Raw genomic sequence first — 144,179 nt, forward strand, 5'->3', positions numbered from 1 at the left:
GATACTTAATCCTAAACAAGAATCATGATGTCCTAAGGAAAAACACCAAAAAACTGTCACATAAATATTGGAGGTATATAATCTGATTCAAGAAACTAGCACAGAAATGAATAAAAAGCATCTCCGTGTGAGGTTAATTGTAAACGTAACTCATTTTATCTTCATTTCAATTCAAAATGTATTTGTTGTTGCAAATCAGTTGTAAATAAGTTCACTTCGAGGAGGGTGTGCATGGCTAGAAGGGAAAAAGGCTTGATGTAAACTGCCTCAGATGGACTCTGCACTCTGACGTCCCTCTGATTAGTGCACTCAACCCCAGAGCACATCCTAACCTTTTACCGGACAGTCTTCTAAGAGTGTGTGATTACCCTTTGGCAAGTGGAAGACTCCTTGTAAGAGCATTCAAGCAGGTCTGTACAGTAAAAAATGTAAATGTCAGACAAGCTGCGGAAGGTGTGCTCTTTTCCCTTTTTGATTTTTGCCATAACATTCGATATTCTCCATTATGTCAGTTTCATTTACATGTCACAGATAAAAATATCTGTGGCATTAATGATTAATCGATCACTTGGCACAAAGTTAAAGCGATCACTGATTAATTTAAACCACCCCAAAAGCACAATAAATATCCTTTGTTTCGTGCTATAAACTGGAGAACATTTGCAATAAAGCCCATGGAAACATACTGCCAGCTGTCACTGTGGCACTTGAAAGAGCATCTTCTCAGAGCCCACCGTGACAGCATTAATGATCTTGACTGATGACAGAAGTGGCTTTTACAGTGCTGCAGTTAGACAGATATTCAATCATGCTGCTCTATAATTTGTTGCGAGTCTTTGGTGGTGGAAACACGTTGTTTGCGTGCTACCAAAGCGAGACAAAAAGAAGGAAACGGGAGGGCGTGTTTGGTCCAAACATTTTAAATGACCTTCCAGGATATGCCCGGTCAGAGTCACTTGATCCACAGGATGCCACACAATGTCACAAGCTGGTCAATTTGTGCACTTCTGTGAAAGTGTTAATTAGAAAACAACTCAGTGTTCATGTTGATAGTGTTGCCTCTACACTGTTACAATGTATTGATTATTTGGAAAGGCCTGCTCAATTTTCCAATAGGTCATTTATGGTAAAACGTTTCAGAGTCAAGTGTTATGCTCTTTCATTGCACGTACCCACACAGAGTATCTCTTTGTTTTTTTGCAATTGAATTTTGTATGGTTTAAGATGATAGCCTTCACTGTAAAAATGCTGTCAGCACTTTGTCCTCAGTATGTTGCGATAGATTTGTATTGATTTTGGCAGTGGACATGCGGCGCTTTTATTACGTGTAATCACAGCGTTTCTCTGTTTCAAACTACACTTACTAATACATACACATAGTACAGGTGTTTTTGAAGTCATGAAGAGTTTTTTTTAATGGTTGAAAAATAACTTTCTAAATTCCAAAACCTTGTAATCCCGAAATTAGCAGGTGGAAGTCATTTTTTTACCCTTTTGGAAAATTTTAAATATACTACAAAGACTGCGAGGCTTTGTCACTTTCACAATTTAAATTTGTACTTTGATGGATGTGAGCAGGGGCTGATTAGAACAGGTGTACTGTATCTGCTGCTGGGTTGCTCGTTCATGCAATAAGATGCATGCGCATCCTCTTGTACATGCTCACACACACATATATACCCCTCCCCCTCTAAATGTCAGAAAGCATTGATTGTAAGTTTGTGAACAGGAGCCTAGGAGCAATTTAAGATTTTGTTTGTCTCTCAACAAAGATATATATATAAAAAAACCTGACAGCGTATTTAAAGGTCAAAAGAAGAATGGAGGGACAGTGGGTGTATTTTGTGTGTGTGTGTCAAAGCAAAATGGATAAATAGGGGAAACAAGAGAAAATAAATGTTTGTTGACCTGTTTTTTTTTTCCACACAGAGCAGACAAATAATTTAAAATGAGAGAAAAACATGATTTTTTGGAAATATGTTGCTTTTTGGAAATATGTGGCTATTTAAATGGAATGAATGGAGCAAAAAGGAGAAAATATCCAGTGAGCAGCATTTTTCTGCTGGATGTCAGAGGAAAATGTGCAGATGGGTTCAAGCTGGTAGGAAGGCAACGGCAACTCAAATAACTATGTGTTATAGCCAAGGCTGAACTGGGAAGAATGGGCATTTCTGTACATATACACTTACACACACATATACATGAAACCGTGGATCCATCCTAACCTGTATCAACTATTTAGGTTTCTCAATGAAACACCACAGCCTACCTCAGTATGGTTGTTGTTGGCCATGTCCATCACTTAATGGCCACAGTGCACCCCTATCCCGCTGGCTGCTTCCAGCAGGATAACACACCATGTCACAAAACTCAAATCATGTTAAAAGGTTTTTCTGGAAAGGATTTCACTGCACTCAGATGGTCTACTAAATCATCAGATCTCAAGAGCACCATTTGGATGTTTGGAATTGGGGGATTTCTGAAAACAAAAGGGGCTCCGGCCTGGTACTATCAAGCTGTAACTGATGCGGAAGTGAGTGTCATTAAAAAAAAAAAGTATTAACTACTATTAACTATTAACTGTAATCACTGAATACCTAAAACGACCAAAACCTTTTTCACACATTTAATACTATCCATAAGAACCCTTTTACCCCGATCATGTAGTGTCTGTCCTGGGTTTTGAACGTGCCATCAATAAAAGCACATGACCTCATAAACACCCAAACTAATCTGTCTTTCTGCAGTACGACTCCCTGATTGGTGAATTTAATCTGTCTCAATCCACAGGCAATAATCCTTGCAGATTATATACCCTCTACTGTGCTGAACACCAACCACAGAACATAACAGCATTTTTAAATATATCGGACACAAGGGTTAGCGCCTCGTCAGTGTTTGCCTGGATAACCCCAACAGAGATGGTGGACTCATATAAACACACACATGTATGACAATGCTGCATATCCATACATTACCGTATGGTTATACACATGCAGATGCATAATCACACTTTCAATATATTGTTGCTTTTAGATGGATGGAAGCTATATTGCAGCCACACACCGATTTGCAAATTAATAAGTTGATTAAGTGCTCGCTTTAATCTGTCTTGGTGTCAGTCATTAGAGAAACAGCTAAAATATGCTGACTTTCACCACATGTCAGATAAATGATGTCAGGATTATACAGATATGTCTGTGTGCTGTGTAATCACTTGTAATCTGTTATTATACAGATACTGGACATGAGCGACACATATAATCCCTCCGACCTGGAGAGGACACAGATAGGCCCAAAAATGTAGCTGAAGGCCATATTAATGGGGAAAAATCAGATGAGGAGGATTAACATCATCTTAATATCTTAGATAAAATCTACATGATGCTGGGATGAAGGGAGGCGGGGAAACACTTTTTTAGGAGAAATTTAGGTTTCTATGTTTAATACTTTATAGTGAAACTAATTTGTCTTTGTGAAGTTACAGAGTTACTGTACAGACTATAAACATGAACTTTTAATGCTCTGTAGTTGGACATTTTGGCACAGGAGTTCATTGGGGTTTAGCCTGCAGTTTCTGGCACTCCCATGTTGGCTTTGTTCGAAGATCACCAACTACACTTTCTCCTCACTTATGCGCTTACAAATGAGGCAATACAATGCCAAAAGCAAAAGTGTCATTTAACTGATAATTTGAAAGAAGTTTCAGCTGTACACGTGCACTTAAAGGACAAAGGACACTGTTTGAAGGATACAAATGTTCACATTTTCCACTGAAAGTCAGATGATTTTTAAAATAGAGGCCAAGTACACCAATCCGACATAACATTATAACCACCTACCTGACTATGTTGGTTCCCTGTTTGCTGCCAAAGCAGCCATGAGCCATTGAGGCATGGACTCCCTGAAGGTGTCCTGTGGTATCTGGCGCAAAGATGTTAACAACAAATCCTTTAAGGTGGGATGTGTGGCCTCCATGACTTGCTTGTCCAGCACTGGAGAGACCTGAAGAGTTTGGGGTCCAAATCAACAATGCCAACTCACTGTTGTGCTCTTCAAACCATTCTTGAAGCATTTTTGCTTTGTGGCAGGGCGCACTATCCTGCTGAAAGAGGCCACAGCCACCAGGGAATACTGTTTCCATAAAAGGGTGTACGTGGTCGGCAGCAATGCTTAGGTAGGTGGTATATGTCTATCATCCACGTGGATGGCAGGACCCAAGGTTTCCTGCAGAACATTGCTCAAAACATTACGTTGCCTGTAAGCGATACTAATGCACCCAGCCATCCTGTGATGTACTGTAAAAGAAAATGTGACTCATTTGACCAGGCCACTTTCTTTCCTTGCTCCATATGGACCCTGACTGGTCTGTTGGTGGCTCTATGCAGCCCCATACCCAAAAAACTGTGATGTACTGTGTATTCTGACACCTTCTTCTATCAAAACCAGCATCAACTTTTTCAATAATTTGAGCTGCAATAGCTCATCTGTTGGATTGGACCACATGAGCCAGCCTTTACTCCCCAGGTCCCTGAGTGAGCCTTAGCAGCCCTTGACCCTCTCGCTGGTTCACCACTTTTGATAGATCCTGACCACTGCAGATTGGGAACACCGCACAGGAGCAGGAGTTTTAAAGATGCTCTGGCCCAGTTGTCTAGTTATCACATTTTGGTCCTTGTCAGACTCTCAAATCATTATGCTTATCCATTTTTCTGCTTCTAACACATCAACTTTGATGACAAAATGTTGAATCCCTCCCTGATATGTCCCACCCATGCACAGGTGCCATGACAAAAAGAATATCAGTGTTATTCACTTTACCTGTCAGTGGTAATTATGTTATGCCTGATCAGTATATGTCCACTGGTGAATGGTAACTACAGGCCATCTATGTCCTCTTGTCTCGTGTGACCTCAATAAGTAATAATAGGGTCGGGCAAGGTCTCAGTGATTTCACCCTTGACCCCCAGTCATAGTAATGACCAATGCCTTTTTTCACACTTTGGCTCATGTGATGACTCAGATAATCAATAGTGGGTCAACAAACCCTAGAACCACCTCTAAATTTGAAGTCCAGTTAATTTCTTCCAAGCTCTGAAACGAAGTTAGAAATGTAAGTATTAAATATGAGTATTAACTTGAAACATAATGCTGAAAGCCAGCTTGGAATATGGAGTCCATGTTTTTTTCTACTGAAGAGAAATCTTAATGTTCTCGAAGCTAACAAGTTTGCTAATGGCCAGTTATCAGAGTTGTTAGCGTGTTGACTTAGCTCGCTAATCAAAAGTTTGCAATGTTTTAAAAAGATAAACGATTCATTGCATAACTGTCTGCAAACCATTGATATTTTGTAGATCAGGAGAGGAAGAAAAAATATATAGGAAAACAGGAGTGTTGCAACCCAGCTAATAAGCATTGATACTTTGTTCTACTCTTTGGCTGTCTGTCCCCTCAAAGGTCAGTGCTGTCTAGACAGCTTGCTACTGACTTCTAGGCCAAACTTCACAGAAGTTAAACTTCATATAACAGATTTTTGCAATTTCTTCGCCCTTATGAGCGTCTTCACTAATGAACAAGCTTGTCCTTGTTACAGAACAGAGTAATGATGCATAAAAATTGTGTGCCGTACAGACACATATCCATTCATTATACACTGATTTTAACATAGAAGTTAATATTTAAATAAAGAGAGAACCCACTTGGTGCCAACCTTGTAACTGCTAGCAATAAAATAGAAGCGCCTTTGCAACCCAAAAGATTCTACTCATTTAAAGTGCTTATTGTACTTTTTTATTCAAAGTTTAACCCCTTCGTTTTAGTGCCTTTCAGTTCTCTCCACTTCATTTTTAGTCTGCTTTTCTTTCATCTGTCTTTCCTTTAGGCTACATGCTGCTTGTGAGACTTGGAAGTGTTCCTTCTTTTCTTACATTCTTAGCTGTCCCTTCCTTTGAAACTTTCCCAGTGATGTTCTCAAGGTACAAACAGTGCTAGGGTTGTTATTCAAAGACTCATTATTTCTCTTAAAAGTAATGTAGTACATTACCTAATTACTCACCAGAAAAAGTAAACATGTAACACTATGTGTTAAATTACCTTTGTTACTCTATAAAATGACTTGAAACATACTGTCGCGTAATTACCAGTTAACTATACAAACCCGCGGCTACAGTCCCACACACCAACACAAATCCCTGTCTTAATGAGGGCACACACAGATCTTTCTATTAGTGTTTACATCTAAACATGGCTGACAACACAAGGGCGGTGAAAACCCTCCAAAGAGACTTCAAAGTGATTGCCACATTGACTCTACTGTAGAAACATTAGTTACAGGTAGAAAATGAGGTTCCATCAGTGCTTTGTTACCTGCTGAAGTTCAGACTCCGGCTGCTGGGCTGAGAACATCACTGCGTCTTTGCTAGGTTTGTGTTAGCATGCTATCTGTGCAGATGCTAGCAAAGAGCCGATGTTGAATTAGCACTGTGATGCAGCTGTTTCTGTTATGGATGCTGTTTACAGTTTACCATCACACTCTTGCCCTTTCATACAATAAAAATAAAAGTAGTATCTCCGCTCCTCCCCATTTTATGCACACATATTAAAATCAGCTAATCGTAACGCAAATGTGAAGGAAGAAAAAACATGTTTGTTTGACATTTTTAATCCTTTCTAGCCCCACCCCATGTGCAGAAAACTAAGAAACCTTTCTAATGCAAGTAATGGTGCAATTGTAAATGCAATTGAATTCCTCATTTTAGCAGAGTGATGCATAACATCATCGCATTACTGAAAAATGTAACGTGTTTACAGTAATGTGTTACTTTTGGAGCATGTTACACCCATCATGGGTTACAAAGGTGTTGGTTCAAAGAGAAGAATGAGATGAATAAATTAAACACGAATGAGAGTCTCTAAATAACAGGATAAACTTCTATACAGATTCTTAGATTTGGGTGTTGTAGCATTCTGGCAGCCAGCATGTGAGTCTATATGTGTGCATGAGAAAGAGTAGAGATTATAATGAAGAGCTGCCAGAAGAGTGTGTGTTGGGTGAGATGGAGTGATGCCAATGTGTCTGCATTAGTGGGAGATGAGAGTATCATATCATGATCCTTCTACAGCTCTGGGTTAGTGTGTTTGGATGGTTAATCACTATGAAGCTGATAGCTCGTCTGCCTCCCTCCGTCTCTCCTTTCTGCTCCATTTGTCGTTTCTTTATCAGCTTCCAACTCAGTCAGTCTTCATATAAGCAGGTCACCAGCCACGCATGCAGGCGGCCACCAACTCTTCAAAGCAGTTCACGTGGCAGCACCAACGAGATGTCACTTAGTGTTAATGTTCAGGCTGCGTCTCTGGTGGCAAGCTAGAGAAAAAGTTGGCTGTAGCTGAAGTTATCTCCTTTTCTCCTGTCACTTTTCCTCTTGCTTTTTCCTTTTTTTAAAAAAGAAATGGTGAAGCCCTTTTTGTAAATTATGCTTTCAAATACCATATCCAAAAAAAAGTATGCTTTTGTACTTTTCAAATTTAGATCCTTCAAGTGATTAAAGAATTTCCTTCACAGTTCTGCTGATAATCCAGTCTCCACAGTACTCTCTGCAGTTCCTGTAGCCTAATTTGAACTGTAATTACAAGCTGGAAGTTGTTAGAACTAGATGTAATTTTGATTTATGAATTTGTGAATTTTATTAAGCTAAAATCTTTATTCATGATAAAATGACTGGGAGACATATCATTTCTGGCTGATTCATTTCTGGCATGACTAGAAAGATGCCAAATCTCTCCATCACAATCACTTCTTTCAGTGCAGATGCTGTGTTAAATTGCTTCCTGAAAGTCCCAGTATAAAATGTATTTATGAAATTTCACCATAAGTCTCAAATTTGTCCATTATCTTATATTTCAAAGAGCCCACAGTGTCGTGGCTTTGTGTAAGAAACACTAGCAGGAGCATATCGTTGTTGTTGGGGGGGTTTGACATTGATGAGGTTGTGCATCGTGAAATTGTCCCACAGGGTGAGACTGTCTGTGTTCCTCTTTAACATCCCGAGGAGTCTTTTGGCTGCACCAAAACAACCTTCACTCACCTCCAGCTCTCCTAGGCGAGTTCTTCTACTTCCATCAAATTAAAATCAGGTTGATTTATCTATAATTTGACACGCTGGAGGGGAACCAGCGTGCATCAGAGAGGCACAGAGAGGCACAAGCGCATGGGGACAGAACGGGGCTGTCACTGAGAGATCCAAATATAGCAGCAGGACGATCTTAAAGACTTCTTTCCTTTTTGATTGCGTTTTATGTATTTTACTCCAAAATGTCTTCATTTGATCTAATTAAAAATAATTCTGTATCAAGTGTTTGCTTCTGTTTGCCTTGAATTGAATTTTACAGTATGTCAAATAATATTTGAGAAGGACATTTCACACACGCGCACACAACTAACCATTATTATGTCTCGACTTTTTTCATCTCTGCGCTGTTATTATGTTGCCAGACGTTTACAGCAAATCCGTTTTTATAAATCTTTTCTTGAAAAGCAGCAACTAAATGAGTTTATTTCCACACTCCATAATCCAGTATAGAAATGAATCGACCATCTCTCTACATGTATGACTTCATGTGTTTTAAAACATATCTAAGACGTGTCTCGTTGGACTGTGAATTTTTGGATGCAGTTCTTCTGCGTGCGTGTGACTGGATGCCATCTTGGCTCTGCAGAGCATCGCTGGACTGGAGCCAGCATGGCAGATGGCTGCTTGTCTGCAGGGTTTGGATTCCTACAGGGCTTCTAATACAACAAACACAGACAACTGGGTGGAGAAAAATGCTGCCCGGACACAGATATTTATTGTTTCTCTCTGTGTCTCTCTGAACTGGTTTCATGTTTTTTTTCTTACCTTTGGTTCACGTCTGCCTGATTTAGCTTCATTTAGCTTCTCCTTCTTATGCTCTTAAAGAAAAAAGAAAAATTCTCTTTTATGTTATACTTAAGGAACAGATAACATAAAAAAGGAGCAAAAATATTTATAAAGAATTTGAATTAATGATATTTCTGCCTCATTTTTTCTTTATTAGATGACATATTTTTGGTAAAACTATGAATTTAATTTCAAATGTGTAATAATGGGATTATGGGTAAGAAACCGTGACAACTTTAAAATCTTTTTTTTCCTTATTAATCTCTATGGTTTAGAAAGAAAGGATTTATAGCTGGTTTGTTTCTATGCATTTTTTTTGTTAGTTCTGCAGAACATTTTCCATTTTAATTATATTCTGCTAATATTAGCTGCTGATAGGAAAGACACAGGGCAGAAGATTAGATTATAACTTTGCTGTGCTTTAAAAAAAAAATCATCTGCCAAGCAAATGGATCCAACTGCTGTGTGCTGAGAGCTGAATTACAAATTATAAATTTGTTCGAGGGGTTTTGGAGACTTATTTCATTCAGAAGAGAAAAATCTCAGCTGGGGAAAAAAGTACTGCTGTTGCAGGAGGTAAATAAATATCAGTTTCTTTCTCATTCCAGCATTTTCTGTATCCTTTTGTCATCCCTTACATTTTTTTCTCATATTCCTCTAAGTCCTGTTCTCATTTTTTTCCATATCTCTACCATTTTTTTTAACCCTTTCTCTTTCCGTCTCCCCTGACACCATCTCAGCCTCCCTCTCCCTCTCACGCATCTCTCTGCATCCCATTCTCTTTTCCATCTCAATTTTTTTCCTCTCCTGGAGCAACTGTATGTATACACCCGGTTGCCGTGGCAACCAGAGGAGGCCACATGAGCGGGTGGATGAACAAAAGACCCAGAGACCCTCATACACAGAGAGAGAGAGAGAGAGAGAGAGAGAAAGAGTGAGAGGGAAAGAAGGAAAATCAAATTTCATTTTTAGGCAAGGGGCTTGGTGAGTGTAGAAAATGAGGAGGAGGAGGAGGAGGAGAGGGGAGCGATGGATAGCGTAGGTGAGGTGAGTTCGTAAATGAAAAAGAGAGACAGAAAGGGGGAAGGGAGATGTGGTTAACAAAGCAAGAAAAGAAAAATGTATTCAGTGACTGTAAAAGAAAAGCCTAAAAAATGCAACATTGCATTATGACCGGCAGCTGGCCACAGTTACAGAGCATTTCCATTCACTTTCAGTTTCTTCTCATTCCTAACGTATTTAATCGTCTTGAACGTCACCTGTGTGAATAAGTCAGCTTTCTTTTTTTATTTCTTTTCATTTTTTCCATAACATCTCTGAGATTTCTGACAGTAAAGCCTGGTTGTTATTGTAAAGCTATACCTTTTCTATACTTTAACATGTCATTCAGTACAGTAGCAATGTATAGTACAGTAGGATGTAATGTAGATGATGCATGTCAGTAAGAGGAAATCACACTCACAGTGATTTCTGAGGAATTATATTTTTCTTCAATGAGCATGTTTAATGCTGCCAGTATCTCCAGCTGGGTGTCTGCTTGAGCAGTGAAACCCATTACCATTGCATTCAGGCAAAATGTAAGAGCTTGTCAGGTGAGAATATCGATTAATATAGTTTTATTGTTTACTTAGATACTTGTGAAATCCCAGAAACACCTTTGTTTTTAGGCCTCCATGATATCCAATCACTCAGAGTTTAGATGAAGCGCCCCTGTTCCTCTGCTGGTGCTCAATCCAGACCAAAACACACCGGTGTTGCTTCTAAAAAGCTCAGAGGGAGCAGTAAATGTTGGCTGGTTATCAGTGTGCTCCACTCCAGCACTGGCGCCATGTTACTGGAGAAAAGGTAGCTGACGTATGGAGGCTGAGCACAAAACGACTGTAAGCAGGGATTAGTTGTCTCCAAGGGTGCATTCAACTGCCTGATAGAAATTGGAAAGTCTCAGTCCAAGAGATTTTCAGATCAATACATCGCCAGAGTCCAACAATTTATCATGAAGGCATTAATGGGACTAATCTTTTGCTGCAATATTGGTGAGGATATCAGCAGAAATGAGGTGTACTTGCTAGAAAATAATCCAGCAGGGATGTGCACAGCGTTAATCTGGCCAGTGGTGGTAATGCTTTGGGAGATACTGTTGCACTCTGGGCTCTGGCCAGAAGTGAACCTGGCTAAAGTTCCTTGGTTATGTTGGTGTGACTGTGGCCTTAAAGGTCACGGTCACAGTCTTTGAGTGGGCAAAACTGGAAATTTTTACTGTAGCGGCAACATTCAAGTAATTAATGTTTTGGGATTTGGTACGATGCCTAATGTTGTCTAGTTGAAATTAAAATGTACTGTATAATACGAGATATAATTACCCGTACAGTAAATCCATCCAGGCCAACTCAAGGTTTCTTCCAATTACTCCAGCGATAATGAAAACAACTAATTGTCTCTTGTAACTCCTTTAATCAGCGTCTCCGACTGCATGGCTTGGGTGGTAATTATGTTGCGGCCGTTGTAAACAAGTAGCGTGCATTCTTCGGTCTCACTTATTAAACGTAACCCAGTAATGATTAGAAGGGGGGTAAAAAAGCATTACACTCGGGAAAATGTCAAGTTGATTTCCACTTCAAGCCCTTGACAAATATGCAGATTTGTTTTCAATGCTGTGTGTGTTTGTGTTTTTTTTAAGGTTATCTTCTCTGTTTTCAATTTTTTGGACACAGGACGTTACCGCTCTTGATCAGCTATATGATGATTAACCTTTGAAGTTTATGATTAGAATTTGCACCGCAGGCAAATGTGTATCTATTTATCTAAGCAAATGTAAAGCGCGACCCTCTGCAGTACACGTGGAAAGAGCCTTCGGGGCAGTAGCGGGAGAACCATATTCAATTATCCTGCCTATTAAAACTTGCAGTGTGTGTGGTGCATGTCGTTAGCTGAAACAGGACACCCTTATGCAAATATAATTACACCAATTAATGCATATAGGGGCCTCCGGGGGGGGTGTTAGTGTGGAACGACTGGCAGCAGTTGTATCTACATTTTTGTGTGTGCGCCAGTGGGCACAGTGGCAGCTACAGAGCTAGATCTCCAGTGTGTGTGTGTGTGCACATATGTGTGTGTAGATATATGTAGGTTAAATGTGCACATGTGTGGGTGTTGACATTCTGGGAACACCATTCTTCACACCCTTCTCCTCATCCCCCATCAGCACCACCACCACCTTATCGCCCCTTCCCCCAAAGCCGGCTTTCCCTTCTGTCTTCAGGGAGCTGACGGAGCTCAAAGGAGACGCACCAGAGTGGAGGAGAGCTGGAGGAAGGGTCGAGGACATAGAGGAAAACAGAGGAGAGTGAACCGATGAAAGAGGAACTGAACGATAGAGCAAATCAGCTGCCACACTAAATAAATGAGGACTGAACAAAAAAAGAGGAAGAATAAAAAGCGCAGCACTGTCTTGTAGCCATGACAAGCATCATTAATAGATGAGCTTATGTAAGAACACATCAAGAATAGTTTCTTTTTTTGCTCCTTGATGAGTTTACTCAAGGTAACAAAGTCAGAACCTGTGACCCTTTTGAGTTCAGTCATTACGACCGTGCAGCAGGTGCAGACTGTGCGCAGGGAGGCTTTTGTGAAAGAAAACACTTTTGGGCAGCATGTTGGTGCTGATGCCATGTTTATCTGAATGAAAAGAGAGTTTAGATTCTGTATAATCATTTTTTGTAAGATGCCACCTGGGTCTTCCTGTTGGGCAAAAGGTTTTCTTTACTGTTGGTACCTTGATGAACAAGCTACAGGATTTATATGGTGCCAAGACTTGTTTTGCGCTTGAGCAGGGGTAGAACAGAGTGGTTACTGTTAATGGGGGTGGTATCAAAAATATGTGGTACATATATGGTAGACTGTGAGCCAGTATTGCCTGTCCTGTTGTTGGTCCATCAGCCAGCTGCTGAGAAGAGCAAAGTTATAACATGCAAAGAGCTGAATTAGAACCGAGTGTTGAAAACAATGAAGTGAAGTGTCCACTTCAGCCAGTCTGTGCTTTCATGCTGGAATTTATGATTCTTTAATGTTTGTTTTCTGTGAACTCCGCCGCTGTTCACTTCCCTATTCCAACCCACATGTCAGTCACTCAGTGGGCAGACGATTACATCATTCACATCCAATGATGTACATAGGATTTTAGAAGACTGCAGTGGATTAGAAACCGTCTCTGTTTACTCTCCAAATGGAAACGCGTACACAGACAGACACATTTTTTGTGTTTTGGTTTGTCTGTCACATCATCATTTGTGATGTACATTTGTGTTCAGTTGGGATCTTTGCGCTTGACAACGTCTTTTGGTTTTTTTTGTTCTTCATTCGCTCACTTCTTAATTTTGCTTTCCCTCGTTGGTGAAGTTCTGTCTCGCTAACGCGATAACCCGTTGAGTCAGGACACAGATGCAAAAGGACACCTTGTGCGTACATGAGCCACTCCAGTGGCTATGACATAACACCACTAATTAACGAAGTAATTTAGAGTGAAAGAGGAGCGCACGAGGCAGAAACCAGGCTGGAAATAAACAGGTGAACGTGAGCTTTAGCGTGGATCAGGAGCATCCAACACATGTTAGTTTGTGCTGCAGCTTGTTTTGATTCCAGCTAGGTCGAAGTTTCGGAAGTGGAGATATATTCTAATTTCCATTAAGGAATCATCCATTCACTAAGCAGATGAAGAACAGGCTGTAGCGTTTTTACACACTACTTAAAAAACCTACTTTTAAATAAGGTCAGTATCAGAGCAGTAATGTTAAAATCTATGAAACAGTAGAGTGAGACAATTTGGTTTATTAAGCCGCAGCAACGACACCACTATAATAGGTTTATTGTAGTCTTCTAGCTTCTCTAACACTCGTCACTCTGCTGTCAAATAACAGCAAAAGGTGTGGGAAAACATCTGTTTATTTATGGATGATTTCTTCTTAATTAATTTCCAAAGAAACCAACTTTGGGATGAGATGTCTTTGTGATGGACGTGTTCAAAGGAGCGAGCCTAAGCTGATGTAATCCTTTCTGACATTTTTGCGTGATTATTCTGCATGTTTCTCCACAATTCGCCCCCCGAGCAGAAAGGTATTCAACTCCCTGTCGACTTAAATTTACCCCTGAGAGCTACCTGTTTACAGAATCAGTTGGGGTGGGGGCGGGTTTTTCTGACATTGTCTAAAAAATGTTTTCATTCTTGATCTCCTGGTACATAAACTGTGATCACAATGCAGTTGTAGCAATTATATTGAACATCAGCAGTTAGTGGAAGCTGTATTCAGCGTTACAACTGAAGTACACTTATAACATCATTCACTTGAGTAGGGATGGGTATCGTTTAGGTTTTATCCGATACCAGTACCAAACCGGTACTTTTGAAACGGTGCCGGTGCTTAAACGGTGCTCAAAACGGTGCTTAAAGAATGGAGAACACAAAATTGGTCCAAAAACCTCTCATGTTCAGCTGTTTTTTTGTAAAAAGATAACAATGTTAGCCTTTTCTGCAGCTATAGGGGATTTATGGCATCACTCTTGGCTGGAAGCAGTGCTTAAACAATGGAAAAAACACAAACTTTGTCCAAAAACCTCTCATGTTTAGCTGTTTTCCACTTTTTCTTTGGTCATTTTAGCCTTTTTGGCCAGGGTGAAGGGAGTATCTGCCATCAAACAAGAAGACAGCCGCATGTAGCTATGATGATGTTTGCTAGTTCACCTCACATGCATTAATGTCATAACGTGGTTAGCCTACTCAACGTAAATTACACACGAACAACATTAAGCTACTCATGCCGAGAAGAACGGCTGCTGCTGCCGTCATCATTCGTCATCATTTCTGCTACACTGGCAGGGCTAGGGGCCAGGACTCTCCTCTTCGGGTTTTTGGGGGATGTTGCTAACTCCGGGTCAGATAACAGGCAACCAGTGTTGGGGAACAATAAGTTCAGTTGGAGCAGTCTTTCAACGCCTCTCTCTGTCTCTCGCAAGCAAAGTTGACCCAGACAACAAAGTAAAGCTATTTTTCGGCTACGAGCCCGACACAGAACCCACCATATTAGCCAGAGGTCCCTTTACTACGGTTCGGAGCCGCGGACCTTCAGTAACAGTATTAAATCACAGCAATAGTACATTCACGTAGTTGTAAACAGCATGATAATATATTAAGTAATCCAAAGTATTCAGAATACGTTACTGTCATTGAGTAACGTAACGGAATACGTTACAGAATACATTTTGGGGCATGTATTCTGTATTCTGTAATGGAATACATTTTAAAAGTAACCTTCCCAACACTGCAGGGAACCGCAGTAGATGTGCACGGTGTGAGGTCTCGCAGCAACCTATCAAATACGGCGCATTTCTCGGCTTTTAACAAAATGCTATACGTCGCCAGGTGTTTCATCAGATTCGAGGAGTTACCTCCTTTGCACAGTATCACCTTAAAGCACTTGTTGCAGGCTGCTGAGTTTGCATCTTTTGCTGTGAAGTACAGCCGGACTTTGACTGCTTTGCTTTCGGCATTTTTAATCTGTAGCTTTGCTCTAAAAGAAAGCACGTACCTGGGCCCGCCTACTACGCTTGCAAAGGTAAAATGATTGGCTGGAATCCAAAGTGTATGACATCTCAGGAAAATAAAGCACTGAAATGTGCACTGCTTTTCGGTCTGGTTACTACCGTTTATGTCAGAACCGGTGCCATAATGGCACCAGATACCGGTACCCATCCCTACACTTCAGTGCACTTTATGGAGTCTTCACAATTCAATTAAGTGCAGCTCTTGGGGGGGGGGGGGAACTGTTATTTATCAGTGTGACAGCAGGTAAGTGGAGCTAAATTTGTGGATACAGCCAGTTTTTAAAGGAGAAATCTAATATTAGACCATTAAAGCAGCGTGTCAACGTGTCCCAAGATGCCGTTTGTTAGAAAGGTCAAAATCCAGCCCGCTGTAATGCACTAAGATTAATTTTATCACAGCACCGATATTTTATTTTGGTTCCACTGCAATGATAGCTTCTCTGTGCTGAAGAGTAGCCAAGAGGACTCATTTTTAAAAGATACTTCATAACAATTCAGAGACAATGAATAGATTTTGGTCCACACGTACGCACACATCAGGCTGCTTTCCCTTTAGTGTACACGTACAGTAGGAGGAAAGACATTAGCCATGGATGAGACGCTGCACTCTGTATTTTACTCACCATGAGAGACGAGCACTTTTTTCATAAAATGGACTCACATTTCAATAATATATTTTCTAATCTCATGCAGTATTTAAAGAACGTGTGATTTATTTCCTGTGCTCCACTCCACCATGGCTATTTTAAGCACTCAAACCAACTTTAAACCCTCTTCTCCTCTCCTGTCCTCCTCTGCTCCCCTCTCCTCTCCTGCTAATCAACGAGCAGATGTTTGGGAGGGACAGATGCCACTCTCTTTCTCCTCCCTCCTGTCCTCCTGTCACTCCTCCTCTCCCCCTTTTTAATCCCCTCTGAATTTCTTTCAGTCTTGGCTTGCAAAATCTTTAAAATGAAGGAGCTGTTGTCATGTGAGCAGACACCCAGCTGGATTCATCCCTCCCGCCTTCCCTGCACAAACCTGTTCATCCTTCCTGATGAAATTAATAAAACTTGCTCGTGCGCTGATTATTGAACCGTGTCCTTTGTTTAATAGACACGATGGCATCGTGTTCGCACGCTAAGACGGCATTCTTCATCGAAGCGTTTTCAATTTCCATCAGCCAAGGATCAATTTACTCCTTCTCTTTGTTCCTGCTCCTTGTTCCACCCTCACTCTCTTTGCGCTCTTATTCTCATTTTGCAAATTTGGCATGGACAATAGAGATCAGCAGATAGAGACAGATAACATAATCAGAGAATATGATGAGAGGACTTTGCATGTGACCCATGTTTCACACTCATTTATCACAAATTTCAGATGAAAGGACAGGTAAGTCAATTAAATGCTCATATATTTCAAACAAAAGAGGTTTTATTTAGTTGAGGAGAGCCGCTGCTACTGCTGCTTTGTCATTCACCCCTTCATCAGGAATTATTGCCTATTCTGGTAAACACTTTGTGCCATTTGTTGTTATATAGGCTGACATAGATAAGATAAGAAATGGAGATGCTGGGGATTGAACCCAGGACCTCATACATGCGAAGCACGTGCTCTACCACTGAGCTACATCCCCCTCTGCATGCTATGGTATTGATGTCAGAATGTGTGAGAGAGAGGCTGGTTTAAACTAAGCAAGCTTCACTAAAACACATTGTGTTTTAAGTCTTTCAGTATTTCAAACTGACATTTCTTGTATTTACAGTCTTCTTGATGGCTCATTACCATGCACACAGTGCACATTACAGCCACCAACAGTAAATCAGAAGAAAAGCCTTAAAACAAGCATGCAAATTCGTGTGGATCTGCAGAGTGCAGATAAGATGTTGACGCACTTGATCACAGCTCTGCCAGTGGTCAAAAATATCACTGGACACGTTTAAGTGTTTGACAGAAGATAGCATTCTGCTTTAAAGTGATATGTTTGGTTCTGTATTTGAGTGTGGAGTCACTGAAAAGGTAATATCTGCAACAATTTTGTAAGTCTTTCCATGTTTTAAAAGTTAAATGAGCACAAAACGCAGTTAGAGTCAATTTTACGGCATCGTGATCAAATATACTATTTGAGTGCAGCGCATGTGCTTCATTTTCCAGCTCACATTTGAAGGCTGTTACAGTTAAATGAATTTGAATGTTACAGTAAATGGAGACTCACTCATCACTCATTCATTCAGCATGAAAAAGCCTATTTAAAGCGAGTAATGACACTTCATTTAAAAATCAGTCATTTGGCCCCAAAAGAATCGCAGATATGAGCGATATGCGACATAAACCTTTAACATGATGTTCAACATATCACACTGAGGATTTATATAACTGCAGACACATAAAGCCAAAGAATTATTTCATCAGCGATCCACACTGCACTATAAACTGTGTAATCAGCCACTGAATCAGCTGAATGAAATAATCTGCTTCCACTACATAATCACCATCTCTCATCCTTTCAGTCCTGGCTGCGGTGTAATTATTTGAATGTGATCTTACACAGTCTGACAGAAATGTAATTTTTCCTGTAAATGAGGTTGAAAAGCTTATAATGCAGTCATCTTACTTTTCAGCATACTTGCAGACGATGGATTTAAGTGAATTGAGCCAAAGAAGAGGTTCTTTTTATTTCCCAGGCAGTTTTTAAGCAGATCTAATTTGGCACAAGAAAGTTGTATAAACTGAAAGTCAGACTCTTTTATCTTTTAAGTTGCCATATTTAGAATAAGTGCATTAACATCGTCATTGGATTCCCCCGCTCAGCCCCTCTTCCCTATTACCTGCAGTATGTAAATTTGCACCAACGGTCAACATTTTTCTACCTCTAACCAAACTTCCTTATATTTCATCAGCTTTCCAAGTGATTGTTCCACCTTGATGTGAAATTTCAGGAACTAATTTCTTACGATGACTCCAACACCATGTGAATGCACTTAAGATTAAGGTGGAAACAGAAATTTTCCACCTATTCCCGAATGTAAACAAGCAGCCATGTGGCAGCTCTGTGTAGCTGTGCATAAGGAGGACGGTAATTAAGTCAAATGCTGCAGCCAGCTACTGCTCATTTTAGCTGCTTTAATGATTTTGTTACCTTACTTAACATTTTACACTGTACCTAGAGCTGAATGCATTAGGAATGTTGTACAGAGTGTGTAATGCGCTGAGTTCTGGGTACAGTATAAAAATAGGCTCAGTACTAAAGCTGGACTCTGTACAGTTTTATAGATCTGACTCCAGCACAGCCAGAGCTTTCCTCAAACAATGAATGCTTTGACACAGAAAGGACTTGAGCAATGCAACTCTGAAATGGGAATATTCCACATCTGCTATGGCCCACATTGCAGCGCAGTTATAAAGCCGATAGAGGCAACCAGAGCCAGTCAAAAGCTGCGGCAATGTTTACTGTAAAGGATTTAAAATCTCTGCGCTATCAGCCACCCACAGCAGTTTATCTTCCGGCACTGGGGACTCCACTTACAAGGGTGCTTCTGCAATAAAAAAAAATCTACTGTGAAATCTACCATAGTGACATAACTTGAATGTCATTCCTCTTTAAAATGCACATTTATTCATACTGTAAAATGTGTAGACATTATAACTGCAGCTAACAATGCCCAGTGCACCCACACCCTCACTCTTTTGGGTTAAAACTACTTTATCGGGCTGGGTGAGAATCAAAACATGTTGTTGAGAACAGCTTAGCGCACAAAGGCTCTGTCTTACCGTTCTAGAGGTCACTTTTTTACCACTAACAAACAATGACCCCAGTACATTCTACAAGTAAACAAATGACAAAAACACAAACTTCACACTCATTTTGTGATGAAATTCTGAAGCAAGGGGTGGTGGTAAGGTTAGCGTTTGATTTTTAAAAAGCTTTGGATACAATTCAAAGCAGTCATGTGGAAGTTGACTACGAACATTAGCAAAAGTAGTTTGTAGAGTACTACAAGAAGTGCAACAGTGGTGCTTGTTATGAAAGTAGCAGAAAATGTAACAACATCAATGGAAAATGGCTGTTTTGTAGCTCATAGTGAATAAGAAGTTATTGTAGTTAATGCTGTTAATAGATTCTTACAACTTGCAAGTAATTCTAGAGACAGATACAGGCATTGCTAAATAATAAAATTATTTATAAAGACATCTGTTGGCTGCTTCACCTGTAGATTAGATGTTTCACAACATGAGCAGCTATAAACACCTACACAAACGTTTGGTTCCTCCTCTGCACCCCCGGATTCAAAATCTTGTATTTCACATTTATACGCTATGGATCACAGAGACTTCTTTTCCCCCCCCCTTTTTTTTACACTAGTCATGTATTAATGTCCCAGCGAGCCAAGGAGCTTCACTTTGTACCAAGCACTTGTTTCTTCAATTGGATCTCAGCGGGGTGGAGGGGTACAATGTCGTCTTCGCCCCGGGCTCTCTTCTAGTCTCTCCTCTCTCCACACAGTTGGAGTGGGTTAACAGGATTAAGGGGACGTGCATCGTGTTGGGTGGAGCGCTGAATATACTGGAAGTGCCTCCATCATGGTATGCAGTGGGACAATGCTCAGAGAAATCATCATGTAGCATATTTAGGTCAGATTCAAAAGAATGTATACATTAAACATACACAATACTCCCTGGGGACAATAAAGTCTTAAGACCGAGTGATAGCAGGCTAGGTAGGTAGCTAGGTAGGTAGCTAGCTAGCTAGCTAGATAGATAGATAGATAGATAGATAGATAGATAGACTGAGGCGGTTCTGTCAGGGGCTATTCATCTTTAGATCAGCATAATGCTGTGTACATAAGGGAGTTGATGTTGGGGTAATCTACTTAATCCGACTGGGGGTTGAGTCATCTTCACAGGCTCAATAATTGATAGCACCATCTGCTGTTGAATCAATCTACCACAATATCATATGTATGGAATTAGGTTAGTGCAGTGCAGGGTAATTATACTTTATCTTTCCCATCAGGGAAATGATACTGTATAATTATATTTCAAAATGTTCTTTCATCATACTCTCAGTAAAATGAATGCGCAAAAACAGTTCTTTGGGTTGATTGATGTACCTGTTCCCGAGCAGATCACATGAACTCATAAAGTAGTATAACATGTTACAAATTTTTAATTTCATTTAATTTAATCATTGTTATTTTTTCCCCACAGAACTAAATTTAATGGAGAACGTTATATTTTACAAATAATTAATCTGTTTTTACATAACATTAAGCTAACCATTTATTCATTTTTTTAGCTACTAGTCAGGTATTGCTTGATTGGAAAATAAAAGCTCCAGTTCAGAGCAGAAAGCAATCCCATCCTGCGAATGTTTCAGGTGCTAACGCTTCAAATGCTAAGAAATGGAGGGTTTGAGTTAACTGAAATGATGTGTTTGGATGTTCTATGTTTGTGCAATTTTCTTTTCTGGTCAATTGATCAGGTTTTATCTATATTTATCTTTATATTAGACTGGCTAAGCTGTGACACCATGAGTGCAGTGGGTAGCTGTTTTAGCACTGTGAACAATTTTCCTGCCAGAGCTCTGTTCTGGAATGACCAGTGATCAGTTTCACAGTGAAGTAATCACTGATCTAAATACTGGTGTTTGATGAATATACATATATCAAAGTTATATTTTTAACTCCATTGCACGAATAAAAACCACAGATTGCTGTAATGCTCTGTCAGTGGTGGAGACAGTGCTAATCAGCATTTAGAATTCTATGCTGTGTTTAATGCACATATCAGTGTACACAGAGGGTTTAATGCTACCTTGCTTAAGTAATGACATATAATGCCTAAACTGTGTCATTAATCAGACAGTAATAACAGCCTCAGTAACGGGACATCGGAACAAGATCATCTCTAAGATGATCTCATATACTGAGCCAGCTGAATTTATTATAGAAAAAAAGTCTGCTTCAAATACAGGCCTGTTACACTCACTTTGGGGAAATAAAGACTCAGGTCACTATTTGAGGAAACATGTCCGGGGGTCACAGTTGACTCAGTGGCTAATGCAGTAGGCATACTGGGCCATCGCTGCCTGATTAGCAACCATTGCGTTCACTGATTAGACATCTTGGCATTAAATCTAAGACATCAGATGAACAGCTGCATGTTTCATTTACAGAGAGCTTATGGTTATTTCAAGGACGAGGTAAATGATTTTATTTCAGCTCAATGGTTATGCTACCTACATACTGGACACTCACTGAATAGCTGACATTATCCCTTTAATCCTAAGATTTAGGATGGTGTGTGTGTGTGTGTATGCGTACTCATGTACTCATTCATGTGTTTGCTGTTGCTAGATTGCGCTTCTGTATTGTCTATAAATAATGAAGAAGTTAGCATTGTTTGAACATCTTCGACCCACAACACAGCGAAGGTTAGCGCACAGTTCTCCCAGCACACACACACACACACACACACACACACACACACACACACACACACACACACACACACACACAAAACCCCCAAACCTGCTAACATGTGCTAATGCTTCACTGATTAAGACGCTTTTATTAATGCTGAAAACAAGCACATCCACCATGTTTGTGATGGTGCAAGGCAGCTTTGATTTCTCTGCCAAGCATTGTGTTGCAACACCTCAGCTGCAGCCACAGGAGAACCATCTCGACATGTGTTTATGTTTCTCGGAAGCATCATGCATGTTGTGTTTATGACACCCTGGAAAGAAATAAAGGAACGGGGTGAAAGATTGACGCTATAATACGTGAACGCTGAGAGCATTTCACGCAGAAATTTAAGGACACCAGACAGCTGAGAGTTACACCTAATTACATTATATCCAATGTGACATGCATGTGGCATACCTGATTAATAACAGTTGAAAGCAAGATGAGGTGCGTAATCACTGCATTCTGAGATAAGCCTACTCTGTATGGAAGCAAATCTCTTCTCGCTCTTCCTGTTGACAAAAATGCACGCAAAACCGATTCCATTGGAAATCTGCTTTGGAAAATGTGTTTTCTGACTCGCAACTGCATATTTTTGATGAGCTCTTATCACTTAATCACTGCAACCAGTTAAGTCGTGTTTGATTTCCTTGTATTATCTCAACCTGACTATTTGCTCAAAGATTGTGAGACGCTGACATTGCTCAAAGTTCGTCAGGTTTGTGCAACCCCTCTGGCTGCTGTGTGCATGACAGAGAAGTTAAGTTTGAGGAGGAAAGTTGGATAAAGGATGGTGAAATCTTTCACCTTGGATTAAGTACAAGGTTTTTCAAGTAGCCACAACAGTTGATGTCGTATCATAGCAAGATTCTGTAAGGCTACGGGTGGACGCACTGGCAATAAAACCTCAGTGAAGATCTGACTACTGTGTTACATCCTCTCAACAGGAAGCATCCGATTGTTTTATGTCTGACCTTTATTTGGAGAGTGATAGTGGTTGATAGCTTGTCACTTTTCTGAGAAATTGTTGCTTAATGCAGAGTTTTAATGAGTTCCAGCTGAATACTACACAATTGTGAGATTCTTCAAGCAAGTGCACTCAGTACTTTACTTTCCTGTGCTTGTAACATAGCTGCAATCTCATCTTCAGATGATTTAGACTCAGAGTGAACAAATCTGCTCTCACATGTGCGCAGCAGCCCTGAACTGTTCTCGCTATTATCCGGTTGAGCACGAAAGAACCAAATGGAGTGTTTCCAGAAGTAGGACCAAAAGCGTGAGAGAGGATAACTTCAGACAATACCCAGGCTTAATTATTCCAACCTTGTCCACAGGTCAGGTGCTAAACTCGCTTCAAGGAAGCACTTCAAGCAAGAGGTAATTTTTGACTACCTTCCAACATTTGGATGGCAGGATCTTTTGCAGAGGACAATTCTGTGCAAAGAAACAAAGTCGGCTTCAGACATTGCTTCAAATGATTTCCAGTTGCAAAAGAGCAGCTGGAAACCTTCCCCTTATTATTTGTAGGTTAAGATTTCACACTTGGCTTCTACGTAACCTGGACAAAAATCCACCCGGTCATGGAGCAGTGTGGTGGAATGAAGCTAATCAAATGCTTTAACTGGACCATTGAACCAAATCTCCAGGCTTACCTGGGCTCAGAACTGCGGTTCAGCCCCACTGCCTAAAATCTTTTCCATCTCCGCCCTCGATAAAAACAGCAGATTCCATTGTTGGGGGATTAGTAGAAAAGGTTTTAAGCTGTTTGTTCCATTTCCTCCTCAGCAGAGGTGAGGCATGGGGGGATAAATCGGTTGGCAACCAGCCAGCTGCGACACAAACACCAAGTAGTGGATATCACAGAGGGTAAGGATTGACCCCTCGCTCTTCTTGTAATCTTGTTTAGCCAGACATTCTGGGTGAAATACACGCATTCAGCACATTTCTGCAATGATTTTCAATGGTTCAGTTAGACTGATAGCGTGAATGATATATTTATATGGAAGAGACGTGTGTCGGGGCGAATGTGTGCAGATGCAGCGCAAGAAGCGGAAAACGTAATGGGGAGCAGGGATGCTGGGGTGAGGGAGGTATGAGGGGAAAGAAAAAGAGATGGAAAACCAGGATTCACTAAATCTTAATTAGGAAAATGAAAGCTGTTAACTAAACGACTGTTTCTGTGCATGTGGGCCCACTGTTCCTCGGGGCAGAAGCCCCTCGCCTTACTGTGACCCCTCCCTCCCCCTCACACACACACACACACACACACACACACACACACACACACACACACACACACACACACACACACACACACACACACACACACACACATGCTGTTAGTGAATTTTAACTGGAACAGAATTAATATCCTTGAGTGCACGCATTACTTACACAGCAATTAGATTGGCCACAGTTTTGCTAGATTTAGTGCATGGATTTCAGACAAAGATATTTTTTTCTTTGTCGTTTTAACCAAGTCACTGCTTCTCTGTCTGCCATGATGTAAAGGGACGAGGACAAGGTCAACATCATGTGTGTGTACGCCCAGCCTAAAGCTGACCAAGAATCAGCTCCCTGATTCCCAGCCATATAATTACATTTGCTGGAGGAGATGGCTTGTGTGTCTCTCTCTATCTTTCCTCTGTCTGATTTTCTTTTCTGTCATCCTCTTCCCCATAACAGTCCCTCCAGCTTCCACTATTAGTCACACACACACACACACACACACTCCTGCAGACCAGTGACAACCTTTGGCCTGCATAAGCTAGTGTCTAGTTTTGGCTGGCACACATGCAGGAGAAGCGTGCACACTGGGAATGCACATTAACAGACAAGTGACAATGCATAAACAGTCATGCACAGCGACACACACATTAGCCAAAGGAGTGCAGGGTCACGGATTGCAGTGTCCTTACATCAGGACCTGACTATTAATGCGTGGCGACAGATAAGCAGCCATGGCAATCCCTTTAAGGGTCATACTCCTCTCTGGTTGGTGCCTGTGCTTAATTTATGCCAATCTGTACGCCCGGTTTATGCAAATGTTGTGGTTCTGTTTGAACCAGTGCGTGCTGAGTGATATGAAGGACTCAATCAAGCTCACAGTGTCTGTGCAATCTTGCTCTGTCTTTGTGTCTCACCCCATTCTGTTAGCTGATTCTCAGTAAAACGTTATTTTTTCTTAAATCTCTGCTCTATTTCGTTCAGTCCAATCCATATACAAGGCTCTGGGTAATCAGTACTGTATTTTGTTTTTGCATTTGCCTCACCTGTCCAGAAGGGGGCAGCAGCTAATCTCTGGGACATTTGAGTAAGGACAAAGGCAACAATCTCACCACCAGCTGGACTGAATTCAGTCTAAACAGTGACTGACACTAGACGTGGATCTGAACCCCCAAAATGACATTGATAAATATGCCGACCACCCCAAAAGTCAAGGGTGGGCCTTTGTAAAAAAAATAATGCCTTCACCTCCAATGGTCACTGCAACAGTCTCCGATGAAGACATCCATTGTGATGCTGTCCAATGTTTAGTCATTCGAAATTCATTGGCTGCTTAAAGATGGGACACGCACAGTGTGGGCTTAATCAAGCTCGATTAGAGACGGCGCCGCTCACTCCTTAGTTCCATTTGACTTTTTTGAACATCAGCTGCCTCACCTCTGACCCCAGTCCTCCCCCTCCTTCCCCCTCTTCGTCTATCAAATCCTTTAATCCGGGTTCCTGCATGACCCCCTCCCTTTATCCTAAAACCGGGGTACATGTCTGCACTCTGGCCCCGTGAAATCGGTCAGCCAGCATCCCTTGCTAGCCGTGCTGGGAGAAGAAACCCCGAAGAGGAAGCGGGAAAGCGAGCGCACATGGCTGCTGCACACAAAGGAAAAAATGAATGTATATTGAAATGTCAGCACTGAGTGAGCTGACGGGCTGCAGATTAACTATCAGTTAACTATCACGCCTGGCGTAAAAACAACCTATTATTAGGGTGTTTAAAAAGCTTGCAGACCATTAACCTCACATCTGCTATTTAATCATCTTTACTCCAAGCCCCGCCCCTCCCAACATGATGTCAGGATGACTGACAGGCGGATTAAGGAGTCCAGAGCTAAAAAAAAAAAAAAAAAAAAAAGCAGAAGACGGAGGAAACCGGTGGAATGCTAAGTGTTTAAAATGTTAAAATATTGTATTAAATAATATAAATATAAAACTTATGCATTCGTAACATTAGCCTGTACTGTTCAAAAACCACTAAAAATGGTTTCCAAGACCACAGCCCACGCTTTTATTACGCATAGTTGGGTAATTCCAGGTAATTCAGTGTAGTGAAATCTTAGGTGACACATTAGTTTACACAAACTACCGCAGTAGTATTGTTTGCTCAGCCTACGTGTTCCTCCAGCCTCGTAAAAGGCTTGAATAACCCGGCCACTAACCCAGGCTCTACAGCCTGTTTTCAGATGATACAGGTTGATCTCATTTCACTTTTGTGTTGCAGGAATCCTCCTGGGATTCTGTGACTATTGTAATGACACGTTTCAAGGTCTTAAAAAACACATCTCACCGAGTGACAAAGCAGCATTTCTATAATAGGATAATAATGTGGCGAAAACACCGTAATTACTCCCTGACCCAACGATGGGTCCATTCCCACGCGCGAAATGACTCCTTATAAAACACACAAAACATGTTCGGTCAGTAGATAAAGTTGACACGCTCGAGCTGTGACTCTTCTGCGAAAAGCAGGGCTACGTACGCGCACCTGTGTGCTGTGACATCACCACCTTTACCTGTAAGGCACTCGCTCTGAGCCTGCTCGGAGGGCGGGGCCGTGCGCGCTCAGCGCTTCAGAGCAGTGCATCCTCAGCCCGTCACAATTCTCCGTATCCCGGTGATCCTCTTTCCTGCGCTCGAGCTCCAGCAGTACGGCGCGCTTTTCATTTATTTTAAATATACAGATCGAATATGTTTTTCTCCTCCTCTGATGAATTTACTGAGATAATGTTAAACAGAAAACGGGCGGATTTTTGTTTGTAGCCGCGGGACAGGATCGGCGACACCAGGGCACACGGAGCGGAGAGGAGAGCGATTCTACGGCTTATTATAACCATTGGACGTTATTCGACGGTACTTTGGATTACTTTGGTGCGCACTTTGTGACTGGGGTACACCACAGATAGTACTACAACAGTTTATCCGCTGTTTCCCTTCATGTCGCTTTCATTTAGTGCGTAATAAAAAGCCCTCTTTATTTTCGGTGAGCGGGCGAACACTTTGCGCTTTGTGGACGACGGGAAACCAGAAACCTGTAGCAGAATAAAAGAACAGGACGCCTTTATTTCATTTCCAAACAATCACCTGAACTTATTTTTTATCTCTAGTTTTTTCCCCCCACTGAACTGGACTCAGACAAATCCAGGATCAAGATCAAGATGCACCGCAGCTGAACCCACGAGTCCGGGAGTCCTGGTGGTGAAATCGGACTGGACAGACCTCCAACCTCCTTGGTGCTGGACAGGAACTGAATCAAGATGACTCTCAGCGGTGCGATATTAAGCCTTCTCGCGTTGCTCGTCTTTCTCTCCGCCGGATCATCGGCTGCGACTCTGAGCGCTCGTAGAGGTGAGTTCAACTGCAAGGTTGAGGAAAGCAAAAAAGTCTGGGCACCAAGGTTGGAGCTCACTACTGACAGTCAAAGCTAAAGCGGGCATCAAGGCACGGCTTTTTTCACACTATAAATGTGTCAGTGTGCGAGTAAAAACGGTGCACAGCATCTTTACTGACGATCATGATAACAGATATCAAAACAAGCACACCTGAGGCTCTGGCAGCACATGCAACTTTAGAGGAGTTTGCGTGCCCGTATAGAGCTGAAACAGTGCTCCACAAACGATTAGCGATTTGGCATTTTAAAAGCAAATCAGCCTTTACCACAAGTTCAGGTGTCTTTTGTGTTAACTTCTTCTCTGCGCTGTTGTTGTTTTTTTCTTTTGTTTTACGCACACAGAGCGATGCCAAAGCTCTGCCTTCTGCCTTTATTGTTGCTTGATAAATGGTGATACTGGGGAAGCAGGCAGGTGCCAGACTTGTTCTGCTCGCAGCCAACAACAAGTGCACGTACTGGGCAGAAATGCCAGGCTGTGTGCTGGTTGATCCAGACACGTATCGGCTTTGAAATTTAAAGGGACAGTTCAGTCAAATGAGCTTTCTGCTGGAGGGATTGCTGCTTGTAGGGAATTTGTCTTTTTCGTTCGCCCTCCTCTGGAGAAGCCAGAGGTCAGAATCAGCGGCTCTGTGAGCTGGTAGTGATTCAGCATCTTCGCTGGGGGGGCCGCTTCAGCAGAGAGGATGAAGACGGGCAAACTCAGTTGGATGATCTGGGATATTACCCTGCTGCACAAGTGTAGTTTAAAAAAATGACTGTAAAGTAGTGGCATTTTTTTCCTTTCTTTTCAACTCTGTATAGTTGGAAATATTTGAATTGCGAGAGCAATAATGCGAGGATAAAAGAGCCAGACAGATTTTGTATAGCTATAAGTCAGAGTGAACACAAGACAAGCCCGGGCTCTCTAACAAGCTCCCTCTTTGTGCTGTGACCGTCAGGGTCAGGAGCACAGACTTGCCAGCCTTTCTGTTCTCTAAAAAGCAACTGACAGTTTAAATGAAAAAAAAAAAAAAAAAAAAAAATGAGAGGAGACATCCATCACAACAAAATAAGAAGTCACAACGAGCCATACTGTGTCCCTCCGGAGGCCGGATTGGTGCATGTGTGTGTGTGCTTATATCTTTTATATCTTTGTCCCTGTTGAATGTTTTCTCTTTGTTTACAGGTAATAAGTGCCTTTGCTATCTTCCTCCACTCCCCTTTTCAATATTTTATGCTTGCTTAAGCTCCTTTCGTACTCTATGTAGCACATGATGGTGTTTACGCGCAGATGCAGTGAGGAGGAAAAGATTTAGAGGTTGCGTCACTCTGCCCATTGACCATTAGCTGCCTGCACTTCAGTCACCTGACTGTGTTAATGGGCTTTAGCCCTGTGCTGCACTGTGCTGCAGCGCTTATTGTGCTTTAACCCTTTGTTTTTCCAGGTGTGATCAGCCCGCATCTAAATCCGTCCTCTTGACACGTCTTTGCTGTCGATCCGGGTTCCTTTGGCGGAATGAATGGAGTGCCTGTAACTTAGCTCCCTGGCTCTGTATTATTATGCAACTGTGGCCTGTGGCCTCACAACAAATCCAGTTGCATAGCTCTGATAGAGAGTGGGGAAGAGTGGGAAACAAGCCGATATGTTGCCCCACAGAGCAATGCGTCTGGTTTTCACAATAAAGCAGTTGTAGTTTAAGAAGTGCATCAATAACTCCAGTGTCTCTTCTGTTTTTTGGGCAGATCAGAAGCTTTGGAGACGAGATGCCAAGTGCAAACACGCAGGGCTTATGTCTTCATTAAAAACAACAACATTGTTTTCGTTCAGAGAGCTGAAGTAGTTCCTGCCCTCTGGGTGTGTGTCTCTGTGCATGCTTCACTGTTTGGATGTGTGTTATGATGACAATGGGGGACTCTTATGTAAGACAGTGCTGTTGTTAAGGAGCAACTTTTCAGGTGATGTGTGTTTGTCTTGAGCTAGATTTGCACGTACAGTAACATTTTAGCATGGCATCCTCATGTCAGATGCTATTCTGCTAATAGACTGCAGATACTGACTATCATTCAAAGCCAGCAGAGAATGAATCTCAGTGATTTTGGAGTCGTGGTGACTTTTCATATGGCGCCATCAGAAGGTCAGACGTTCCAGTATTTCAAGACTGCACTTTATGCGAACAGACAGGCAGACAGTCATGCCTCACATTATCCAACTGTCTTGTGAAAAATGTTCTTTTCTGCCTTCCTCGTTGCAGTTATGATGAATCTGTTTTTATGGCGCTTGTTGGATGTGTTTATCAGCTGGTGCTGTGGTTAATTAGACTGATGTGGGACTGTAGCAGTTCTCTGGGTAGCTGTTGAGGGAAAAGTCATAAAACTGCTCGGCTGAAATTACACGCTAAATAATGAAGTCACTGGGAGAATGTCGGATTTTAATTGAAAGAAATCACAAACAAGGCCGTGTAGGTGGTCATCATTTTCACTTTCACGAACAGATTTCGATTTTTTTTCTCTACACCCACCTTTCCATTGTGTTTATGTGCATATCCGTTGTGTGCGCTCCCCCTCTGCCAGCTCCAGTTGCACTGGTCTAGCGGCACTTTTAATGCTCCTCACATGAATCTCATTAGGGTGTCGGCACACATGGGAAGGTCTCTCTCCCAGTGGTTTGGTGACTGTGTGGATCAGGGTCCGTTTACAGAGTGGGCTAGAAGAGTTTGGTCTAATTTGATGAGCTCGGTTAGTCGGATACTATGCAGGTATATAAGCGTTATGTTGCTAACAAGGCCACCCGGCGTCCACCTACTGTACCACCTGCTTGCCTCCCAAAAACTATACTTTTTCTTTGTTTATTGTAAACAGCAGCTTAACACAATCTCTTTTCAAACACTTTTCACTTCACTTGCCTTTAGTGAGCAAAGATTTACTACTCGATTGTAGTTTTTTTGTTGTTGTTCCTTGGCTGGCGCTGACTTGTATGTGGTAAACATGGTTGGTACCATCATTTAATATTAAGTGTGTTTTTGGTTGGGAGATGGATGAGTGTGTGGTCATTGAAAACTGGTGTGGTCTGTGGACCTGTTGGCAGAAGGTCAGCTTTTCGATGGATCTTGTTGATTAAAGGCTCTCCTTTCATTGTCTTTGCTCCAGTTGAACTAAACCGTGAAAGAGTTTGGATTTGAGAAAGGGGAAAAATGCAGTGCTGTGAAGGAAAACAAAGGAAAGCAGTGCACTTTGTACCAAAATTCAAAAGGTATAATATTTATATCCTGAATAACTTGTTTTGATTATAGTTGTAAGCCAGAATTTTAAAAATGCAGTTAATTGCCAAGCTCCATGTTGTATTTTACCTTCTGTGTATGTTAATAATTTAAAACAGAACATGTGTTGAAACTCATTTCATCTGACTTGATGTGGCCATTGTGCATTCGTATGACTCACACTGTTACCAGGAAAATGATTCTAAAATTTCTCACTTGGAGGGCTTGGTAGGCTCAAAATTCTTGTTACTGCGGTATATCCATGTTAGAAACATGCCTGGGGATTAGGCCAGGAAGAGAGGAACTACTAAACTAACTGAAGCAGTCTTTGCCTGTGAGGGTACATGTGGACTACAGTAGATTATGTGTTTGTGTTGAGGATGCATTGTTAGTCTCCCACTGGGGAATGTGACGTGGTTTTGCAAAGACAAGAGAATGTCTTCTTTCTCATTCCCGTATCCCATTGTCTGTTTCTCCCTCATTCATTGTCTGCCCTTCATCCCTCTCCTTCGTGGTAGTGAAGCTGATGGGGCCTGATGCAGTTGAGTGGTACCATGGGAGTGGAGAATGGCATCAGAAATGCTTTTAGCGCTTCTCTCAGTTTGGTCTGATAAGCTCTCGCCTCGGCTATAGCTTGAGTGCAGAGGAGGGGAAAGCTGTTGCATTTTAAAGTCTGCCTTCCAGTCTCTCGTTGGCTTCATCAGAAACACCTCCTGACGCAAAGCTGATTTCTTTTTTCGTTTTATGTAGCAATTTGATATTCAAATCTTAAGATCTTCTCTTTTTTCAACACGTTCGCACTCCCAAAGCGTAGCATTTTATGCCAGGTGACAAATCGTCGATATATTACGCTTCCGGGCACCCAACACGTCCCTAGGTTACGAGTAACGTAACGTTTTACTTAGTGTTTTCCAAAGCGATTTAGCATCATTAAAGTGCTGCTTAAGGTTAGGGATAAGGTTAGGGTTAGGGCTGGAATACACGGCTAGAATGTGTATTACCGCAGGAGCGTCATTCTACTGGATTTCATCTATAACCCGGCGCGTAGCATAAGAGCACGGACGGTCACCTTTCGCGTTCCTCAGGAATGCCACGGGACTTGACAAATCTTCATTATATCAAGCTTCAGGAGTCAGAACGGACTGCTTTTTCTCCCCATTTCTCCATAATTTGTTTCTTCCAGTTACTTTTCTTTTTCCTGTTATCTTCTAAATTCTCAAAAGACCTTAAGCTAACGCTAAAGCTAAGACTTAAGCTAACGCTAAAGCTAAGACTTAAGCTAAAGCTAAGCCTTAAGCTAAGCTAAAGCTAGCTGACTCGCACACCTACATGGATTTTTCTATAAAGTTAGTGTAAAATATTCGTCCAAAAAATGGCAAATCAGTTGAAATGAAACCAAAATTTGCTACACATGAAGGGAAGAAAGGGAGTCAAAGAAGGGAGGAGAAGATGGATAAATTCTCATTGACTGTTAGCCACCTACAGCAAATACTCTCTCACTCCTTCTTGCTGTCGTCACTAAAGTTCATTAGCTTCTCATACGCTCTGACTTATAAAGCGTCCTCTATAAAGCCCAGACATTTCAATTCTGAGAATTACGTTAGCTGCGCTCACGCACTTGTTTGTCAATGGTCAGCCCACACAGTCGCGCCTTGACTGGACTCTGTCAGAGCAAAGGTCAAACCAAGTCAGATGTCAGAAGCCACGCACACACCCACTGTCTCTCTTTCACACACACATGCATAGTTGACACAAGCAGATTTGTAGGATTACCAAGAGGATTTAATGATTGGAATTCTTTTCACTGCCCTAATTCTGCACCCCCTTTTTTCAGTATAGCTGTCCCCGCTCAGTTTGATCGCCATTACCAGGTTAAACTACACGTCACCTGTAGGTTACTGCATAGGCGGATCGGTGGAGTTCTCCATCTTTCATTCCTTCATTCCTACCTTCTGCATTCTTCTCACTCCCTCGCTAATGGAAATCCTGCGAAAAGTGCTGTGTCATAATGTAAAAGCCTGCTTTCTTTTCTTTCTGTCTTTTTTTTTAAGCTGTTGAATATTCTGGAGTTAAAGTCGTGGCGGGTTTAGCAGAGAGAGCATTAGCGTGTATTACCTTCGCAGGGCTTTAGAAGAAGTGACGGCCGCATACAGCTCAAGCATATATCATCAACTCATTGGGATTCACACCCGCTTTCCTTCCTCATCTCCTGCCTTTCTAGCCCTCTGTTGCGTGAAAATCCCATCTGATAGAAAGCAATCCGAAACCAATTATAATGCACTGCGAACAGTTTTCAGCGTTTAAACTGAGAGGGTACAGTTAAGCCGTAGATTTAAAAATTTCTATCGCTTGTTCTTTTGTAAAATCTAGTTAAAAGAAGCCTTTAAAACATTTTCATCAAATCTAGGTTACCCTGTCATGCTTTGTGTTTCCTGTCTGTGAATATTGCTGACTATCATCAGTGGTACAAATCAGAAGGGATTGTTTTGGCCACCGACTCAAGGTGAAGTAAAAGGGAGCGAGAAAGGACAGTTGGATTTTCGTGTAATGAACCGAGGAAAAAATAAGGGCTGAAGAGCATGAAAAACAAAGAGGAGGTGAAGGTGGAAAGAGGTCAGAACATTTAAAGTGGGTCTGAGTAGCTCGTGGAAAAGAGACAGAAACTAATAGATATTGATGAAATGAAGCAAAGACAGAGTAATTGATCTGTCTGATTCGGGACAAACCAACCAGACAGCGAGGACATAACGGGTGTCACAGGATTTGAGGCAAGGTCAGAGGTCGTGCAGGGTGACCTTGCTCAGGTTCAGACACTGCATCCACTTAACCTGTTAGCATCTCTGCGACCACACGCGCTCTGCTGCAGTCGTAATGAGAGGATCCTCAGAGATTTGGCGGCTGTTTACTCAAACTGATTGGAAGTCCTGAACCAACAAAAGTCATTGGTCAACTGATCCGTCAGTCCGCCGGCTCGTCTTTCTCTGTTTCGGGGTGTTTCAGGTCAGTGCGTGCTTCCATTAGTGGATGGAATGTGAAGGCACGCTCCATTTATTTGCCTCTCACACACTTTTTGGTAATTGATTCATGATTGGATGAGTGATTGGATAAGCTTCTTATGTGCTGAAGTCAAATGGCCTTATTGTGTCTGTGTGTGTGTGTGTGTGTGTCTGTGTGTTTGCTGTGTTGTTCTGTGTCAGCACTAAGGCAAAAGGTGGGAGTTTATTAGGATGAGGAAGGAAAGGCACACAGACACATCTCTCTCTTTCTTTCCTCTCATGAGCACAATACTTCACTTCCTTGAGCCTTTTCCTGCTTCCCATACTCACACACGCACGCTCGCGTCATCTCGCCAGGTTTGTTTCGGGGCTTTCGATGCCCGCATGCCACCTGCGACTTTGTTTGCGAAGCCAAAATCAAATAAAACGCCACATGAACACCATGTTCTTCTCATAGTGTTTGTCAGAAGTTGGGCTAAAAGGTGGACATGTTAAACTCCCCACATCAGCGCTGCAGTGAACAGTCAGCTTTTTCCACTTTTGTGCCTGTTGGCATTTTTTACTCTCGGTGACAGCTGGAAGCTGGAAAAAGCCATCGTGTGCGGACTGCTGAGTTTGAGCACAGAAGAAATGTTTAGTAAATACTGCTTTCTCCTGGCACCGATGCTTCTGCTTGTATTCTGTCAGATTTAAAAAACAATTAAGTAGTTATGGCACAAAGTGACATCCCTCAGATTATTAAGTAGAATATTAATTTGTTAATGGGGCTTTATGTCTGTGTGGGCAGACAAGCTTTTATCATTAATAAGTTACTCCTCTGAAAAATTAATAAATTAGCGAGTGAGTCTCTCACCCTGTGGATGAACTCCAACTCCAACAATCTGGGACAGACTCTGGTGATGTTAGTGCTTGTTCTGCTCTGGTGAAAAACGACACCAATGAACCAGCTCTCCACCTGCTGCAGGTTCTGGTTAGATCAACCCTCCAGTTTGCAGTGGATCTCCAGAGCAGAAAGTCTAACATCGCCAGCTGCTGTCCAAGACGGAAAAGATGGGATCGGATCCCGGCTAAACATGAGCTGGGAAGGGCTGTCAAAATAAGAGTGAGAGGATTGTGCATGTGTAATTCGATCGCAGGATGACTTTGTTCTCTCAGACTAACACAAAAAATAAAATGCTGAACGTGAATTTCTCTCTGTTCTTAACACAGTTAGTACACACTGGTGGCCCACCCATGCAATGTCTATGTGTGGGAGACACTGCAGAGGGAAATATACAGGTTTATATGGGTAGACCCTTTCAGACTTTCCCTTACCTTTTTCACACCTATTGATTTACTATTGTTATAAATGAGATGATAAACATGAACAGGGAACAGAGTTCACAGTTACAGTCCAGTTGCGATTGGTCAGTCCAGGCTGCTTGTGTGGGCTTCTTTCTCATACCACTTTGCAAATGCAAACGCAGGTTGTTGATAGTGAATACAACATTAAGGAAGTGGAACACCTCAGCTCAGTAATCTTTTGCTTTTCAGTAACAGACATCTCCCAAATCCATCTCCCATGCAAACACGGTGATGCAGCAGCATGATATTAGTCTCGCAGCAGAAGTTATGTGATTGTGCGAGCCTCGTGCAGTAGTGTGAACCCAGTTTAAGTCGGATCTGCAGGTACCAGAAATTGGTCTGTAAATTCATGTCTTAAAGGGCAGTTTAGGTCTACTGGGAAGCCAAGCTACATACTCAGTGATAAAGGTCTGACAGTGCGTACTAGTTTAGTATCTAACCTGCTGCTCCTGTTTTCCAGAGGATTGCTTTACAAATATTTACAATGTTCATCATGTGCTTAATTGTTTTATATTCCTTTTATATTCCAAACAGCACAGCGCAGAGCTTAACAGCAGAGCAGGCTTCCATTCCCCTGCTAAGTAATGTCATAAATGTGACTCAAATATTCTCTAAAGTTCCAAATTATAATCACAATCTGTGTGAACAAGCTTTATAGTTGCCACGTGAGAAGAGTAAACAAATACACACAGTCTATTGGGCTCAGGAAGAAGAACCGGACCAACAGGTTGAACTCGAGACACTTCATTGCAACCAGTTCTCAGATCCTAAGCATGGATGGTATTTTACACGTAATTTACAGTTCAGTGAAGATTAGGAAAAACACTCTTTGGTCTCTCTCTCTCTCTCACACACACCACGGGGCGTTTGGCGGGTCATGCGGAGAAGGTTACTGCTCCTGCTATGATCAAGGTAACACACCAAGTCATAAAGTCAGAGCAGCGACTCCCGTCTGGCACACACACACTCGTAGCCTTCAAAGAGAAGCTGAGTAACAGGCGTTCTAAATAAAAAGCGATAAGGCTGTCTCAGGCTGCTGTGTGTATCTGTGTGTGTGTGTGTGTGTGTGTGTGTGTGTAATAAACCGAGATATCTATTTCCTTTCTGTGAGTTAGGCTTGGGCTCCCTTTGGCAGACTAGCAAATTAAAGCACCTCTCTGCACTTCTTCTCTCTCATTCCTTTTGTGCATGTGTTTATATGCATGCGAGTGTGTGTGTGTGTCTTTTGGCAGCCTTGGTTGGCACACAACCATGAGGTCCATTTCATCTGCACACACACTCACTTACTCGCACAAAGATTGCTTGACAGTAAGGGCTACCCTGCTGTGCTACTTTGTGTTCATTGATTGATAGTGCCTTCCGCTGTGGGGAGTTTCTTTGGTATTATTTTATGTATGTGCGTGTGTGTTTGTGTGTGTGTTGGTCAGTTTCGAACAGACGTATCGACGTAGTCTTGCTTCCTCTCTCTGATTTGTTGAGCTCCAGTTTGATTTTCATTCTTTTTATCAGCCCTTCTTCCTCTTTGGTATATTGACCTTCTGTCTCATTTGTTTTTTTTTATTTTGGTGTGTGTGTGTGAAAGGGAACTCCTGGCAGTTTTCCTTTCTGTTTGCTTCAGCCTGTTTCCTGCCATTTATGTTTCCCAGTGTTGCACTGCTTTCCTTAACAGCACACACACACACACACACACACACACACACACACACACACACACACACACACACACACACACACACACACACACACACACACACACACACACACACACATCTAAGTTTTTAGCACACACTGATATGAGTGTTATGTAAACATGTATGTCTGATGTCCCTTAAAAAGCCTTAAAAGTCACCAGGATTTGCTAGCAGTTTCAGTGTGTGTGTGTATATATATATATATGTCTGTGTGTGTGTGTGTGTGTGTGTACAAACTGCTCATTAAATCCCCCCTCCCTCCCCAAACCACAGCCTCTCCTCTTTTCCTCCTGCGTCCCATATACCTCCCCCTGCTCTCCCTCCTCTGTTCTCTTTTTTGTGGTTTGTTTTAATTGGAATCTGAGGTGGTAATTACAAGGAAGGCGGTAGAGGAGGAGGAAGAAGGAAGCAGGGTCGGGGAGGGGCGGTTAAGAAAGAGGGACAATGAGGAGTAGGAGGTAAGGAAAGGCTCTGTATGAAAGAGGTGAGACTGGAGACAACGTTCAAGAGAAGTAGTTGTTGAGAACGGAGTGCTCGGTGTACTCTCAGATGACCGGGGGATTGTAAGGAGCTGCTTGTGCTTTAGTTGTCTCGCAGACTCAGGTAGTGTGGGGCCCAGTGCTTACACAGTTACTGCCTTCATATTCACAAGTATCCACCAGAAGGGGCCCTGCTACTCCCCAACACTAAAGATCATAGCACTCAGCTCATTAGACATCCTTAAACACTGATCCACATGTGTACTCATAATGTTTGCACTAAGATTTAACATTAGCTAACTCAGCTAAAGACCTATGTGAACTGAACACAAGCTTGTGAGTTAGGAATGTTCTTAAAAGACCCTACAAAACTCATTGTCACTGGTTTGCCTTTTTGAGCAACTCTCAGTCGTAATATAACAACAAAACTAATTTCTGCTCAATTCAATTTCAATTCAGTGTTATTTATAAAGCGCCAAATCACAACAACAGTCACCTCAAGGAGGTATGTATTATAAGGTAAAGGCGCTATGATATTACAGAGAAAACTCCAACAATCAGACGACCCCCTACGAACAAGCATTTGGCAACAGTGGGAACGAAAAACTCCCTTTTAACATGAAGAAACCTCCAGCAGAGCCAGGGAGGGGCCACCATCTGCCGTGAGTGGTTGGGGTGTGGGGGTAGGGACAGAGGACAAACTAATGATTAATTGTAGAGTGACGTGTAAACACATAGAGCGTGAAAAGAGGTGAATGAAGATAAACACTCAGTGCATGATGGGAAGTCCCCAGCAGCCTAGGTCTATTGCAGTGTAACTAATGGAGAGTGTTGCTGCAGTATTTTGGATCAACTGAAGGTTTTTCTGGGAATTTTTTTGGACATCCTGATAATAATAAGTTATAATAGTTGAACCTAGAAGTAGCAAATGTATTAACTTATTTTTCAGCTTCACTCTGAGACAGGATGTTTTTAATTTTAGAGATACTGTGAAAATGCGGGTAACAACTCCAAGATTCCTCACAGTTTCACTGGAGGCCTAGATTAGGCCATCCAGAGTAAGCATCTGGTTCAACACCGTGTTTCTAAGAGTTTTAGGGCCGCGCACAATAACCTCAGTTTTATCAGTCTTCAGTGATGCACAAGGCTCGAGGCGCTTCTAAACAGTAAACTTTTGAGCATGTAATTCACTACCAACGTCTGACGCACATCCCCAATCAGGATGGCACCAAACACAGTAAACCTAAGCAACAAAGCTGCGCTTCAGTAGAAGGTTAGCAGTTTCCAGCTAAAGCACGCTGATTAAAAAGGGTGTGCTCAGCGTTTGTAGAAGCATTGGTTTTATTTCAAATTACTTAATAACCGTCAGCCAAGAGAACATGATGAGGTCTGGCAGGAAGTGGTGTGCGCCCTCTAAGCTGAGATCAGGCATCAGGTGTAGCCAATCAGCGATCAAGCCCAGGCCACACTGGAGAGAAAGGGTTGTCGAGGAGCATAACAGTGATGCAGATAAATGAGTGAGGATAGTTTGGTCTTTTTCCAAGACTGTTATGTTATGCATATTCTTGGTATCTCATTGAATCAGCTGATCGTTGAATCAGCTGGGTTACAATCTTCACATCTCATCCAGTCTTACTCAGTTTATATTTGGTCCACTTTAGGATGCGCTCCTATATTATATTACGGTCAAATATTTTTTTTCGAAAAAACATTTTTAGTGTAAATATTCAAAAGAGAATTCATGCGATTTTTATTTCATGTGTCGAACGGAGCGTCTGACCATGCGCCTCGTGGAGAAGAGCTGACAGCTAAAAGAGCTCCTTCGCATCCTTCGCATCTGGGTGCAGATCTATTTCGGGGAACAATCCAACCACTCGTGGCTAAAGCTCTGCATCCACATCTCTGTGGAGAAGCAGGAGCCATTGCTCCACAAAAAGCCCTAATGAAGATGTAAAGTCCTCTTTGTCATATGTTCACATGTCAGGGCAGCTACTGCAGCCAGTTCACAGTGAAACAAGATATTGGCAACATTTACAGACTAGTGTAAACAGGCAAGCCAAAAAAATCCCATTGGAGCACTAAGGTTTTTCTGTGTGACTGTAGCAGTATGTGTACACACACATGTAACCACTATAACACACATCTCTCTGAGGCCCTCGTGCTATTAAAATCAAGTTCTCACAACTGTTTTGTCCTGTTTCTTTGTCTTTCCATTTTCTCAAAGCACACTCTGGCTTCTTTATTTCTTGGAGCTTTAAGCGTGTCGCCCATGTTTCCCTTTGCTGGATTCATGAAAAACTTTTGTTTAACCACGTGTGTGAGCCCCTCCCTCCCTCTCTCTCTTTGTATGTGTTTTTCTTGGTGCAAGGTAGAAATGCTGAAGGCCTCAGCATTTTGCTTTCCTGCAGGGAGTAACCTGCGTTAAATGAGATACAGTAGCTGCCCCTCCTCTCCTGCTGTCTGGGACACACACACACACACACTCACATTGCACACAACATTGTTGAAAGCCAGCCGTGCTGTAAGGATACATTAATGCTGATCCACATTATCATAATTGAGGTGTCTGCTGAGCCTGTTTGTGTAGTTTGTGTGTGTGTGTGGTGGGGTCCGGGGGGAATATAGAAAGAGAGAGGGTCTTTAGTGCCAGACAGACACCATACTTTCATCTTTTAGCTTAACATTACAATAGACGACAGGCTCTTCCAAAAAATGTATGTGTGTGTGAGTAATATCACTCATGCTGGAAAAGCCTCATATAAGCCATATCACACTGATCTAGAAAGCATGCTGGCATTGTTGAGCACTGCATAGGGGCATATAAACATAGGTGATGGCATCACAGTAAGCGCACTTTATCCGGGCCTTTGTTTTGATGAAGTGAGCACAGATTAAAACTCAGATAGTCCCCACACAAAGACAGTAACGCCATTGTTTGCTCAAAATGTTCAATATTTAACCTGCTTTAAGTTTTAATGTAGTGAATCTGTTGAGACAGCACCACACAACCTCCATTATGAAACAGCGGGCTACCGACCTGATCATGATTTAAAGTTTTAATTAAAAGTTTTCGATGACATCACACCTCGGCGTGTGCAGTCAGATGGCGGCACGACATTGCAGCGGCCTCCGTCTCGGCAGATCTCATCAGCTTAAGTGCTTTTATGTAACGGCTTCCTTGCCCACGTGGAACAGAATAGAAATGAGAGCGAGAGAACTGATTAGATTAATGACATTGCTGCTCGATGTGGCGCAGAGACCTAACAAATGCATGCACGTGAAAGCTGCTAGCACAATTACAAAAAAATGGCCAAAATAAAGAAAATTGAATTTGATAATCTGTTAGATGGACTTGCCAACCTTGATGTCATCTGCAGGTTTGTTGAGTCGTTATTTGAAGCAAGACCTTTTGGCCGTTACCTCCATCCATCCATCCATCCATCCGTCCATCCATCCATCCGTCCGTCCATCCATCCGTCCGTCCGTCCGTCCGTCCATCCATCCATCCATCCGTCCATCCATCCGTCCGTCCATCCGTCCGTCCATCCATCCATCCATCCGTCCATCCGTCCGTCCGTCCGTCCGTCCGTCCGTCCGTCCGATTGAAACCATCGACTGTTTCCGTGGTCATAAATTAAGGGAAAAATATAGAGAAGCAGAGAATTTTTCCATTGTTTTCCATACAAGCAGACTTGTTATTGCAGTTGGAGGAGTTGCCCCCTGCTGGCTTCTAGTGCATGAAGTCCACAATGTTTCTAACTTTGGTTTTGACTTTGGTGTGTCTGCCTGGATTATTAGGTGGCCAAACTAAACATTTTAAGACCTCACATTGAACTTTGGAAGGGATAATGCTCTGCTCTTTTATATAACTCGATTATGTCATTGACAAGGAGGGCAATCAAGAAATTAAAAGTATAACCTGCTTTTTCTGCACCAGTTTAAATATTTTCTTATGCCTCTGTAATTACCTTTTAGTAGATGAACGAGTAGAGGACAGCTTTATCTTCTTGTTCACTGTTTACTGACCTCACATACTGAGACCTTTGTCGTCTTTACGCAAGCACAACGTAAAGGTAAACGAATGCAGGGGAAATCTGTTAATGAGACTGTCTGTGTGCTAATGTGTGAGGACTGGTTAGTGCACTAATAGGGAATTTAAAGCAAACACTGTAACCATAGACTCAGAGGTGAAGTGGACTTATCCCACCAAACATATGGGTCAGGTCAAAGCCTTTATGTGTATGTGTGTGTGTTTGTGCTTAAGAGGGAATTTAGGGCTAATAAGCTTGTGGTTTGGTATCTAAGGTGAATCACTTTGATAATTAATTGCAAGGCTTAAGTGTTTTCGTGCTTATGTTGATTACATTATGCAGCTCCTAGTTGCTTTGTGCAAGATTGGCAGGATGTTAAGGCACTACTTACGATTATCTCATCACACCCATGTGTGTCCTGTTGTCATGGAAGAACACAGAAGGCTTTGTTTTGGCAGGACCGGCAGTGCTTATAAGCTGAGTCTATGGTAGAACAGGTGACCTATTTACACATATGTGGCCGGAGCTGCTAAAATCAGACGTTATAAGAGTATTTGTGTTATTTGCCTCATGATTTCAGTGTCCAGTGAGTGATTAACGCCATTAATGGCTTATTCACAAACCCAGGAAACCATTACGTACCTACCTGTGTCAACAGTCTTCTCGGTACTAAATAATGACTGCGCCATGCACCGTACTGTGCTGCGTAACAGGATTTTGCAAGCTCCATAACATCCCATTACTTTGCACAGATACCAGTAGTGCAGCAGTGTTGCACATGCTACGCTTCGACAGATAGAAAGGATTTGTGAATGTAGAAGCCAAGTTAGCAGAGATCAGTCTTTGCCTGTGAAGAAAATCATGTGGATATAATAATAAAACTAGAGGAATATTATGGAGAAACTATGATTTTTGTAATGAGCTCATGAGTTGTTTTATGGGCTTACTGCTCTTAAATAGTTACAGTTCATTACAAAGTAAAGAATTACATGCAAATTACACGCACTCAGACTCGGATAAATCTTTGTGGGGGACTTTGTCAGTGTGAGACACAGAAAAACTCTAGTTCAAATTCCAAGTAACACTCTGGGAAACTCGTACATTCATGCACAACACGCTTTCCCATCATTTGGATGTAGTAATTCAATTTTTCCCAAGTTTGCATTTTTTTTGTCCATATGGGTGCATGTTTGTTGTGTCAAGTAAATGCATCGTCAGCTGACTTCACGCCAGCTCATGAGTCACCTGTATTGCACAAACACCCTTACAAAATACACACATACTTTCAGCTTTGGTTTTAACAGCTGAACATGAAGAGCAGGGCATGAAAAGAGTAGGAGGAGTCCCATTTAATAAGCATAATAAATGTCACTTACAGTTCTATTTATAGTGAGAAGAGTTAAAGATGTGAACTAACATGGCAAGTGAAGGTTGACCGAGGACGTGTCAGGCCAGTTAGTAGCTTAGCAGGCATGTTTTGTACGTGGACATGGATATAATTGTTTTCAGCATAAGAACTGGAGCAAGACAAAACTACTCTTTTAAAGTAGATCACTTTAAAGCGTTAGGAAAATGAGTCCAGCTCCTTTCCCTTTAAGTGCTGGTTCTGTTTGTGTAGTATACACGTTCTAAGTCACGTTGAACACCATGGGCGTGTTTAGCTTTGTCAGCTGGACTGGTTTGCATTATGAACGAGTTGGGAATTGGCATGTCATCATTGTTGTGTTTCAAACAGAGCTGCCCTCTGAGATGCCGGGAAAGACGGCATATTCTTTTAACTATAAGATATTTATAGCTTCAGATGTTAAAGTTAGGTTGCTTTTTAAAGCTAAACTCTGTGCCTTTGCAGCAATAATAGGTAATAGAAAATGCAGCTTACTGTCAGGTTTTGTGCATCTAAACTGTACTTGTAATGTAAAAATGACCCAGTGGCATAAAGTGTCTGTTATACAAAGGACTGGAATCATGATGCAAAGAAACAATTATTTCTTTCTATTGTTACTGTTCACTTTAGTACGACAAATTTGCAACAAGAGCAGAAAATGTGTATTTTTCTCTGCAGCAAGTTGTTTTTTTTTAACAGGCTTATTTGCATTGTCAGCCAGAAAGACAGAATCTGCCTGACAAGTGAATTGACACCACAGTTCAGCCACAACAGCCAGAAACATTCAGACAATGTAATGTTGCTATATTTTATCAAGAAACAAGTCAGAGGTTTCAGCTGTGTGAGCTCACTTTCGACATGCCTGAATTGGTTGGTGAAGTGGGTATTTGTGTATATGCCTGCATAAGAATCATACTTGCTCTATATTAAATATAGAGAATTTGTTGCATGCTACTGTGCAATGAGCTAAGAGCCCTAAGAATGGACACCTGAATGCATTTAACCCTGACCTTTTTCTGTATATGTGGTATGCATCATGCATTTTCCCCCTCTGAATCGACACAATAATCAATGCTCATGTGTTTTTTGTATATATCTTTTGTCTTTCTGCTTCTTCTTATCGGTGCATACGTGTGTATGGATGTGGGCTAGCTCATTGCTTGTTCCTAAGCCAGCTGACTCATTGCAGACCGTTCAGTGCTCCATTGCTGGACTTTAAGCCATCAAACACTGATAAACATGTCAAAAATTTGCACAGCTAATGTTATGAAAATAAATAAGAGAGGAACACAGCCACACACATGCTTCATGTCAGACGCATGCAACTAACACACATCCTTATTAGAGCATAAGGCCCAGAATATTTATAGGTGTCAAAACAATGTCATCAATTTCCACTTTTTAAAAATACAGTTTGGTATCCTCCTTTTTTTTATTTGCACACATGCACATGCTGATTAGCAGGTTCCAGGGCAGCTAAAAGCCATTACACAGACAAAGATTTCCTTGTTAGGTCAAACACACAAACACACACTCACACACATACAGAGCGATCGTAGCATTTGCCAGGAATGAGCTAAGGTTCATTAATCTTGCTTGTCCTGGAGCAAACTGACCAAATTTAACCTCTCTCTCTCTTTCACACACACACATGGAGAATATTCATGTATTTACACTTGCAAACATGCTGCTTATGCAGTTTATGTAGACTTGCATGTGCACAAACACACACGTGCACACAAGCTGACAGACAGTCGCACCACTTTGAAGACCTTTTTTAAATTTTTTTTTTTCACATTGTTTCCTTCTTCCCTTTGTGTAAAGCTCCTCCCTCCAGGTGTGCACATACAGGTGCAACCACACGAATGCATGCCTGCATGTGCGGTAAATGAATTGACCGAGACTGGGTGGTGCAGCTCCATTGTTTGTTTGTTTTTTGTTCTTTTAGGTCACACACAATCTGTGAATGTTGTTGTCTTATGTAGTGTTTGCACTGCTCAAACAGAAGTCCCCAAAAAACTCCAAATCAAACCTTACAAGTGATTGTTTTGGCGGTAAACAAGGATTTGACAGTGTGAAGCCGCTGCAGTGAAAAAAGCGGATTTGAGGCCTTTTGGTGATTATGAAAGCAGGGGGTATATACGGTTAAAATAGATCCATCTTGTTGTCACTGCTGTTCAAAAATCTTTTCTTTGAACTGCAAACCAATATTCTGCTGTACTTTTAAAATCAGTTGGTGTTACATTACTACTGAGGTTTTAATATTTCAGTGATGCTTAAAACAACATTATGCAACTGTTTTCTTTTTCAAATAACAGCATCAAAATAATTTAAACGTCCAAGAATATCTTTCTGAATGTCTTTTCTGGGAAAAACGTGTACATGTTACAGCTCTGTTATATATATAAAATTAGGTAATAATGCATCTCAGTATAAGGCTATTATCATGAAATAGAAATAATAACATTAGCATATGAAATCGAAGAGGACCAAGTGACCAAGCAATAGGCTAGACTCAGTAAATCTTACTAGCATTTAGCTGTTGGTTAGTGCTTTGCAAAACAGATGCTTGGTTAACCCTCATAGCGTTGGACAACCTAATGATATGATCTGACTTGTTTTGTCTGCTAATATTAAACTTGCTTGATTTTGGTCTATAGCAGCAAAGCTGGCAGCCTGCTATTTGTTATCACAAACCAACTGAATCTATTTTGACAGAAGATTAGAAGCTAACCTTCTAGCTTGCGGCCTAGCTAGACGAGGTCATTGAGCTATGAAGATGGCTAGCTTTACTTAGCCAAATCTGCTTTGCTTAACTGCTATTAATGCTTACAACAATACATACAGTACAAAAATGTCTTCTACCATACGTAGCATTAGATTTGTATTGTAAAAATGTGTATTTCATTACATTTTCTGACCTTGAATCAATATCTTACATTTTCATTATATAGGCCTAAATACAGTGTAAATTAGTTGGACACAACATGCTCGTTGTTAAAATTGCTCGTTTTGTTTGAGATGTTGATATTCAAATGCGATATTGCACTTGTTGCATGGGGAATTGCACTGGTGCCGTAATCCAGGCAGTATGTAATGTCTCATTATCCTATCCTTACAATTTATGGCTTCAGAGGACCATAAGTTCACCACATGTTGCAGTTCCTTTGAATTTTGTTTTTGGCAGAGGAATTACCTGTGGGTTAGTTTAATCTGTAATAATGAACAATTCAATAACTAGATTTTGATATGGGCTCAAAATAAGCAGCAGTATTGTATTCTGTGCATTGGAATACACAACAAGGATTAAAGGAATCCTTATGGAAGAATTAGAACTATATCATCCAGGAGTGTGGGCATGGTGTAAAAAGGATGAAGTGAGGTGTTTCTAGGATTAGTGTCCTGTATGAGAGAGGATAAAAAGGGAGAAAAAACTGGAGAGAGGACAGACGGGCAGGAAATGAAAGTAAGAACGAGAGAAAGGGAGGATAGTATTTTTTAAGTAAAATTTGGATCAAGTCAGTGGAATAGATGATCCCTCTATCTCTGGGCACAACCAGAGATAGAGGGATCAGAGTGAGAGAAAAATAGGAGGAGAGATAGCGAAGCTACAAGGAAATTTTCTCATCACTGGGAGAAAATGAAAGTGGATGGAAGGAGAGGAGAAAGATGAGAAACAAGGGCAGGAAGTCAAGACGAGCTGTCATGTCCTGTAGACTGATGGCAGCCTGAGAGGAGGAGAGATAAAAGGAGGAGTTTTTTCCTTTCCCTGTCTGTCTCTCTATATCACACTGTGTAACCCGCTCTGTCTCTCCCTTTGGGTTTAATCAGGCGGACAGTTGGTCCGAGCCGATCCGGGGGGGAGATTTATCATCACCGGGCATTAATCTGTGTGACAGGGGCTTATTAGATGAGAGCGACCACCCCTGCTGGCTTACACAGTGGATGGAGCCGGCCCTGACAGAGTGAGGTGGCCGAGGGGAAAGTCACACTGTGGGGAAGCCAAAAAAACCCCCTCCCCCCAAAGAGACGGTGATTTAACCTTAAGAAAGCGGGGAGGGATTTATTTTGGTTTGCTCTGATGAGAGGAACTGCTGTCTCTGTTTGGAAGGTCAGCATCAGTTATATGTGCACTGGAAGCTGGTGCTGTCCAATTCCATTTTTACTGCCGTGTGTGTGCGTGCATGAATGACACAGAAACACACACGTAGTGCATGCTCTGTATGTGGATTGTACCAAACACATATTGTTGTGTGTGTGTTTGTTTGCACACACTGTCCTTGTACACGAATGACTGATCTTTAGTGCTGATTACATAATGACACAGCAGCTCTCCAGAGTGTGTGTTTTCTGAGCAGCACAGGGTCTCCTCAGGCAAAAGCAAAAGTTATGAGACTTATCCTTTCAATACTTTATACATTCCTGGCAGCTTCTTCATCTTTTTTACCGACCTGCAATTTAGTGAGTCTCTTTAACTCATCTGGAGTTTTAGTGGTAGGGTTTTTGTCATTTGGGCAAAAAGCAGCTGAAAAGAACATATATCACCTGTGTGGTGATACTACACTGTGCTGACTCACAGTCCTTTGAGCTAACAAAGAGGTGCAGACTCATCAGACCAAAGACAAGATTAGCAGATCATTAATATACTTTAATAGATTTTGAAGGAGCTTATTTAATATTTTGAGGATTTAACTGTGTCTGCTTCAAGTACACAACATTGTTTCCAAAAGAAATGCCACTAAATAAAAAAAAAGATTGCACACGGTTTGTACTTGAACCGTTTGAGAGTGTCAAAGCTATTTTGATAAATAATAGTTGCTTTGCACCAATAACACTGAGCCTCATGAGCATTAGGTACTGTTTTATTAAAAAAAGTCACATCAATTGCAAGCGGGCAGAATTAGAGTATAAGCAGAGCCTTTTTACCCTCTGAGGTCAAAGTCATCATATGTGCTAAGCCTAACCTTAATCCTACCCAGCACTTTGGGACAGCAGCACCAACCATTGCTTGCAAATAAAGTAAAACAAGTACCTGAATCCCAAATATCTATTCACACTGAAGCCAACATTTTTAAATTTTGTGTTGTTGTGTTGTAAATGTAAATGTCCAAAGTTATAACAAATCTTAAATGTCCAAATCCGAGCATCTGAGTAGAGGTCATTGAGGTGAATGGCTTAAAAAAATAGGTCCTGAAATATGTTTTATGGTGGGCTGTTAGGAGGAAACACAGTGAGGATGTTGGCACTGTAAAAGCAGCATTCCAGGAAAAGGCTCAAGCGAATGCACCTACCAACTTCTCCAGCTGCCTGTACATTGCGACTGTATCCAGAAAATATCTGTCTCCTTCTTTCTCTTCCTTCCTCATCTTGTTTCTTGGCACTACGAAAAGCTGGCATGTTGTGGCTGATGATTGACCCCCCCCCAACCTGACCCAATTTTAGTCTTTCACAGCATACGTGCACGCGGATACACGCGCATGCTTTAGTGGAGTTGTAGAACAGGTCCTGCATATTTGTGTGACTGGCAGGAAAGAGTGTGGGGGCGGATAGTACCTGGGGATATGGGTTCTCCATAATAGCCTGAAGCCAAGTGTACAGTGCAGCATATATGTACGTGTTCTCTTTGTGATCATGCTTGTGTCTATGTTTCTTTTGTGTTTGTTTTGACTATAAAATGGTCTAAAAATGGTTTAAAAAAGTGTGATTTTAAAAATACATATTTTCATTGTAAACTCTCGCATTCGTAGCTTGTTTATACTACATTTTTTCTTTTACACACTCACGCTCTCTTTGCCCGGTAGATTTTGACTGTATATTTGTGTAACCTGCTAGCGGTTCGCATCTTCTTACAACACAAAACACTTCCTGCTTCCTGTTTCCAGTCGGTGAAATGTACTTTGGATCCAGTTAATTTCAAGAGAAGCTAAGAGAGTAATCAGACCTGTTTTCTAGTCATTGTCCATGGTCCATTGTCGTCTTCCTCTAAAGTAATTACCAAAGATTTAAAAAATACCAGCCTGAATTTAGTTTCACCTTTTTTTTGCATTATTTCCATCATATGCTACTCCTCCTTTAACAAATTGTCAGTCACACAGTGTGGTAGCTGCAGTCATCACCTCACTTTGGTTTTGGTTTGGTTATTTTTGTTGAGCAGACTTTCACAGGATTCATGGTACAGTGAACCATTATCTTAAACTTCTGCTTTCTGGCTCATTTCTGTAGCACGGGCATACCTGGTCTTTAGCTGTAGTTCCACTTCCTGTTGCACATGGAACTGACTACCTCCCGCAGACCTTGTTGTGTTCCTTTGTTTGCATTTGTGACTCCTCCTTGAAGCATGACCAGAAGAGCGGAGTTCATAAAACACAGCCATTTACATAGACACGGTTTGCATAAACCAATCCAAGAGCTTTTCCTGCACTACCCGACACAGTGTGCGTCTCTATTGTATTGGAGATGGTGTCAGGAAGGAAAGCCCCGCCTCTTTATTTCCCCTTGTCGCCCAGAGTGACGATGACATCACAGAGAACGCTGAAGCTGCATACAGGGCATCGTGGGAAATGACTTTTAGACCTCTGGTCAACAAGACTCACGCAGGCGCACACGCAAACACGTCCTCGTGTTGTATGGATGCATGAAGAGGAAGAAAGAAAATGAGATACATGGAATCAGGTTAAGGGGCTGGACTCATGGGACTCCCATCTCCAGAGTTGGTGATATCGTACCCATGTCAGCAATTTGTCACTGCATGCATGTGTGTGTGTATGAGAGGGGGTGAGGGGATAGATAAATGGATGAAGGCAACCCTACTGACATGATTAATGTCTACACACAGTTTTCAAGTGTCTATTGTTGTTAGTTAGTGTGTGTGATGCAGCCAATCAGTATGTGTCAGGATTACAGTAACATTTATTGAAGTCCATTAAAGTAAAACCCATCTTTGTAGCATCAGCAGTGTATGTAATAGAAGCAAACTACTGCTTGTACGGCTCCATGATAAATGTACAATGAGAAAATTGTGCATGAAAAAAGCTCATATTGTCTGCAGCAGCAGAGCATTGTCCGCAGGACCTCCTGGCCTTCTTCCTCCCCGAAGAAACCACAGCAAATAAGAAAATAAGAAGAAATACAGAAATGAAATAGCTTACGTATTTGATTTATGTAATTCAGCTAACTGTGTACGTGTTCTATATCAGTAAGTCTCTGCAGCATGTTGCTGTCACTTAGGGCTGTGCTTGTTTTACATGTCCAGTTATCATTTTACCATTTTACTCAAAACACTGTGTGTGTCTGTCTGGAAATAGGCGAAGTACAGGTAACATCAGAGTGATGTGACACCAACGTTACTGTGAGGATGATCAGTCTGAAACCACAGACTGGCGACATTATGGCTTTCTGTATCTCAGACGGTAGATCAGGCCATCTACTAATTGGAAGGTCGGTGGTTCAATCCCTTGCTGCTCCAATCTGCATCTCAAATATCCTCGGGCAAGATACTAAACCCAAGTTGCTCTCCGATCCATCCATTGGAGTATGAACGTACGTGAATGTCAGATAAAAAGGACTTAGGCAGAAAAATTGGAAATTGTATAAATCGCTTTTAGTGCTCAAATAGAGTAGAAAAGTGCTATATAAGAACCAGTCCTTTTACCAAATTGACCCCAAACCCAACAGCGCTCTTAAAGTCGGCATTGTTCGTGAATGAATCCAACCTGAATCTGGCAGCGATGCAGTAGCAGTTCTGTCGCTGCAGGAAGCTTAGAAATAGACCAGCACATAAGACCTGCTAAAACAAAACCCATTTTTCCACTGGCTGGCTTTTGTAAGGCCTTCAGACCTTACAAAAGCCAGCTGTTCGTAAGTGGGTTTTATGACCTTTGGACTGCTTTCCGCTGGTCTTCCGGCTAAGTGTCTCCTAAGTATGTACGTTCATATTTAATGTGCAGTGTGCTGCAATCTTCTGATTTATACCTACAGCACGAAAACAAACTCAAGCGCAGATAAATTGTCATAATTTATTTCATAATGTAATATGCTTTAAATTGGATTCTGTTTGCTTCTTCCTTACAAAATGAAATGCTAAAGGCAATTTTGTGAAGATGTGGCATAAAATTGCCAAATAATACACAGCCCTAAATTGAGCAAATATTTTATTTGCTGAAACTATTTAACAACGTAAAAATACATAAAGATACACAAGTAGGAATTTTGATTTAATCAGAGAGAGTGCAGCGGGTTAGTGTTTAGTTCAAACAGCTCGTAAGCTGGAGACAGAAGAGAAACTTTTCTAAAGTACGTGTTCACTTACAAACTTCATAAAACATTCACAGACCTTAAAACATGCATCCAGTGCTGCTGGGAATTCTCTGTTTGTTAATAAATTGTGCGAAATGTGTGCAGTTCTTTCGTTTTTATCAGTGTGATAAGCACAAGTATTTTGGGGAAGTGCATTTTTAGATGCTTTATATATAATTGAAAAAGCCAAGTGTGCGAAAGAAGATATGAGCTCATACGCAGGGTCTGAGTGTGGGGGAGGGAAATAGCCAAGAGGTAAATCGCTCTTTATGGATAAAGCTTCAGAGGTAAAACCCGCCATCCATATAATGATCGCTGTGTGTGTATTTGTGTGTGTGAACACACTATATAAATGCAACCTTTTTGCATCTTTCTCAGATCCTCTTAACAGCTGATGGTTTCTAAATGTCACGCCATCATTTTCTTGACCCTGCAGGCAACTATATCGTCTCTTTAGCTTCGCCATCAGTATCAGGTGGGGGGATAAAACAGACGCAGCCCTGAGAGTGTATCTGTGCCATTCCCCAGTGCTCAAAGTCACATTTTTAGCGTGAACTTATAAACATTTATCCAAGCGCTTCGGCAAAGGAAGTGGCAGTAAATGAAGAACCCCTGGCTCTCTCTGTGCACCCATAGGTGGGAGTGGAAGATATTGATTTCTGGTCAAGCATTAATCATGTGAGTGGCAGAAAGAGAGAGACAGTATCTTCCTGTTTATTCACATAATCACCGACCTCTACAGTTTTTACTAATACCCTTATTTTCATTCAGAATCAATACAAATGAGATATTGTGTGTTCATTTGGTGGTGAAGCAAAGTTTCACACCGCAATATGCAAGTGCACGCAGCTGCGTGAATTTGGTGAATTTCACATCCTATGACTGCATTAACCACAAAGCACAGCTCACAGCTATTTGTAGTTAATAGTAACACTGTTTCTAAAAAGTCTTCCAAATTTCTTTTCTGCATCTCCTCTGTAAGAAACGCGTAGCATAAAAATAGATAGAGGTTGAGATGTTCTAGCAGCGCAGCTCGGTAGAATTGTTCAGGTAGACCCTACGTGTCTGGTAAATGTCCACATCTTGAGTTTTACTACAGGAAGAAACTTAATGCAAAGGAAAAGAAACTTGTTCACACGAACGGTTTGTTTTCCCCTTCTGCCTCATAGCCTGAAGTGCCTGTGAGATCCTGCCTTCCTTATTTCAGGCTGGAGGCTATTTCAAGTTGACATCTAATCAAAATGAGTGAAAAGGTTTGGAAGGAGGACACTGACAGTTACAACTCACACTGCACTGCATCTTTTTGCAAAGAGGAAGAGAGTATACGTGAGCTGCACCTCTGTGTTAGTGGCTTTTCGCCTGCAGGGAAATATAAATCCCGACCTAAACTTGATGTTCACTGCACGGAAACGGCACATGTAACTCAGTCCATCGCTCGCTTCCTGTAAGTGTCAGAAGCCGTCGTAGCAGCATTTTGTAAATGTTGCCTTTTTGTTAATTAAAATAAATGTGGAGGCTAAAAGCATTCATCCGCACACAGGAATCAGACCCTGAACGCCCCGCAGCCACGCTTGAGCCGGCTGAACTGCATCTCACCCCTCGTCCTGCTTCATTTCAAAAGTTTTAAATAAACAATCTTCCATGATTTCTGCCCCGCTCCACCGCCCCTTTGTTTAAATACTCTAACTGCCACTAACACGGAGACCTGAACTCAGAAAAACACAAAACTTTGTGTTTAATGCTTCGTTGGAAGTCAGCGATGGGTGCACGCAGAATGTGTGCGTTTTAACCCGTGTTACACAGCCTGCTTGTGTTTATATATGTGTAGTCATAGACACTGCAGTGAATCAGCACAGGAGCTTCAGTCATGCGGATGTAATAGGTATCATTTATTTAGCACAGCTTCTGTGTGTGAGTTTGTGCATGTGTGTGTTATATACGGTATAAGGGTAAGCTGGTTTCTCATTCGTCTAAGATTACTGGCACGATAATGAGTCCCATTTTCATTACTGTGTCAAACCATCTTCTTGAACCAGAAAACACACACACACACTCACACACAGACAAGGTACTGAACGTGTGAACAAGTGCTGATTGCACATGTCAAATCACTGTGCTTTGGACTTTGGAGTCCTATGTCGGGCTATTATTTGAAGTTTTTATTTAGGCCTTGTGTTAGACTTCCTATTTTTATTCACTGTGCAGTTAGATTCATGCAAAAAAACTGAGACAAGCTGAGAAAATGGGTGAACACTGGCAGCATGTGAGAAGCTGCCCAATTCCTTGCTGGCTGATGAGTCCTCTCCCCATCAAAAGTATGATTTGTTGCTCTTAAAAGCATAAAAAAGCATGAAAATTATGTGTTTATTGAAAAAAAGCAATTGCGATGTCAGCCACAAACAGTTAAATATTTGTTTTTGAGAAGGTTGTTTAGTTTTCCGCCAATGTGACAGGCCTGCACGTCAGCCTGCTCACGGAGAGAGCGGTGACTGTGTGGTTTGTGTGACACGATATCTAGAAATAGAGGTTTATCTGATGCACGTACATACAACAAACAAACTACCGATATGTATAAAGTTTTTCTCTCGCACACACACGCACTCACTCGTGCCCTTATAGATCCAATATTTTTGTCTGTAGCTTTTTATTGATGTGACCTAATTTCATTAAAGTGCCCCCAGAAGCCAGGAAGCTGATAGGTTAGGTGTCGCCGAGTGTTTTTGTCATATCAAATTCAGGTGTGGTCAGTTACGCTCCAACTACAGCACAAGAACTCCAGCTGCTCTCGTTTTCATATCGATGCCGTAAACAGGAAATGTCTTAATATACTCGACTTTCTAGAAATATCGAAACATTATCGGCATTTATGTGATCGGCATGCTTGAAATGAACTTAGCAATTCCTTCGTGGTGCAACAGGAGCAGCGTGTATCTGAAGAAAATCTGCTTAAAATTTATTGCACTTTGTGACGGACGAATTTATCAGTGAATATAACCTGACAGTTATCAGACAGCATCAGATGCAGATAGATGATCTGAAGCACGGCAGGCCTCTTCATGTTGCTATGCCGATGCAGATCGTGGCAGACAGTCACTGAATATTGTAAAGTCTTCTGCATAGATAGATATTTGAGGTTGTACTGATCTTTTGTTCACTTAAAAATAATAAAAAATCACATGCCTTGATCTCTTTAAACTCATGCTTTATTTATGCATGATTGTGTGTCTATGAGGAGTGGCTCTTAAGTTATTCAAGTCAATAACAGATCCGGGGTAGACAATGATTTGGGGGCAGGGAATTCACAGTGCAGCCTTCATTCCCATGCAATATTTGATTCCCTCACACACTTAAAGCCGTGTTTGTCTTGCCTTTGTCTCTGACCCATGCGGGATGAGTTTTTAATTTATGTTTGTACTTTAGCCGAGGGATTATATCACAGGCATCTAAGTTTTAATAACCTCGGCGATCATAAAACTACATTGAAAATTAAACACGCTGATTAAATTCCTGGAAACGATGACAATTTTATCTAGCAACACATTTTTCACCCGAGCTACACGACACAACTTACAATGGTTCGTTTACAGTTCGTCACCAGGCATATTATAGCTGTCACCTGTGACATCCATCATCTGGGTGGTAGCTGTGGTAATTATTTCCCCAGATAACTAAAGGCAGTTTAGATTGTTTGTTGTTGGTGTCGTTTTTGTCTTTCCCAGATAGATAAATCTTCCAGAAAATCCCGATAGCAGCAGCAGAGATGCAATGTTTGCCGCATCATCTGCTCTTTCAGAGAGTTTCCTACAGCAGAGCGAGCGATATCTGCTCTGCAGACACGCAGAGGACCTCAACATCCATTTCACAAGAACACTTAACCCAGTGACCTTTACTGCTATATATTACCTTAGACAGCAGCACTGGCGGTACAAGTAGTACTCAGGAAATACATCTGCTTTAGTTTCCTCACACCATGTGTTGTGTCTTTCCTCCTGCAGCTTCCATCTCTCTCTATATGCGCTTTCTTATTTCTCTCAACTTCACAAGATAATATGACAAACAAAGAAAGAAAAAAAAGATGTGTCTGCAAAGCAACACAACACAAATACACAAAATCCAAGTTTTTATTGATATTCAAATCATGTTATCATCCAGAACTAAGTGGGAAAGAGTAAAGTGTTTAGTGGGTGCACAGTAACATCAGCAGAAAACGCAGTGATCAAAATGCGATCAGCTATACTCATCAAGCAGTGGAAATGAAAAACAAAATCATGCCTTTAGTTCAGGTCTTTGATCACTGTTTGAGGAAGTATGATATTCAACTTTAAATGTAGACGTTTTCTTTGTCAGTTTAAGTGATGGTTTCTGTGGATCGCAGTAATTAGGACGGAAACATGCTGAACTTCACTGAATAGTGACTTTTCCTGGATAACTGTGATCAGCGACAGTTGTGGCACTCAAAGCTTTACAGACATTACATGCAGCATTTTCTAATGATTGTTTACCGTAAAGCCTGCAACGCTTTTTAAATGAACATTGATTATTTTCAATTTCCCACATGTAACGGGAGCACACACGGGAAAGAAACGCTTAAGGAGTCGTTTACGTTCGGGGTCGTTCTCCTGCCTGGAGTTGGTGATGAGAAGGTGGACTATTCTAATCTCCGTGAGGGTAAACGCGTAGCTGAAGCCAGCCAGTAGCTTTGTGTACTGTAAATAATGTCACGTCATGTGTAGGCGGTTTGATCAAAAATGTAAAAACAGCAATTTGCTGTTTGTGGTGGGTTATGTGCCAAACTACTGGGGCTATATCTTGATGCAGTGGGATTGTTGAGACTATCCATCGTTGGGAACTTGCCAAGAAACCAGTGGAGATGGCAGGAAACTCGTGACGTTCTCTGTTTTAGTATAAAGTAACAAGGTGAGTATCACAAATGGAAGGATTTGGGTGTTTTTCCTCCGTGTCTCATTTATTGTCTTCTTAAAGTGCAATGTGCTATATACCTAAACATTGTTGCTGAATAAGCACATAACCCGTGGGGTCGAGCAGTGGCCTCAGCACGGTAATCTGCACCCCAGAAACTTTTTCAGGAATACTTTTCAGAGAGTCATGAGCCTGTGGGGTGAAGCTCCACCCCACAACCACACTCTGATGCGTCAGAACCACATTTGTGATTGACTGCCTGTTTATTGTATGACTTTTATTGGGTTGCTACCAAAATTTATATAGGAGCAATCGAAGGTATTTACAGGTGGCTTGTTTGTATTTGCTCATCATGCCCACTTTATCTCCCAATTGCTTACATTTTCTCCCTCTCTTCCACTCTCTTCTCTCGCTGCCCCCTTTCTAGTTCCCTCTACTTAGTACCTTTATTTATTCACATTCCCCTGTGTCTCTTCCCCTCGTTTCCCTCTCGCTTTCTGTTTTTCTCCCCCTTGTGGAGTACCTGCTGTGATTCGGTGGTATGCTAAATAGCTTCTAAAACTGCTCACACACAAGCTGCGATGGAGCGAGGCAGTGAACTGCTAGCAAATGCAATTTTGAAGGAGCATCAAAACAAACTGGGATCCAGCTGACCTTGACAATGCAGCCAAGTACGGAGGGAAGGATGGGTTGAAGGGAAATAGGGAGCGAAAGAAGAAGGCAGGGAAGCAGGAATCTGTATTTCCAGCAGGAAACATTTAATTCTCCCTCTCTGTTTTGGGAATCTCTATATGTTTTTGTTGTGTGAGACTGGTTTCTGTGCAGTTCCAAGGCTGTTAACCCCCCTATCACTGCACACACACTCACATACTACCGATACTGAATCTCAAGTGTTATCAGTTGTGCTGCTAAAAATATGTGAGAGAATCAGACAGTAAAGAGCAAGGGGTCATAGGTCACAAAGGGTGTCATGTTTATGTCACTGTCTGGTGAGAACTGCCAGAGTGGAACCTTGAATACAAATACACTGACAGCCACATGGTGAGGTGTGTGTGCTTGTATGTTTTAACGCGTGTGGTTTATTCAGTGAGTGAAGTTAAAGCTCGGGCTTTATAGTTGAGAAAGAGACAATTTGGGTAATGAGAGACAGAGAGGCATAGAGAGTCACTTGTGTCTTGGCAACAATGTGTCCATTGTTCTTTAAACTGAAAAGGAGAGGAGTGGAGAAGCGAGGTGAGGGAGCTGCTGAGAGCATCCTCCTCAGGATGAGCTGCTCTGGGAGCGCCAGCAAAGTCTCAGATCTATGAAGAGCACTAACTACTGTACCTGGAGAAAGGCCAAGGTCGGACAAAGAGAGGAAATGAGAGAAAGATTGATGGCGGCGGTTAGAAAATATTTCACGATAGACCTTTGAGGGTTATTGAGTTTGCATTTTATTCAAGCTAAAACACAGATCATGAACCTTTAATGCACTGAGTGCTTTATGCATTTTGGCATTGACACAATGTCCCTAACAAACACTCTCGTAGCCTCAGGGTTAGTCACTTCTTAGTGGTTAAATGTCGGTCGCTTTGATCCGTGGTCTGTGTCAGGGGCCAAACTCAGTTCGACACACTGTCCACTTTGTTCTGTGCCAAGAATAGACCGAACCCAGACATCATGAACAAAATGGATGCTTTGGAGGCAACGTCGGGTCAATGTATGTCATTCTCAATCTTTTAGGTTTTAAAGAAAGGGTTACTTTAATTATATATCGCAGTAGCTTAACAAAGTAGGTTTTTGGGCAGACAGTGAAGGAACAGCTGCAGAAGTGACACGTGGTTCATCTTTGTCAGGGGGAAACAGATGCAGGTGATGTGTCTTTCAGTCACATGATTCCTATAATACTGTACATGCACGTTTGCTGTTGCTTTTGCAATGACCCGTCACGTTATTGTCCCCCCAAAAACACTTCCGTTGTGTTTTGCGAGGTCGTTTTTTGTGAACCTTTGCTACATTTTTAGTTTTCATTGTGTTTTATTCAACTTCTGCTGTGTTTTGTGTGCTTTTGCAACATTTTGCTGGTGTTTTCTTAAATTGACCTCTCAGGGCCACCGTAATAATCCACTTCATTCAACCCTCAAACTGATCCTCAAACTAGAGGGTGCAGGCTCCTTGCTGGTGCATATAATATATGGATTTGACTTAAAAGAATAAAACAAACAAAAAAACTGAAAGATTTAAAAAAACATTTAGTTTACATTAAAAGAAAATTGGACTTTGCTTCATTTTATTTGGCTTCTCACATTAGAGAGAAGAAGAAGTATCAGCACTCTAACCTTTTCATATTTCTCATAACCGCAAAGCTGCCACCTAAAAAAATATTTGTCTGGAAAAGATGGTTCATGCTGGGTTTATAAAGTTGGTTTCATGTGATGCAAATGTTCATGGAAACAGATGTTGGTGTGATTAAAGGGTTAGGCTGTGGTATCTAGGATGTGGGGTCACCTGTGGGTGTGTATGTGTTGCAGTGGCTTTCGCAAATGGCTCAGTGGAAGTTTTTTTTTTTTTTTTTTTTTACCTTTTCTGGTTTCCACTAATGTTAATGAGGACGACTGGTGTGTTTGTCTGTGTTTTTACTGCCATTTAATCACTCCATGCCTGCTTTTCATGGCTCTCCCTGTGTGTTAAACTGCTAGGCTCAGCAGTCACAAGTCTCTTTATAATTAGCCTTTGTCATTATCATTGCTGTTATGGTAGAAACCGCTCTTCCCGGTCGCTCCTGATAACTCCTAACCCCCAGTGTTTTGCCTGACTTTAATTTTTTTTTAACTCTTTCTGAGACAAAATGTGATAGAGGAGCAGCATGTAGAATTTTGTGACTCCTACCAGATATGTTGCAGACTGCAATCAGTTTGATGCAATCAGACCTTTCTCTTTCCTCAATGAGAACCTAAGCTAGCGGCGAAAAACACAAAATCCCCTTCATAGAACCAGTGTTTGATTCGTCCGTTGTGGATTACTGTTGAAATATGACAATGCAACATAGTTAACATAGTGGATGAGTGCCTGCTGCCTCTGTACATATGAATGTCTGACACTAGATTTTCCTAAATTTGATCACTGGACTGTCCTTGAACAATGATGACGTCATTATTGAAGATATGGAAGAAAAAGAAGCTGGGAGAGTGGCTGCAGTGCGAATAATGATGGATACTAGTTGTGATGAGAGACTGAAAAGCTGAGTCCTAAACTTCTGTCCTCTCAGCCAACCAGGCCAACAAGCAACTAACTGATCTATCTATTATTGATTACCTCTGTCTCCCTTCCCTCTTAGTCTCTATTACTATCTGGTCCACTAATGGACATGCTGCTGGCTTGCTGCTAAAAGCTGTTTTCAGACCATAAAAATGAAAGGCCATACTGCCCTTTCCCCTCTTTTTTTCATGCTATTGTCCATTTTTGATCAATCTGTCATCTTTTTACAAACCAGGAAGTGAAAATGGGAGAATCACATGTCACCCGAGCATATGGGAGAGGAAATTTGCTATAAAACACACAGAGAGTGTATGTAGCTGACGTTAACATTGCCATTATCAGCAGTGGACAGGAAACTGCCTGTTAATTATTTACTACAGTCTCCACAGTTAACACTCATACTCTTACTCACTGCTCATTATTGTTCAGCAGTCTTTGAAGAAAAACCCCTGTCCTATATTTTACAATAAGCAGTCATTTTCACCTACTCTTTGTGGTGAGGTTCACATTTACCCATAAGCCTTAGTTTTTCTATTTTAAACAAGGTGTTCTTTTAGTGGTTTGGGTTTTTCAGAGTATTAGTATCAGTTTCCAGACGTCAGATCACCACGTGGAAAGCAGTTGCTTTCATCATTAAATGGGTCATCTTTAAACATGTCAGCCAGTGGCAAGCAGCAGATTAGAAGCATTTCAGTAGATACGGTCAGTGTGTGCATGTGTGGGCTTGTGGTTTTACTTTCTATAGGCCTGCCAGTTGAGCCTCACTCAAAGTATGACATGTGGCTTGAGGCTGCAAAGGTGACCCACATGTGTGTCACTGACCAGCTGCTGGCTCAGAAACTTGGGAGTGTGTATGTGAGTGTGCCATCGTATGCTGATGTTCGCTGCAGCTGTGTGGTTTGTGCAGCTTTAATGAGAAATGTGTGGGGTCTCTGTGGGGTTGTGGTGGTGTGCAGGGTGGGTAAAGCTAGCTAAGATTTAAAGCAGAAAGAACTACAAGAGAAATGCAAGCAGGTCACAGATTTTCCAGTAGCACAGACACACACATGCGCAGAAAACTTGCACGATGAAGCGTACAAATCAGCCTGTATCAACTGGTGTCTGTGTGTGTGTGTGCATAAATGTGTGTATATCTTTGTCTGCCACAATATATACTAGAATCCAGCAAAATGCATCAGGTGGTTTCTGTTTGTGTGCATGGACACGTAAAGATCCGATTGTTTAATCTCACAGTATTTGGCTTGTGTCCACGTAACCCTCTCACTCTCTGTCTCTTTAACACTGATTTCTTGCCTTTTCTCTCAGAGCACTGTTGTTGTTTTTCTCTGTACTCATGGGAAATCATCTGTAGCAGCAATATTACTCAACTGAACAAATAACACAAGCCGTGTGCTCATTCAATCAGAAACAAAAAAACGCTTTCCGCCATCTGTAAATTCTCAGGAGAAGAGGAGTTTGATGCAGCAGCGGCATTTACCGTTTAACGCATCTTTGAAGGTTTGAGCAAATGAGCAGAGGTGTGGACTCGAGTCACATGACTTGGACTCGAGTCAGACTCGAGTCATTAATTTTATGACTTTAGACTTGACTTGAAAAAATGTTCTAAGACTTGTGACTTGACTTGGACTTTTACACCAATGACTTGGGACTTGAATTGGACTTGAACCGGTTTACTTGAAAAGACTTGATATTTTACCCCAAATATAAAATTTAACATGCATATTATATAGAGATTGAAAATGTGACGTCATTCACGGGTAGAACCGCAAAGGATTCTGGGAACTCGTGGCAAGCGGTACTAGCGCACGCAGGCTTTCAATTGAAACCAGTCACACAGCGATAAAAAGAAACACAAAAATGTCAAGAAGCTGTTGTATTATTAACTGCAATAGCCGGTCGCATGACAGCCACGGGAAGCCGACGGGTAAAGAGATCGGTTGTTATCGGATTACGTCGTTGAAGAGAAATTGTTCGAGCCATGTTTCCGAAGTAACAAAGAGGCGACTGGATTGCAGCCATTCAAAGACCAATTATAACGTCCCAGAACACTCCAGCTCACAGGTTAGTCTGCTCCAAGCATTTCCACAAAGGTCAGTCTGCTGTTGTAGTTAATGCGTCATTTTTCTTAACATAATTGGTGATATAGGTTACAAGCAAGTCTGGCGCTGAACAGAAATTGTCGCGCTATGCTCCTTTGTTTTTTGTGCATAAATAGTGAATTGTCCTGACACAATATTGTGTTTCGCTTCTGTTATTATGGTACATTGACAAAAACATATACTTTTATTCACAGGGTAAAACAGTTGTTTTGTATCACTAATTGTCCAGTGCGATTACAGCATACAATATTATTGTCACTGCTACATTTCTGTGATGCTACCAGAAATTATTTCCACTACTAATTAATTACCCTTGAGCTCAAAGGTCCTATTAATAAACGGTTAAGGAATGTGTATTTATGACGACGATTTGTGAGACTGGTAAACTTATGATACTTACGATGGTCTTTCGTTCTACACGGTGCATTTCAAGGTCCTGCACCCATCCGTCGGTAAACTGTACCTGGGCTTGTTGCAGTGACCTGAAGTTACTAAACTTCACGAGTGTATGCACTCACTCCAAGAACCGTATGATTATAAATATGCATATAAATATGCTACAATGAGATAGCTGACTTCATCTAACTAGCAAATGTTTTCCAGGCTACGTTGGTGATGCAGTTTTTTTTTAAATTATATTTTTTTTAAAATATCATTTATTTATGTATGATATTTTTGTCATGCGATTTTAAAGCCGGTCCTACAACCGCATCCAAGAATAACATGCAGCTTATCTCAGAACTGTCGGTGAAAATTATTCTTGGAGCTAGGTTTAATTGAGCTGCATTTTAAAGAGGTGCAATTTCACAATTTGTGTATATTTTCTAAGTTCACTATTTTGTCATGTGTTGAGAAAAACACAGATTTAAAAATTACATGGTCTAATATTTACATTTAGCATAACTGCAACATGCTTTTTTTCGTTTTTTTTTAAAGACTCGAAAGGACTTGAAATTCAAAATTTCAGACTTGTGACTTTACTCGGACTTTTACACCAGTGACTTGAGACTCGACTCTGACTTGCCTGACATTACTTGAGACTTGACTTGAGACTTGAGGATAAAGACTTGAGACTTACTTGAGACTTGCAAAACAATGACTTGGTCCCACCTCTGCAAATGAGACACTAAATACATAATTGATGTCTGTATATAAATGTTGCTTTTGTTCTAAGTCATTACACAAGAGGTTAAGCTGATAGCGATACAGCGTCTTGCATTTGAGCGCAGCAAGTAACGCATTCGAAGTCAGAAGGAGGAAAAACAGCATGACACGAGCACTGTCGCGCAGACCTTTACAAATTCTTTAGATGAAGCAGTTTGTGAAGGAAACTCTGAACTGCTCCTGATTTGCATGTAATTATGTGACTTCACAAGTACATGTTGTCTCAGTTTAAGGGGTTGACGAGCCAAAAAGGATCCAGAGCAACTGTTCTAGTGTGACAGATATTTTGGCTGCTCCTGCTCTGTTTTGGCTTTGGAGAGTCTCTAACTGTTTAGTCTGAGTTCGCCGGCCAGAGATAAACACAGTGAGGCAGGTGAGCTTGTCTTTGTGTGAAGGATGTTACTGCGTCATGCGGTAACACAAGTTTCCAGCCACGTTTCTTTCTGAATTTAATGATTGTGGGGGTTGATATTAAATACAAGACCAGACTTTTTTGTTACCCCTCAGCTGTAAAAGGCTGACGGGGTATTAGTGTCTCCCCCCTGGATGGGCGGCATAGATGCTTAAGTTTACAAATGCGATAACTCGAAAACCAGTCGAGAAAGGATTTTGAAATTCATACTAATTCATACAAATAGGTCTATCTATTAAAAAGTCTCGGATGAGTTTGAATCTTAGTTATGTTGACCTCAAAGTCAAGGTCAGTGGTCAAGTTTTCGAAAAATCTTGTGAATGCAAGAAGAGTAGGAAGAAGAATGAGGATTTTCAAACTGATACCACAGGTGTGTCAGGAGGCTGAGAGGTCGTGGATTTCTTTTATTTTCACGAGCCCTATCAGGGTCATTCTTTCACCTTTCCATAGGCAGGCAGTTTATTTTAGGCCTTTTATTTTTATGTAATAAATGATCAGTGATATTAAGAGATTCTTAAGTTATGTAATGAGGCAGTACAGTCTTACTGTAAGATAAAAATAGCAGGGTTGTGTTGACTCAGTGACTCATTCATACAGGCTCTCACTCTTTCTTGCACATACACATACATATACACATATACACTGGGCTGTATGTACACACATCTCGTGTGAGAGCTGATGAATGCTGCCGGCATGCAACTTCTAAACCAACACACGCACGCACACACACATGCTAATCCTACAGGGCATGGGTGAATTTAGGGCAAGCCTGATTAGTAGTGCTACTGCTTATCACCCAGAGCCAGAGAGACAGGGGGAGAGAAGCGAGAGAGAGAGAGGGTGGGGGTGGGAGAGAAAGTGGGAAAACTGGGGAAAAGGTAGTGGGAGGCTGGAAACAGGGAGAAGGAGGGGAGAGAATCATCAAAGTATAAACACACAAATGCGCACAGCATCCCACCCCAAGAGGAACAGTGGAACAATAAAAAAAAATCCCCAAAGAAGCAGAAGAGGAGCAGAGCATGAAGTGATGAAGTGGATGATCAGTCACTGTCACCTTGGACCTCCTCTGCTTCACCTTCACCCGTACTCCTCCTTCTCCCCGTGTCTCTCACTAATTTTCTGCTCTTGTCATTCCTTCATACTGCATGTTCTCATTTCTCGTTTCCCAGCCTTTCCTTTGCTTGACATGGACCTTGGGAGTTTTAGTGAGAACCCGAAAGGTGAGGCCGATGCTGTGCGTCACGGTCATTTCACATTTTTTGATGTCTTCACTTATGAGCTTAGGCCAGATAACGGAACTACATGACCTAAATGAACTAAAAGGTAGGCACATTGATAAAAGAATAAAGTTTTCACATTAGCGAGGGAAATATTATCTGTGTTTATCCCAAGTCTGAGTTTAAAGGTGCAATATATAAGATCTAACACTGTGGTTTTATCAGAAGCTTTTAATTCTTGTCTGTATCCCATAAAAGACTCATTTATTTGAAAGTCAAAAGTTTGGAACAAACTGAAATTGTTTTTCTAAGCTCAATTTTTTGACTGGATTGTTAAATCATGTCTGGACGGAATCTTTAGCGAATCGTTTATTAATCCTTAGTAGACAAGTCCTGACACTATAACAAGGAAGAGCTTGAATCCTGTGAGTCTCCCTGCTATTTATTAACATTTATAGCTTCAGGTTAGATTATTGCAATAAACCTTAACTGTTTAATTACAATTATATTTCTAATTTTCTCATTTGTAACTAAAGAGGATAAGCCTAAACAGCTTCGGTTGATATTCACCAGAATGAGTTACCTACATCGTTGCGGTAGGGGAGTGCAGGCTCGTTTTCTGTAGCACGCAGGTCGATAAACTCACACACAATTTAAAAAAAGAACACATCAGCGTGACCTCAAGTAGGAGTAAAATGTTTGCAGCCGCTCCTAAAACGGTTACACACGCCGTGTCACCGTTAAAGGCCCCAAGATTTTGTGGGTTTCTCAGTATGCGCTTTATTAATTCAGCTCAGTCACGCAAACCTCGACACTTCGCTCTGATCGGAACTGCGTTTTTCATTTAGTTGTTTCATTTCGGGGGCAAAATTGGTCTTTTTATTTTAATATAGCAGCTGTTAAATGTCTTACGAGCTGTTACATTTGACTTGATGAAATTCACAGACGCGCAGGCAGCCCACTGCTGCGTCTCTATCATGTCTAACTCAAAGGAAAACAGGCGGCTAGAAAAAGACCTCTGCAGCGTGTTTGAGCTATTGTCACTCTTTATATTAGTTTATCTGTTAAATAATCGGTGTATTTTACTATATAGACTCAAACTTGTTACTCTTACAGGTGGTAAAGACTTGATCTAATGTGCGCGGTAAGCGTGTCTCTTTGGATTTTGTCTGATCACGTGTAAAAGTACCAAACCGCAGCTGCAAGCACTTCAGTGAAATTAACTTTTCAGTGAAATCAACAATTGCGTCCATACATAAAACATGTCGCACACTTGTTAGGTTTTAGCCTTTTTAGCTTTGGGCTGAATCGGTAGTGACTGCTGCTTATAAGAGCTGAATGATGAGCTCTTTCTCTGGATATTTTGGGCACGCTGACTTCGTGCCCTTGTGCGACCATTTAACATCTGATACAAGGCAGAAATTCACAGCGAATACAGAGGAGTACAAGAGGAGGATTGTCTGTCTGCCTTTGACTCGAAGCCTTTTGATCTCTGTCACACATTTCCAACAAATTCGACTGTGATGTTTCATCATCATAAACGAACATGGGGTCTCGAAGATGCGGGCCGGCCTTTTCCTCTTTACACGTTTACGTTTTCATTTTAAATTCCGAAGCACTCCGCGTTGAGCTGTCCGCCTCCCTCTCCATCACTTTAACGCGCGCCTCTTTGAAACAGGATACGGCTGAATAGCCGACTGCTGTCATCAGTCAAAACAAGGACAATGAGCTGCTGAGGAACAATAACAAGGGGTTAACCAAACATCACACACACATGCACAATCGAAGTAGATGCTTCTTATTGTGAAATATATTTGAAATGCTTCAAAGTGGAATTATTTAGCCTTTATTTTATATCAGCAAAGTGAATTCATGCTACAGTAACAACTAGAAGAATAACAGATTCATAACTACATTTTCAGTGGTTACCCAAAAACAGGAACTGCTCAACAGCCGAATCTGATAGAAGCTGCTTGAGAACCCATTGTGCCACAAATGAAGCTTTTAAAAGCTTTTCGCCCCACAGGTTTTAGTTCTGCTAGGATTGGGCGATTTGCTTCATAGTCCAATTGTTCCATCATCCCTGCTGTGGCATCACTGATCCCCTGGCGCAGGCGGGTCAGCAGAGGAGGCTAGTGGAGAGCGCTACCCGCTAACCTCTATAATGCACAACGTGTGGCCTAAACACAGGAAAAAAGTTAATTAATGACAGTAAAACACAGCAACAAGCAATTTATTTTTCATTTTCAGCATTAAAAAACATTTGCATTCAATAGTGAAGCCTTCGATCTTTGGTAATTAGTTGATTAATTAGTTGTGTTAATTCATAACACTTGCACTCTTCGCTGATTCACCTTGTACCTCTAGTCAGAAATAGATTCCTGTTTTCTCTACATCTAACAATGATGCCAGTTCCCCGCACACGTATGCACATTAATTTAAAGTGCAGAGAAGCCCGGTCATGAATGCAGTGTTGGTTATACATGGACATCAGATGCATAATATAAGCTTAATAATATTTCTATTAATAAAAAGCATCAATGGAGAACTGAGCTAAAATTGCCGCAACTGGGGAACTGTCACTTATCACTTTGACTGGGGTTAATCCCCAACAAGGGAATTCTATTGTCTCAATCCTAACATCTACTATCCAGATTGTATTTACAAAATCTGCACGTTTGCATCAGGGAGATGCAAAACAGTGCTTTAGTCCAACAACATGACTGGGTTGATGTTTATGGATTTAGCTCTTACAGCGTAGACGATGACCTTGTATGGGGGTCGGGTCTTCGGAGTTACAAAATCCCACCATGGATTTCTATTCAGGATTCCTCTCTCGTGATTTCTTTGACAGAAGCAAGCAGAGAGATTTGTAAAACAGTTGTTTAGGTGTGCGCTGGTGAAAAGCTCATCAGCTCGACCTGCTTGACCTGCTTGTACTGCATCAAACCTGGCAACACTGAGCTTAACCATATTATTTCTATCACTCAAACAGTTAGGATTTATGGCTGCGTGTAACAGACATGATGGTTGTCAGCTTTTGGATGACACTGGCTGCCTGCTATCATTCAACATAATGCACACTGAAGTGCTAGCATGGAGCAGGGGAGCTGGCTGATGCGCGCGCTGCCCAATGGGACAATCTGCCAAAATCTGGTCTGTCCTTTTTAACCTTTGAAGTGCGTCTGCCCCTGACTGCTGCAGAACAATTCAGAGGAAACAGCAGCTGGAAAATTGGAAAATTGCATTGAGTGGATGATAGTGCTATAAATGTGTGTTTCTGCAGAGTGTGGGATTGTGTTGTTCGTGCAGCTGTGTCCTGTCTCACCGCAGGGGCCGACTCCACGTGAGTGTGTGTGTTGAGAGACTGTGGGGGCAGGAGCCTGTGTGTGTACGCCTCTCTGCATCTCTTCTCTCCATCCCGTCAGTTTTGATTGACAGTTGAACAAGGGAGGTGTATAATTTATCACTTCCTGGTTGGTCCAGTCCCACAATGCCCTGCAGTCAAGGTTGGTCCCCCAGAGCAAAAGCCAGTTTATTAAACTATTAATGGATACCCCCATCACACACACACACACACACACACACACACACACACACACACACACACACACACACACACACACACACACACACACACACACTCTCTGTGTCGGCCTCCCTCCCTGGCTGTCTCTCTGTCATGTTTAATGTATAATGAATGAATGATTCATGGCAGGGGAGAGAATTTTGTATTTTAGAATCAGAATCAGAATCAGAATACTTTATTGATCCCTGGGGGAAATTATTTTTTGTTACAGTGCTCCATTTTAAACCAACATTAAGACAAGACAGACAATACGCTAACTAAGAATAGTACAATATATACATATATATACATACATACATACATAAGTCACTTATAAATAAATATTTGGAAAAGAAACATGTGTAGTTGTAGCAGCAAACAGTGTGTTAAGTGGATGCGTTGTACAGGGAGATGGCCACAGGCAGGAATGATTTCCTGTGTCATTCAGTGGTGCTTTTCGGTAATCTCAGTCTCTCACTGAACGAGCTCCTGTGACTGACCAACATGTCATGGAGTGGGTGGGAGGTGTTATCCAACATTGTCTTTATCTTGGACAGCATCCGCCTCTCCGACACCACCTTGAGGGAGTCCAGCTCCATCCCCACAACATTGCTGGCCTTACGGATCAGTTTATTAAGTCTGTTGGCATCTGCGACCCTCAGCCTGCTCCCCCAGCATGCAACAGCATAGAGGATCGCACTGGCCACAACGGCTATTAGGACTACTTATTCATTTATACTCACACCAGTCGCTTTTAAGTCAGGGTGTGATTTTTTTGCCAGCATGTTTAAGGTCACCAGGTTTTCTAGATGCATCATATGAAGCTTTTTTTTTAACGTGCATTTCCCGATTCCTCGATGAAACCTGCATCTTCTGTGTGGTTTCAGTAACATTCGACTTATCGCAGCATTTAAAAATGAGCCTTAGTGGTTGCGACTTTTATATTTGTATACATGTATTTATCCACACAGGAGAATAAAGGCCTTTATTCTAAGAAATAATCAGATCTCTGCGTGTGACTGCGCTTGTGGCGGGGAAAGAAAAATGATTATCACGATATAATCAGCAGGTCCCTGTGCACTGTTAAGACATAAATTACCTTAGTGAGCCTCACTCAGTCCTGCCTTTGTGCCCTTGACAGAGGGTACTTATTTGCACTTTAGTGGTTTGGAACCTTAATTAAACTATTCTTGAACAGTTTTGTATATAATGTAACGGTGCAGACATGGATCTTTTTTTCTTTTAAAAAAAGGTGGAAAATTAGTTGCAACACACCGAGTAAGTGATTATTCACCAGCGCACTTGGAAAACAAATCACCTTTGTGTAGCTCTTTTCTAGTCTTAGACGACTCAAAGCTTCATCTGTCTGACAGCTCCACCTGCGGCCACCAGGTACACGGAGAGTAAGGACAGCTTTGAACTGGAAACCGTCTTGCTGTGAGGCAACGATGCTGACCTCTGCACCGCTGTGCTGCTGCAGATGTACAGGGCGGACACAAATCAAACAGAATGTCAGAACGCTTTAGCTGCTTTTCACTTAACTAAAAGAAAACAATAAAATCTAACAGTAAAATCTATATTTTACCAAATTTGCTCGACAGAAGCTGTTAATCTTTTACTGCTGCTGGCAAATTCATCTAAGTTTACAGAAATTTATAAATTTTTTTACTGTAGCTCTATTACTGAGAATACAGGATTATTCTACACTCTTTTGGTCCTTTTTGTGCTTTACAACCAACCTGTAACTTTGCCATTTATTTCAGTCTCACAGAAGTTTCATGCTATTTGAAGCCCGGGCAGTTCTGACAGAGTATCTGCTCAGCACCAGACACGAGTTAAAGTGCCAGATGTGTTCCTCAGGAGGTCATGACGGGCAAAACAGAGCTAAAAAAAAAAGAAGAAATTGCTTGAAAATGCATTAATGTAGCAATGTGCCCACGCTGTGAAGAAGCTGTACAGTGGTTAAACACAGGCCTCATTCTAATAACCCTTTAGTGTGCTAATCTACTTTATTCTACAGCACAACACATGGATTTGAAAGATTAAACACACAAAATCCTGACCTCCTGTTGTTTGTTGCAACATGTGTCCTTTTCCAATGACACACAGGAAGTGGGATGCGGTAGGTTGTGCGCTGCAGTCTCCTGCCGTCAAAGAGGAGGCATTTACCCTAACCTGCGCAGCATCCTCTTTCCCCCTCCGTGACACACGTCAAACCAAATGTATTCATAAAACCCTTGAAAAAAAATGTCGATGCCATCGTAAAGATAAAAGACGAATATGGGATGAAAAAGAAGAAACTGCACAGTATTTCGTTGCGCCTCTTCTGCTGTGTGTTTCTGGATGGATTGGTTTGAAGGTGTGTGTGTGAGAAGGGCAGATGGCGTAGCTCTAGGAATCATCTCCCTACATTAGGGTGCACAGCAGGTGGTGGACCCACGTGCATGAGTCTCCCAGTTCACAAGGACATTTCTCCAGACTTTGCCTTCGGCCTCTGTCACAAACACTCATGTCTGCTTCGCTCTGTGTGTGGGTCTCTCTGTGTGTATGTATCAGTCGAGCAGGAGGAAGTAGGCAGTGCAGGGAGTTTAAAGAATTGGGGTCTTTTGGTGCTATGAAGCTGCAGGGTGACAAAAACGTGGATGATGACAGAGCAGATAAAGAGAAGTGACAAATATAAAAAAGGAGACAAAGTGAGAACGAGAGGGAGAGGTCTCTAATGCTTTATTGCCTCCTGTCTCGTCTTTCATTTGAAGCCAGCTTTGACTGACAGATTGAGGAGCGGAGCTGTTTATTTCAGTAGCTCGGGGTGTAAAAGCAAAAAGAAGGACGCCACACTCCAAAAGAAAAAACTTTTAATCAAGGGCAACACTTCACACATAAACACACATGTGTGCTTGTGCGTGTGCGTGTCTCCTTTTATTATATTGATCTCACTCTCCTTCTTAATATTGGCTGCTTTTCAGGAAGTGCTAACCCTCCACTAGCAAATCAGTGCCGCTCTCGCTTGTTGACTGCCTGGAGGCTTTTTTAGCCGAACAGATGGCTTCTTAGTGAATGAGAAATGACATTCATGTGAAATGTTACAGGAAACAGACACAGACTGACTGGATGAGGGAGTCTGGATTCAAGGCGGGGGGACGTGAAAATGTCTGTGATTCAGTTACAAGCAGATGTCAGCATGTTGGGGTCTTTTTTTTTCCATGCCACACAGACGGACACCCAGATGAGCTCTAAGTGGAAAACCGTGTCAGCGCCGAGCGCCATTTATAAAAGTGACTTGACGTAGTCCCACCCACTATAACAAGAAAGAAAATGATTGTTCTCGTTTTAATCATTTAGTCGACAGCTGCCAAATTGGCCGTCGTGTTCCTTCAAACTCCATTTGTGGTCCTCGCAGGATTTTCCTCCAGGAATGCTTTCTTCTACGTAATTTGTGGAGTATATCACCAATTTGAAATTACCTCTAAATAGAAAAGAAACAAATCTTTGTGTACTTTAGATTGTTTGCATTGCCTGTTCTGTATTTTTCTAACATCTGCCAGTGTCACCTGCCCTCCCTGCATAATAATAGAGGCTGTGCGCTATTATTCTCTCCTCTCTATCGTTCTAATTTCTAAGTAAGAAATGCACAAAGGAATGCTGCTTGTTCTCTTATAGTGGCGTTCGTAGATTTGAAGCATGTTCGTGACCATTTTGATGGTGAGGTGGCTTTTCACTGAAGGGGAAGTAATGCAGTATTTCTGAGAAGCATGCATGCAGACGCAGTTATCTCTTGTTTGGTTTCATTATCAGAAGTGATGCTGCTTTCAGTCTTATCTGGTCTGCGGTGTACACATTTATTTATAGACCAGGTAAAGTTAGTTAACTTTAGATGTTGACATACATACACAGGAAGGGATCTGACATCACTTCCTGTATTGCAGCCACAGAAGTTGTTCTGAAGAAAGCTTTTAAATTAGAATTCAGATGCTACTGTGAACCATCGTAATTCGCTGGAACTTTAATATAATACAGTTGCAATATTCACTATCTATACTATACGTTCCATAAATGCTGCTCTCTTTACTTCCATTGTGGGAGCTTTTGAGGGTTTGTATAGTGCATGAATTGTATAAAATTGCAGGCAATGAACAGGCAGTGTAAACATAAATGGCAAACAATGTAAACATAGTAAACTGTGAGGGATTTCAGAGAGATTGTAGCAGGCTGTTCTGTGTCAGTTAGCTGACTTTTCTGTGCTTGAGCTGCTGCTACTCTATGTTTTAGTGCCATCTTATCTTGCAGTCAGGGCTCAAACATCAGGTATTGTATTATTGTATTGTCAACCACATTTAACTCACTGATTCAGCATATTTACAGAAAGGCTACAGGTGTTGTGTTCAGTGCCGTTCACAAGGAAACTTCAAGATGTGGACTGGGCAGTCCAGAGGCTTTCCAATCATTTTTCTGAGCCTAAGACCACTGAATATTCAAGTTATTCACATGATTTTTTAAAGAAATAGATGTGTGCTTAGCTGGAGATTCGACATTTGAAAACAAACTTTTCATTTAAACCAGACATAAATGATGGTCATTTAAGTTTAACTCTTAATATAAGAAAAAGAAGTGCAAATTCAACAAAACATCTAATTTTTTACATGATAAATGTGTAAGATGACAGAAGAAGTTCTGGTAACTCATTGCCCAGACTATCCTGTATTCATAATAATGCTCTTTTTTGTTTCACCCATATACCCATTGTTACAAAACAGAAATTTCTAAAGTAAATTGTGGAAAAAAAGGAACATTTCTGTCATTTATCTATTACTTAGCTATTTGTTGTGCTATTAATGGCGATGTGATAGGTCTTTATCAATAGAAAAAGCTGTAACAACTAGAGATGGCACGATACCACTTTTTTATGTCCGATACCGATACCGATATCATGAATTTGGATATCTGCCGATACCGATATGAATCCGATATAGTGTGTTTTTTAATCAATAAAACTGTTTTTTAATATCTTGCTGCATTTTGTATAAGTTCATACTCAAGTTTAAATAAACAACAGCACTAAAGCTATTCTGTTATACCTGTGTGTAAAAAGTACACTGCGCCCAAAATATTTCATAGTTCAGCAACACTGATCAATCTAATAAACTTAAACCTACTCCATCCTTCCTATTCTGGTATTTTAAAGAGTACTTAGCAGAAATATTAAGCAACCTAACTAATAGGGTTGCAAACTACCAGCAAAAAAAAAAAAAAAATAGGGAACCACCCTCCACCCTCCACTTTGTGATGCTTAATCGATGCAATCAACTTTAATTTGATGCAGTGTGAAAAAAAAATGCACAGAAATTAATTATTTTTTCAAGAATAATTAAATAAATTCAACATCTTTCTTCAACAGAATTGCAGAATTCACAGATGGTACTTTCCCAAAGGAAAAAGTACTATAGCTTACTAGGGTATATTAGACTTAACAGTTACTATATACAGTAATGGACTTCTATATATTTTACATAAGATTAAAACTTTGGGTGTCAGATAATTATTTATTAAAAGCTAGACATTTTAAATGAGAATAAGAAAGAAAAGTATGTCTTTGTGCCCCCTTTTCCCTGTTAATGCCCTATCGGCCCCCGTGGCTAAACTTTGCTAGATCCGCCCCTGCACAGTTACCAGCGTCAGCTACGTAGAAAAAGATCCTGGAGTAGAAAGTAATATTAAATAACTTCTAACAACAGCTGATCAAGCTTAAACGTGCTGCTGTTGTTCAGCCGCTGGTTTCCTCTTTCTGGTGCAAAGTGGGCCAAAAACAAACAAGAGACACGGACTCGCGACAGAAAAGCCAATCAGCTGATCATTAAGCAGTTTCATGAAGTAGCAGCAGGAGGGAGAGAGAGAGAGGCACTTGCTCCATATATCGGTTGTTAAGCTTAAGGCGGGAATGCTTTACAAACATTCAGAGAGGAACTTACACACTTGCTTTACTTCTCTCTGGGATAACTTCCTCGGAGATGAAATGCTGGTTTGGTAGCCAGACTACAAATACACACAGCCGCTGTATCACGTGACCACACTGCTCCGACGTGCTACGGTTATGAGACGAGTTTGTGAGGTGCTTTTTTGATATTTAATGGATCGGATTACATTTTTTATTTCTCGCCGATATCCGATCCAGTAATTTAGGTCAGTATCGGACCGATACGTAATATCGGATCGGTCCATCTCTAGTAACAACTATGAAAATACAGTTAACAGTTCAAAAACTCCTTGCACTCCTTCATGTTTTCCAAAGCATTCTAACGGGCTGAATTGCAGTCTTTGCAGGGCCGATTATGGCCCCCAGGCTTTATGTTGGACACCTTTTCTTTAGATTTTAGGTGCTAGGTGTTGAGTTTGACAGTAAATGTGTGTATATAGGTGATAAATACAGTTTCTCATATTATAAAGCCACGTCTGCCCTGTGAACAAACATGGGAGTTGGTTCTGTTGTTAGTCATTAGTCATGATTCATTAATTGTTTAATTGTGCAAGTGCAGTGAGTAATGCACATTATCTGGTTTGCTCTTGTTAGTTTGTTTGAGGTTAAATTAACACCACATGCTGCACTCATTAGCATTTATCTGTCATCTGATTTGTCATCTGTGGTGCAATGGCGCTTCTTTATTTTGTGTTCCTGTGTCTTTGATTGGGACGTCGAAACCAATCGCCGGCCCCGCCTTCTTTGGAGGCGAAGCCGTGTCTGGCTTTCTTCGTGAGGCTAAAAAAGGGTGACATTGGAGGACTTTAAAAAAAACTGCTAAATCACACAAACACACACAATCGCTCACCAGTACTCAAAAGAAGTTCAGCACACAGCTGTGCTCTTTCCTCTCAGCAGCTGGGACATCAGTACGCACACACGCACAAACACACGCACAAACACACACACACACACACACACACACACACACACACACACACACACACACACACACACACACACACACACACACACGCTTTGTCCTAGAGCTGAAAGAGTGGGAGGGAGAGTGACTGAGTGAGAGAGCAAGCAAGAGCTGGAACACAATTTAAAAGCTTCGGGGATTTGATTCATTTGATAGTTTTTAGATTAAGGAGAGAATTATGGCTGATATTACACACCATATATTATGTAGAAGATGAATCAGTTATGTATTATACATTATGATTATGCATAATTTAGTTTGTTGTATTTCCTCCTCTGCAGTGGATTTGCGTTTGAACGAGGACGGCGTTTAAAAAGGAGGCAAACAGAAGGTTGTTTCCAGAGAGCTGCAAGGAAGGACGGAAGAGTTGGAAGATGCCTTTGTTGTAAACAGTATATCACTGCAGAGAGAGAAGGGCAGAAAAATGGCGGTAAACATCGAGTGAAAAGAACAATGAAAAAGTCTCAGAGAGATTAGGAATTAATCTGCTGCTCTGATTGTGTAAGAGGACAGTGTGAAACACGGGTTACGCTCATCTCTCCCTTCCTATTCTCATCCCTCCATCCCTTTATCTCTTTAGAACTTCTTGCTGGGAATATGGTGTTTGCTTAATCTCATCCTGTCAACCATTTGTTTCCACAGTTACATGGGTCAAGGAGGCAGCGAACAGATGTATTTTTTTTCCAAGCCCTGTTTTCTGAGTGTGTCTTTCCAAATTCATTTAGATCCTGTTATTGACATATATCACCCCCTCTCACCCCCTCTGTCTGACAGACACCATTCTGGGTTCGGAGACTTTCGGCGATGTGGCAAACTTCAGCACCTTCTTGCTGGACCGCTCATCGGGCATGCTGTTCCTGGGTGCCAGGGATGCCATACTGGCTGTAGACACCAAGAAGCTCAATGAAAAAAAACCATTAAAGGTAGGCGCAGTGCCAGTGTGTGAGTAACCAGGCAGCAGCATTAAACCACTGAATACAGGGTGTATCAAAAAGAATCAGGATATATACGTCCCCCGTCGCATACGTCCATATAATAGTCAAACTTGTCCCATACTTGTGTTAGCGTGTCTGGAGTCACTGCAGTTACTGTTGTTATGCTACCTACCAGCAAACAAGTGAAACTCTTTCTAACAGTGCGTGTTTTGATCGACAGCGGTGTACAGCTGTGGATTTAAAGCATTAAATGTATTTTGTGTTGTATTTGGTGCTCTCTGCCAAAGCCTGTATTATCTTTGTGTATAAGAAAACTGACAGACTTACTACGTCTGTGTATCTTCTTTCTTCCTGCAGATTATTTGGGACGTCTCAGACGACAAGAGGAAGTCATGTGAGGGAAAGGGAAAGACAGAGGTGAGAACAGTGCATGTGTGCTGCTTGTGTGTTGTTTTTGTGTAGTTCAGCCAAACTGGTGTTAATGCAAAATTGTAGTACTGTCTTAAATCTTGCTATTCTGAAATGTGGCTTTGACTTCCATTGTTGCTGTTTGAAACCCAAGAACAGACTGGAAAACACAGCCAGCACTGAAACTTGTACTTCCTGCAGGAACTCAGCTCAGTCGTACCCAGATAAAATCTAATGAACCATTTGAATGTCCATGAACTACGCTGATCGTTTCTAATATTAATTGAGTTGCTATGTAAATGAGAATATCTGGCTTAACTGTTTTACAAAGATTGCTGGATAAACATAAACACAGTGGACTAGAAGGTATTAATAATAAGCTATGACGAATCCCAGCCTTTGCAACTGAGGAGACAATGCATTTATCAGATATACCAATAATATGTATAGGAGTCCATTCATACTCCACCCATATATACATGAATGGTGCACATGACTAAGCGCATGGTCCTCGATTGAAGCTGTAAAGATTTTGATGCATGCAACAAAGTCTAGGTCTTCATTAAGAGAAACCAATGTAGACAAAGAGGAGGTTAGTGCTTATATATATGTATATATATATATATATATATATATATATATATATATATATATATATATATATATATATATATATATATATATATATATATATATATATATATATATATATATATATCTCACCAAAGACTTAGATGTCACATGTCTCTGCTTTTATTTTGTGCTGTGCCGTACATTTGTGTGTCTTTGTGTGTGCTTTACAAACCTGTGCTGTTGGGCATTGGATGGGAAGTTCTGGGATTTATGCCAATGCCCCAGTAGGGGTCTGTGTGTGTGTGTGCTCGCGTGCATGTGTGTATATAAAGAGAGAGAGCGATAGAGATGAAAACCCAGAATGAAGTGGATGTGGACTCACAGATGTCCAGTAACTGACTACGGAAACTGATCAACTAGAGCGCACTATCCACTCCACTGTACATGTCAGCATGTTACTCTGCTCTGACCAAACTGCTCACAGAAACACACACTTGATCTACATTTCTTGTACCTGACTGATTTATTGGTTTAAACAAAAAGTAACAGACTGAACCAGATCTTTTGCTGGCATAGTGGAGTGTGCGGCCTGTGAAAAACACAAAAGATGTCCTTAAATGACTGGATAATGCTCCAAATTGAATCAGAGCAGAAGAAAATCTCTCAAATCAAAGATAAACAAAGCCAGTGGAAGGTCAGCGGTTCAAAAGAGAAGGAAGTGCAATTAGTTTTGACCTGCTTTTTCATAAACATCATCAGCACAGTTTGCTGTTCTCTACTGTAAGGAGGTGATAGACTGATAAAGCCAGGAAAGGGTTGTTTTTTTCTACAAAGGCATTGATTACAAGAATATACGTGAGTCAGATGGTTTAAAAAAGTGGGGGAGGGGGCGCAGGAGGGGAGTCGAACCAATAGAGAAAGAGGAAGTGCAGGGGAGAATAAATGAAGATTGCAGAGACAAGACAATAGACTCAACAAGAGAGTACCTGCCCGTGTGTGTGTGTGTGTGTGTGAATCATGTGAAAACTGCAGACTCAGAGACAAATAAGGACACGTTAGTAATAGCTTACTCCTATCAGCAGGACATTACTAACTACAGGATTACAGGAAAAGACGTGGATATATGATAAAAGATCTGACTTGAGTTTAATTCTGTCATCGCATTCATCATAAGGTGTAAGAAAACGTCAAAGCTTTAGTAAGTAGTGGGTGTGCATGTATACAGTCATCATACTTTACTAGTTATTGCTTCACTGATACTAAAATCTTAAATGCTTCTTGGGATTTTTTGGTTTGTAAGTTTGAATCTTTTCCGGTGTAACCCCCAACACCCCAACATGTCACAACACATGGCTTCCTCTTCCTGAGCCAAGTTCTGCTGAAGGTTCTTTCCTGTGAAAAGGACGTTTTTCCTTCCTGCTGTTGCCGAGTCCTTACTCATAATTAGTTGTCTGTCATTCAGCTGAAAGACACTAAAACTGCACTAATGTGTCATCTTCAGGTTCAGAGGGAGTTTTTTTCTCCTCACTGTCACCAAGTTCTTGCTCAAAGTGGATCGTTGGAGATTCGGTTACTGTTTATAACCCTATAATATAGAGTGGCTTAAGATGACTATTGTTTCAATCTGGTGCTATATAATTCAAATTAAATCAAATTAAGCTGAGGCTTTGAGGGAAAGACGAAAACAACCCCTGTCAATCAATATTTACTTAATTTACTTCAGGTACTACAGTAGCATCACTGGATATGCTGCACTGTCAAAACTGTTGTGGAAGTGCTTGCAAGGAGAAAGTCTGCAGAAGAGAAGCAGTGAGAAAAGTGCTGGACAGAAAGAGATAATGGAGGGTGAGCGCGGAGCATGAGGTCAGGAAAAAAAAGTTGGACCATGTCCTCTCACACACATACATCAGTAATTACCGGGAGATTGCTTTGAGCAGGTAAATGTCAGCAAGCATGAAAAGCTTTTAGATGTTTAGGTGGCAGGACTTTTTATTTCTGCGTTGCGCACCAAAGTCATTAAAGTTTTTACTATGAAAGATGTATAATTGGAGGCCATTTTAATCAAGAGTACAAAAGAATTCAATAAAATCAAACAGAATAGAATAGAGCCATTCGAGCCACCCCCATGCCAGATTGTGAATGAAGCTTATTAGTATGAATGGGGTTAATTTGGGGCCAATGAAATAGCTAATCCCAGGCTGATCCCTTTGTTACCAGCCTGAGCTCCACTTCTGTCTTTCTCTTGTTCTCTCGCTCTCTTTTTTGGCTCTCTGTCCAACTCACGTGGAGCTGTACCAGCATGGAGGGCTGGTTTGAGTGACACGATCTGTGCATCAGAGAGGATCAGGTCTCTGGGGAGGTGAATCAGACCTGGAGCTCATCCAGGATGGCTCACAGTGCAACACACACACACACACACACACACACACACACACACACACACACACACACACACACACACACACACACACACACACACACACACAGCTTAGTAGAAATTGCTTACGTCATGGTTTCTTGGTAACTGGCATGGGACAGTGAGAGTGTTTTTCCACAACAGCTTCTGATGTGTGACAATAAGGAAAGAAAAATAAAGTTTGCTCAAATATATGTGTAATCTGGTGTCATGCATGAAAGTGGATGATCTCAAGTTTCATGCCTGTGTGTGTGTGTGTGTGTGTGTGTGTGTGTGTGTGTGTGTGTGTGTGTGTGTGTGTGTGTGTGTGTGTGTGTGTGTGTGTGTGTGTGTGTGTGAGGCCTCGGCTGATAGCAGTGGGAATCTCAGGTGTCACCTCCAGCAGCGAGGCATCTCCAATTTCCTGTTTTGTTGTTCAAAACTGAACTCTTTACCCTTTAAACTCTTTAAAACGGCTCATGAAGAAAACACCTTTTTGTCTCAAAATTCACAACATTTTTGAAAATCATTAATCATTTGGTGTTCAGCAACAAGAAGAACAAAAAAAGGCAGAAAGTTAATGTTTATAACAAAACTTATTTATATATCAGTGTAGACCAAGACTATTTTATCATATAACATACCTATTGCCCTTTTTCACTCAGTGAAATCATTCTTAATCCAATGTGAATTTAACTCTTATTAAACATGTGTAATTATGAACATATTTGCTGTATGTCCTGATTGTTAAACCGAGCTTAAAATGGATACAGTATCTTGCCTTCTATGTTGCCTTTATTTTTTACTGTTTGTCTCCCCCTGCAGGGCGACTGCAGGAACTACATCCGACTGTTGGAGTTCCTGGGAGATGGTCGCATCTATGTGTGCGGCACCTATGCTTTCGACCCTCAGTGTGCCTTCTTGGTGAGTGCGTCCATGCGCTTGTAGTTTAGCGACTGATGCATGATGATGACCTCTGACCCCGCTCAAACAGACAGACATACAGACAGGCGAGCCACAATATGGTTACATAATGGGTTTGAGTTTGCACATGCAGCATTAATGAGTGCAGATGGATCTCCCACACTTGTACCCATAATGCGTTTATACACCACCTGCAGTGAGGTCTAAAGACTTTTCCAGGCTTCAGCAACACCTTCTCACAGTAACTATTTTTAGGAGTTCATAATGAATGAATTATGAATGAAGCAGTGTAAGTTGCCAATAAGCAATCTGTGCGAGATCAGACAGAAAAGCCTGTAATTAATTAGGAAATATAAGTCCTTTGTTTCTCTTCTCTGCAGAATGCCACTACATTTACTCTGGAAGAAGTTGATGGAGTGGTGAGGATGGAGTCAGGGAAGGGAAAGTGTCCTTTTGAGCCTAGTCAGCATTACACAGCTATTATGGCAGGTAAGTACCACTGTGTGTGATTGACTGATTAAGTTTCCTGGTCAAAATGAAAATTTTAAACAAGAGTTTTTAAGCTCTCTTGATATCTTTATATAAAATAAACGTTGTCCTTTCTCTCATTTTTTTGCCTTTTAGATGGTCTCCTTTACACAGCAGCTACCAGCAACTTCCTGGGAACACTCTTCGACATCTCCCGGGCAACGGGCCCTGAGCAGGAGCGCATCCGAACTGAACGATCCATCAACTGGCTCAGCGGTAAGAGACACATTTGCCCACAGTCACACATGCTGACCCCACACTTTCCCACAAGGATAATTAGAACTGTGTGTCTGCGGGTGTTTTTTCTCTCAGACCCAGAATTTGTCAGCTCCGCTTTCATAGAGCAGTCCGCAGGAAACCCGACAGGAGACGATGACAAAATCTACTTCTTCTTTAACGAGGTGGCCAAAGAGTATGACTTCTACACCAAAGTCAAAGTACCCAGGGTGGCCCGGGTCTGCAAGGTAACCCACTGTCTTGACTGAATCATTGATCCCTATATATGATTGAATCCCTGTTAAGATTAACTCTGTCTGTTCAGTCTGATGTGGGAGGGATGAAGACTCTGCAGCGACGTTGGACCACCTTTCTCAAGGCACAGCTGGTGTGCGAGGACAAGCCCAGCGGCCAGCGCTATAACGTCCTAACTGATGTTTTCACCATGCAACATATTCCAGGCGACCCCAGCAGCACACACTTCTATGGACTGTTCACCTCCCAGTGGTAAGCCAAAGAGTAACCAAGAGGCCAGAGCAGAGCCTTGGCCATACGAGATATTGTAACACTGGAAATGTAGTTTCTTGCTGTTGTAGACAAATATAGATGATCTATCAGTGGATATGGTGCAATACAGGCTCATTCACAGTTTTCAATTGCATGATATAAAAAGTATAAATAAGCATGAAGCTGTTTACTTGCTGTAGCTTCATGCTTATTTTCCAAAAAAAGATGTGATTTTACTCTTTTTTAAAAAATGAACTTTTTCCTTCCATACTTAGCATCATGCTAAACATTTATTTTCCTTTCTCACAGGGAGCAAGTAGACCTGTCGGCCGTGTGTGTTTTCAGCCTACCTGACATCAGCAAAGTGTTGGATGGTCCATTTAAAGAGCTGAAGAAAAGCTGCGACAACTGGATCAATCATGAGCCGATCCCCTCACCGCGGCCTGGCCAGGTATTAAACTGCACTTTCACATTTTCGATGATTTACACTGCTTTTCTGAATCTAAATATGGCAGCCCGCAAACATCACGGATGATTTATTGTTGTTGTAGAAGATTTTACAATCTAAATAATGCTTGGTTTACACTGAACATCCTCTTTAAAGTTCAGAAAGGAGGAGACATTATGTGAATTTGTCTAGTGGATGTTTAGGAATCATTTCTTTGATCCAAGGCGTAACTTGTTTGGTCCAATATTTTTTTATCCTGCCAAAAATACTTGATCTGTTTGGCATTTAAAACTGAGGTTAAATGAGGTTTGTTCTCTTTTATTAGCAACGTGTCCTTCTGGATATGATCCAAAGATACTCTTTTACTCTGACCTTTTCCCAAAAGGTCAGAGTAAAAACACAGTTTCTTTAATCTGTGAGAAGTTAGTGAATATGTTTGGTGTACATATATTTATTTTAACAGTTATATTTAACAGGGTGGCACACATGTTCAAAAGTACAGCCATCTGTTTATCTTAATTTTAGCCATCTATTCAAGTACAGGCTGATTTTCAATCCTCTGTTCAGATTTTAGTTCCACAAATCTTCATCCAGTGCATTTATAATGTGAACTCTGATGAGGCGGATGTATAGACTTTATAACATTTGGTTTTGCAAGAGTTCTCAGCTGTATATATTAAAAAATAATAGATGAAAATAAATTCCAGGTTAAATTTATACCTTAGTTATTTCTAAAAACATGATATCTTCACATTTTAAAGGAGGCACATATGAAATATTGTGAAGCCCTCTGGAAGTTCAAACTTTAAATGTACCATGCATGCATTTTATTTGACTTTACTACCATAAATTACTAAGACACACCCTTTCCTTTCTTTATAATAGTGTTTAAACAGTGCATTAAAGGCTGAGGGCTTTGAGTCCTCGCTAAAACTTCCTGACAAGGTGCTGACATTTGTGAGAGACCACCCTCTGATGGAGAACAGTGTGACTGCAGCATCCCTGCTGGTTCGAAAGGGAATCAGTTACACCAAACTGGCTGTAAATCTGAAGGACGGCAGCGAGGAGCGGAGGGCAGCAGTGCTGTATCTAGGAACAGGTGAGAGATCAGACAATAGAGACGACAGGAGGATATAGAAATTGTAGTGCGTTTAAAATTGTAGTTAATGTAGGCAGCTCCCTAAAGCTGAACTAAGATACAGATAAAGATAATGGTCCTTAGAAATTAAATACTGAAGTCAATGCAAAATTGATAAAAACCTAAACTTTCACAAGTTGTATTAGAAGTTGTGACACGAATGTGAAATAATTAAATAAATAAAAATAAATAAAAAAATGTGTTGCAGACCGTGGGGAGCTCCACCAGGTGGCAGTAGTGGGCCAGAATGTCACCTTACTGCAGGAGACTCCTCTGTTCACATCACAGGAACCTGTTAACAATATATTACTGCACAAGGTAGAGCGCACGTGCGTGTACATACACATACTATAAGCACAGCCGTGCTTCGTTCCATTTCTCAGCGATTCTGCAACTGTTCTCCGTGTTTGCAGGGCCACGCTCTGGTGGGCAGCCCTCTGTCTCTGGCTCGTGTCCAAGCTGAAGGCTGCGCTCTGTATCGCAGCTGTGAGGTGTGCGCCAGAGCCAGAGGACTGGGCTGTGTGTGGAGCACAAAGGAGGAAGCCTGCAAGCAAACAACAGAAGAGTGAGTACTACAGGAATATCACAATGAATTGGAAATTTTCCAGAAAAATGGAAATGAAAGGCAGGCAGCAGCTGTATAAGGTTATAAAATACCACAGTGACCCATTTTTATTCCAGCAATACTTTCGTGTACCAATGTTTTCCTAAGGAAAAAAAAATGGAAATGTAATACAGAAAATTGAGCTATATGTAAGAAGCGTTTATAACATATAATATGTTACAATTTTGCCCTTGTGTGCAGGCCCGGTCCCGGTGATGTGGTAGACGCTGCCTTAAAAAAGTGTAATGTAGCAGAAGGTAAGTTTATACTTTCATTTAAGATAACGTGATCGTCGCTGTCCAGTGTGATTGTGAGTGAAAATGCCTCTGCTGTTGTTAATCAGCTATTCGCCGTCTCCGTTCTCGCCCTCCGCTCTAGGTCGCTGCAATCCGTCGCCCCAAGTGCTGCAAGTGTTCCGGGGCCTGCGCCTCTTGTTGTCGTGCGTCCAGCTGTCCCCTCGGCCCTGTAGCTGGGAGTATCCTCCCCACAGACACACCAGGCAGCACAACTCTGACCTGGAGGTGGTTGTCACTGACGACAATCTGGGAAACTATGTCTGCACGTGCCAGGTATGAAGCTACGAGGCAGGCCTGTGTTTGCTTTCCTTTTGTCATTTTTTGTTGTTTTTGCTTTTTTTTTTTTGAAAATAAGGACTTTTTTTTGTCTGTGCTATTTCTCTCATCTAGGAGGGGGGGCCGGCAGTCAGAGACCCCACCCCTTGCCGCAGAGCAGCCTATTATCTGACACTAGAAGCTCCCAGTGTCGAAAAAGTATCAACATCCGAAGGTCGTCATATCCTGGCCTTGTACATATTTGCCATCTTACTAGTTTTAAGTTTTGTCGCCGTCCTTATCTTCTTTGTGAAACGGCGGTGTGGGATTGCCCGCAACCTGCCAGATAATTCGTTGTCATCGGGAAAGGGGCGGGACTTGCTGGGTTCCTCGGCCACTCCTCAATCTCCCAGCAGCTCCAGCCTTTTCTCGGATGGATTCCGGATGGCGGAAAAACGAAACGGGACGGCGACTTCAACCACAACAACCACGCTCCTTAGCAACCATGGAAACGGTGGGCACAGTTACAGCGACACTCTGATAAGCAGCAACTCCAGCAACGGCCATGGGAATTCTCTGTACGCCAACTGCAACACGAGCGGCAGCGGGAGGAGGCTTGGCCCTGAATTTCTATCACCAGATATGCTGGACAGAAGGACGGGGGAGCGGGAGAGAGTGAGGTCTGAGGGGGGAGAGAGAGAGTCAGGGGAGGGAGAAGAGGTGGAGGAGGGTCTGAGGGATGGGTTGGGGGAAGGAATGAAAAGACTAGAAGAGGAGATCTCCAGCTTTACCATGTTTAAATCACCAGCACCGCTGGCTAGGTGTGAAGAAAGTTCGATATGAAAATGTTCGATACCATTTTGCATCCTCCAAAAAACCTGAAAACTACTGGAATCAGTGCAAAGTGGCTACTGCCAAATGCCTTTGAATACGAGCTGTGACGTGAGAGAGACTTCAGAGATTTATGAGAAATATAACTTTATGTCCAAGCATGTGAGAGAGACCTGTTATGCACAGAGAGAGCTGCAGGACAGAAATCATATGACAGTGTTGGTATAGACTTCTTATAATGAGTAACTCAGGATGAGAGCTGTTGCCGATGTACATATAAATGTAAATATGAGCAGTGTGAACAGGTGATAATGGACTTGAAACTGAGCGATTACATAATTCTAATATTACAAAGAATCAAAGATGAAACGTCTACATCTGTAGACATGGAAAAGCCATATTGTCTTTCTCCTTAACCCCTGTTGTTGTTTGCTCTCATTTGCTTCTCCTGGAAAGGAAAAGTGCACTTCTCTCTCACCGCCTGTCTCTCTTTCTCTTGCTGTCTGTGCTTCTCTTTCTCACACACACCACTTGAATCTCAAAACTCGATGGGTTCAAAGGCACCAAAGGACTGCTGAGCCATAGACTGCCCGGTCAGACCTGGGCCTCAAACAGAGAAACGTCACTGACAGAGATTTAGAACCATAAATTCACTGAGGAGCCTTCACATGGACTGCAGTGACTGTGACGGGGCTGTCCCTTTCTGCTCTGCCGAAGATGTGCAGAGGCTGATAGGTTCAAGGTCCGTCAGACTTGTGTCACTGTGGAAAAGTGTAGTTGCAGCGAAGACGCGAGAAACTGAATGCTGCTTTCTGTCACTGCTCAGATTCACCATCACTGAGACAGAAGTCGTTCAAAGGATATGAAATTCATTTCAGTCTCTAGGAATGGACCTTATAGACTCAAAGACACCATCACCTCATGTTGTGAGTGTGGATTTTAACATAAAGTGTATTGTTTTGTCACGTTGTTTTGTAATAAAACATTTAAAAAGTTATTATCCTGTTGCCGTACTGTCTGCTAAAAGCATGGATGTGGGGACATGTAACAAATAGTGACGTGTCCTTCTTTTGAATGCACAAAGCAGCTTCTGTGCCTCATGTCTGTGTAACTGTCTTCACCGTAGTGTGTATGTGGTCCTGTTTGTGTCTATGACTGAGTGTGGGTACCTTGGTACATGAAATACATGGATTATATTACACCGTTGCAAATGCATCCTTTCATTTTTCAGTTCTTTAACTATACAGTGATGAGCTGTAAAGTTCATCAATTTCCCACATGTCTGCTGTAGAGCTTTGACTTCCAATAATTCATCATTCATACAGTAATGTTTGGTTTTTTTTGCTCACATGCTAAGGTAATGGGTTGCATTTATTTATATAGCACTTTTCAAGGCACCCAAAGCGCTGTATAATTCCACTATCATTCACTCTCACATTCACACACTGGTGGAGGCAAGCTTCAGTCAGTCTGCCCTGAGACTGAATGTGTCCTTGGGTGAAGTGTCTTGCCCAAGGACCCCTGAGCCACGGTCGCCCCAAGGTTTCAAAATGCTGTACAAACAGTTTAGAAATAGAGCTCAGAAATCCAAAGAATCCAAGACACATGAGAACAAGATCATAGACAACAAGAGACAACTTGACAAAGTGCAATGGGTGACTGAGACAATATATTACATAAAAAGGTGACTATAGAGACACAGTTGAAAAACTTAATAATAAAGAACCTAAGAATCATCCTGATGATCTTTAATAATAAAAAACTGACAGGACCAAAAAACACAAAACACTGGGTCAGCAATCCAGGACCATGACAGCATTGTCAAGCTAAAAGTACTGCCCAACTGACTGATTTGATTCAGCACCAACATATAGTTGTTACTTGACATGAAGCCTATCTGCTCAGGAAAGAGAGCCTGGGCTGTGCATACTCTGCTGATGATCTGACTACTGAGAGTGAAGTGTCTGGAAGGAGTCACTACAGGGAACTAGTGAAAGTGTAAATAAAGACGCAGCACTCTACTCCTCATTCTCCCTGACAATATTAGCCTTACTTTCCTTCACGTAATTCTCAATGTTTTCCATAAATGTGTCAATTCAAGGAAAACCATCAGGTAAAATTTTCGCAGATTTCTTCAGTCACGCCCTGGTGAATCAGCAGGCAGCTGATCAGTAGTGTTTTTGTTTCTCTCTCTCTCCCCCTCTCTCGCCTGGGTGGAACTCGTTGCAGGTTCACGTCCTCGGCCCACGCACCTGTGAAGAGGAAACACCTGTGCCTCATTATCGCTGTCAACGTTTAAACCAGAGGATGGCAGCTACTCATCGCTGGATCGTCGTGTGACTCAAAATATAGTTGATAGCTCTTGCTGGTTCTGTGCCTTTGTGCTAATGTGTATCCTCTACATAGATTTCCTGGATCTGTCACTGTGTTTCCTGAGAAGATTCTTATTGTGAGTGATTGGAGATTGGCTTGCAGCGAGCAGTGTGTGACCGAAGAGGAGAGAATGTTTTTTCCTGTCTTCCCCTCTCTGGATTTGCCAGAGCCCTTGCCACTGTCACCGCTGCTGTTTGACTGAGGAAGAATAAAGTAGTCGTGGTAAGCCAATCACACGATCACTTTAAGATGACAAAGCAACAAGGTGATAGATACCAGTTTTTAAATTGTGTTGATAGGCCACGTAAAACCAGAGTCATGATAAACAATAGATACGGTGTTTTTTCCTTAATAGTTTCGTCATGTTTACTGTCTAAGGACAGTGCTAGCAAGCACTCTGCTTATGACCAAAAAACAAAAAAAATAGTCCGTTCGTTTTGGTGGAAAAATGCACCATGTCAACCAATCAAAAAATGATATGGCAACATGATATCTGGTTGTTTAGGAAAAGGGGCAAGTTTTGGAAGTGACGGCGAGAGAAAGAAATACAGCAGAAAAAGAGAGAGTGAGTTTTGAGGTGTGAGAGATTTGTGAGGTTTAGCGTGTTTGTAGTGTGTAGTTGGTCTTGTGTAGTTAATGCGTTGTCTTGTGTAGTTAGTGTTTAGTGTTGTGGATAGTTTTGTGTTGTGTGTCAGAACAATGAGGTGACTGCTGTCTCCAGGTAGAATCAGGAGTGATACACCTGCTGCAGTCAGACCTGCAGGCATCAGGCTGTGATGTTCTCCTTTATACTGGACAGAAATTATTTTTTTGAAGTGGCACAAATAATTTGTGTGGCATCTTATTGAATGTAGAACAGCTGATTGTTCTGTAAATAGTTTGAAATGGTTAGTTAAAAAAGGGTAAAAGGTAAATGGATGCAAATAACTTTGTTTCCTAAATTTGTGCATATGATTTTAAACTCATCCCCAAGTGGAGGAGTTCAAGTATCTCGGGGTCTTGTTCGCGAGTGATGGGAGAAGGGAGCCGGAGATCGACAGACGGATTGGTGCTGCAGCCGCAGTGATGCGGACGCTGCACCGGTCCGTCGTGGTGAAGAGGGAGCTGAGTGTAAAAGCGAAGTTCTCAATTTACCGGTCGATCTACGTCCCTACCATCACCTATGGCCACGAGCTGTGGGTAGTGACCGAAAGAACGAGATCGCGGATACAAGCGGCAGAAATGAGCTTCCTCCGAAGGGTGGCTGGCCTCTCCCTTAGAGTTAGGGTGAGAAGTTCGGCCATTCTGGAGGGGCTCAGAGTAGAGCTACTGCTGCTCCTCCACATCGAAAGGAGCCAGTTGAGGTGGTTCGGGTATCTGACAAGGATGCCTCCTGGGCGAAGTTTTCCGGGCATGTCCCACCGGGACACGCTGGAGAGTCTCTCGGCTGGCCTGGGAACGCCTTGGAGTTCCCCCGATAAGCTGGAGGAGGTGGCTGGGGACAGGGAGGTCTAGGCTTCTCCGCTTGGGCTGCTGCCCCTGCGACCCGGCCCCGAATAAGCGGAGCAAAATGGATGGATGGATGGTGGGACTTCAAGAGAACTGTATATAAACGAATGCCCAAACGAACAAAGCGGCTCTGAGAGCCGGGTCTTTGAAGTGACAAAGCAGCACGTACAAACTTCAAAACATGTACAAAAGACAACAGAAGTGCTCCAGGATGCTGGGCGCAGTGTTGAGCTTTTGTTACCTAGTGGCTACACAAGCCAAGAAGTACCAACAACCGGATTTGGTGTGTGGTAGTAACAGGTAAATGAACTTTTTTTTTTTTTTTAATTATTTGAACATATATGCGTGCTTGTGTGTAAATACACAAACAATACACATATGCTTTCAATTGTGTAATTTAAGTGATCTAGTAGCTCTGCTTTGGAAGTTCAGTTAACGCTAGAAATGTGCTTTGGAGTTTGTACGTGCTTTGTCTCTAGGGGCCACCGCATATATTTATATATAAACATATATAAAACCACTTTTTTTTTTACATTAGTAATTCCTTTTGTGCATAATTTTATGTTATTGTTAATAATAAATTAATTAAAGCAACAAAACAACCTGAAGAGGCGGTTGGGAGCCGAAAGAGCCGGCTCTCTAAAAAGAGCCAGAAATCCCATCACTACTAAGAATCACCCTGAAGATCATTAATAATAAACAACTGAAGGGACCAAAAAACATGATCTGACTACTGAGAGTGAGGTGTAAGGAAGGAGTCAATACAGGAAACTAGTAAAGGTGTAAGATGCAGCATGATGCTTATGAAAGTACATTATGGACAAACATTGAATGCGTTTCTCCAGTTACCATCATGCACCAGTAATCAGGCTTTCTTAACAAGGGTGTCTGTGCCAGTGGTTATGTGGTTAACCCAATTCAATGCAAAAATACGAATGCTGTAGCACTATACAAATAAATGAAAAAACAAAACATGTTGAATTCTCCCAATTCTTTTAATCTTTGGGCTGAAGGAAGGACAGTACTCGGTGTATAAATGCTCAATCAACAATCATTTATTTTCATACAATTCAACACTTAAGAGCATTTAGAACGTCCGGACGGGAGAGATGCCTGCAGAGGGTTCACAGCATGTCTCGAAATGGCGACGAGTTTCACAGCCGCTTCTGACGACCCCCACCTAGTCATAAAAGCTACATCTTCACACGTTTTTCTAATTCTTAGCAAGACTGGCTCCTGACCTTGGCTCCCTGTCTTTCTGCTCTAAGGAAGGTGGGGGTGTGGAATGTGGTTTATCTCTTCTGCCCTAGACACACAGTCTCCTGCTCACAACCTTCTTTTTATGATTCAACAATAAAGCATGTCAAGAAAACAGTGTAAGACATTCACAGCCGATCAAGGATACAGAGTGATGCACACTTTATCTAATGAACTACAAAATGATTATGTTCTTTTAACCCAAGAGTATAATGAGAACTAAACTACATACACAGCACACCATCTAAACTAGAGGATAATATATGTCCTACAGCTGTTATCATAATTCAACTACCTTGACTACGGGCATAAAATAACATATGTTTTACTACTGGTCTCAACAAACAAAAGGTCAAACATTCGCAATACTACTACTACTAACAATAATAATAATAATAGTTATTATTATAGTATTCAATTATAAATACCATCATCAATTAAACAGCAGAAACTTTCTGGTGAGGGCATACTTGCATTTCACAAGAATGTGACCAGGTAATTAATCATTATGTTGCTGAGGAAAAGAAACAATAGTAGTAGTAGGTAAATGTCTTTAATGTATGGCAGTTTGCAGTTTATAATATATATATATATATATATATATATATATATATATATATATATATATATATATATATATAAATAAATAAAATGGAAACTAACCAGAGATACAACAGATTGTTAAAGAAAAATGAAATGACTGGCATGGAAGTTACAATTCATCTCGGTGTTCCTCAATGCATTTAATGCGTTTGTTCAGCTCTCCCAGTTCCTTTTCAGTTTCCTCCATTTTCTCACCCAAGTTCTTATTCTTCCTGTCAATTTCAACCTTAATCACCGCCACTAAATTCTTATAGCTCTCCATAAGTGTGACTTCTTCATAAAAACCATCAGGTGAATCTTTCGTAGATCTCTTCATCACTTCGATAAACGGATCCATAAGCTTCAAGTATTCACTCAACAGTTCGGAATTGAAGTTCACCTCTTCCTCACGCTGAGCCTGATGGAAATTTAACAGTTTCATATTACAGGAAGGCAGTTTACTATGTTGTAACGTTATATTTGGTCATATATATCCATGAGTTTCTTATTGCAGTTCTCTGAACATGCACTGACCTTCAGTTTGTCCAGATGTTGTTTCATGTTCTGATAGTTTTCTTTGAATTGTGTCTGAAATCAATCATATACAAGTGGTTACACTAAAAAATACAACAGCAACTTTGTTTGTGGTGACTCGCAAAATTACTGAAGGTTAAGAAAAAACAATTTACCAGCTGGTCCTTGTCTATCCAAGCACTTGAAAGGGAAACCAGAGACAGCAGCGTGAACATGAGGAACAAGCCTTTGGTGGTGCTGCAAACAGTCACTGATGCCATCACTCTTCTGAGAAACTCTGTCTCTAAGCCAAAGACGTACAGTGTTAAGAGTTGAATTGAAGGTTTACAAACTACAGATGAACATCTTCATTATCCAGTGGAGTTATCATTTTAAATTTTAAAAAGTGCAACTTTAAAGATTTACAAAGAATCACAATTGAAAAACTCAAATTACAACTCAATCTAAAACGTTTAATTTCTTTATAAGAAAATGTGAAGTCTGTATAAACCATGTTATAGTGAGTTACTTACCTGTGATGAAGCTGATGAATGAAGAAACAAAGATACGGCTCATCACACAGTTCTTTTATACATGCTTGTGGTGACACCTCCCATTTTGCGCGTGTGTGTGTGTTGTGTGTGGGCATGCGGTTGGGTGTGCTGCAGTGTGGTCTGCGTGCAGAGCCATTAACAGTTAGCTTCCTCAGACTTTCAGTTTTGTTTCTGTCAATAGAAAATTGTACTTAGTAGTCAGTATAATCTTTTAATAATATAAGTTTTGAAGATATGCGTAGCCTATTTTAGAGTTTAGAAATGTGTTAGAATGTAGAATTATTGTAGAGACACTGACACTGTCCTCGATGTAATAAAGACCTGAGTATGTCAGGAATTTAGGAGTAGATTTCTAGGAGACCCTCCCCCAGTTTGAACTGTGAAAGTGAGACAGAGGTTAATGTTGCGTGGGAATTCCTCAGGGCATGCCTGGGTGGGAGTCTCAAAGTTTGTAACTAAAATAACTTTGGTTTGGAAGGGAGATGGACTTTTATGACCTTCGGGAAGGCACGTACATAGAGATATACGCACATAGTGCTTTAACTGTTACGCACGCACATCCACACGCACACTCACACATACACACAGGTACGCGCATACACTCACTCATGTGCTCGTGCACATAGACACAGACACAGAGTTTGCAGCACACCGTGGGGGTTTTATGATGGGGTCGCTCCTACAAAACTGTGTTTCACAGACAAAGGAGTGAAGATTTTTCAGAGGGACAGCAGACTGTTGTTTTAATTCACTGTGACCCGTTATCAAGCAGGGAAGGAGCAGTGCCTGCTAGATAAGAGCTTAACAAGCAGTTTCACTTCGTACCAGGTAGAGGAGCCTCTCCTGGCGCGCGCACACACACACACACACACACACACACACACACACACACACACTCTCCAATGTAATAAACGAACGCACCTACTGTTGTATATAAATAAAGACAAAGGGGGACACACGAAGGCTGTCTTAGGCTTGTCATCCTTGGCTACCTGTACCTGATAGTAACTGGACTTAAGGTCCATGACCGAAAACAATTTAGCTTCACTGACAGCTGTAAATGTCTCCTCAATATTCGGCAGGGCATATGCATCTCGCATAGTTCTTAGATTTAATTTACAGTAATCTATGCATAGCCTTTTTGAGCCATTCTTCTTCCTTACCAATACAATTGATGAGGCAAAAAGACTTTGTGACTCTTGAACGATACCTGCATCAAGTAGTTCTCTTAGATGTTGTTTTACAGCCTCCCTGTCAGTTGGTTGTATGGGCCTTAGCCACTCTTTGAAGTGCTTTTCATTGTTCAATTTGATTTGGTGTTCTACAGCTGTGGTGTGGCCATGTGATATGTCATCGAGAACAAAAATTTCGGGGATGGATCTCATCTTTTCCAGAATACGGTCTGGGATGGGAGAATCATCAAGATTGGATGCGTGGTTGTCGCTGTTTGGTTCATTTCCAGCCGCACAAGCTGCTCCAGTTCCCAACAGTTGCTCCAACTGTTGGGAACTGGATTCCCTCCCCGGTCCTTTGATTCTGACCTGGTACAAGAAAAACGACTCAAGACAGAACGCTTATTCCATCAATTCTTGATACACCGTGTACGCGGGAGATGTGCATAGCACGAAAGCCATCTGCAGATCAGAAGGGCAGTCCCTGGATCTGCTACATTTATACTGCTTTCAGACTTCCTCAGTCAGCATCTGCCTATCCTATGTGGTTAGTACTTTGTGTTGTTTGCCCCATTATTCATGCACAGTTTCAATCAGAACACCTCCCTATACGGTTATCTGTCTCAACTTTATTTTCTATTTCCCTGCACATGCCCTCACTTACTATCTGTGTGGGTGACCTTTACATGAACTCTCCATGCACCTTAAGCTTCACTGTCTAGTTCTGCTTTGCAATCTACGCTGGGTTATATCTTTGTCTATACTTATTCAGATGTGTTAGATGTGTTAGACAGCCGTTAGTGCTGTTTGTTCTGTACCATTTCCTTTAAATGCTATTTTCTCTGTCTGACTATTTTTCTCCTGCAGCTACACAGAAGCCTGCCCTTACAAGAAGGCCTGACCTTAAGATGACACTCTCATACTCTAATGCAGCAAAATATTGCTGTTAATCTATATAATGCAGCAAGCTAATACATCACATTCGTCTTTGGCTCTCAGCGAAGGCGGTCGCACTTTTTCTCCTCTCCTCCTCTCCCTTAGCTTCCCTGCTTAGCCTCTTATGTCCTTGTCTAGTCTCGTGGTTTTTTTTTGTATTACTTTTCCCTGGAACACTCTCTCACAGTCTGTTCTCTACAACCTAAAAGAGGAATTATGGATTTGGATTTGATCAACTGGTCTCTGAATGCAATTGACACCCCTTCTCAACGAGAAGTCTGGGCTGCTGATCGGAGCTGGCTTGGCCCTGACTTATCGAAGAATTAAGGAAGCAGAACCGGCTGTTCAAACCCCACAAGGCTGCCCGCTGGGATTGAAATGATGGGACGAGGCGTGAGTTTCTAAAAATGGGCTCATTGAGTGCAGCACGGAGAAGATCTTGGAGAACGCACGGCTGCCGTGAATACTCAGAACAAGACCTCTGAGTGAAAAACTGGATTACATCTGGAGGGGCTAGCTCGAACAACACCTTTGAGTGCAAATTCGATCACATCTTGGGGAAGTGCACTGCGGTCGTGAGCTCTCAGAACCTGCTCTTTGAGCAAAAAGAATGACAACATCACGGAACGTAAGTTTGGATAACATCATAGAAAGCTCACGGCTCTCCAACGGGAGATTGAGAGACCAGTGTTGGACTGTTAGAACAGCTTTGAAATTCATATGAGTTGTTTGCACTAAAGTAAAAACTATCATCACTTCATGCGGAGACCCTTTCGGCGCCAGCTGCGGCCTCAAGGCTGGAGCTGAACAAAACACCCTGATAGCGACTGTATTCAGACTGTTCCCCCCATTCCATGCAAGGCCACCTGGGTTGGCTGGAAGACTGTTTACTTAGCCTGGTGGGGCGAAGGACACTGTCTCAGCTGAACTCTGGACACACACACACACACACACACACACACACACTGATATGCACACACTGATCCCCCCCCCTCCCTTTCCAAACGCCTTCCATGCTTGTGCCCTACCGGGGAAGATGGCAGTCGACTGGACCAGCGCAGACATGCTGCAGGAACGGATGCGCTGTCTACACCGGCTCTCTCTTACCCTTTACCTGCCCCTGTTGCTTGTCTTGTGTTTCTATGGTGTATTGATAGTCATGTGCTTTTTGTGCTGAGGTGTTTTTTCTGTTATCAAACTGTTCTCCCACTAGGAGCTCAGTCTGAGTGGAGTTTTTTTTGTTGTTTTTTTCCTATCAGCCTACCTTTCTGACATGTCTCCCCAATGTGATGTTTGTGTAAAGTTGGTCAGAAGGTTCCTTTGTAAGTGCGCATGCGCCATTAGCGTGCTGCCTGCTGTAACCCTAATTTCCTTCGGGATGAATAAAATATTCTGATTCTGATTCTGATTCAAGCTATATAAGAATTCCACAAAACAATGCTGCTTTGACTGCAATGTAACAGCATGGTCACTAACATTGTGTACAATGACAGGTACTTGCTGGCAGGAACGTGTAATAAAGCCAACTCGAGAAGCAATCCACCAGGTAACCTTTATTGCTCATGCGACTCAAGGACAAAACAGTGGAAATCAATGCAAACATGGCTTCTCTCGATACTTATCTTTTATCAAGATGGATGTCAGTGTAAGCTGTTTCTATCACATTTAACCTGAGACCGAGTGTCAATGGAAAATTGTACTTAGTAGTCAGTATAATCTTTTAGTGATATAAGTTCGCATATGGTAGAATACTGCATGTAGTTATTTGTATTAGGAAATATTTAACCATGTATGCTTAGAGGCATATAATCAATTGTGTAGTGACAGGATGTGTGATCTCTAGCAGGCTGCAAAAGGCTTGGTGTGCACTCCAGGAATGCACCCCCACATCCTGGGAGCATGAGAGAGGTCGTACCTTGTTTTATTGTTTTACGGTAGGATTAACGTAGCTGTGTCTGTTTTAGTTTAAGTGCTTCTTTACATATAGATGAACTGCTAGACTTCCTCACCATGTCATCTAGGGTGAACAGGGCCGTGCAGAGAGGTTTAAAGGGGCGGGTGCTCAAAGTTAAAAAGGGGCACATTGAACCATGCTGAATAACAACAACACACATTCATCAAGAATCTAATATGGGAAGGGCAGGGCTGTGTTGATCTGAGACTGTAGACATTAAAAAGTCCACAGGAGAGGTGGTAGCTGATTAAACAAGTGTCATGAGATAATAACAAAATGCAAAGATTGGTGACAGCGCTTGGAACCATAAGGCAACGAAAAACTGTGACATAAACTCGGCTCTGCCTGTGAATCACTCTTTGCTTCTCTTCTTCCTTCCATCCCATCATTTCATATATCACTCTCCACTTGCTGTCTATGTGAGAACAAGGCACAACTTGCTATTGCAATAAACTATAATCTAATTATCCACACCTAACAACTCTTGCACTTAATCTAAATGATGACAGAAAAATGTTATAGCCCTGCCTTTAGTAGCCTCACACAGCTCCTGCTGTTTCCTCCTCATGTCCTTACCAGGCATGTCTGGACAATGTTATATCATGAGTAATATTTTTTTTAAAAATCCATCTAAATAAAACACACACATGCACGCACACACAGTGACATTTTAGACCTTCTTCAGAATACTGTATATACTATGGGCATCACGGTGCTGATCCAGAATCCTTACATTATTATTTATTACTAGAGCTACAATAATAAAGCAATGAGGAGGGGGAAGTAATAAATATGAAATAATGTATTTATGATGATTCCATTTGTTTCACTATCCACTCTGTGCAGGGGCAAAGCTTATTACATTTTTAAACTGTAGAGATACAATCATTTTACTGCTGTAAAATCCAACTTTTGTCTTATTTAAAATATAAATCTGATATAATCTGCTTCTTAATGTATGTTCTTTAAAATACAGCGCGTTTTTTAATATATTATAATTATAATAATTATTATGTGGACATGCATATTAGATCGTTTTTTAGTGAAATATGATCCCTCCGGAAAGGCAGGAAAAGCCTGGAAACTTACTTTAAAACTAAATATGTTCTGAATACTTTAAAACTAAATATGTTCTGAATACTTTAAAACTAAATATGTTCCCTAAAACGGTGACAGAGCTACAGACCCATGACAGCCTTACACAGGTAGCCAGCAGCTATGACCAGCACTACTTGTGCAGTTAATAAAAGGACAGGTAATGTTTGTCGCGCTGTTGCACACACAGCACGCTCGTTCGTCAGTTGCCACAAGACAACTTACCAACGTGTACGTAATAAGCTAATACTCCTGTGTGCTACACACTACAGTGTACGCTGTACACCTACTTACTGGTTTTGTCGCATCAGTCTGTGTCTCTGAGTTAACTTGTGTTTCTCCTACAGCTCCGGACTGGAAAAAATGCGCGTGCTCTTTGTGAGCTCTTTCCCGGCTCGTAACCAGCGCGTTCTGCCGTCAAGGGCGATCATTGGTTAAATGTGATCATGTGACTGATGCAAGCCAGATCCTTTTATTTAGCAAAACTGTGATTAATAGTTAAATATTATTGTTGAGGGGCACAGACAGGACTCCGCACGCACACACACACACATAAAAAAAAAAATAAAAAAATGTTTTTTTAAAAAGTTGCCTCAACAAAAGGGCACTTTGGGCACCCATCAGGAAAGGGGCGGGTGCTCAAGCCCCTCTAGCCCCCCCCTCTGCACGTGCCTGAGGGTGAACCATCTAGGGTGAGGGGGAGACTACCCTCTTCCTGACCAAGGATGTTTCCTTTTGTGCTTTTATGTTATATGACCCTTTGATCAGCAGGACACACACACACACACATACACCCACTGAAGTATAAATAAAGACCGGGGCAGTTTCTTAGCGCGAGTCTCTCAGTCTGGAGACTGCCCTTGCTAGCAAGAAGTTCTGTGTGTTTCTCTTCTCTGAGTCTTTACTGAAGAAGTGTTTTAGAATATTTTCCTTAACACCGAGCTTTGTGCAATTTGTGTGTAATGAAAAAAAGTGTTTTTTTTATAGCTTTTTTTTCGAACCACGAAATTGTTTAAACAGGTGTCGTGCCAAGGTAGGTATCCCCGACAGAATTTGTTTCCCCTGCGTTGGGAGCACACGCTGGGCTCTCCAAATCACGGACAAACAGGACAAAGATTCTTTACTTTTTAGTTCACAAACAATTCTTATAACGACTAACAACTGAAATTTCAGGTCACTACCTGGTTTACGCCATGTTGCAAGTTTTGTGAGGTGAATTTGTGATATTTAATGTATCGGATTACAATTTTTTTTCTCCCCAATATCCGATCCAATAATTTAGGTCTGGATCGGACCGATACTGTATAGTGGATCGGTCCATCCCTAGTAGCAGCTGTCTATAAACCCGTAAAAGCACATTTGTCCCTATTAGCAACAGAATTTTACTGTTAAAGTGACATTCAGGAACAAAAAGGATTAAAACGACTAGTTGTTCTTTGCCTGAAATGTTCTCGGGAAATGTAATAAGAGTCAGAACATAGCCCAAGTATGGCACGTTTTTCCCTCCTGCTCCTTCAATTTCAAGAAGGGCATGTATTGCTCCTGGGTGTCCCACGACAAGCGCTGCCACTAGTTTAAAGCAAACAGGATTGCGGCCTGTTGTCCAGCAAAAACAGCTTGTTTCTTTTTCAATTTCTTGCATGCTTTCCCTCAGACAAGTGTGGGATTGGTGTCATTTGTACAACCCACTGCAATACAATTGTCTTCACCACACTTAAAGCAAAACCATGCCCGGAGAGTGTCAGGGTCTTTAGCAGCAGCGCTTGGGTTCCTGGTGTTAACAGCTAAAGAAATTTTGGGCTCATATTTTTCAGGTTTGGTTGAATGTCTTTGGTTTTGGACAAGCATTTGGACTTGTTTGATCAACTCAGCTATTTGACTTTCAAGCTCGGCAGTTTCATTTGGTTTTAGTTTCACAGGTTAGGGTTTGGTGCTTACAGGAGGTTCAGTACTTGGGGATGTGCTCCTTGGCCTTGGTTTCACAGTTTCACTGTCAGTTGAAGTAGGAGTCGTAAGTGGTGCTTGTAAGGGGTGGGTGAGTTGGCTCATTACGAATAATATGTTCAACCACTACTTTCTGAATATGCGAAGCGTTGTAAATGCCCTGGTCTATATGCACTGAACTAGCAAAAGTATCAGTATGTGGCCTGAATGCACTTGTGGGCTCTACAGGTTCACTTTAATCAATATTGGGAATGTTGTCAGCTGTTGTATTAATGTTATGTTCAACAAGTGATCATGTCTCAGTGTGGGGTGTAGGGCTGGCCTGAAACTCACCTTGAAAAATGCTAAGGAAGCCACTACCCCATAGACTCAGAACTGATAACTTCCCCTAAGGCAGAAGGGTCTATCTTTAAGATAGCCTGTTCAGACTCGTACACTATAAGTGTTCTGCCTTCGGGCTGACGTGGCTCATCTGGGACCCTGGCGACTTTAGAGATTGTACCATTCACCTCGGAAAAATTTGTTATATCGTCACCAATACAGTGTCTTTCAATGCCTGTAACAAACAGGCTTTTCTGTCTGTCAGCTTGAAAGTGTTCACAGAGGTCAAGTTCCATTTTCGAAAATAAAAGTGTTGTCGTATGAGTTGGAGATAAAAACCAATCTCCTGGCTGGCTCGCCACTAGTCACCCTTTTTAACTGAGTAGTCAGAAATAATCCAATCCACAGTAATCTGTCATCTAAAGTAAAAAAAAAAAAAAACCAATCATTTAAAATCTACTCTTGTTAGGTTCAATTAGGCTCATAAGGAGACTGGCAGAGAAAACTCAGCTTAGAGGAAAAAAAGGTGAATTAAGACTATTAAAATTTGGAACATTTCATTTGCTCCAAAAAACATAGACATGAACCAAAACATTTAAACCCCTCCAAACATTTAGTTCACCCGAATAATTCGACCTTCAAAATGTTCAATACTGTCCCTTTAAGTGTCCATAAATGGACCAGGTACGCTGTCCATTTCACTTAATATTTTGTATTTGGTAAGTATCAACGTTATTTGGATTGTCTTTAGTTCACGGTTGTTCCCTCTGATGAATCAATTTTTTGTTAACTGGTATATATTAACTCTGTGGCTTCACACGTTAGAGCGCTGAAACTTCTACGACAGACAGATGCAATGGAAAACAATAATAACCTGGCACTGAGCAGGGACTTCCTGTGAGCAGTGCTACGGTGCTCAAAAAAGTAACATTTAAAATAAAATAAAAATAAAATACAATTGGTAATAAAATAATCCTGGGCTACAGAAATACACGAAATGTATGGAAAGAGTTAATACAGGAAACTAGAAAAAGTGTAAATATAGATAGTGTTAAATATCAACACTTCACCGAGTTCTTTTGATTCCTCATAGGCATCCGATGAAAGACTAAACACTGCTCAGTAGAGCATTTCACATTTTTATTCTCTTACACAATACTTCTAGAAGGGAGATGCATTCTGTGTGACATGTTGCAGAGAATCTCAACATGTCACACAGTTTTATTACAGGGTGTCCCATTCTAGTCTAAACAATAGTGTTACACAAGCATTCAGTAGTCACGTTGCATAGCGTACTCATAGGTTATTATCTATTAGCTGCAACACATCTTTTCTCAGCTCCAGTGAAGCTGCAACCTTGCCCTACTTCTCATCTGACCGTTTCCGGTTATCTCTACTTTTTGCAGCCAAGTGTGGGCGAGAGACTCCTGCAAACTTATTTCTAAGAGAGTGACACGCTGTAAGAGCCTTTATTATTCAGGGCCGTGTCCACTTAATTACTACACTAAATAACTTTATAATAATAATGGATTGCATTTATTTACCTCTTTTTGAGACCCTCAAAGCGCTTTACAATTCCACTATTCATTCACACACTGGTGGAGGTAAGCTACAGTTGTAGCCACAGCTGCCCTGGGGCATGGCCGCAAGCGAGGCTGCCATATCGCGCCATCAGCCCCTCTGGCCATCACCAGTAGGCGGTAGGTGAAGTGTGTTGCCCAAGGCACTTCACCAACCGCCTACTGGTAACCTTCCGGTTACAAGATGAGCTTCCCAACCCCCTGAACCACAGTCGCCCATACTTATTATAACACTTATTAAGAAAAAGCAAAGCATTATTGAGGCACTTAAGCACAACAAATGCTTATGAATGTACATCATGGACAAACATTGAAAGCATTTCTCCAGTTACCTTCAAACACCAGTTATCGGGCTTTCTTAACAAAGTTGTCTGTGCCAGTGACACACAGATGTGGTTAACCCAAAATATGAATGCTGCAAATCACCATACAAATAAATGAATGAATAAATAAAAAAAATGATCAAAACATTCACAATAATAATAAAAAACTTTATTAAATAATCAACTTTATGGTGAGAGCATATTTGCATTTCAAAAGAATGTGAGCAGGTCATTAATCTGTCATCATGTTGCTGAAGAAAAGAAACAATAACAGTAGTAGGTAAATGTCTTTATTGTGTGGCAGTTTGCAGTTTACACAAAAATTTTTTCCAATCCTATATTTAAGTAATGGTAGTAAAAGAAGCAACTACTGGAATTGTATTCTTAAAAGTTGTCATCAACACTTATAAGCCTGTGGACAATGGTAGCTCAAATCTTTTTTTTTTTTTTATATCAGACTGTAAAGAAGAAGGAAAGCTCTAAAAAAAGTTGAACTGAAGTTTTTTTTTTTTTCTTCCAACTTTGTTTTATTGATTTCAACAATGACATACAAAGTTAGCAACAGCTAAGTCAATCTTGATTTCAGAACAGTGGTATGTCCATCATACCCTCCAACCCCCCAACCCCAATTCTCCCCCTACCAGGTCCACACTAGACAAAACACCGCAGAGAACCAGTCTCTGCCCACACACACAAAAAAAAACAAAAAAACAAAAAACATCTCAGGACCCATACACATAACAAGCATAACCCCCAAAAAACAACAACAACCACAACCCCCCCCCCCCCCCCCCGCCCCGCAACCAAACAAACAAACAAAAACAAACAAAGCAAAAACAGAGAAAACAAAAGCAGAGAAAGGACCAAACAAAACAAAAGGAAAAACAAATAGATAAGGTATAAATAAGATTCAAAAAAAGACAAAACAAACAAAAAAAACCAAAAAAAAAAAAAAACCATTATAATGTAGCTTCGCTCAGTTCACTTCAGACTCAGGAAGTAAAGTAATGGTGTCCACCAGCAAGAGAAATGATTTCCAGATTTTGTTAAATTCCCTAATAGAACCTTTTAGAGAGAATCTAAGTTTTTCCAACTTTAAGTTAAAGAGTACATCTCTCACCCAATGATCATGAGTTGGGGGGTGGGGAAGCTTCCACTTCAACAGAATAAGCCTCCGGGCCAGTAAAGTGGTAAAGGCTAGGGCCTGTTTGAGGGGACCAGATAAGTTCAAGTCGGGAGGAATGCCAAAAATTGCGGAGAGTGGGTTAGGAAGGACAGTCTGGCCATATGCTTGGCTAAGTGTGTCGAATATATTCCTCCAAAATGCACTCAGTTTCGAACAAGACCAAAACACGTGGACATGGTTGGCAAGCGATAGTCCGCATCTGCTACAGGCATCACTGATGGTTGGATAGATTTTAGATAATTTTGCGTTTGTATAGTGTACTTTATAGACCACCTTGCACTGAATCAAAGCATGACGAGCACAAATTGAGGACGAGTGAATCAATTTCAAAGCACAATCCCACTGCTGTTCTGGCAGGGTTGTCTGAAGCTCTTCCTCCCATCTCAGCTTAATATGAGAAATGGATTTGGGGACCAAAGCATCTAGTATTTTATACAAGGCTGATATCAGTCTGTTTTGATGAGGGTTCGTCTGCAAGATGATATCCAGATTTGTTTCTGGAGGCCGATTGGGAAAGTGAGGGAACTGTGTTTTTACAAAACTTCTAGCCTGAAGATAACGAAAAAAGTTGGAATTAGGCAGGTTGTATTTAGACGATAGGTCAGAAAAAGATAGAAAGGTGTCCTGACTGTACAAGTCCTTAACAGTCCTAAGTCCGTTATCTTTCCAACTGCTAAAGGCCGCATCAGTGTTTGAAGGTGCAAAATTACAATTTTTTGATAAAGGCGTTAGCAAAGACGGTCCAAGTAGCCCGAAGTATTTTCTGAACTGTCGCCAAATAGTTACCATTTCCTTAGCTATTGGATTATCCCCAACAAGGGTTGGAGAAAAAGGGAGTGGTGAGCTGAGTATTGATGATAATGAGTAACAGCTAGATGCAGTTTCCATTTGTACCCAGGCTGGTGCAGGGGGGTCGTTATGAACCCAATGTAAAAGTTTTTGTATGTTAGCTGCCCAATAGTAGTGTCTAAAATTGGGCAGACCAAGACCACCGTCACTTTTAGAGGACTGAAGAATAGACTTGCGAATTCTAGCTTGTTTCCCTCCCCATATGAAATGTGACAGAATCTTTTCTAACTTGTCAAAAAATGCCTTGGTAAGAAGAATTGGGACATGTTGAAAAAGATACAAGAATTTTGGGAGGACACTCATCTTTATCAGGTTAACTCTCCCTGCCACTGACAATGGTAGAGAAGTCCAATGGTCACAATCTTTCCCAACATTTTCTAGTAGGGATAGAAAATTCTCCCTCATCATTTTAGCCCTCTCCTGTACTCACTCTACACCTACGACTGCACAGCCACTAACAACTCCAACATCATTGTGAAGTTTGCGGACGACACTACAGTGGTGGGTCTTATCACCAATGGTGATGAGACGGCTTACAGGGAGGAGGTCAGCGCCCTGACCCACTGGTGTCAAGACAACCATCTCACCCTCAACGTCGCAAAGACAAAGGAGTTGATAGTGGACTTCCGGAGGTGCAGAGAAGTACACACCCCCATCACCATCAGCGGCGCTGCTGTGGAGAGAGTGAGCAGCTTCCGGTTCCTTGGCGTACACCTGGCTGAGGATCTTACGTGGTCAGTACACACAAACAAAACAGTGAAGAAGGCACAGCAGCGCCTCTTCTTTCTCAGGAGACTGAAAAGATTCGGCATGAGCCCCCGCATCCTCAGGACCTTCTATCACTGTGCCATTGAGAGCATCCTCACTGGATGCATCACCACCTGGTATGGCAACAGCACCGCCTACAACTGCAAAGCTCTCCAGCGAGTAGTGCGGTGCTCTGAACGGATAATTGGAGGTGAGCTTCCCTCCCTCCAAGACATCTACAGGAAGCGGTGCCTGAGGAAAGCGGGGAGGATCATCAAGGACTCCAGTCACCCCAGCCATAAACTGTTCAGACTGCTTCCATCAGGAAGGAGGTTCTGCAGCATCCGGTCCCGTACCAGCAGACTGAGAGACAGCTTCTTCCACCAGGCCATCAGACTGCTGAACACGTCATAGACACCTCAGCTTCACTACTGGAACTTTAACATTATGCACTCCATACTGTACAGTAACGCCACTGTTTTGCACATGTCTCAACTCTGTATATTTTATTTTATTTATTTTATATATTCTATTCATTGTTTACTCTATTTAATTTGTAAAATATGTGTACACACACACACACACACACACACACACACACACACACACACACACACACACACACACACACACACGTAGAAAAATATTTAGTTTACACATCCAGAAATGCATATACTATTATATATTGTACATATATTTATTAGTTTCAGATGTAGCCATTCTTGTATTTTGCTTGTTTACATTATTGTATTTTGCACAACTCTGTTGCTTGTGAAGCTCGCACACAAGAATTTCACTCACATGTGCTGTACCAATGTACCTGAACATGTGATGTGACAATAAAAGTGATTTGATTTGATTTGATTTGATTTGATTTGATTTGTATAGAAGAGGAAATAAAAAACCCCAAATATCTAAATCCGGTTTCTGTCCACTTAAAAGGCACTATTGAGTGGGGAAGAGCTCTGGCCAGGGAATTGAGGGGTTGCAACTCGCTTTTTTGATAATTGACCTTATATCCTGACAGTGTACCATATTGGTCCAGTATGTCAAAAAGCCCCGGGAATGAGTTTAGAGGGTCAGAAATGTACAGGAGCAAGTCATCTGAAGTTGAACTGAAGTTAAGCAAAGCTGTACTATATAACATGGAAACTAACCACAGATACAATAGATGCATTATTTAAAAAAAAAAAAAAATGAAATGACTGACATGGAATTTACAAGTCAGCTTGCTTTTCCTCAAGGACTTTAATATTGTTTTTCAGTTCTCCCAGTTTCATTTCACTTTCCTGTATTTTCTCACCCAACTTCATATTCTCCGTGTCAATGTTAGTCTTACTTTCTTTCATGTTATTCTTAATGTTCTCCATAAATATGTCAACTTGAGGAAACCCATCAGGTAAAACTTTTGCAGATCTCTTCATCAATGCAACTCACCTTCCATAATGCTCAAGTATTCACTCAACAGTTCAGAATTGAAGTTCACTCGTTCCTAAGCCTCAGCCTGATGGGATAAAATTTGTTTCATATTACATGAAAGCAGTTTACTATGTCATAAAGTTATATAGGTTTATATAATCTATCATATTAGAGCAGGGCTCAAGACTAACTTTTTGCCATGATTGCACTGGTGCGCTGTCTTTGTGTGGAATCTGTTTTCCTGCTCTCATTTACTGTTTGGTGGTGGTTGAAATAGTTTTGTGAATAACCTGAGATTCTGGCGTTTCTGGCAAAATAAATTTATATTTTAAAAGTCGCATCAGGATTTAATGAATTGATATCATTTTATTCAAGCTACTCACCTCTCTTTATCCACCTGCACTTTCAAATGTACACACGAAGGATTACAGAAATATCTGGACCGCGGCCAATCAGATGTCCCGCCCCTGACTATCTCTGATTGGTTTAGACCACAATAGGGGCATAATGTGTGTCTGTTGTTGACCACACGGAGACTTTCAGAGTTGCAGAGACTCGCACTCTAGAGCCCTGCAGAGTGTTAATAACTGAATTGAAGGTTTAAAAAATGCAGCTGAATGTTTTCATTATCCAGTGGAGTTATCATTTTAAATTTTAAAAAGTGCAACTTTAAAGATTCACAAAGAATCCCAGTTGAAACAACTCAATTTGAAACGTTTTAATTTTTATATAAGAAAATGTGAAGTCTTTGTATAAACCATTCAATAGTGATTTATTTACCTGTGATGTCAAAAGATGCTGATGAATCAATAAATGAAGATATGGCACATCACAAAGTTCTTTTATACACGCTTGTGGTTACACCTCGGTTTTTTGCACAGCACTTTGTGGGGGTGTGTGTGTGTATATGTGTGTATGCGTGCAGTTGAGTGTGCTGCAGTGTGGTCTACGTGCAGAGACATTAGCACTTAGCTTCCTCAGACTTTCATTTTTGTTTCACAGATATTTGCTTGTTTCACATAAAAATGCCAAGATGACAACCAGAGAAAAAAAAAAATGCACTATTTAAATATTTCAAATGTGCACAAACAATTCTGTTCACCCTTTACATAATATGTAAATAGGTTTGCATGACTGCTGGGAATGATGCATAAAAGAAAAAGTTGATGAATGTGTAATGCATGAGATGCAGAAATTTTCAGAAACCCTTTTCTGTTTATTAAAAAAAATTGAAGTTTGTCCATACTTTATAAAGTAAAAAAGCCTGACATTGACAGTGTAAAAGTGGGTTAACGGGTATTACACATACTGTGCATGGCATTCTTTCATTTCATGAGTGCAAACAATGCATGTTGGTTCTGGTGGCCGGCCGCGTGGCTAATGGTGGTGGCGCAGCAGTCATGAACGTGAGCCGAGGCTCACAGAAGGCTTGGCAAGCATCCGGTGTGCAACACCCCACCACACGCTGGCCTCTGGTGGACAAAAGCCAGGATTAAAAAGGAGAAAACCCAGCTTCTGTTGATGTCCACGAGTTCTAGACTTCAGGCTGTCAATACCAGCAAAGGATTTTTCAGTTTTAATTTGTCCAATTACTTTTGAGCACCTGAAATTAAGTCAAATTAATTGGGTGTTTGTGTTAAAAAGTGCTTTTATTCCTCACAATTGTTTTTTGTTCAACCCAATTAAAGCTGAAAGTCTGCACTTCAACTGCATCTGAGTTGTTTCGCTTAAAATTCACTTTGGTAACGTGCAGAACCAAAATTTGAAAAAAGCTATGTCCAAATATTTATGGCCCCAATTGCAGTCAATAAAATCCTCCCTGAGGTTTCTCTTCAGGCATAATGATTTCAAATTACATGGTTTTATAACAACATTGAGATTCCTGTAGCTCCTGTAGATCATTGTAAATGAAAAAACAGTGCCAAAACAGCAGTCTGTCAAGTACTGCTGTGTGACAACTGAGTTGGGACCCAAATGAAGACCTCCAAAGAATTCAAAACATATGAGAACAAGATGACACATGACAACAAGAGACAACTCGACTAAGTGCAATGGGCGATTGAGACAATATATTAACATAGAAATGTGACTGTGGGGACACCTAGTGGACACAGATGAACTAAAGAAGATGTGGGGAAAGTAAAACTTAATACCAGGCACAAGAAGTGAGACAAACAGGAAGTAACAAGTAAAAAACAAGTCTGAAAACAGGAAAGAGAGCAAGGGCTCTTCATGCTCTGCTGATGATCTGGCTACTGAGAGTAAAGTGCATGAAAGGACTCAATACAGGAAACTAGTAAAGGTGTAAATAAAGATGCAGCATGATGCTTGCGAAAGTACATCATGGACAAAAATTGAAAGCGTTCCTCCAGTTACCATCAAACACCAGTTATCAGACTTTCTTAACAAAGGTGTCTGTGCCAGTGACACACAGATGGTTAAATATGAATGCTGCAAAGCACCATAACATAATGATAACAATACTACTACTACTACTACTAATAATAAGCTTTCTGGTGAGGGCATAGTTGCATTTCATAAGAATGTGAGAAAAGAAACAATAACAGTAGTAGGAAAATGTCTTTATTGTGTGACAGTTTGCAGTTTATGTGAGTTTATGTTTATGTTTTCACTTCTATATTTAAGCAACAGCAGAAAAAGAAGTAACTACTGGAAATGTATTCTTAAAAGTTGTCATCAGCACATATAAGCCTGTGCACAATGGTAGCTGATAGTGAAATCCTTTTCTTTCTTTCTTTCTTTCTTTTTTTTTTAAATATCAGACAGTAAAGAAGAAGGGCAGCTCTAAAAAAAAAGTTAAACTGAAGTTAAGCAAAGCTGCACTATATGAAATGGAAACTAACCACAGATATAAAAGATGCATTGTTAGAGAAAGATCAAATGACTGACATGGGATTTACAATTCAGCTTGCTTTTCCTCGAACACTTCAATAATTCTTTTCAGTTGTCCCAGTTTCATTTCACTTTCCTCTATTTTCTCACCCAACTCCTCATTCTTCCTGTCAATGTTAGCCTTACTTTCCTTGACGAAATTCTTAATGTACTCCATAAATGTGTTAAGTAGAGGAAAGTCATCAGATTTCTTCATCAGTGCAATCAATGAATCCATAATGCGCAAGTATTCGCTCATCAGTTCGGAACCGGAGTCCACTTCCTCACGCCCAGCCTGATGGAATCAAATTGTAGTTTCATATTACATTAAGGTAGTTTTTTTTATGTTGTAACGTTATATTTGGTCAAATATATCCACAAGTTTCTAATTGCAGTTCTCTGAACATGTACTGACCTTCACTCTGTCCATTTGTTGTTTTATCTTCTGATAGCTTTCTTTCAGTTGTTTCTGAAAATCATATACAGCATATACAAGTATAGTTGTATACATATACCAAGCACCAAAGAAGCAGGGGGCCCAAGGTAGTATGTTGTATGCCACCTGCCTTTTTCCAGTCTTTCATGTCGCCTCGCTTTGCTGGAGGCCCAAGAGGTCCACCCATCCGGATGGCCAGCCAGCCACCCGGCGGAGGACCAGGTCCTCATCCCATGCTGCCCAACATGGACCCCACACGGCCACAAGGTCATCCTAACTTGGGGCCAATGCAGAGAATGAGTGGCCCTCGAGGAATGGGGCCTATGGGGCCTGGCCCTCAGAACTTTGGTGGTGGGATGAGGCCTCCACACAACACCATGGGTCTTGGCATGCCAGGAGTGAACATGGGCCCAGGAACGGGTCGGCCATGGCCCAATCCCAACAATGCCAACTCTATGCCTTACTCATCACCCTCTCCTGGTGCATACGGGGGGGCATCTGGAGGTGGAGGGCCTCCTGGCACTCCCATCATGCCCAGCCCCGCAGACTCAAACAACTCTGGTGACAATTTATACACCATGATCAACACTGGACCTGGCAACCGAAATAATTTCCCTATGGGCCCAGGCTCTGATGGACCCCTGGGAGCCATGGCTGGGATGGAACCACACCACATGAATGGATCACTAGGTTCTGGTGATATGGATGGAATGAACAAGAATTCCCCAAACAATTTAAGTGGCATTACCAATCCTCCCGGGACCCCGAGGGATGACGGGGAGCTGAGTGGAAACTTCCTCCACTCCTTTCAGAGCGAGAACTACTCTTCAACCATGACGATGAGTGTGTGACCCCCTCCCCCTCTTCACCCTACCCGATTTGCCATCATTCCGAGGATCTGAAGTCACTGTAGGACGTGGCCAAACACATCAGCACCAAATCAGGGACAGGCGCCATTTTGGTTCCACACTAACGCCAGAATGCTGATTGGGGGACAAAAACAAAACAAAAAAATCTAAATGGCTGGCAAACTACTGCTCCTTGCTCAAAATGAAGGACAATTACACGATTTATCACAACCCCTGTGTGAGAAAACCAGCTACTGAAATGCATAAATGACACGTTTTATGTTCTTTGCAGAACCTCCTGACCCCGCTCAGTCCTCTCAGCCTCTTTAATCCTAGTGCGAAGAGAAAAAGGTTGGAAGTTTACCTCTTGTACTTTTTAATGATTGCTTTGTGGTGCAAGATGTGCAGGAAATATCTGCTTTTGTCACTTAAAACACTGGAGAGTTTGCATACGCATTGTGAGCTTGGAAAGTCTCTGTCTTGTCATTTTACTTTTCGCCATGCATACGGTGTCACAGAAATGGGTTGACACAGAACTGAGGATTTGTCTTTTACTCTGTGGCCACCTTTCTGAATAATGTATTACTCTGCCCAATGCCCACCTTTCTATTTAAAGAGTCTTAAAAATGGAAACGATGTGAAAGAATATGGCTTTTATTGTGACAGCCTTTTGCAGCGGTGTTGTTACAGTGTCACATTGATCCAGATTGATCAGTCTCTCAAGCCCTTTTCAGACATGGGATTTTTAACATTGCCGCCTTCATCAGTCCCTCAAAGCGATGGCATTCTGTTAGGCTTTGGTCACTTTTACATCAGTGTTCCTCGCAGCTTTATTCAGACGTAACCATGACAGTTGCAAAGAGAGCCACGGTATGTGAGATATTCACCATATGTGCAAAAGAATTGTCGCATTCGTGGCAGTGAGCATTAGGCATCTAGTGAAGTGTAGCCACACTGTTGAACGTTTAACTCGATGTGACATTTTTACCAAGATCAGGGTCTGTGTGAGTGAGTGTGTGTGTGTGTGTGTGCGTGCATGTGCGCGAGTGTGTGCATTCTGCCACAGCTGCCCCTGCCTTTTGAACACAGACTCTCTCTTCTGCATGGGGAATATGCACTGCATTAGAGAGCGACGTTTTCACCTTACTGAAAATGAAAAATAGCTTCCGATGAGACAAAACGTCACGTCATATTTTATTGCTGTTTGGGGCAATCTCTACATCAAAGATGGACGAGAGATATGGGCAGTCATAATCCTGTGCATCGGTTAATGCATTCAGACATGTGCCAAGTTGAAAGTGCTAGGTCGGACCTAGTTCGAGATTTCCGTCGCAATCTTTGCAGAAAAGTGACCGGGGCGAAGCCGACGCGTTCGCGGGTGCTTAATGGAAAAGGACTGCATGTCTGAAAGGGGCTTTGTTGTTGACAGTTCGCTACTCTGCCACTCTTGGCTGTTTAAACAGCTGGACTGCTGCCGCGTGCTGTCAAGGGAAGCCAGACTTTGGCACAAAAAGTGAGTGCATGAGTGCTGAGAATCTGTGTACAACATACTACCTAGTGCTGCTCTTCTCTATGTGGACACCTGCTTTAAGATGTGGTGTATATCTCTTTACCTGCCTGTGCTTAACACTCTGTGCGCTTCATCGTCATAGCCTTCTGTGTTACTTCCTATTTGGTTGATGGATATATGGATGAGTTGCCCATTTTAATCTCTCACACATACTGGTTAATACTTCCTTCCTGTATCACTGGTCGTCCCTTTGGTCCTGCCCGTCTCTTGCCCATCCGCATATTTTTTTATATTTTGATACAAACTTTGACTACATATATTGCCCAGTTATTCAGTTAGTCAAAGCTTTCTAAACAGATTCTAGTAGGCACCATTATAAACTTAGCCACAGTCTTGTAAATGTGATGAGAATTTTTGTTTCATTTTTTTCCCTGTGAACATTATGCATTATACACATCTGTCCTATGTTGCCTTTATTTGCTGATATTTTTTTTTATTTCAAATTGAGGAAAGATTGCTTGTTAATATAATTTTACAATAACTTAAAAAAAAAGAAGAAAAAAAAAAAAGAAAGACCAGCCAGGATATTCTTCACAGAATACATGAACTCTGTGCCTCAACAGGACGGAAACTTCTACGACAGCTTGTTGCTCGGTGTAGACAGATGCGCCTGAGCTTGGACTTCCTGTCAGCAGTGTTATGGTGCATTCATGGTACATGGGTAAACTCAATACTCAAAAAAGTAACACTTAAAATAAAATTAAAATAAAATACAATTGGCCATAAAATAACCCTGGGCTACACAAATACATGAAATCTATGGAAAGAGTTAATATAGGAAACTAGAAAAACTAGGAAAGTAGATGTAAAAATAGACGGAGCATGATGCTAATGAAAGTACATCACAGACAAAAACTGAAAGCATTTCTCCAGTTACCGTCAAACACCAGTTATCAGGCTTTCTTAACAAAGGTGTCTCTGCCAGTGACACGCAGATGTGGTTAACCCAATTCAATGCAAAAATATGAATGCTGCACCGTACAAATAAATGAATAAATGATCAAAACATTCTCAATTCAATTCAATTCAATGCAATTTTATTTATATAGCGCCAAATCACAACAAAAGTCGCCTCAAGGCGCTTCATAGATACAGAGAAAAGCCCAACAATCATATGACCCCCTATGAGCCAGCACTTTGGCGACAGTGGGAGGGAAAAACTCCCTTTTAACAGGAAGAAACCTCCAGCAGAACCAGGCTCAGGGAGGGGCGGGGCCATCTGCTGCGACCGGTTGGGGTGAGAGAAGGAAGACAGGATAAAGACATGCTGTGGAAGAGAGACAGAGGTTAATAACTGATATGATTCAATGCAGAGAGGTCTGTTAATACATAATGAGTGAGAAAGGTGACTGGAAAGGAAAAACTCAATGCATCATGGGAATCCCCCGGCAGCCTACGTCTATTGCAGCATAACTAAGGGAGGATTCAGGGTCACCTGGTCCAGCCCTAACTATATGCTTTAGCAAAAAGGAAAGTTTTATGCCTAATCTTGAAAGTAGAGATAGTGTCTGTCTCCTGAATCCAAACTGGAAGCTGGTTCCACAGAAGAGGGGCCTGAAAACTGAAGGCTCTGCCTCCCATCCTACTTTTAAATACTCTAGGAACAACAAGTAGGCCTGCAGAGCGAGAGCGAAGTGCTCTAATAGGGTGATATGGTACTACAAGGTCATTAAGATAAGATGGGGCCTGATTATTTAAGACCTTGCACGTGAGGAGCAAAAATGACTCCAAGGTTCCTCACAGCGTTACTGGAGGCCAAGGTAATGCCATCCAGAGTAAGAATCTGGTTAGATACCATATTTCTAAGCTTTTCAGGGCCGAGTACAATAACCTCAGTTTTATCTGAATTAAGAAGCAGAAAGTTAGCGGCCATCCAGGTCTTTATGTCTTTAAGACATTCCTGCAGTTTAACTAATTGGTGTGTGTTATCTGGCTTCATAGATAGATAGAGCTGGGTGTCATCTGCATAGCAGTGAAAATGTATGCTATGTCTTCTAATGATGCTGCCTAGGGGAAGCATGTATAATGTAAACAGAATTGGTCCTAGCACTGAACCCTGTGGAACTCCATAATTAACCTCAGTGTGTGAAGAGGACTCTCCATTTACATGTACAAATTGGAGTCTATTAGATAGATATGATACAAACCACTGCAGTGCAGTACCTGTAATACCTACAGCATGTTCTAATCGCTCTAATAGGATATTATGGTCGACAGTATCGAATGCTGCGCTAAGGTCTAGCAGGACAAGCACAGAGATGAGTCCACTGTCAGAGGCCATAAGAAGATCATTTGTAACCTTCACTAAAGCTGTTTCTGTGCTGTGATGAGCTCTGAAACCTGACTGAAACTCTTCAAATAAACCATTCCTCTGCAGATGATCAGTTAGCTGTTTGACAACTACTCTTTCAAGGATTTTTGATATGAAAGGAAGGTTGGAGATTGGCCTATAATTAGCTAAGGCTGCTGGGTCTAGAGATGGCTTTTTGAGTAAAGGTTTAACTACAGCTAGCTTGAAGGCCTGTGGTACATAGCAGATTATTAGAGATAAGTTGATCATATTTAAGATCGAAGAATTAATTAATGGCAGGACTTCTTTGAGCAGTTTTGTAGGAATGGGGTCTAAAAGACACGTTGATGGTTTGGAGGAAGTAATTATTGAAGTTAACTCAGAAAGATCAATTGGAGAAAAAGAGTCTAACTTAACATCAATGGTACTAAGAGTAGCTGTAGATAATATTACATCTGTGGGATGATTATTGGTAATTTTTTCTCTAATGATAAAAATTTTGTTTGTGAAGAAGTTCATGAAGTCATTACTAGTTAACGTTAAAGGGATGGTTGGCTCAAAAGAGCTCTGACTGTTTGTCAGCCTGGCTACAGTGCTGAAGAGAAACCTGGGGTTGTTCTTATTTTCTTCAATCAGTGATGAATAGTAAGATGTTCTGCTTGCAGAGGGCTTTCTTATAAAGCAGCAAACTATTTCTCCAGGCTAAATGATGATCCTCTAAATTTGTGACACGCCATTTCCTCTCCAGCTTACGAGTCACAACAACAACAACGTTAACAACAACGTTAACAACAACGTTAACAACAACGTTAACAACAACAACAACAACAACAACAACAATAAAGATTATGATAATAAACTTTATTAAATAAGACATTTTCTGTTGAAGGCATAGTTGTAGTTCACACGAATGTGAGCAGGTCATTAATCTGTCATCATGTTACTGAAGAAAAGAAACAGTAACAGTAGTAGTGAAACTAAAGTTAACCAAAGCTGTACTATATGAAATGAAAACTAACCACAGATACAATAGATGCATTATTTAAGAAAATTGAAATGACTGACATGGAATTTACAATTCAGCTTGCTTTTCCTTGAGGACTTCAATAGTTTTTTTCAGTTGTCCCAGTTTCATTTCACTTTCCTCTATTTTCTCACCCAACCCCTTATTCTCCCTGTCAGTGTTAGCTTTAAATTCCTTCACTTAATTCTTATAGCACCATAAGTGGGATTAATTCATGAAAACCAGGTTGATGTTCTCCAGAAATGTGTTAACTAGAGGAAAACCATCAGGTAAAGCTTTCACAGATTTCTTCATCAGTGCGATCAATGGGTCCATAAGGCTCAAGTATTCACTCAACTGTTCGGAACCAAAGTTCACTCGTTCCTCATGCTCAGCCTGATGGGATCAAATTTAACAGTTTCATATTACATGAAGACAGTTCACTATGTTATAACATTATATTTGGTCACATATATCCACAGTTTGAAATGTTTTAATATCTATAAAAGTAAATGTGAAGTATTTGTAAAAACCATGTTATAGTGAGTTATTTACCAGTGATGTCAAAAGAAGCTGATGAATGAAGAAATGAAGATATCGCAAAGTTCTTTTATGCATGCTTGTGGTTACAGCTCAGTTTTTTGCACAACTGTTTGTGTGTGTGTGTGTGTGTGTGCATGCGTGTGCGCACGTGTGGTTGGGTATGCTGCAGTGTGGTCTGTGTGCAGAGGCATTAGCACTTACCTCCTCAGGCTTTCATTTTTGTTTCGCAGATATTTGCCTGTTTCACATGAAAATGCCAAGGTGACAACCAGAGGGGGAAAAAAGTAAATAAGACATACAACAAATAAACGTACTGTTTAAACATTTCAAATGTGCACAAACAATTCTGCTCACCTTTTACATAATTTGTCAATAGGTTGGATGACAGCTGCGAATGATGCATAAAAGAAAAATAAAGTTTTTGTATGTCAACATCAGTCAGGCACAGGGTTTGATGAGGGGAGAAAACTAGTATGCTGATCATTCAGAGTCTTGCAAAGACTTGAGTGATGGGCAGGTCTTCTACAGCAACACAAGGGAAGACACCAGCCTCCCCCACAGCCACGCCACAGACCAGGCTGCGACACAATGAGAAACTGTACTTATTGCTGGTTTCACTTTCCTGTAAACAAACCACATTTATGGAAAAAAGATTCACAAAGGTGATGATTTATGGCCTTGGCAACTCCCATTGTGTGAGTGCTTCTTTCTCCAGTTCTAGTATAACTATGAGAAAATGGTCTGACTATAGATGTGTACTCTGTAAGTCAACAGCAAAACTGAGTTGGTCTGTACATGCCTTACAAGGGTGTAACACAGCATGGAAGCCTACAGGCATTCATGGACCAAGAATAACTAGTGTCGTGGAAAATTTAACAATAACCTGCAACACACCCAGCGAGCTTAATTTGAAGTGGGTTTAATAAACACATTGCAATGTGGAGAGAGCATCCCAGTGAAACACCAGGACCATCTCCGGATTGTGGCCACCGCCCTTACATCTTATATACAGAGACACAGACAAAGAACATTCCACAAACTCTCACATGTTGGCCCCTTTCACGGGGGGCTATACCTCCTCCCTCACAGAGAGAATTATGACCTTGTTTTCTGCTTGGCCGTCACATAAGGATTTACATCCCTGATAAGGAGAAGGAGTCCCACTATCTGTTCAATGTCACCCATTACAATGGCCTCACTGTGTTAACTTTCCACATGCGTGTAAACTAGTGACAGGAGTGCTCTTACTATAGTAAAGTGAGAAAGTGATATTACTATAACTAATGTGATATGATTAAATATGTGATTAATACATGAGAAAAGAAATCTGCCACTACATTCCACCCTTTGTGATACCACAATTAAGAATTAAAAATAATTAATTAAGAATCACATAAAAACACATGGAGATTTCTTTTCGAACTACTGAACATCAGCACCATTGTGTACTCAAAGAATTCACAATGTCCATCTTCCCTAAAGTCAGAAGGAAGCAACAAATTCACATTTTATGGTCACCTTCTCTCCATCTGAGTCTCCACCCTTTGTTCGAAGGATGGCAGTTATATCATAAAAGAAAACACAATATGAGATCATATAAGAAATGAAACAGTGTTCGTTTTTCATCTGCAAAGAAAACTTCAACCTCGGTTACATCAAGCTGCTCTTTCATAAGAACCCGTTGTTAAGATAAGGAAGTTTTTAGGTGTGTGATATATTTTCCCACTTTATCATTAAATCTCCCAATTTATTAACTGTTTCTGTAAAAGACCCTCTTCCCCAGTGTTATTAGGGATTGAGGCACACATGCCTCACCAAACATCACACACTCCTTTATGCCATTTGCTTTGCCCTGTCCAGATGTTTGCCATCAAGGACAGTGAATATGTCTGAACCTGTAGGTAAATTAATACCACAAACATATACTAACACTGATGTTAGTGCTTCTCGAGTTTTAAAGTAAAACCCAAAAGTAGCCATGAATTTCCACACAGCCAACATATATCAAACACTTCTGAGCTACATTTTACAACAGAATTATAGATCTTTCCACTCTGTCTATGCAGTGTACTGTACTCTTTACTACTGTAGGGCCATCAGCCAGTTTAAAAGGTGTAAACCCTCTCCAAGGCATTTACAATTATCTTTACTGTGCCCACATCAGTGATTGGGGAAACCAAAACAACCACATTTAATTCTCAAAGAACAACTTCCTTCTTTAGGTGCTTCCAGCATGTTTGAGGTCTGTCAAAATCCCTCAATGAAATGTGATGAACCCCAAATCCTATCTCTACGGTGTCAAATGTGTCAAAATTGAGTACACATGTCAAAAGAACTCACAACTGTTGTTACTATGTTTACTCAGACAATGAGGGCCTAATGCACTTATACATCAGGAACTGACATGCTAGATAATCAATCTACCTACCCTACAAAATGTGCACAAGTTGCTGTAAAACTTGCATGCTATAATTACTCCAATCACTTTTACTCATGCTCAGGACTCTAACAGAGTTTGTGATGTTCGGAGAGTCATGTAAATGCATATCATTTATAAAATGATTATTAACGTCACCCCAACGACCTCCGTAACTTAAAAACATACTAAGCTTTCCAGGGAAACTGATTGGCTGTTTAAGTAGGTGTGATCTGCATTCATTCGCTGATCCCTCTCGGGTGGCACAGAGCCTGCTCTGCAGTCGTTGAGTTGGAGCTTGGCACGCCCTTGTTGGAGGAGGGCGCTCTTTTCACCCCTCACCCTCTCGTTCCAACGCAGCTTTATGGTTATTGCTGTGGTTCTGGAATCTTCTCATGATGACTAGTAGGGCCCCAAACCGCACGACCTTTGACCTCAACCACTGCCTGGGCTGTCAGCTCTGCTATGAATGGTCCCTGCTTCTCGCTGGGTCTCTGAAGACTTCTGATCAGCACCCAGTCTCAGTCAGGAGATTCCACCCTTGGGACAATTTCTTCCAGCAATACTCTGGCTGCTGCACCTGTATTTTTTGCTAGGAGGAAAAACTTCTATTTGAAAACTTCTCCTTTTGACGCATGGTCTCTCCCATGAGTCAACTCATCAGAACCAGGAGAATAACAAAAAGGAAAAGGTTAGTTACACAAATTCTCAGACAACATCATGGCTTCTCCTCCGGAGTAATTTCGCTTCAGCCCTGTAAACCCTGTGTTAAAGACTAACATCAGCATTAATGTCATGGTAAGTGGGTCTAACTCTTGGCTCTGCCTGGAGCCTGCATCCACACCACAATTACCTAGAAACCAAAATCGGTGAGTAAATATGAACTTCACACTTACAAACAACTGTAGGTTATGAGAGTAATAAGGCATCCAACACCACAGACAAAAGTGTGCCATATGCAGTTTATTTCCCCAAATCATTAAAACACTACTGTTACCATAATTTGCCCAAACCATGGATCATCCCATGTGTTTAATTAAAACTACTGTAACCAGTAACTTATCTTAAGTAATGTCACTCACTTGTTTTCACACTTTGAGCTCAACACCTTAAAATGAATAACGATATGATAATGAGCCCCACACTAAGATGTTCTGTAATCACTGCACAACCGTCTTCATTTCACTCATGTCTGCCTGAGTGATGCCAGAACCCTTAGAGAGGGAAAAAAAACATTAGCCAGCGGTTTGTCCTGGCAGGTCGGGCCTGGATCAACAGATTCCAGAGGTGTTGCTGTAAATCATGTGGTCAACCCTCCTTGTCTGTGAAAGGAGTGATACTGATTTTAACACAGTATGTGTTTCACATTGAATACACATTTTCCTCCTGCAGCATTTAACATTTGCCAACAATACAGCGTGTTACTGTAACCAACAAGCAGCCAGGAAAACACAGTTTTCTCCACACAAAATCAGTAACACAGAAAAGTGCTATCTAAAGGGTTAGGTCTGCAAGGCCCGCCCACACTCATGTGGACCTCCAGTCTCCCCCTCCTCTGGTCTCTGTCATCCTCCTGCTCCTGCAAAAACAAGCAAACGCAAACACACACATCCACCCTTTTTTCACTGTTTAGGGTTTATTAGGCATTAGCATTGATTAATCCTAAAATAGTTATCGTCTTCTCAATTTCAAGTCAGTCACACTTAGTCCACATCATCAGTCCAGTCCCAGTCCATTCATATGTATTTATACCAATCACATGCATTTATCCAGTCACATGCAATCGTACCAATCATTGCTGATAGTGGAAAACCGCGCATGAATCTAAATAATGGTATAATGGTAAATAAATAAAGCTTTGCCTTTTGTCTTTCAATCTTTTCAGTCTCTGTCTTTGCCATTTCAACTCCTAGTATGGCAAATGTGAAACTCAGACAGTCTTCTCAAGTCCGTTCACACATAGTGATGTCGCAGGTGAACCTCCCAGCTTGTGATCAGGAGTGCATGCTTCCATGGTATTTATACATGCTGCTGAACCCTTTAAGGTTTAGGGTTTAGGCCAGTGTTCGAAGCTTGTTCCTCAGGTTAAGATGTACATGGAGTGAAGCTGTGTAAAATTCAGCCAAAACATGGGCTGGGTGTGGTTCCAATTATGTTAAGCTATCATTTTGCTCCGGCCGCTGAGCTTGTGGAGGACGTTGATCCAATTCCGTAGCCACCTGTACTAACACACTAAGACATATTTAATGTCATTTTCATCACTACTTATTAACACTTTCCCTCTCTTATTCTTCTGTCCACATTTTAACACATCTCTTTCCATCACTCTTGGTTATACACCACCCACAGCACTTCTTACACACACACACACACACACACACACACACACACACACACACACACACACACACACACACACACACACACACACACACACACACACTTTTGTTCTTATCACCAAAAATGCACATTTTGACTATTGTGAAACTAGAGGCTTTTTCGCACTGCAGTAAATGTTTCAGGGAATTCACCTGGTTCATTGTTATTTTAATAACAGCCATGCTCGGATTCACCGGCACTGAAAAATGTTCCACTCTGTCAGAAAGCTAAATACTGGAATTGAACCTTTATCAACTTCAGTATAAATCCAAAAGAAGAGGTCAAATAAAAACACTCTGATACGTGGCAATAAAATCAGTTTACCAGGTGTAAAAATAAAATAAGTGACGTGTACAAAAAGGCTTGAGGTGCTGCACCCAGAGAGACTGCAGCCACTGATTCTGCGTCGTCTGTGTGCACATGCCAGCGAGCTCACCTAGAGCAGGAAATGACTTGTATTGTATTATGTCATGTGAGGATGAAATCACTAGAGCCAAAGTCCAACGGTCATTCACCCACTAAGGCTGGCACCGGAGTCAAACCAAAACAAAGACACATATTAAGAATCCAAAATCACGACGCGAACGACGGCGAACCCCACGTCCAGAGTGCGTTTCACTGAAAGTATTTTGGGGACGTGGCTGTCAATCAACTTTTGAAGTCTGATCATGTCAAGTCAGAATTTCACTGTTTACATGAACAGAAAAGAAATGTAAGAAATCAGCTTTCAGAGCAACAGGTCAGCTTTGAAAGATTCAATATTAGCAGGGGGAGGAAATTTTGGAGAATAGAATAGAATAGAATAGAATGCTATTATTGTCACTATACAGTTGTACAATGAGATACAGAGCATCTGCAAAGCAGTGCAAATAATATATAAAAGGTCCAAATAAAAAAAGTAAATATGTAAATAGTGTTATGTAGGAGCTCAGGTCTGTCTGCCGACCACCAGATACTGAATGCGACACATGGAGTAGTGTGACTTTGTTTTGTTTTGAGAAAAAGGGCATCCAGAGGATAAATGGTTGAGTTTGTGTGAGTGTGTGCACACCGTGCAAGCGCACAGCAGGTGGGGGCAACTGCAGATTTGGTGCGTGGAAAGGTGCACAGTTATTTGAAAGCACCTCCACAGTTAACGTGGCAGAGCGCTGGTGCAGAAAGGGTTCAATTGGAAACGCTGTCACCCATTCATAAGGTGACGTGTGACTGAGAGCGAGAGCAGCATCGAGAATCAGAGGTGAGGATAGAAAGGGCTCGGCGAGGAAGGAAGCCGACGGTTGACAAGTTGTAATGAGTGAAACTTCCTTTAGAGAAGAAGCGAGTCAGACTGAAACCGGTCAGGAACCAATGATCTGCTGCCTTCAGTCTGCAGTTCAATGAACAGTGACTGCTAGCAGCCACATGTCTTTCACAATTCACGCTACAAATCACACACACACACACACACACACACACACACACACACACACACACACACACACACACACACACACACACACACACACACACACACACACACACAAACAGTTGCGCAAAATGGGAGGTGTAACCAAAAGCATGTATAAAAGAACTTTGTGATGTGCCGTATTTTCATTCCTTCATTCATCAGCTTCTTTTGACATCACAGGTAAGTAAATCACTGTAACATGGTTTATACAGACTTCACATTTTTTTTTATATAGAAATTAAAATGTTTCAGATTGATTTGTAATTTGAGTTTTTCAGTTGTGATTCTTTGTGAATCCTTAAAGTTGCACACACACACACACACACACACACACACACACACACACACACACACACACACACACACACACACACACACACACACACACACACACACACACACACACAGAGTTTTCTTTACTGCATTCCTCAGTTTTTACTCACTTCATGTATTCTTTCCCATATTTCTGAAAGAAGAAAGAGATCACACAATCAAAACCTGGATTTGCCCGGACCACCAGTAGGTAAATGGACTGGTTCTTATATAGCGCTCTTCTACTCATCTGAGCACTCAAACTTGTGCATTCACCCATTCACATGAAAGTTCTCATAAAACTGTCAGTCACAATGGTGGAGGGGTGACCTGATTTAGATGCTGTGATGGGACTTCAAGAAAAGTGAATATAAATGAATGTCCCAAAAACCCAGCAAATTGGGGCATTGTTGTAAAAATTATGCCAATGTCACTTTTTACCTGGTTCAAATTCAAAGTACACATTAAGTCAAGTAGACTCAAAATGCCTGGATGTGCTCTTGCTCTGCTTCTATCAAGAGTGCATCAGTAGTGAGTTCTGTGTACTTGGTGCAGCCAAGTATCCTAAAATGCATTCTGTCTGGAACAAAATAAGACATTACTTATTTGCAAAAGTCCTCCAAGGTTTTTGGACGTCTCCATTCCCGCTGGTTTAACAGACAGTTGTCAGCTGACCAGGGCGCTGAGGCTCACCAGCGAGAACGCCTGACTTGCACATCGCTTTCAAAATCAGTCATGGCCATTGATCACCAACCATTGATCGAAGATTGATCAATGGCCATGAGTACCATTCACAGAGATTTGGGGAATGGCTGCAATCACAGCATCATTTACGCGAAAAGGGAAAGACTATCTGAATTGAGTAGGAGACCTAAGGGTACATCTTTCATCATCTTACAATGCTGTGATTGCAGCCATTCGCTAACTCTCTGTGACTGGTACTCAGAGCCACTATTGACACGCAGATGTGGTTAGCCCAATTCAATGCAAAAATACGAATGCTGCAAATTACCATAAAAAATAAATGAATAAATCATCAACAACAACAACTACAACAACAACTACAACTACAACTACAACAACTACAACTACTACAACTACTTCTTTCTGGTGAGGGCATACTTGCATTTCACAAGAATGTGAGCAGGTTATTAATCTGTCATCTTATTGCTGAAGAATAGAAACAATAACAGTAGTAGGTAAATGTCTTTATTGTGTGGCAGTTTGCAGTTTACATAAACATTGTTTCCACTTTTATATCTAAGTTATGGCAGAAAAACAAGTACCAACTGGAAATGTATTCTTAAAAGTTGTCATCAGCACATATGAGTCTGCGCACAATGGTAGCTGATAGTGAAATGTTTTTTTTTTTTTATATCAGATAGTAAAGAAGAATGACAGCTCTAAAAAAAGTTAAACTGAAGTTAAGAGAAGCTGTACTATATGAAATAGAAACTAACCACAGATATAAAAGATGCATTATTAGAGAAAAATGAAATGACTGACATGGGATTTACAATTCAGCTTGCATTTCCTCGAGGACTTCAATCATTCTTTTCAGTTGTCCCAGTTTCTTTTCAGTTTCCTCTGTTTTCTCACCCAACTCCTCATTCTCCCTGTCAATGTTAGCCTTACTTTCCTTGACGGAATTCTTAATGTTCTCCATAAATGTATCAACTCGAGGAAAACCATCAGGTAAAACTTTTGCAGATTTCTTCACCAGTGCGATCAACTGGTCCATAAGGCTCAAGTATTCACTCAACAGTTCAGAACCAAAGTTCACTCTTTCCACACGCTCAGCCTGATGGGATAAAATGTAACAGTTTCATATTACATGAATGCAGTTTACTATGTTGTAACGTTATATTTGGTCATATATGTCCGCAGTTCTCTGAACATGTACTGACCTTCAGTCTGTCCGTCTCTTGTTTTATGTTCTGATAGTTTTCTTTGAGTTGTTTCTGAAAATCCAGCATATACAGTTATTAAAAGAATTTAAATTACACCAGCAACTTTGTTTGTGGTGACTCGCAAAATTACTGAAGCATAAGAAAAAACAATTTACCAGCTGGTCCTTGTCTATCAGTGCACTTGAAAGGCAAACCAGAGACAGCAGCGTGAAGATGAGGAACAAGCCTTTGGTGGTGCTGCAAACAGTCACTGATGCCATTGCTGTTCTTAGCAACTCTGTCTCTAAGTCAAAGTTGTACAGCGTTAAAATTTGAATGGAAGGTTTACAAACTGCAGCTGACTGTCTTCATTATCCAGTGGAGTTATCATTCAAAAAAGTGCAACTTTAAGGATTCACAAAGAATCACAACTGAAAAACTCAAATTACAAATCAATCTGAAACATTTTAATTTCTATATAAAAAAAAATGTGAAGTCTGTATAAACCATGTTACAGTGATTTACTTACCTGTGATGTCAAAAGAAGCTGATGAATGAAGGAATGAAAATACGGCACATCACAAAGTTCTTTTATACATGCTTTTGGTTACACCTCCCATTTTGCGCAACTGTTTGTGTGTGTGTGTGTGTGTGTGTGTGTGTGTGTGTGTGTGTGTGTGTGTCACTGTCAGTGGAAAAAGTGGCATAATGGGTATCACACATCCTGTGTGTTGCATTCTTTCATTTCATGAGAAACTTTACTTATTGCTTGTTTCATTTTCCTGTAAACAAACTATTTACAAGAAAACAAGATTCACAAAGGTGAGGATTTATGGCCTTGGCAACTCTCATTGTGTGAGTGCTTGTTTCTTTTGCTCTCCTCCACTCGTTGCCATCTGGTGTGAGTGTGGCTGTGAATGACAGGTGTAGCAGCCCTTGGCATCAAGAACAATAGAAGAGTCTCTAACGGGTGCAGCCATTTATTTCCTCACCAAACACGGCTCATTCTCTGGACATCGTTGAGCACCGTGAAAACTATAAAATAAGAAAAAATTGATACCTGTACAGTCCCCTTGAACCTTAGCAATAAGCAATATTAACAAATGCGCTTCAATTCGATCAGGTATATTAAAACAAAACAAAACAAGTAATTCTGAGATTTACAGTCACTGCTTAAATAAAACTAAATAAAGGCTGTTTAAAAGTGTCAATGTGTTTCACAGTTCAGCTGGATAAAATATAACATCAGATCACATTGCATCACATACCTCAGTCCACTTGCCAAGGGTGCAAACTCCCGTGAACACGTAAACATTCGTCCCGTTTCTCATGGGGCGCTGCTAGCTTGAGCGACACACATGTCTAAGTTAAAAAATAGCACATGGATGCATGTAACATAAGTACAGAACGAGAAAGTTTTCACGTATCTCATGATACAAATGCAGTAACATACCTTACGTTAGAAACAAACTTAACACTGAAATTGATTAAAATATTATTGCAACTTACATGGACTTTATACAGCTTATGACTGTGCATGACAGACTGCTCTATACAGTTTACTGAGTGCATCCGTCATTAATGCTACTGTGCACAAAGCTCCAACAACCCCCGTAATGATAATTTATGGTACAGACCAGCGGTTCATTACAGCAGGTTTGGCTGCATTTGAGGTCCTGTTTCTGTTCCTGATAGGTTCCCAACATCCCTGCCTTTGATCAGATCATTACCCTCTGTGTATTTACCCATATGGAAAAGAAATAGTAAAAACTTATAAAAGACTTGCATAAGATGTGGCCTACTTCATATAGTGAATCATATAAGGCTTTTTATGATTTACTCATGAAAGTGGCCACTTTCTCATTACTTTCATATATTGTTTTTGTAAGTATCCAAAACATACAACTTTCATTTATATAATTTTTCAAGGGATCTTATATCTGTTTTCACTCTTGTATGCTTTTCATACAAGTTTCACACAAGACAGATACAAACTTTATGACTGTTTCTACAGTCAGACTGACACATTGCCACAGCGTACAGATAATCATATAGACTATTTTCACAGCTAGTAGCAAATCAAGGTCTTCACTCCAGTTAAATGATTCCTACACCTGTTCCTCTCTTGTCCTCTGTCCTAGAAAACCCTCGGTGTTCCAGCTGTTACCTCCTCACTGTCTCCTCTTGATTCATACCTTGGAAAAGGAAAATTCTACCTCAGATTCCCTCACCTGTTCAACTTGATACCTGAAAGGAATTTTCTGGACCACTTACCACTTCACTGATTAATCCTCTACCTTTGCACACAGGGACACATTTGATCAACTGACTCATTTAGTTTTGTTAATAAAAACTGTAAATCTGTACTTAGCCTTAGCCTTTGTGCTTTTGGGGCTCCAGTTCTAGTGTAATTCTGGTAAAATGGCCTGACTAAAGATGTGTACTCTGTAAGTCAACAGCAAAACTGAGTTGGTCTGTACATGCCTTACAAGGTTGTAACACAGCATGCAAGCCTACATGCATTCATGGACCAAGACTAGCGTAAAAACTGCACCTCTAACTGAGTGCTTGTATTGAAGTAGTCAGATAAACAAAGATCACAGAATACTGACTGAGATCACAAGAGGGCGCCAAACCATAAGAAACAAACAAACATTAGACACATTCAACTTATACACGATGATGTTTGAAGTTTCTCATGCATCCAAAAGCCAAGATTTTTATTATCTTTAACTTTCTTAATACAGGATGCAGAACAGTGAAAATTTGACACTAATGCTGTGAGTGCCTCTGGGTGTGAGGAACAATGTAAACTTTACTAAACTAAAGCATTATTTATTTTTAGTAGTTGTAGTTATCAGCACTATACTAATTTAATAATCATTAACGCCTGACTTGCACATTGCTTTCAAAATCAGTCATACTCATTGATCAACAACCATTGATCAAAGACCACTGATCAATGGTCATGAGTACCATTCACAGATATTTGGAGAATGGCTGCAATCACAGCATCATTTACGTGAAAAGGGAAAGACTATCTGAAATGAGTAGGAGACCTAATGGTACATCTTTCTTCATCTTACAATGCTGTGATTGTAGCCATACGCCAACTCTCTGTGACTGGTACTCAGGGCCATTGATCAGTGGTCTTTGGTGGTTTATGCCAATTTGCATATTAATGATCAAGGAACTGACCTCAGAGCCCATTGTTCATTCAGTGGGCTGGTTTCAGTTATTGTGCAAATGTACTGTTTATAAGGTTGGGGAAAGTCACTTGGATAAGTGAGAAAACGTTTCACCCACTGAAAACCCTGCATCCAGATGAACAGAATCAACCTTTTGGGAAAAATAAAGCAGTTTAGTAAAAGACAACAGTTTTTCTTAGGATACCAAACATAATATGTGCATATGGTGTAATACCCTCTATTTCACCATCTACATTCCCCTGTTTTATGATTTAATGTATTATTTAATGCCTTTTTTAAAAGCAGAAAAGATGTTTCTCAATATGTCTACATCACTTTCAATAGAATCAATAATTTTATTTTTCTTCTATAACCCCAAACTTCATGTACTGGATCCCCACAGCGAAATTATGACATCAGGGACAGAGAATTCGTGGCAATCAAACTGGCACTGGAGGAGTGGTGTCACTGGCTTGAGTGAGCAGAGCAGCTCTTCACCATGTGGACCGACCACAAGAACATGGTTTATCTACCTTCAGCCAAGAGATAAATGCTCGCCAAACCTGCTGGTCTCTGTTTTTTGGTTGATTCTATTTCATTCTCTCTTATCACACCAACTATAGGAATGCAAAAGCTGAGTCTTTTTCTCTCCAGTTTTCCCAGATTACAGATTGGTTAATTTTTCATGTGTCTGAGCGAACACACAAACTCCCTGAGCATCCCTTGGACCACTGTGAGCGACATCAGACGTGTGCACTGTGGTCACGCCGGCATCAAATCCATCCAAGCTACATGGTTTATTAAAATAATCAAATTACAGCATTTACATTTATGTTAGACTACTTTTGATTAACTGCTTTAGCCCACTTACAATGAAAATTTAAAAAAATCTTGTTCATGACCTGTGTAGTATGTTAACACTATTGGAAGTTAAAATAAGAGAGTCTGTAACTCTCTCTCTGCAAAATACAGTATATAATGACCAATGTTGGGCAATTAATTATATAGTTACTTCTTCAAAAAAGTAACTGAGTTAAGCAAACACACAAGATTTTTGCAGCTGTTTACCTTAAAATGTAGCCAAGGCGTTTTTAAAAAAAAAATAAACATTTCAAACTATTTATTAAAAAAAAAAAAAAACGCCTTGGGACCGCTCTGGCCTTTGTCTCCTGTCGTCACTGGAGGTTCCGAGGGATCCGTCCAGCCACGCCGCCGCCCGCAGCGCCACCGTCTCTGGCTTCCTCGTCTGGCCCAGCCTCCGAGTCTTCATCCTCGTCTGGCCCAGCCTCAGTGTCTTCAGTCTCGTCTGGTCCAGCCTCTGAGCCTTCAGCCTCGCCTGCAGCAGCCTCCGTGCCTTCACCCTCGCCTGGTCCAGCTTCTGCCTCTGCGTCGCCTGGTCCATCCTCTATGTCTGGGTCTGCAGTTAACCGGCTACGTACCAGGCTATTGGTCGGGCACTATGGCCGTCGGGGACGGCCCCCAGACCCCCTTCGCCTGAGTCGCCGCCGTTGCCGTCCGCACGGTTGCCGTCCGCACGGTTGCCGTCCGCACGGTCGGCCCCCTGGACTGCTTCCACATCACCGCCGTTGCCGTCCGCATCCCCATGCATAGAGCATGGGGATGCCCTGACAGAGCATACTTAAGAATCTCTTGAAAGTCATGGCATTTAATATCAAATATAACAAAACATTAATTTCTTCTGAAATGAAAGCAGGACAAAAATCACTGGTGATTTGATTTAAACTTGTAAAAAGTAACATTGCACTTGTTAAGCTTTTGTAAGGTTGGAAGTTCACAAAAACAAAAGCAAAAGCAAGGAAAACAGGGCTATTCACACACACACACACACACACACACACACACACACACACACACACACACACACACACACACACACACACACACACACACACACAGGTGGGAGGTGGTTCTGGTAATAATGCGGGCAGCAGAATTTTGAACCAGTTGAAGCTTATGGAGGGATTTTTGGGGGAGACCATGCAAGAGAGAAGTATAATAGTCAATACAAGAGGTAACGAGACTATGGACATGAATGGACGTAGATGGGGTAGAAAGAGAAGGATGTAATCGGTTAATGTTGCGTAGAGGGAAATAGGCAGAACGGGTGAGATTATTGATCTGAGATTTTATAGGATAGTGAACTGTCTAGGATGACTCCAAGGCTCTTAACCTGAGGTAAAGGGAAAACTGTGGAGCTATGGATGGTGAGTGAGAAATGATTTGCCTTCAGTAGGTAGGATTTAGTGCCACTAAGGACGATTTCAGTTTTATCCTAATTAAGCTTCAGAAAATTAGAGGTGAACCAGCATTTTAATTGAGGTAGGTATTCTGTAAGAGAAAAAGGTGCGAGGGAGGAATATAGATATAAGAGATATAACTAGGTGTCATCTGCAAAATAGTTGACAAGACAAGACAAGAAACTCACAGTAAACAAGAAAGCACGACTATGGTTAGTGTTAAAATGAAAATGTTTGTCACGGTCCCCGTGTCTCTCTGGTTGGCCCACGCTGGCTACAGGTTTTGTTGTTGTTAGTTTTAGTTTTTTGTCTCTCCTCCTCCTCTCTGCCTGGGTGGAGCTCATTACGGGCTCTCACTCTTGGCCCACGCACCCCTGTGGATGGTGTCCACCTGCGGCTGATCTGGCTGATTTCCCCAGCTGCTATTTAAGGCAGTGGCACAGAGCAGCTCACCGCTGGAACGTCGAACCACCTGAGTTCGTGCTCGCGGCATATTCAAAGAAGAATCGCTTACACGTGTTTTATGTTGTGGAACTAACCTTGACCTTCTGTCTGTAGATTCTGGACCGAATCACCGGACCTGTCCAAGTGGGGCAGTGTGTGGAGTGTTGGGGCGAGTGCGGCTGAAGAGGAGTGCGTGTGTGCGGAGGAGCGGTGGCGGTGACTGAGTGGAAGAGGAAGCGTGTGTGTGGATTCCCCCCCCCCTTCTCTCCCTGGAGCCCTGGACCCCCTCCCAACTCACTGTACATATATTTTGCACTAAGGTGATCCCTATTGTAAATAAATCCCCTTTTTGTTTCCTTGAAAGAACTGTCTGCGCGTGGGTCCGTTCAGTAGCCATGACAATGTTGACAAACCCACTGTGCTTATAAAAAAATTAAACAAAACAGATTAAAGGAATGTGAACCGTTCTATTAAGAATTCAAGGTAAATAATGGCATGGCATGTGCTAAACTTAGTGTAAATAGGCAAATGGTAAAAAAACAAAAAAACTAAACAAAAAAAAGATTTGGTTAAAATGCTGTTTTAAAACTCAATGTCAACCAGTTTCACTCGGTTGAGAACACAACCTTTTGTCAATCCGGTGAAATTCAAAATATACATCATGTGGCTAACAATTACAATGGCACAATTTTCTGTTTGTCACAATGTGACAGCTCAAACACTCACTATGTGTTAATAGACCTCTCTGCATAAAATCATACTTGTTATTAATGTCTGTCGCTCTTCCACAGCCGGTCTTTTATCCTGTCTTCCTTCTCTCTCCTGAACCAGTCGCAGCAGATGGCCCCGCCCCTCCCTGAGCCTGGTTCTGCTGGAGGTTTCTTCCTGTTAAAAGGGAGTTTTTCCTTCCCACTGTCGCCAAAGTGCTTGCTCATAGGAAGTCATATGGTCGACCTTACAATATAAAGCACCTTGAGGCGACAGTTTTTGTGATTTGGTGATATATAATTGAATTGAACTTATTTTGTTTTTTACCATAAATGAAGTTTGTGTTTTACTGTAAAACAAAAGTGAATATTGCCACTTCTAGAAATCAGAGGCACACAGACACACCCACAGACAAGCCAAGTCACGCACAGGTAAGCTGTGTCATGGGGGAGGGGACACTGAAGAATATAAAGCATTTTGTGGTGTGAGCCCTTCATATTATCATTCATTAGTTCTCCTGTAGCAAGTTAAAAAAAACCAAACTGGAACACTGTACTATAAGAGGATATTGCAGGTATTTTTATACAATTTTCACTCAAATTAAAACTTGCAATTTTCTTACTTAAACGTTTAAATTTACTTCATGCTCTGTTTTCTTCAGAAGAGTGATGACAACTGTGAATTTATCCAGAAGCAAAGGAGTGAGTGGTGTCACAACCACCAGGGGTTTATTCATCATATTCACCCTGTTGGTTCTGGTCAACCTTTCAAGTTCACTGATAAAGAAGGACCAACTGGTAAAATGATTGTTATATACACACACACACACACACACACACACACACACACACACACACACACACACACACACACACACACACACACACACACACACACACACACACACACACACACACACACACCAGTTGTAGTTTTACTTTTACCAGTTTGCCTTTGGCACACATGTTTCACATGGCTGCTTGAGGACATTCTCTATCTGGATTTGCAGGAAGGACTGAAAGAAAACATTCAGAAATTACAACAAGCAGCAGTGACAAGGAAGGTGAGTCTGTCTCTGTCCATGTTGTTAGCGTGAATGAGTAATGTGAAATATCTATCACTGCTAATATAAATATTTATAAATTTATTAAACAACCAAAACCAAAAAAAGAATATAAAAGTATTTTTACACATTTGTTTTACTTTATTTTCTCCTCCAGGATAATCTCAAATTAGACATATTCTATATTCCACTATTCTATGATGATTATATGCGCTTACTGGACATTTTCTATGAAACTCTAAATACAACAAGTGAACATTATTCACCACTGCTGGATTTAATTGATGACGTGAAAACATTCCTGAAAGCCACCAAGAAGTACATAGACAAATACCTTGAGATGACAGCTGGAGAAATCCAGGACTATGAAGAGAAACTAAATGTTGTGATGGAGCGGCTAACACACGTAGAGAAACATAAAGATGAATTGTAACACATTAGTCTGCATATGTCTCTAATACTCTTTGTATTGTGTTTGTAAAACTTCTCTTTTATACCATGCAGTTTCAGTTTGATGTTTTTCCCTTATGAGTCCCAGTGATATTTTAAATTGCTGAGTAAATCTAACTGTAAACTTACGTTTGACCTGAAAAAATAACTTTTCAAATTTCTCTTTTTCATTATTTTCATTAAAAAAAAGTTGTAATGCAAGTACAAGCCACTGATCATGGGGATTTTGCATGTGAAGTAATTGACAATTATTAATGATTTATATGAAGAAACACTTTAATGTGAATAAAAACTTAATAAAACTGTTATCATTGCCTTTTTTTCTTTTTTTTTGCAATTTTTATTTTTAAAATTCAGAAGAAAGTACAAGAACTGTGGCTGATTGGTATCCAGTGTTTTCTCACTGCCAAAAATCTAAATTCTGTAACCAAACAGCTCTTACACTGTTTTTGGCTAACTAGATTATACACACTATATTTTATATATCCTTTCTTTCCTTGCCATTCTGAAATAAAAGGGCCAGGCTATGTTTTCTGGTTATACCTCAATAATGTGATGAGGATACAATGAGCTATCTGGTCAAGTTCCCTTCAATGCTGCTGAACTAAAAGCACAGGAATATTCTAGTCCAAATCTGTGATTTATTTGGAAACATCAACCACCAAACACGTATATTTTGTTTGTCAAGTAAAATTAGTAATACTGATGATTTGTTATAAATGCCTATTTTTACAAACTGTGAAATTCACAAGGAAGGATGACTGTGGCTCGCTGATGAAATTGGCCATGTGGAACCCTATAATACATACAATCAATATCAAAGGATGACATATTTTAGAAACAATGAAACAAATGGATGTAAAAAGCACACTGCAAATAAAGGTCTGAAAGGGTCTGAATTGTACTTCTTATACTTTTGTTTTTAGTGTTTGCATCAAATTATGAACACTGTTACCAGGTTATAAGTATATTGCTTCATGCTTATGTTGCTCAATATATGTAATGTCGATTTTAGTGTTGAGATATACTATTGATTATATGAGAATGATGAGATGAATACTAAACGAAAACCAAAAAGTTTAATCATTGGAGAACTGGTTTTATGAACTGGTCTCATTTTTAACAAAAGTGATGCTGGCTCTAACATTGGATTACGTTCGCTTTCCGTTCATTTGTATATTCTGTTTTAATGTCTAAAAACACAGTTCTTTGTCTTTATAAGTAGCTCATGTGTTAAACAAACCCAGTCTCAGGGCAGTTTGTAAAATAATCCCAGGAAAGCCATCTAGATTTTCCTGTTCATGTACACAAACGGTCGATAGTTTTTTCTTGAAATGATGCTGAGTTACATGCTTAACCACATTCTTATCCTTTTTCTGCCACGCTTCTGTCGTGGCTGTTGTTAAAGGTGACGTATGTGGAATATCCTTTGACTGTTTAAAAGTCAGAACTGATGGGCCTTAATTTCCATAAAGTGGATCATATTACATGAAAGTGAAAGAGCACTTAAAGTATCTGTAACGTGTGAGTCCATTGTGTTTTCAGTCTACACCTGTATAGTGCAACAGCTCTTTCTCCTTTCACCAGCCAGGTAAGATCAGCCAAAACTATACCATAAGATGGTTTATAGTTAATATGTTTTATACAATATATAATAATAACATAACAACAGGAAGCATACATTTAATTCTTCATTTATTCATTTCATTTATTTTCTGTCATTTTCTCTCCAGAAGTTTTTATTTCACCAGTGATGGCGGCAGCAGCAGGCGTCTCCAAAAGCAGAGGACTGACTGGTGTCAGAAACACCAAAGCTGTAATCATCTTATTGCTGCTGTCCCTGGTCTATGCGTCAAATTCACAGACAACTGAGGAATATTTGAATGTAACACTATAAGTCACTATAAACTTATCAAAGTCTGGATGTTTTTTCTTCACTTACAGTTGTTAATATGCAGTTCTTAAGCAACTGATGCATTCTACTTTTGCAAATTACAGAAAATCAAGGCAGTCTCAAGAGAAGCTGATGAAAAACTACAGTATCTTCAATTTACCCAGGAACTAATGAAGACATCATCATTTTCAGAGCATTTTCCACCACTGGTGGATTTAGTAAATAACTTGATTCACTTCCTTGAGAAATCCAAGATCCTGTTCAAAAGAAAGGAAGATGACTTGTTAAAAATGGGTGAAAAAGAAAGTGAAAAAAATGATGGAGATCCTAAAACTCAATGGAATGAACTATAAATGTTTCTAACTTCTTTAAAATAAATGATAGATATGATTTAGAGTTTGGCATCATTGTTATTACTATTTTGATTAAAGAGCTGGATGAGGCATTTATTTGTTTTGTTTTTACTGTTCCTGAACTGGGAATTGTTTTCTTTCCTGAACCTCATTATTTCAATGTTCTTAAAGATCTAAAACTATTATCGAACACATAGAAAACTGCTGTCAGCAATACTGGCATCACATGTTGACAGGGTGCATTCCTTAATATTTGAGTAAAAGACAAATATGATTCCCATGTTTTGCAAATAGTTGAAGCTATTTTGTCTTTACTTTGGATTTTTGTGATGTCTTTGTCCCAGACATTATGGAGGGTACTGGCATGGGTTTGCCTACACTCTTGAAAATAGTTTTCTTCATCATTCTACCCTCAAGTTTATAAAACTCATTGTTGGATCTCATCATTAGACATGAAAAGATTGGTTGTTTAAGAAATGACAGCCATATGCTATCTATACTGTTCACATTGGAATAGTATAATATGCAAAATGCTATATTGGTACTCCAGGTATTATTATAACCAAACTTGGAAAAAGTACCTGACAAGTGTGTGTGGCGTTCATAGCTCTTAATAATTTATATTCACATATTGTTATCTTACTGTGTTCTCTTTCATTTTGTATCTTCTGTTGGTTATTATGGATCTTCAATATTGTAATGATGGCTAGCCCTAAATTATTTTTAGAGTTTAAATAAATTATATCATAGTAATCGCTCTGTGTGGTATACTTTTCTTTTCTTTTTTTTTTTACTATGCCTACTGCTTACAGAAACATGGTGAAGAGATAGTAATATAATAAAAAAAAATCCTAAACTTGTCAAATCTGCTTTTTGTACATATTATTGCTATGACTGGGCAATTGTTTTTATGTGTATTAGTTATACATGAGTGTGTATTTGTAATATACTATCCACGAACCAATATATTCCTAAATAGAAAGGTGTTTGTTTCAAATGGTGATGTAATTTGATAAAGGTCTTTAATGTGGATGAAACTGTTTGCTTTAAAAGTAAAAGTGAGGAAAATTATCAGGTGTTGGTCATAAAACTCCTCTGTGTAGTTACTTTAAAATAACTTAATTCACAATATAAACCTGACTGAACCAGATGAACTCATAAAAGTTTAATTTTTTAGTTAAATAAACCCTATAAAATAAGAAAATATAAATAGTAACTTTAGTATTACTTATTAAACACTACTAAAAAGTAATTAAGTAATTTACAATCCATTTATGATACTTATTATGCATTTCCAACCTAGGTTACGGGAAAGGCTTCAACTAGAAAAACCTGTTTTTATATGATGTTATTTCACAACAGTAACCGTTGGGCTTCTATCAACAGGACTAGACAAACACAACTTTGACAAAAACAATAGTGAAAGCGCTTTTCACAAGCGTGAGATATAGTGTGAGCTGGAGTGACACCGTATATAAAGCCTTTGTAGCATTATGTTTTCATTCTTCACCCGTACGGTACAACAGCTCTTCTTCACTCAGCAGGTAAGTGTAGTAATCGTAATCATGCACAGTTATATGATTTATATTGAATTCATTTACAGATTAAATTTATATCAACCTGGAAAGCATGATCACTTAAAAAAATGGAAAGCTGGTGAATAAAAGCTGGTGGATATATCTAAAATCTCTCTCTCTCTATATATATATAGCTTGTTCCACTTCTAAGAGCAATGGCAGCAGCAGTCTTTTCCAGAATCAGGGGACCAACTATAGCCACCAAAGGCTTATTTCTCATCTTCTCTCTGCTGTGTCTTGCTTCAGTCGCAAGTTCCCAAGCTTCCGAGGAACAACGGGTGAATTCAGTCTTCCTGAATTCCCTTTTTTGATACAATTACACACTTCTGTACATATACAGTCTAAGTCATCATAAGCTCATTAACTGTCATTTTTTCATTATTTGCAATGGTTTGTATAGATACTTGAGGCGATCAAGCAAGGAATAAAAGACGCAAACAGATGGAAGGTGGGTCATTCCGTCTCCAAGTTGGCTTTGTAGAGTGTTTGGGCAGAAGATAAGAATTAACTCTTTAAATATACCTTAATAAATGCATATTACACTGGACTATCTATACTGCAAGTCTTGCAAGCACAGTAAATGCAGAGTATACAATGCAGAATAATATAGTAAATTTTAATGTGCTATCTTTTTTTCCCAATAGGCAGAAGACAAATATAGAAAGGAAACAATCACGATACTATTGGATCTCTCAAGTTCACTGACCCACAAGGGCCAACTGGTAAATTAATATTTCCTTAACCTTTGTTAATTAGTTTCATATAAATGATCCCTTTCTGTGTAAGAATGCCCTTCTTTTGGTGTGGTTTTAAATGTTCAGCAACTGTCAAACTCACTGTGCTCTGTTTTTTTGGGGAAAAATTTCAGGAACTATTCCAGGAAACCCTACAAAGAGCTGTAAATTTTGAAGAAAGGCTGAAGGTGGGTCAGATAGTCTCCAAGTTATGCACATGTTGACCGAGAAAGTCTTTAATTCATAAAACTAGTAACTAAAAAACTCCAGTAACATCAGGATATATTTAGTAATCTGATACACACCAAAGAAAATTCAAACTCATGTAAGTGTAGAAAACAGCAGTTATATAATTTGTGCTAAAATGTTTATTTTCTCATTCAGGCAAGAAGTACAAAGATTTTCCAAATGGTAACAAGAGAAATTGATAAACTGTTAGAGGACTACACACGTCAAGTGAAACTGGAGATGTTATTAGAAGAGTCCCCGCCAATTCAGGAAATGAATGAAATCAATTTGCGCCTTGTAAAGAATGGGAAAATTTGCATGGACAAGAAGAAGACTTTGCTAGATGAATCAAGAACAGTAAAAATACTCGGTGGGGTGATCACCATCTTTCATTTACTTTGGCAAAATGTTGTAGTAAACAAAGAATTTCTTTGGTTTTACGACAATGATTCGTTAATTTAAACATTATACATTTGTATGCAATTTAAATAAATGTATTATGTGAAGATGCTTTGTGGTGCTTCCTTTGCCAAGCCCTGAAGGGAAAAAGAATCAGATCTGATGCATGTAGAAACTGTCATAACCCCCTGCTCTCTACAACAAAGATGATGACAGTCTTTCTTTGGTTCATAAGTTCTGATTATGTCCTTCAGGTCAAGCATAGATGTGATTAATATGATGGAATCATGAATCCATTTTTAGATATTTGAACTCCGAAAGCTTAAGGGAAAATGACATATTTCTTCATTTTATTTTATCTATTCATTTACTCACTTTCCTGCTATTTTACCTCTGTCCAACCCAACAGTGGATAATGGGTGTTACTACCATAGATATGGGCTGGTTTGTTCTGAAGATTGTTAACGTCCATTCGGATGGAGGGTTCAAGAACCATGAAACCAGCTCAGTGTCCTCTAGGCTGTTACACCCAAGCAGGCAGCCCAGAGTTTGTGGCCAAAGGTTGTTGTAAATGAAAGACTTTGTACCACTGAACGGAGGGTGTGTGTCATGCTGAGCAATATAACACTGATGTGTGTTACAGGGAGGTCTTTAGTTCTTTAGTGTGAACCTGCAGCTTTTTGCCTTTCATCTTCTATGCTGATAGCACACTGTTTATATTGTCCTAAAATTAGACACTATACCACCATCACCATCATCATCAACTTGAAATTCTACTACTCTTTATGTAAGCTAACGCTGACCATGAAACCACAGCCATTGCACCAGTCACACATTGTTTTTTGCTTTAAGTAAACCAAACCAACCTGTTTATTCTGTAATAACCTGCAGAGCATTTTCATGCAACCTTTAAATAACACAGTTAGTCTATCTCAGTTTGTTTTGCAGCAGGTTTCACAACATGAAAAAACACAATGTCACATGCACTTGTACTTTGTTACTTCACGCCTCTGCCGATCACTGACAATTTAACTGTTGGTCATATGTATTACTGTGAAAATAAAAAACAGTCCTCTGGTGGTGCTGAAAACAAACAAACAAGAATAAAACCCATAATTTAGCATATAAAGGCCACGTAAAACCAGAGTAATGATAAACAATATATGCACAGCGTTTTTTCCTCAATAGTTTCGTCACGTTTATTGTCTAAGGACAGCGCTAGCAAGCACTCTCTGCTTATGACGTTTAGTGTGTTTAGAGTGTGTAGTTAATGTGTTGTCTTGTGTAGTTAGTGTGTAGTGCTGTGGATAGTTTTGTGTTGTGTATCAGGACAATGAGGTGACTGCTGTCTCCAGGTAGAAACAGGAGTGATACACCTGCTGCTGTCAGACCTGCAGGTATCAGGCTGTGATGTTCTCCTTTATAGTGGACAGAAATTATTTTTTTGGAGTGGCACAAATAATTTGTGAGGCATCTTATTGAATGCAGAACAGCTGATTGTTATGGTTATTTTAAAAAAATCAAGGTCAAAGGTAAACGGATGCAAATGACTTTGTTGTTTGCAAAACTCGTGCATAGGATTTTAAAAATGACAATTTATATTTGCATTTAAAGTTATGAAATATGATTCATTAAATATGTTTGTGGTTGTTACAGTAAAAAAATTTAACTTTTTCTACTCTGACCTTATGTTTTTTGTCTGATTTTAGATCAATTGTGTTAAAACAGTATGTTAAAATGAAAACATAGCTGTAAATTCAGACACGTGAGGTTGTGCTGAAAAGAATGATACCAAACAAGGCAAAGTAAATAGTTTTTAAAGGTGAAATGTGGAGGGAAAATCACAAGTAGTTAAAACTGGCCAATTATACCCTGGACCCCAGAGGGTTATATGGTTTTTTTTTAGAGTAACGCAATACTTACTTTTCAAGTAATTAATTACTTTTAGAATCTTGTAACTCAGTTACTAACTTAGTTAAGTTTTTGAAGAAGTAACCAGTAACTATAATTATTTACTTTTTCAAAGTAACTTGCCCAACACTGGCTGCAGTGTGGCCTGTGTGGAGAGACACTTAGCTTCCTCATGCTTTCATTTTTTCACATGAAAATGCTGAGATAACAACCAAAGAGAAAAAAGTGTTAACCCCCCCCCCCCCCCCCCTTCAACAAAAAACCCCACACATTTAAATATTTCAAATGCGCACAAACAATTCTGTTCACCTTTTACATAATATGTAAACTGGTTGGGATGACAGCTGGTAATGATGCATAGAAGAAAAAGTTGTTGAAAATATATTGAAGGAAAAAGTATTTTACTTCAATAAACTGTTATCTGTTTATTGTTAAAACTGTTATCACTGATTAGTTTTGCTCAGGACGGTGTCAAAATGTTCGCTCAGTGTGAGATAAGCAGATATCAGCGTTTAACACACCCTTTTGGCACATTGACTACTTTTTTTTTTTTTTTGCCTGTCCCGTTTGGCTCAGTCGTTTAGGATACACAGTCGTTTAGGATACACACACTTAAGCCAAGCCTACTCATATTAGTAAATATGCAAACACATAGTCAGACTCAGGGAGCATCTCGCCACACATTTTTTCTCTCTCTCCTTCTCTTTATTTATGAACAAGTGACGTACTCTCTCCACCTGTCTAAGCGACGCACACAGCATACATCCCTAGTTATACACAAACATCTATGGGTACACTGAGGTTCATTACATGGAATATAAATGGAGCTGGCTCCAGAGAAAAGAGGTTAAAAATATTTAACCAACTCAAAAAACTACAGGCAGATGTTGTCCTTTTACAAGAGACCCACAGACCTCTTAGAGGTTCGAATGAACTTTAAACACCTGAGTTTCCTAATGTGTTCTCAGCTTGTTATAATTCTAGACAAAGGGGAGTAGCAATTTTAATACATAAAAATATTAATTTCACAGTACTCGATACAGTTATAGATCCAGAGGGCAGATTCTTAATCATTAAACTATCTATACTTGATAAAAAGCTATGTATTGCAAGTGTATATGGTCCAAATGTTGATGATCCCTCATTCTTTCACGGTTTTTTCAGTGCACTCTCTGAACACTTAGATGGCACACTTGTTCTTGGAGGCGACCTCAACCTTGGACTAAATGAAGACATGGATAGGCTCAATACAGCAGGAACTCAGCGTAATTGGCAGTCCACAAATATAATCAAACAGTATATGAGCGACTTTGGTCTTTGCGATGCATGGCGCTCCCTTCACCCCACCAGTAAGGAATATACTTTTTTCTCACATGTCCATCACTCTTACTCTTGTCTGGATTATTTTTTGGTCAGCAGCTCACTGCTGAGCGACATTTCAGACACTGAGATTCACGCTATAGCTGTCAGCGATCATGGTCCTGTATCTTTAACACTAATGCACAAGAATAATACTACGCCAAGTAAAAACTGGAGATTTAATATATCACTACTTAAAGATGAAGACTTTATTAAATATTTTAAAAAAGAGTGGACTTCATATTTGAACTATAATGACACTCCCGAAACATCAGCTTCTGTTCTATGGGAAGCAGGGAAAGCTGTGATGAGAGGTAAAATAATTTCTTTCTCATCACATAAAAAGAAAAAAGAAAACAAAAATATTCAGGAATTAGAAAAAAACATCAAATTACTAGAAGAAGCCTACGCGTCCCACCAAGATCAGGAAACATTGAACAAAATACGCAAAACAAAACTAGAATTAAATGAGATAATTGATAAAAAAACAAAATTCTTAGTACAAAGACTACGCTTACAAAATTATGAACATGGTAATAAATCCGGTCAATTTCTAGCAAACCAGCTAAAAATAAATAAAGAAAAAACAACTATATGTGCTGTTCAAGATTCATCTGGGAACACAATATATGAACCGATACAAATAAACAACATTTTCAGGGATTTCTATAAAACGTTGTATTCACCACAAATAAACCCATCTAAAAAAGAAATTGATCATTTTTTGGACAACATAACTCTTCCAAAATTATTAGACACTCAAGCAATGGCACTGGATTCGCCACTGACACCAGGTGAACTCCAGGAAGCCCTGATAAGTATGCCCAATAATAAGGCTCCAGGTCCAGATGGCTTTCCTGCAGAATTCTACAAAGAATTCTGGTCGATTCTAGCACCAGTTTTCTACAGAACGTTGTTGGAAATCAAAGAAAAGGGCAGACTTCCATCAAATATGAATTCTGCAAACATTAATCTCCTGCTAAAACCAGGCAAAGACCCTGTATATCCCTCAAGCTATCGTCCAATATCCCTTATAAATGTAGACCTTAAAATAATCTGCAAAGCTCTCTCAAAGAGACTGGAGAAAATAACCCCCCTCTTAATTCATCCTGACCAAACTGGTTTCATAAAAGGTAGGCACTCATCAGCAAATACACGTAGATTACTTAATTTGATAGACTACTCATACAGTAAAAACCTAGAAACTACAATATTCTCTTTAGACGCAGAAAAAGCATTTGACAGAGTTAACTGGAAATTTCTATTTGCAACTTTACACAAATTTGGTTTTGGATCCTCTTTCATAAACTGGTTAAAAATATTATATAATTCCCCAACAGCTTGTGTCAGAACAAATGACCAGACATCCTCCAGCTTCTGTCTCTTGAGGGGCACCAGGCAGGGATGCCCACATTCCCCTTCACTGTTTGCAATTTTTATTGAACCACTAGCAGCAGCAATTAGACAGAATTCAGTAATTAAGGGCATAAAATGCAAGAACGTGGAACATAAAATCAGCCTTTATGCAGATGATGTGTTACTCTTTCTCCAAAATTCACAAACCAATATCTCTGGGGTGATTGAATTGATAAACTCTTTTGCAAGAATATCAGATTACTCAATTAACTGGTCAAAATCTACAGTCCTACCGATTAATTGCTCCCTCCATAATTCCTCTTCTACACCACTGCAATCGGGAAATATAAAATATTTAGGTATTAATGTTTCTCCCAAGCTTGCAGATCTAACTAAATTAAACCATATCCCACTTTTAAAGAAGGTAGAAGGTGATCTGGTTAGGTGGAAATGTCTACCCATATCACTCATGGGAAGGGTTGCCGCTATAAAAATGATGGTCTTACCAAAAATAAATTATTTATTCTCAGTGATCCCAACTAAACCGCCACAAGATTGGTTCAGATCTCTAGATTCATATATGTCCAAATTCCTTTGGAAAAATAAACCCCCACGTATAAGCTTAAAAACACTACAAAAGACCAAGGATAAAGGAGGATTAGAACTACCTAACTTTCAGCACTACTTCTTAGCCAACAGGCTTCAGTTTATCTCAGGATGGCTAAAACATACTCTCTTAGATGAACCTTGGCTAGATGTAGAACAGGCACTTTGCAATAATCTAGAGATTTCAGATCTACCATTTATCAGCTCAAACATCCAACGACATGAATGCTTTAAAAGCATCAACATCAGCTCTTCTCTGATAGCATGGTGGGAGTTTCTAAAATTGACGGAGTCTTCATTAATCCCATGCAAACGTACACCTATCTGGAACAACCCTGACATATTACAAAACAATAATATGATAAACTTTTCAGATTGGAGTGGTAAAGGAATCAAATATTTAGAACATATACTAGAAGGAACAGAATTTATTTCATTTGACGGACTAGTTACACAATATGGGATCAACAAGAAAAGATTTTTAGAATATCAACAAATTAAATCCATAGTAAAAAAGAAATTTAAACCGGGTCAAGTTGAACTACAAACACCACCAAGTGTGGTTCAATTTCTTACTCTTAAAACCCCTAAATTACTATCCAAAATATACAGAATGTTTTCTAAAACAGATGACTCAATATCACTTCGTATTGCAAAATGGGAAGCGGATTTATCAGTTAACTTAGACCAAAACTTCTGGTCTCAGACTTGCTTAAAAACCTTTCATCTAATCAGAAATCCCAGTCTTCAATTAATTCAATACAAAATATTACATAGAGTGCACTATACAGGTCATCGGATGTTCAAGATGGGCTTTACGTCTACCAACAACTGCTCACACTGCCAAACCAATTCACCGGACAAGTATATCCACGCTCTTTGGTTCTGTCCACCAGTTCAGAAGTTTTGGCGCGAGATATGTGAAGACTTATCAAAGTGTCTGAAATGTAACATTCCAACTTCCCCCTTAGTGTGTTTGTTGGGCAACTTAGATAATGTCACTTCAGAAAAGAATATCGCCCATATGGTTTTCACTGCCCTATGCATAGCCAAGAAAACAGTCCTCATGAACTGGAAAAATAAAAATAATCTTAATTCTAACCAATATAGAAATTATCTATTAGATTACATTAGTCTTGATACAGCCTCTGCCACCACATCAGATCAATTGCTCTGGGCTCCTTTGATCAGCTCCATCACCTAGTGGGGGTGGGGGGTCATAGTTTGGTCCCGCCTTCACTGTTGTGATTGGTGTGGGGGTAGGGACAGGCTTAGGGCATCGGGGGGTTCCCCAGAGGCATCTTTCTTGGGGGGCTCAACCCTGGGTAGCGGTCATGTCCAATTAGGGGCTCTGTTGGCTCTCAGGTGACGGTTTCCTCGTGGCTGCGTGCAGCGGGGCTAGGGGAGGGTCTGTGCTGACGGACGTGGGTTACTGACCTGGTAGCCTGGCTGCCCCTGGGTGGGTCCGGGATGGGCGTGAGGTTCTGAGGGCGCTCCGTCTCTGGGCTGGGGCCCTGGCGGGGTTGTGGGCAGGTGGGTGCATGGGGGCCAAGCCCTGGCGCAGGGTGCCGCCGGTGCGTCGAGCCACCTGGGGAGCTCTTGAACTGGTGAGGGAGGTTGTCACATCTTGCAGGAGCTTTCCTCTCTTCAGGAACTCTCTCTGCAGGAGGGGGAGATACAGGAGGGGTGTAGGAAGATCTCAGCCATAGCGTCTATTGTCTTATGTAGTCTGGAAGATGAGTGGATGGTGGGGTGGGTGCAGTTTTCTCTGTGGTGGGGTTGGGTGGACTGTCCCGGGCTCTGTGGGGCCGGGCGGCGCTGCTGCACTGGGTCCCGGTCTGGATGGGCCTGGGTCCCCTTTCCCTGGCAGGTCGCGGAGTATGGGGGTGCCTACTGGGGTCAGCGGGCAGCAGCGTTTCCACCTGCTGCTGGCTGAATTCCAGGGATTCTCTCAGAGATTTAAATTCCCGGTGTAAAATCTCCACCAGGGACAGCCTCGCATCGAAACTGGACAATCGCTTGTCGATTGACTCCAGGATGTCTACGATGTCTTTGCCGGCAGGCGATGTTGTACCGGGGGAGTCTGCCGGGCGACATCTCTTCGATGACGGCGTCTCAATTTTGGCCGGGGAAGATGCACTCTGGGCCTTCTTCATTACTAAATCTTGAAAACAGCGGTCGATGTAATCTTGGAGAGCGTCTAAACTCTCACCGTTGTCCTCCAGGGTGTTAGAGATGATAGGACAGATGTTGTTAGTTATATGACAATTGATTAGTATATTTGGTAATACTGAAGCTTGAAAAATCTTTGTTAAACTCTATGCTACCATTCGCTTTTTTTTCCCGCCAAATCTCCGGCGTCTGACGTCACCTACAACATGGGTCGCTTACCTTACCCGTCACTTACCGTCTCCTCCCCTTCCAAGAAGGACCAAATTTCTTAAGGCATTAAACCTTTCTTTCTCCCCTTCTTTCCCCCAGTCAAGTCTGTCCCATATTCAGCAAGTGAAAATAAAATAAACAATAAAAGGTGAATCAAATGGACCATTACGGCAAGGCTGGGATGGTCAATTTGGTAAAGTAAATCCGTTGGGCATCTTTCTTTGCCTTTAGACAATAATTCTGATGGCACATTGACTACTTT

General features: G+C 40.9%; 3 protein-coding genes, 2 long non-coding RNA genes, 1 other non-coding gene and 1 pseudogene across 8 annotated transcripts; 3 read left to right on the forward strand and 4 right to left on the reverse strand.

Annotated features, from left to right (window-relative positions):
- Positions 1-17,052: 17,052 nt before the first annotated feature.
- trnaa-cgc (transfer RNA alanine (anticodon CGC)) lies at positions 17,053-17,124 on the reverse strand. The gene has a single exon. It is a non-coding gene; the product is annotated as a tRNA-Ala (tRNA).
- A 9,662-nt stretch (positions 17,125-26,786) lies between these two features.
- On the forward strand, positions 26,787-85,686 carry sema4f (sema domain, immunoglobulin domain (Ig), transmembrane domain (TM) and short cytoplasmic domain, (semaphorin) 4F). Its single transcript, XM_085400353.1, has 15 exons — positions 26,787-27,577; positions 75,406-75,554; positions 75,924-75,983; positions 79,768-79,866; positions 80,247-80,355; positions 80,491-80,610; positions 80,707-80,858; positions 80,936-81,117; positions 81,427-81,568; positions 82,451-82,664; positions 82,912-83,021; positions 83,117-83,268; positions 83,509-83,564; positions 83,686-83,876; positions 83,994-85,686. Exons 1-15 carry the CDS (start codon positions 27,487-27,489, stop codon positions 84,699-84,701), a joined length of 2,535 nt encoding a protein of 844 aa, XP_085256479.1. The 5' UTR covers positions 26,787-27,486; the 3' UTR covers positions 84,702-85,686.
- A 4,708-nt stretch (positions 85,687-90,394) lies between these two features.
- On the reverse strand, positions 90,395-91,583 carry LOC146675250 (uncharacterized). Its single transcript, XM_085400354.1, has 4 exons — positions 91,436-91,583; positions 91,079-91,206; positions 90,924-90,977; positions 90,395-90,807 (listed from the first exon to the last, which is right to left on the reverse strand). Exons 1-4 carry the CDS (start codon positions 91,476-91,478, stop codon positions 90,520-90,522), a joined length of 513 nt encoding a protein of 170 aa, XP_085256480.1. The 5' UTR covers positions 91,479-91,583; the 3' UTR covers positions 90,395-90,519.
- A 16,846-nt stretch (positions 91,584-108,429) lies between these two features.
- LOC146675251 (single-stranded DNA-binding protein 3 pseudogene) lies at positions 108,430-109,660 on the forward strand (annotated as a pseudogene).
- A 4,246-nt stretch (positions 109,661-113,906) lies between these two features.
- Positions 113,907-115,060, reverse strand: LOC146675252 (uncharacterized). Its single transcript, XR_014910654.1, has 3 exons — positions 114,919-115,060; positions 114,766-114,802; positions 113,907-114,417 (listed from the first exon to the last, which is right to left on the reverse strand). It is a non-coding gene; the product is annotated as an uncharacterized LOC146675252 (long non-coding RNA).
- Positions 115,061-117,376: 2,316 nt separating this feature from the next.
- Positions 117,377-131,321, forward strand: LOC146675253 (uncharacterized). 3 transcript variants are annotated; one of them, XR_014910258.1, is made up of 5 exons: positions 127,919-128,929; positions 129,012-130,179; positions 130,267-130,402; positions 130,615-130,668; positions 130,826-131,321. It is a non-coding gene; the product is annotated as an uncharacterized LOC146675253 (long non-coding RNA). The 3 variants fall into 3 exon arrangements; XR_014910257.1 differs by lacking the exon at positions 127,919-128,929 and adding an exon at positions 117,377-117,671 and having other exon boundaries at positions 129,012-130,402; XR_014910256.1 differs by having other exon boundaries at positions 129,012-130,402.
- LOC146675254 (uncharacterized) lies at positions 121,164-123,558 on the reverse strand. Its single transcript, XM_085400355.1, has 4 exons — positions 123,537-123,558; positions 123,184-123,311; positions 123,026-123,079; positions 121,164-122,919 (listed from the first exon to the last, which is right to left on the reverse strand). The coding sequence occupies exons 2-4, from the start codon at positions 123,286-123,288 to the stop codon at positions 122,632-122,634; spliced, it is 447 nt and encodes a 148-aa protein (XP_085256481.1). The 5' UTR covers positions 123,289-123,311; positions 123,537-123,558; the 3' UTR covers positions 121,164-122,631.
- Positions 131,322-144,179: the final 12,858 nt, after the last annotated feature.

The sequence above is a fragment of the Rhamphochromis longiceps genome, linkage group LG3, assembly GCF_057381845.1.
Source record: "Rhamphochromis longiceps isolate RC_006_pf linkage group LG3, R_longiceps_female_GT1.1, whole genome shotgun sequence".
In the NCBI taxonomy this organism is placed as follows: Eukaryota; Metazoa; Chordata; class Actinopteri; order Cichliformes; family Cichlidae; genus Rhamphochromis; species Rhamphochromis longiceps.

Coding starts and splice junctions, on each gene's coding strand:
- sema4f (XM_085400353.1), top strand. CDS start 27,487: ATGACTCTCAGCGGTGCGATATTAAGCCTTCTCGCGTTGCTCGTCTTT. Junction 79,867..80,246: donor ACCCTCAGTGTGCCTTCTTG/GTGAGTGCGTCC, acceptor TCTTCTCTGCAG/AATGCCACTACATTTACTCT. Junction 80,356..80,490: donor TTACACAGCTATTATGGCAG/GTAAGTACCACT, acceptor TTTGCCTTTTAG/ATGGTCTCCTTTACACAGCA.
- LOC146675250 (XM_085400354.1), bottom strand. CDS start 91,478: ATGAGCCGTATCTTTGTTTCTTCATTCATCAGCTTCATCACAG. Junction 90,978..91,078: donor GGATAGACAAGGACCAGCTG/GTAAATTGTTTT, acceptor GATTGATTTCAG/ACACAATTCAAAGAAAACTA. Junction 90,808..90,923: donor AACATCTGGACAAACTGAAG/GTCAGTGCATGT, acceptor AATTTCCATCAG/GCTCAGCGTGAGGAAGAGGT.
- LOC146675254 (XM_085400355.1), bottom strand. CDS start 123,288: ATGGCATCAGTGACTGTTTGCAGCACCACCAAAGGCTTGTTCCTCATC. Junction 123,080..123,183: donor TGATAGACAAGGACCAGCTG/GTAAATTGTTTT, acceptor CTGGATTTTCAG/AAACAACTCAAAGAAAACTA. Junction 122,920..123,025: donor AAGAGACGGACAGACTGAAG/GTCAGTACATGT, acceptor TTATCCCATCAG/GCTGAGCGTGTGGAAAGAGT.